This window comes from Homo sapiens, chromosome 8, assembly GCF_000001405.40.
Source record: "Homo sapiens chromosome 8, GRCh38.p14 Primary Assembly".
In the NCBI taxonomy this organism is placed as follows: Eukaryota; Metazoa; Chordata; class Mammalia; order Primates; family Hominidae; genus Homo; species Homo sapiens.
Window position 1 is genome coordinate 9,102,156 of NC_000008.11, and position 103,655 is coordinate 9,205,810.

The 103,655-nt window shown below is 43.7% G+C and overlaps 1 protein-coding gene and 4 long non-coding RNA genes across 24 annotated transcripts, besides 12 other annotated features; 3 read left to right on the forward strand and 2 right to left on the reverse strand.

Annotated features, from left to right (window-relative positions):
• Nucleotides 1-13,517: 13,517 nt before the first annotated feature.
• LOC112268402 (uncharacterized) lies at nt 13,518-32,664 on the reverse strand. 4 transcript variants are annotated; one of them, XR_007060805.1, is made up of 4 exons: nt 23,810-24,621; nt 18,690-19,642; nt 16,188-16,332; nt 13,518-14,251 (listed from the first exon to the last, which is right to left on the reverse strand). It is a non-coding gene; the product is annotated as an uncharacterized LOC112268402 (long non-coding RNA). The 4 variants fall into 4 exon arrangements; XR_007060803.1 differs by lacking the exons at nt 16,188-16,332; nt 18,690-19,642 and adding an exon at nt 31,914-32,664 and having other exon boundaries at nt 23,810-23,944; XR_007060806.1 differs by lacking the exon at nt 18,690-19,642.
• Nucleotides 29,494-29,994: an enhancer, noted in NCBI's record as "H3K4me1 hESC enhancer chr8:8989159-8989659 (GRCh37/hg19 assembly coordinates)". NCBI's record gives its function as "activates a minimal SCP1, AML or CMV promoter by ChIP-STARR-seq in naive H9 embryonic stem cells {active_cell/tissue: H9 hESC(naive)}" and the evidence as "EXISTENCE:reporter gene assay evidence [ECO:0000049][PMID:30033119]".
• Nucleotides 31,624-31,918: a silencer, noted in NCBI's record as "tiled region #9732; HepG2 Repressive non-DNase unmatched - State 21:Repr". NCBI's record gives its function as "represses a minimal TATA promoter and a strong SV40 promoter by Sharpr-MPRA in HepG2 cells {active_cell/tissue: HepG2}" and the evidence as "EXISTENCE:reporter gene assay evidence [ECO:0000049][PMID:27701403]".
• Nucleotides 34,100-49,384, reverse strand: PPP1R3B (protein phosphatase 1 regulatory subunit 3B). 4 transcript variants are annotated; one of them, NM_001201329.2, is made up of 2 exons: nt 49,192-49,384; nt 34,100-39,513 (listed from the first exon to the last, which is right to left on the reverse strand). In NM_001201329.2, the coding sequence occupies exon 2, from the start codon at nt 39,494-39,496 to the stop codon at nt 38,639-38,641; it is 858 nt and encodes a 285-aa protein (NP_001188258.1). In that variant the 5' UTR covers nt 39,497-39,513; nt 49,192-49,384; the 3' UTR covers nt 34,100-38,638. The 4 variants fall into 4 exon arrangements, with proteins under 4 accessions (NP_001188258.1, XP_047278191.1, NP_078883.2 ...); XM_047422235.1 differs by having other exon boundaries at nt 34,100-39,520; nt 49,191-49,384; NM_024607.4 differs by lacking the exon at nt 49,192-49,384 and adding an exon at nt 48,408-48,503.
• Nucleotides 38,334-38,833: an enhancer, noted in NCBI's record as "H3K4me1 hESC enhancer chr8:8997999-8998498 (GRCh37/hg19 assembly coordinates)". NCBI's record gives its function as "activates a minimal SCP1, AML or CMV promoter by ChIP-STARR-seq in naive H9 embryonic stem cells {active_cell/tissue: H9 hESC(naive)}" and the evidence as "EXISTENCE:reporter gene assay evidence [ECO:0000049][PMID:30033119]".
• On the forward strand, nt 39,264-43,355 carry PPP1R3B-AS1 (PPP1R3B antisense RNA 1). Its single transcript, XR_007060810.1, has 2 exons — nt 39,264-39,643; nt 43,096-43,355. It is a non-coding gene; the product is annotated as a PPP1R3B antisense RNA 1 (long non-coding RNA).
• Nucleotides 47,903-48,851: an enhancer, noted in NCBI's record as "H3K27ac-H3K4me1 hESC enhancer chr8:9007568-9008516 (GRCh37/hg19 assembly coordinates)". NCBI's record gives its function as "activates a minimal SCP1, AML or CMV promoter by ChIP-STARR-seq in primed H9 embryonic stem cells {active_cell/tissue: H9 hESC(primed)}" and the evidence as "EXISTENCE:reporter gene assay evidence [ECO:0000049][PMID:30033119]".
• Nucleotides 48,488-48,757: a silencer, noted in NCBI's record as "silent region_18905". NCBI's record gives its function as "represses an Ori minimal core promoter by ATAC-STARR-seq in GM12878 lymphoblastoid cells {active_cell/tissue: GM12878}" and the evidence as "EXISTENCE:reporter gene assay evidence [ECO:0000049][PMID:35858748]".
• Nucleotides 48,898-49,137: an enhancer, noted in NCBI's record as "active region_26981". NCBI's record gives its function as "activates an Ori minimal core promoter by ATAC-STARR-seq in GM12878 lymphoblastoid cells {active_cell/tissue: GM12878}" and the evidence as "EXISTENCE:reporter gene assay evidence [ECO:0000049][PMID:35858748]".
• Nucleotides 49,258-49,507: a silencer, noted in NCBI's record as "silent region_18906". NCBI's record gives its function as "represses an Ori minimal core promoter by ATAC-STARR-seq in GM12878 lymphoblastoid cells {active_cell/tissue: GM12878}" and the evidence as "EXISTENCE:reporter gene assay evidence [ECO:0000049][PMID:35858748]".
• PPP1R3B-DT (PPP1R3B divergent transcript) lies at nt 49,570-67,442 on the forward strand. Of its 14 annotated transcripts, none has more exons than NR_183345.1 (6): nt 49,570-49,761; nt 52,811-52,994; nt 53,997-54,149; nt 54,616-54,692; nt 65,618-67,022; nt 67,125-67,442. It is a non-coding gene; the product is annotated as a PPP1R3B divergent transcript (long non-coding RNA). The 14 variants fall into 14 exon arrangements; NR_183344.1 differs by having other exon boundaries at nt 65,621-67,022; nt 67,122-67,442; NR_183351.1 differs by lacking the exons at nt 65,618-67,022; nt 67,125-67,442 and adding exons at nt 55,224-55,285; nt 55,866-56,471 and having other exon boundaries at nt 52,811-52,921.
• Nucleotides 80,852-81,837: an enhancer, noted in NCBI's record as "NANOG-H3K27ac hESC enhancer chr8:9040517-9041502 (GRCh37/hg19 assembly coordinates)". NCBI's record gives its function as "activates a minimal SCP1, AML or CMV promoter by ChIP-STARR-seq in naive H9 embryonic stem cells {active_cell/tissue: H9 hESC(naive)}" and the evidence as "EXISTENCE:reporter gene assay evidence [ECO:0000049][PMID:30033119]".
• Nucleotides 81,838-82,823: an enhancer, noted in NCBI's record as "NANOG-H3K27ac-H3K4me1 hESC enhancer chr8:9041503-9042488 (GRCh37/hg19 assembly coordinates)". NCBI's record gives its function as "activates a minimal SCP1, AML or CMV promoter by ChIP-STARR-seq in naive and primed H9 embryonic stem cells {active_cell/tissue: H9 hESC(naive and primed)}" and the evidence as "EXISTENCE:reporter gene assay evidence [ECO:0000049][PMID:30033119]".
• Nucleotides 85,782-86,767: an enhancer, noted in NCBI's record as "H3K27ac hESC enhancer chr8:9045447-9046432 (GRCh37/hg19 assembly coordinates)". NCBI's record gives its function as "activates a minimal SCP1, AML or CMV promoter by ChIP-STARR-seq in naive H9 embryonic stem cells {active_cell/tissue: H9 hESC(naive)}" and the evidence as "EXISTENCE:reporter gene assay evidence [ECO:0000049][PMID:30033119]".
• Nucleotides 85,782-87,613: a biological region, named in NCBI's record as "P300/CBP strongly-dependent group 1 enhancer GRCh37_chr8:9046079-9047278".
• Nucleotides 86,414-87,613: an enhancer, noted in NCBI's record as "P300/CBP strongly-dependent group 1 enhancer chr8:9046079-9047278 (GRCh37/hg19 assembly coordinates)". NCBI's record gives its function as "activates an origin of replication core promoter dependent on BRD2, BRD4, P300/CBP, MED14 and CDK7 cofactors, with strong dependence on P300/CBP, by STARR-seq in HCT116 cells {active_cell/tissue: HCT116}" and the evidence as "EXISTENCE:reporter gene assay evidence [ECO:0000049][PMID:35650434]".
• Nucleotides 86,844-100,703, forward strand: LOC101929128 (uncharacterized). Its single transcript, NR_125431.1, has 4 exons — nt 86,844-86,891; nt 87,193-87,431; nt 96,769-96,836; nt 100,344-100,703. It is a non-coding gene; the product is annotated as an uncharacterized LOC101929128 (long non-coding RNA).
• Nucleotides 100,704-103,655: the final 2,952 nt, after the last annotated feature.

Below are 103,655 nucleotides of genomic sequence, written 5' to 3' on the forward strand. Positions count from 1 at the left end.
CTGGATAGAGTAACTTTTTCTAATATGCTTCAAGGTGCTATAAGAGGCTGCCAGCCCAGTGTATTGCTGCTACACAGAGAGTCAGATTTTCCTTTAGGAGCTGAGCTGTTAAACTTGAAAGTAGATCAACTCTAGTTCTGAAAAAGAAAAAAAAAAAAGTGGGTTCTTTGGCTCTTTGCTCAGTTGATCCCTTAGAGGACATGATCAAGATAACTAACAGTTGGGTCACTATGTCAACAGTGTTTGGAGAACAAAGGAGGTGTCATTCAGCCTCACACCTTTCCAGGCAGCTAGTAAGGTGAGTTGGAAAAATCCTAATGCAGGAGAGGAATTTGTTTTTTTTGCATCTCGGTCCTCTCATTTTATAGATGAAGAAACTGGGACCCAGGATGATTATTTCCCAGCCTTTTCTTAAGCATGCAGCTGGAGAGTGGATGGTAAAGGCAGGAGGCCTTGGAGGATTTGTTGTACTCACTATGAGCACTTGACAATGGGAAGGGGCCCCTCTGCAGTGGCACTGGCTCTCCTGGCCCTGTTCACAGTGTCTAGCTCCACCCACCTGGCATATCTTGGGGCCAGAGCCTGTGCATATTTACTCTTTCGAGTCTTGCACTTTGCTCTTTTATTTTTACTGGCCCTGCACTTGTGTTTGCTCTTGGTGCTCTCTTCATACATATTGCAGGAGGCCCCCTGTTTAACTTGAGCTTGGGACTAAATATAACCACTGCTATCACCAGAGGCATCCATACATGTCAGCCCTTTTTCAGTGTTTGTCTGCTCCACCCCAGGTCGCAGGCACGGGGCAGGCCCCCGCGCTCCTTTCATAGGAATTCGGTTTTAAATGGAAACTATCACCAAAAGCAGGGGTGACTGGGGCCGGGAAGAAATCAATTCTTATCACAAGCTGCACTCATGCTTTGTCCCTGGTGTGCAAAAGCCCAGTCCCCAAATCTCCAAACCTCTCTTCTCCGTTTAACAGCATGGTAGATGCCCCTCTCGCTGACTCCATTTCCATCCTGTGAGCCCTTTGAAAGGAACTGCAAAGTGTCTGTAGCTTTGACATGTGCTTTTGTCTTCTGGGGCCTTCCAAAGCCTTTAGGTCATGCCACAGACCTGCAAACCATGGTTCTTGGACATTGTTCCCACACTGCACATTGCACCAGGAGAAGCTTCCACCTCACCTCCTCCAGGAAGCTCTCTCCCACACTCCTATCAACACTGCCCTTGCCTGTCTATAGTAATCGTGGTGATTAAAAGTTGCCTGCGTGGTTCATAAATTATTGTGTGGTTTTTCATCTTGTCAAAATGAGAGCAAAAGCCCTTCATTACTTGAATTAGTGTCTTCCACTCACCAATCCCTGATCCCTTTTCTCAGTGCTGAGAAAACAGGTGCTTGCCAATATCTCACTCTCTTGAGAACACTGAAGAAGATTCAAGCTCGCGTTTCCTACTTCTCTGAATACGGTAGGATCTGCTCTGACCTTCACTGCAGGCTGGGGAATGCCAGGCCAGAAGAGGGGCTTGGAGGGGCAGCTGGAGCTCCTAGAGAGAAAAGAGGGCACCCGCCCAGCCAGCTGAATCAACCCGGGATAATGAAACAGCAGAACTCGAAACCACATTGTTCTTGCAGCTTCCACTGGGTCTGAAATCAGATCCTTTACAATTTCTTCAAGGTCTACAAGTTCAGAAACTCACTCCTTTGAAAGAATACTGCCTGCAGTGACATCATTTTCTGAATCAATCCCTTTTTCTCTCCATCCCTTCTAGCAATTGTGAGCACCTGCTGCGTACAAAGCTCGGGGTTAACAAGAAGTCTAAGATGTACTCCTTGTACTTCTAGAGCGTGCTATCTAGGACAAAAGACTTATTTAAAGTTATGTTCAAAGGAAGAAGAAAGGACCCTTGGATAAGTCGACTGGGCTGCTCTTGGGGGCTGTCAGCAGCAGGGGTTATTTCGGGCACAAATTCAGGGAGAGTGGGTGATGATAGAGTAAGGAGATGTACAGGGGAAAGAGGAAGGGTTTATTTATGTGTTCATTTGTGAACTTGTTTCAACCCCGGGGAAAGAAGCAAGTGGTGAAGGTGGAGATTGCAAATACCAGAAAAGGCAGAAAGGAAGAGTACCCGAGACTCCATTGGAGAAAGAGTCAATGCAGTGTGGCAGGAACATGGGGCCACACCTCGGACGCTTCTCCATGAGGACAGGTCGTGATTGTTCCATCAGCCTGTAGATGCACAGCTAGCAGTTTTCTATATGGCTGCCCAGCTGCTCAGGCTGTTCTCCAAAAGGTCTTCTTAGGTCACGTGTTGGCTGTAGGTGAGGACTGGGAATACGTCTTGTTCTTTGCCCTGGATCCTGTGTGTACAAGGTCACCCTCATGCCATCGGGACTTTGAGTGAGGACACAGTGTCCGACGCCATTCATGGAAAGAACTATTCCGGTCAGGGTACATCTGAAACTGGCTACAGTTTGCTGGTAGGGGTGGCGTGGGGTAGAGGCATCAGAATTTGAGAGTCTCTCTGGCTTCAACATCTCTACTGCAGACAATTAACCTCAAGAGGCCCCAGGAGGGGATCTTCCTGGTGCCATTAAGAACACAGAGCATGAGGGGCCTCCCGTCTTCAAGGAGGTGGAGCTGGCTGTGAGCTCAAGGTGGGGCCTTCTGATTTTCAGTGATTTGTTGTTAGAACCGGAATTTCAGGGTTTTTGCAGCCTGGGGTCTATCCAGGCAGGTGTTAGAAAACTGGAATGACTAGATCATTAAGTGGTGTTGAGTGTGGCCATGCCAGAGTATGAAAGCTTTAGCAGGAACACAGAGCAGGAGCTTATCTCCGCTGCCTCAGTCGGACACATGATATTGCATTAGACATAAGCTCAAAGCTCACATCTCCCTTGGAAATACACAGTAACATCTAAAAACAATGAATTGAGATTAATAAAATATTCTTGGCTTGTGTTTTAAATCAAATTGGAAGTCCAGTTCATTTTGATCACTAATAGATGCTTTTTGCTGTTCCACAATCCATGCAAAATAAGATAATATGTTGTGTGTATAGCCCAGGACCTGGTGGACACTCAGAAATGCTGGTTATTTTCCTTAGTCTCGTCCCACCTGTTCCCCATAGAAGAAAGTCTGCACCCCATACATTTGAAACCCTGCACAATTTTTTCCCTTTCTTGTGTTCAATCATATGTAAGCACTAATTATGCGCCAGGCCAGGGAACACAATAGACAAAGTCCTTGCCCTCATAGAAGTTATTTATTTACTTATTTCTTAGAGACAGGGTATTGCTCTGTTGCCCAGGCTGGAGTGCAGCAGTACAATCATTGTTTACTCCAGCCTCCAACTCCTGGGCTCAGGCAATCCTCCCACCTCTGCCTCCCAAGTAACTGGGGTTACAGGCATTCACCAACATGTCCAACTCCTCATGGACATTATAATAGGAGAGAAAGTCAAGAAACAAATAAAGCACAGTACTGGCATGAACCAGTACCATGCCAGGTAATGAGAAGTTCTAAGAAAAAAGTGCAGCAGGGTCAGAGGATTAAGCATCCGCCTTAACATCTTTACTTTACACTTAGTCACCAAAGGAGCCCTCTGCTAGAGCCAGGCTCACATCCAGCCTCACATAGTACAGAGTCTCTTGAAGGTCAAAGTGTATGCATTTCAACTATTTCTTTCCATAAAAGCCCTCCAAGTCCCCTAACTCAGGGATCCCCCAGCCCCAGGCCATGGATTGGTACTGGTTCATGGCCTATTAGGAACTGGGCCACAGGGCAGGAGGTGAGCAGCAGTCAGAAGCTTCATCTGTATTGACACCCGCTTCTCATCACTCGCATTACTGCCCGAGCTCTGCCTCCTGTCAGATCAGCAGCAGCATTCCATTCTCATAGGAGCTTGAGCCTTATTGTGAACTGTACATGTGAGGGATGTAGGCTACACGCTTCTTATAAGAATCTAATCTCTGATGATCTGAGGTGGAGCAGTTTCATCCCCAAACCATCCCCTGCCCCTAAGTGTGTGGAAAAGTGAAACAAATCCCTGAGACCACTGCCCCAACCCTTGTTTTGCACATTTATTGTCATGTTGTTTTTGATTAAGATTCCAATGCTTCTTGTATCTGATTCTTTCCACTTGGGTTCAGTTTTCTTCTTTAGAAAATATACTCTTTTTCATTGAGGGCCTGTGAATAATATATTATCTTAGTCTTAATTTGTATATATATATAAAGAGAGAGATGGAGTCTTGCTCTGTTGCCCAGGCTGGAGTGCAGTGGCACAATCTCAGCTCACTGCAACCTCCGCCTCCTGGGTTCAAGTGATTCTCCTGCCTCAGCCTCCTGAGTAGCTGGGATTACAGGCACCCACCACCATGCCCAGCTAATTTTTGTATTTTTAGTAGAGATGGGGTTTCACCATCTTGGCCAGGCTGGTCTCGAACTCCTGGCCTCAAGTGATCAACCCGCCTTGCCTCCCAAAATGCTGGGATTACAGGTGTGAGCCACCACACCCGGCCTTAATCTGAATATTTTTTTGTTTCATCTCTATATTTATTCAATAGTTTAGCCCTCTATAGTTTCTAGATTAAAATTACTTTCCACGAGCAGCTGGAAATATTATTCCACCATCTTCTGGTGTCCATCGCTGTCGCTGAGAAGCCTTTTGTCAGGCGAATTGTTATGCTCTGTGTAATCTGTCTTTTTCTCTCATTGCTTCCTCCTCTCCTCCCTTCTGTTTTTTTTTTTTTCTCCTCTCTCTCTCTCCCTTTTCCCTTGTATATTTTTAAGGTTTTGTAAATCGTGTGTGTGTGTGTGTGTGTGTGTGTGTGTGTGTGTTCAGTAGCTTCAGTACAAGGCTTCTTGCTATAGATTTGGTTTCCTCTGTCCTGCCTGGGACTAACATCTTCAAGTATGAATTCTTATTCATTCTCTCAAAACTCAAATCCGGTGAAATGTCGACTCTTCATCTCCATTACTCTTAACATGCTGTAATATTTTCTATCTCTTTATCTCTCTGGTTGCAGAGGGTAATCTGTGCATATATTTTACAATCGCAGATGACAATGATCTATTTTACAATTCCCATATTCGCTATTCAGTTTTGCTGATCTGCAGTTACGCTGTGCCCTGCATTTTAATCTCAATGATGAGACTTATTCATTAAAATTCTTTTTTTAAATCTTTTTTTCTACTTTCATAGTGCCTTGTTCTCTTCTAGGGGTTTTGTCTTCTGTAGATATGTATTTAATCATTTCAAACATTTTTCTTTCATATTGTCTTTCTGATTGCCATTCTGTTCTATCAAGTCTAATTCTCCTGTTTATTTTGTCTGCTCATTCTTGGTGAATGAATGGTGAATTGTTGTCTTATGTATTTTGTAATTTTCAATTTGTGCTCTTATATACATTGTGTGTGTGTAAACATTTCTCATGGCATGGGTTGTGAGAATATCCTTCTAATGTTATTATCTCTATTTCTGCCAGGGACTCTATGGGTATCACTTAACTAAGACTTGCTTTTTTTTTTTTTTTTTTTTGTTTTTTTGAGACAGGGTTTTGCTCTGTCACCCAGAATGGAGTGCAGTGGCGCAATCTCGGCTCACTGCAACCTCCGCCTACCGGGTTCAAGCAATTCTCCTGCCTCAGCTTCCCAAGTAGCTGGGATTACAGGAGCCCGCCGCCATGCCTGGCCAATTTTTATATTTTTAGTAGAATCAGGGTTTCACGATGTTGGCCAGGCTGGTCTCGAACTCCTGATCTCAAGTGATCAGCCCGCCTTGGCCTCTCAAAAAGTGCTGGGATTACAGGTGTGAGCCACCATGCCCAGTCCTAAGACCTGTTTTTTTTTTTTTCTTATGTTTGTTCCTGAACTTACGGGTTCCTAGGCCGAATAAATAAATTTGAATCCTTCATCCATGCAAGGTATAGGCTTAGAGTTCCAATTTTTCAAGAGAGACTTTATCTCTCCACCCAGAAACAGAAAAACTTTCTTGTAATACCTTGGTACTGACGGGTAGATTTTTCTAGTTGATCTTATAACCAAGGAGGCAGCTCTAGCAGGGTTCCAGCTTAATGCAGGAATTTCAGTTACCAGCTCCATGGTTTTATCAGGCTCAAAGCCTTGCTGAGGTTAACATGTAGTCTCAATGTTGGCTTTAAGACGCAATGCTACATAGATCCCTAGTGGGGGCCCTGAACCAGCAGCCACAGAAGCAGCATGTTGTGGGCTGTCAGAAATAGACCCTTAGTCCCCACTGCAGAATCAGAATTTTTATCTTAGCAAGACTTATAGATGACTCCTGTGTACATTACAGTTTGAGAAGCACCACCCGGGTCACATGTTTTTTAATGCTCATTCTTCCAACCTCTCCCCTAGAGAAGTTATAATGTCTCTCATGTTTTTTCTGGGCTCTTTGTTTTAAACTTCTGTCTGCATTTTTGGAAACAAGAGATGTAATTTTCTTTCTTGAGAGCTCATCTGTGCATTGAAAAACATTTTTGTTGAAACCTTCTTAGTTGGCCATATTGCCAGGCCTAGAAATCCAATCCTACTCATTCTTCAAAGTTAAACTTTAAGCTTTTAGCAGTTTCCTATGCTAGCCCCTACCTTTGTGCTTTGTAATATAGACACTCAACAAACTATTTGTAGCTTTTGCATTCAAATGATGGATTAGAAAAATGTTCTTTATAGTGAGGTGGTATCATTTTTGCTTAGTTCTGCCCCTTCTATGGTATTCTCTTTTTTAACATAATACCCTCTGTGTCCCACTATATACTTTTTACAAAGCTGGCTCTGGCTCAAGCCAAGGCCTCCTCTCTGGCACCATGGAATTTCTGTAGTGAGATAGGAAAAATCTATTGTGCTCTCAGAGTCACAGACACTGAACAGCACAGCAGGGGCCAGGTTATCAGTGGCCTCTTCTTCCAGAGTTCCTGTAGGACAGTTGGTTATCTCAGCCTGTGCCCAGTCAGCCTACACGTGGGGGTCTGGGTAGTAAAAGCTGCAGAGAAAGCAGCTCTGTCCAGATTCATTTGATTAACTAGACAGGCACATCAACTATACACCCGTTCATTGCATTGCAGTATCCTGAAACTCAGGGGCACTTGAAGGGGAAGAGGAAGTAGCTCCTGCCTCTGGGGTGCTTGTAATCATATGGTAGTGAGACACCCATATCCAAAAGAATGAGAAGAAAAATCCCAAGATGTTAGAGATGCAAGTGCCTCATAGGGAGGTAGAAACTGTGTACACAATGCTGAGAGAACATCAAGTAAAGAGAAGCAACTCCATTGGTTGGGACAGAGCAACATCATCCCTTGTTTCCTTAAATTGCCAGTAAATATTTATCCTCTGCTTGCTTCTGCTTGGGGCCAAATCATTCTCCTTTGTTTTAGAGAGAAGGAAGGAGCCCCTCTGTTCTCCCCTTCCTGGGAAATTCATCGCACCAACAGCGGAGATCTTGGCTTTTTACACTATTTTGGGGGCTCTGCTTGGCATAAAATAATACATTCCCTGCCTGGGGCTAGGACAGATTGCTGCTTTTCTCCCACCTCCTGTAGGGTACATCTGGCCAACCATCCCGATCATTGTTTGCAAAGCTTCTATTCAAACATGTATATTGTTTTATGAATGGCAAAAGAGGAAGCCAACAATAACCTTAGGTCTTCATCTGCTTCTTTCATCTGAAGGGCGGGATGATTCTGTGAAGTTCCCCTCCAGCCAGTGTCCCATGCTCTCTGTTTCCTGGGAAGCCAAGATCATCAAGATCATAGTCTTCTTTTGCTCACAGCACACCCACTCCTGGAGTCCCAAACCCCATTCCTTTCTAAATCCTACTATTCTTAAATACTCTCTTTCCCTGGTGACTTTGTATCTGAATGGATTATTTGAAACTTCAATGGTGCCTTATAGTGTTAGGAATTGTTTTTATGTCTTTCTGACTTACCTCCCCAAATATATTTTAAGCTATTTGAAGGCAGAGGATTCATAGCATGTGGCACAACGGCAGGCAAGGGCAAGTTCTCAAAGATCTCAAGAAAGTCTGTTGAGCCCAAATTCATAACACTGTTAGTTATCATACATAAGGTCACTCACCTTCCATATGATGCCCAGGTTGTTGTAGAAGTCATAGTAAAGAACGTCTAAGGACATAGGAATGTCTTGTTCATAAAGGTCAGAGGAATAAGCCAGACTTTCTACTGTTGGGGGAGGTGAAATGCCACACAAGTGCTTACCTGAACCCAGTACCTCCATTCTCCTGCCACCAACAGTTTACTTCCTATCACCTTCTCTCCCATGTAGAATCATCAAATGTCCCATGCAACTTTCTGATGTTACGTACAGACATACCTTGGAGATATTGTAGGTTCAGTTCCAGACCACTACAATAAAGCAAGTATAGGCTGGGCACGGTGGCTCACACCTGTAATGCCAGCACTCTGGGAGGCTGAGGTGGGTAGATCATTTGAGGTCAGGAGTTCGACACCAGCGTGGTCTGAATGGTGAAACCCTGTCTCTACTAAAAATACAAAAATCAGCCAGGCATGGTGTTGGGCGCCTGTAATCCCAGCTACTTGGGAGGCTAAGGCAGGAGAATCGCTTGAACCTGGGAAGCAGAGGTTGCAATGAGCCAAGATGACACCACCGCATTCCAGTCTGAGTGACACTCCATCTAATAATAAAAAATAAAAATAAATAAATAAATAAAGCAAGTATTGCAATAAAGCAAATCACCTGAATATTTTGGTTTCCCAGTGCACTTAAAAGTTATCTTTATACTATACTAAAGTGTATTAAGTGTCCAATAGCACTATGTCTAAAAAAAGATGTACCTATCATCTTAATTTAAAAATACTTCAGGCCAGGTGCGATGGCTCATGCCTGTAATCCCAGAACTTTGGGAGGCCAAGGCAGAGGGGTCACTTGAGGTCAGGAGTTCGAGACCAGCCTGGCCAACATGGTGAAACCCCATCTGTACTAAAAATATAAAAATTAGTCGGGTGTGGTGGTGTGTGCCTGTAATCCCAGCTACTCAGGAGCCTGAGGTGAGAGAATCACTTGAACCTGGGAGGCAGAGGTTGCAGTGAGCTGAGATTACGCCACTGCACTCTAGCCTGGGTGACAGAGTGAGACTCCATCTCAAAAAATAAATAAATAAAAATAAAAATACTTTATTGCTAAAAAATTGCTAACAATTATCCAAGCCTTTAGCAAGTCATAATGTTTTTGCTGGTGAAGAGTCTTGCCTCAATATTGATGGCTGCTAACTTAGCAGGATGGTGGTTGCTGAAGGTTAGGGTGGCTGTGGCAATTTATGAAAATAAGACAATAGTGAAATTTGCTGCGTTCATTGACACTTGCTTTCACAAAAGATTTCTCTGTAGCTTGTGATGCTGTTTAATAGCATTTTACCCATGGTAGAACCTCTTTCAAAATTAGAGTCAGTCCTCTCAAATCCTGCCGCTGCTGTGTCAACTAGGCTTAGGTAATATTCTAAATCCTTTGTTGTTGTTTCAGGAATGTTCACAGCATCTTCAACAGGAGTAGATTCCATCTCAAGAAACCACTTTCGTTGCTCATCCGTAAGAAGCAACGCCTCATTTGTTGAAGTTTTATGATGAGATTGCAGCAATTCAGTCATATCTTCAGGTTCCACTTCTAATTCGAATTCTCTTGCTATTCCCACCACCTCTGCATTGACTTCCTCCACTAAAGTCCTGACCCTCTCAAAGTCATCCATGATGGCTGGAATCAACTTCTTCCAAATCCCGGTTAATGTGGATATTTTAGATGCATGCCTGTAGGCCCAGCTACTTGGGGAACAGAGATGGGATTATTTGAGGCCAGGATTTCGAGGCTACAGCGAGCTATGATTGTGCCACTTCACTGCAGCCTGGTGACAGAGTGATACCCTGTCTCCAAAAATATTTATAAAAAAGAAAAAACTTTAAAATGTTGATATTTTGACCTCCTCCCGTGACATGCAAGACCACATAATGGCATCTAGTATGGCAAATCTCTTCCAGAAGGTTCTTAATTTACTTAGCCCAGCTCCATCACAGGAATCGGTATGTATGGCAGCTACAGCCTCACAAAATGTATCTCTTAAATAAGACTTGAAATTTGAAATTACTCCTTGATTCATGGGCTGCAGCATGGACACTGTGTTGGCAGGCATGAAACGGCATTAATCTCCTGTACATCTCCATCACTGTTCCTGGGTCACTAGGTGCACTGTCAATGAGAAGTCCGATTTTGAAAGAAAACTTTTTTTCTGGAGCAATAGTTCTCAATAATGGACTTGAAATATTCAGTAAACCATGCTGTAAACAGATGTGCTATCATCTGGGCTTCTTTGTTCTCTTTATAGAGCACAGGCAGAGTAGCTTTAGCATCGTTCTTAAGGACCCTAGGATTTTAAGAATTGTCAATGAGCATTGGCTTCAACTAAAATTTACCAGCTGGATTAGCCCCTAATGAGAGAATCAGCCTCTCCTATGAAGCCAGGCACTGATGTCTCTTCTCTAGCTATGGAAGTTCTAGATGGCATCTTCTTCCAATGAAAAGCTATTTCTTCTACATCAAAAACCTGTTGTTTACTGTAGCAACCTTCATCAATTATGTTAGCTAGATCTTCTGGATAACTCTCTGTAACTTCTATATCAATACTTGCTGCTTCATCTTACCCTTCTGTATAATGGAGATGGCTTATTTTCTTAAACCTCATGAACTACCCCCTGGTAGCTTCCAACTTTTCTTCTGTAGCTCCCTCACCTTTCTCAGCCTTCACAGAATTGAGGAGAGTTAGGGCCTTGCTGTGAGTTAGGTTTTGGCTTAAGAGAATGTTGTAGTTGGTCTCATCTTCTAAGTAGACCACTAAAAATTTCTCTATATCAGCAATAAGGCTCTTTCACTTTCTTATCATTCATGTGTTCACTGGCGTAGCACTTTTAATTTCTTCAGGAACTTTGCCTTCACATTCACAACTTGGCTAACTGGAGCAAGAGGCCTAGCTTTAGGCCTATGTCAGCTTTCAACATGGCTTCCTCACTAAGCTTAATCATTCCTATCTTTTGATTTAAAGTGAGAGATGTGTGACGCTTCCTTTCACATGAACACTTAGAAACCATTGTAACATTATTAATTGGCCTAATTTCAATATTGTTATTGAAATTGTTAACAATAGCAATTTTGTTAATTGGCCTAATTTCAATATTGTTATGTCTCAGGGAATAGGGAGGACTGAGGAGAGGGAGGGAGATTGGGGGATGGCTGGTCAGTGGAACAATCAGAACATACACAACATTTATCAATTAAGTAATCATCAGATTACTAATAACCAAAGGCAAAAAGAAAATCTTGAAAGTAGCTAAAGAAAACATAGTTTACAATGGAGAGCAACAATGTCAATTATCACTGATTTCTCTGCAGAAACAATGGAGGACAGAAGACAGTGGAGTAACGTCTTTAAAGTATAAAAGAAAAATACTCTCAATCCAGAATATCTATATCCAGTAAAAATATTCTTCAAGAATGAAAGTGAAATGAAGACATTTTTCAGATACACAGAATCTAAGATAATTAATTACTGGCAGATCTGAACTCTAAGAAATACTACAATATAAGTTCTTTAGAATAATGGAAAAGTTATCACATCTTAACCCATTGAGGCTGGTACAGCAAAATACCGTACACTGGGTAGCTTGTAAACAGAAATTTATTTCTTACAATTCTGGGGCCTGGGAAGCTAAAAGTGTCAGCAGATTTGGTGTCTGGTGAGGGCCCACTTTCTGCTTGACAGATGATGTCTTCTTGTTATATCCTCCACCATATATATATGGTGAAAGAGGCAACTGAGCTTCCTTGGGCTCTTTTATAAAGGCACTAAACCCATTTATGAGGGTCCCATCCTCATGGCCTAATCACCTCCCAAAGGTCCCGCTTCTTAATACTATCACCTTAGGGTTTTTTCAACATATGAATCTTAGGGAGACACAAACATTCAGACCACAGTACATAGCAACTTGGAATTTCAAGGCGGAATGAAGAGCATAAGAAATGTTAAGCATTTGGGTGAACATGAAAGACTTTTCCCCTTTAATTTCTTTAAAATACATATAACTATTTAAAGCAAAAATTAAGACATTGTTTACAATGTGTACAGATGTATATGGATATTGGTAAAATGTATCTAGATACATGAAAACTATATCAAAAAGAATGGGAGAGTAAAAGGACCTGTACAAGTGCAAGATTTGTATATTTCATGTAAAGTGGTGCAAAAGTAGCCGTAAGTAATTAAGAAAGTTAAGAGTGTATATATTAATCCCTAGAATAATCACTAAAAACTAATGCAAATAGTCATAAATAAGAAGCCAATAGATATATTAAAATAAAATTCTAAAATGTACAATTAACTCAAAAAAAATATAGGAAAGGAGGAACAGAGGAACAAAACACAGATGGGACCAACAGAAAACAAATAGAAAATAGTAGACCTAAATCCAACCACAACAATAATTATAGGCCGGGCACGGTGGCTCACGCCTGTAATCCCAGCACTTTGGGAGGCCAAGGTGGGCAGATCATGAGGTCAGGAGATCGAGACCATCCTGGCTAACATGGTGAAACCCTGTCTCTACTAAAAAATACAAAAAATTAGCCGGATATGGTGGCGGCCACCTGTAGTCCCATCTACTCGGGAGGCTGAGGCAGGAGAATGGCATGAACCCGGAAGGCGGAGCTTGCAGTGAGCTGAGATTGTGCCACTGCACTCCAGCCTGGGTGACACAGCGAGACTCCTTCTCAAAAAATAATAATTATTATTATTATATTAAATATTAATAGACTACGCATTCCAATTAAAAGGCAGAGATGGTCATAATGGATACAAAAGTTAGACCTAATGAACACTGCCTATGAAAGTTACACTGTAAATATAAAAACACTAGATTGAAAGTAAAGATAAAAGAATAGAATAGAAAGAGAAAGATATACCACATAGACAATAAACATAAGAAGACTGGGTGGCAATAATATCAGATGAAGTTGACTTTGAAACTAAAATTATTACCAGAGATAAGGAGGGACATTTCATAATGATAAAAGTATCAACTTATCAGGAAGACATAACAATTGTGTATGTGTATGGACCAAATAACAGAGCTTCCCAGTATAAGCATACCTTGTTTTATTGTGCTTTGCGGATACTGAATTTTTTACAAAATGAAAGTTTGTGGCAACCCTGCATCAAACAAGACTATCATCACCATTTCTCCAAATGCATGTGCTCACTTTGTGTCTCTGTGTCACATTTTGGTAATGCTTGCAATGTTTCAAACTTTTTCATTCTTTTTAGTGTAATACCATAAACCTTGAATAATATCATGAGATCCATATAGAGTGCCCCTAGTGACACTGAAATTGCTCCCAAGAAACAGAGAAAAGTCATGACATTACAAGAAAAAGTTGACTTGCTTGATCTGTACCATAGATTGAGCTCTGCAGCTGTGGTTGCCACCATTTCAGACAGATTATTCATCTTGTGAACAGGCAATGGAAACTTACGGTATCAATACATACAGTACAGTGCTGTAAATGTATTTTCTTCTCCTTATGATTTTCTTAATAACATTTTCTTTAGCTTACTTTATTATAAGAATATAGAATATAATACATATGCAAAATATATGCTAATTGACTGTTTATAGTATTGGCAAGGTTTCCAGTCAAAAGTCAACTATTAGTAGTTAAGTTTTTGAGAAGTCAAAAGTTATATGCAGATTTTTGACTGCATGGCGGGGGTCAGCCTCCGTAACTTTCACATTATTCAAGGGTCAACTGTAATAATAATTGCTTATGTATTCTTTGCAAGGCCCTGTGCTAAATGTTCCATAAACATTATCTCATTTGGCCTTCCCCCAAACCTTTACATTAGGGGCAAGTATTGTTCTCATTTTGCAAATCAGTGAGTTGAAACCTAAAGGGATCAAGTAAGTTGTCTCTCTGTCACACAGCTGAGTGTGTTTGGAAGCAAGACTAAAATCTAGATCTGCCTGACTTGAAGGCCCCTTTTCTTATCAGAATGTGGTAGATACAGGTTTTATCCATCCTTCCTCACAGACAAAAAGTAGCATGGTTCATGGTCATGTAAATACACACCCTGAATATTTACCCTTCTGATCACCTTGTGTAGAGGGAACATCCGCATCCAAGAGACGCCTGCAGTCCAGGGGGCTCCAGAGGGAGGGAGTCCTGTGGATGTGGAAGATACGCTTTTGTCTGAGAGTCATGAGATTGGACTGTGGGTCCCTGTTGTTGTTAACCCCTGTGTGATCTTGGGCAATTCACTGTTCCTGTCTTTACCTCTACTTGCTCCTCAGTAAGTCAGAGTGAACTGAGATCTCTTCCTGAAATTACTTAGCCTAATTCTATGGTTGGTTTCTGGTGGCCAGGAACCAGAAATAAATCTCTCAGCAAAATTTTGCTTATGGACCATGAATCTTAGAGTATCCATGGTATCACTGATATCTTTAATTCCCAGATATTTTCCAGTAATGAAATTCATATAATAAAGCCAGGATCTCTGGTTCTTAATGTGGTGTTCTCGAGATCTCTGACTCTGTCTAACCCCGCTTCCCCCAGATCTATCAAGTTTTAGTCCGTGCTGCTGGCCCGCCATTCCTTAGGAGTGCCTTGATCCTGGCCTGGTCACTTTTTTTTTTTTTTTCAATCATAAGGCACTAATTCCTACAAAGGGAGAAAACTCAAGGGTATGATAGTCATCCATCTTGGGAGGCTGTGCTCTGGAGTTGGGCAGCTTATGTTTCCCACCTACCAAAATTGTCTCCCTGCCTAATCTGTCCAAGGTGGGCAGAAAAGGTTGTTTCCATTTATGACTTCCTTGCGGAACTCAGTTTCCATGATGCCACTTCAGTACCACGCCTAGCCCTATATTAACAGCACGGTAGATTGGACACAGGGCCTCTTCTCCCAAGAATTCATCAATCCATAAGTTTTCATTAAGTAAATTAAACTAAGGCTCTTGCTAGTGCCTTCTTGGCACAAGAAACTTGTCAGTTTCTGGAATCTCTAAGGGTTCACATCTCCCCTCCCTCATCTCCATCTAGTCTTATTATTATTATTATTGAGATGGAGTCTCGCTGTGTCACCCAGGCTAGAGTGCAGTGGTGCGATCTCGCCTCACTGCAACCTCTGCCTCCTGGGTTTGAGCGATTCTCCTGCCTCAGCCTCCCAAGTAGCTAGGATTACAGGCGCCCGCTACCACAACTGGCTAATTTTTGTATTTTTAGTAAAGACAGGGTTTCATCATCTTGGCCAGGCTGGTCTCGTACTCCTGACCTCATGATCCACCCACCTTGGCCTCCCAAAGTGCTGGGATTACAGGCGTGAGCCACTGCACCCAGCCTGTATTATTTTTGTTTAAATAATTGTGCTGGAAAAATCATCCTGCTTGGGAAAAAAAAGAAGTAATGCAGGAAGAGGCATGGGGCCGACTCAGTGTGCTACGGCAGTCTTTTTGAGAATGACAGCTTGGGACACAGCCAATGGAAGAATTCACCTTCCTGATCTTCTCAGAAATGGCTTTAGAATGAGGTTATGGGCATAAAATATGCCTTCCTTTGGGCTCACTGCATAACTTTGGGGAGTGAATTTAACCTTGCAGTGGTCCAAGTGCAAATGTCCAAGGTGTTACTTCCCATAATTTTGTGACAATGAGAATTCTTGAAATACCAGGAGAGCCTTGCAAAAATAAAGTGACCTTGCAAAAGTGACATTTCTGGCCACTGCTGAAACTATAACAGGACTTAAAATGGAGCTTTCTTGTTTGTCATAAATTTATGGCCTCAATTTACTGTGAGACCGACCTCTCCAGTTGGTTCTGGGGGTGTCTAAATCACATGTCAGCATCTTACACACTGTGGGCCAGTGATGACGAGGGCTGGATTTTCACACATGGGAAGGCCAGGTGGCACCACTTTTGCTTATGACTTCCATTTACCATCTCCCTCTTTCCACTTCTCCTGCTGCTTGCGAGAACAGATCCACATTTGCTAACCTAGACCTCATGGGAGTTAGAGTTACCAAACAAGGAGAAGAAGGCCCTTAGCTTGGCAAAACTTCAAAAGTTTCTAGTTTCTAATCTAAAGGGGCAAAACTGTAGCCATACCTTGGAATGAAGACTGAAGTTTCCCCAGGACTGCTGAAGTCTCACCAATGGCTAATCAAATGTCAAATTTTCACAGCAAGAATTTTCCAGAAGGGGAACAGGTAACTGGATGTCAATTAAATTCCCTGGGCCTTAATTCTTTCATCTGTAAAATGAGGCAGTAGGAGTCACTGGTGTTCCACAGTTCTTTCTTGTGTCAGCTAGTCAGCTATGTAAGAGTCTTTTTATTCTTTTTTGTTGTTTTTTTTTTTTTTTTTTTTTTTTTTTAAATTTTTGAGACAGGGTCTCGCTCTGTCACCCAGGCTGGAGTGCAGTGATGTGATCTCGGCTCACTGCAGCCTTGACCTCCCAGGCTCAAGCGATCGTCCCACCTCAGCCTCCCGAGTAGTTGGGAGGGACCACAGGCATGCACCAACATGCCCGGGTAATTTTTAAATTTTTTTGTGGAGACAGAGTTTCACCATGTTGACCAGGCTGGTCTCGAACTCCTGGGCTCAAACAATCTGCCTGCCTTGGCCTCCTAAAGTGCTGGGATTACAGGCATGTGCCACTGCACCCAGCTGTCTTTTTATTCTATTGCATTCAAGTATTATTGCCAAAGGCTGATGTTACCTAAAATTAGCCATTTTATTACTATTTTTTTTGGCTAAAAAAAAAATCTCCAGTTCTCTTCCCCCTTCACACTATAAAATACAATGATTAGTAAAAGCTCATGACTTCTATCTTGCTCTAGCTCAGCAAACAACAGGAGGCTTTCATCCTCCTATGGATATATTTCAGATCTCTTCACTGATTTTTCTTAGGTGTCTATAGTATCTTGGGAGGGTTTCTATTCCAAGCTAACCCTATATTCTCTAAAGACCTACCCAAATATTCTAGCTTTAACTTCTCAGCAAAGTTCTATTCTTGTACTTCCAGTTGCCCATAGGGAATTTTCACTTGGAAAGAACATCTCATCATAAGACAGTTAACAGATATTTTTGAGTGGCTATGGTATATCCATCATTATGAGTAATCTAGAAGAAACATTAGACATTGCCTCTGTTCTTTTTTTTTTTTTTTTTGAGACAGAGTTTCGCTCTTGTTGCCCAGGCTAGAGTGCAATGGCTCAATCTCAGCTCACTGCAACCTCTGTCTCCCGGGTTCAAGGGCTTCGCTTCTCCTGCCTCAGCCTCCTGAGTAGCTGGGATTACAGGCGCCCGCCACCACGTGCAGCTAATTTTTTGTATTTTTAGTAGAGACGGGGTTTCACCGTGTTAGCCAGGATGGTCTTGATCTCCTGACCTCAGGTAATCGACCAGCTTTGGCCTCTCAAAGTGCTGGGATTACAGGCGTGAGCCACCGCACCCAGCCACCTCTGTTCTTAAGAAACTTAAATTACAACGGAGGAAAAAACAAATATATTCATCCAGGAAACACTTGTTGAGGATCTATTTATGTGAGATACTTTAAAGTCTGATAGGAAATGTCACCATGTATCTCAATTTGCCAGGAACTGTCTTATTTATACCTGTTGCATTGGTGTATTATAAATAGCAATCCTTCTGACCTTCAAAAATGCCCTAGTTTGTGTGGCAGATTAGAAGATTGCTTTGATGCTGGGAAGTGATAGGGCCCTGATAACCTCATCCACTAGAGTCAGGTCAACGGAGAAGATTACCATAGCAACTAAGGACCATTATGTTAACAGAAACAGATATTATCACAACCTGGATATGTTTGTAATTTGGATGAGGCAGTCTCATTCATTACCTGAGATATTTCTAGAAGCTGTATTCATGTTGTTGGTTAATCTAATGGAAAGTGTTATCTTCTCCAGCTTACAATTCTGATCAGCATCTATGCCTCTGGGATAGGCTTAGCCTATGCTGAGACAGGTCAGATCTCATGTCTATGGGGAATGGACCAAGGAGAAGCCTTAAAGAGTGCGCAGGCCAGGTGTGGTGGCTCACGCCTGTAATCCCAGCAGTTTGGGAGGCCGAGGCGGGCAGATCATTTGAGGCCAGGAGTTCGAGACCAGCCTGACCAACATGGTGAACCCCATCTCTACTAAAAAATATAAAAAGTTAGCTGGGCGTGGTGGCACATGCCGGTAATCCCAGCTACTCGGGAGGCTGAGGCAGGAGAATTGCTTGAACTTGGGAGACAAGTGAGCCGAGATCACGCCACTGCACTCCAGCCTGGGAGACACAGCGAGACTCCACATGAAGAGAAGGGACCTGAAGTCTCATGAGCTCAGTTCCATAATCATGCCTGGGTGGCTACTCCATGCTGGGCACTCCTCTAGTCAACAGGGCAGAAGGAATTTTATGAGCAGAGCCTGGAGGTGGGAAATAGCATGGGGTGTGTGGGGCCCACCAAGCAACTTGGCATTGGTGGACGTCTACAGTGTGTGGCAGTGGCCAGCAGGGGATGTGCTATGGGAATAGGCAGAGGCCAGACGATGGAGAACCTACATCAAGAAACATCGTGCTTTTTTAAAGCTTGGAAATGAAAAGATACCTCAGATGTGGCTCTATCCAAAGGGCTCTGCCTGCCTTGGCAGCCACCACACCTGCAGCAAGACGATCCGTTTTTCAGCGCGTCTGCTGATCCCTGAACACCTCTCTGCCCCCTCCAGGGCTCTGTCCAGGTGTATGTTACTCATATTTGCAGATTCAGTGCTGATGAGACAGTTTCTGGAGACCCAGGACAAACAATGCTGGCTGGAAGAGCCAACCCTGGCCAGTCAGCCCCTTGTTTGGCAGCACTTCCAGGTGCTACAGAAGAACTGGTGCAGCAAGGACGATTGATTCGTGTGGGTCAAAGTAGGGGTGTTGATGTTCTTCCGGAATGTGCAGCAGTTGCTGATAATATTGGCTGACACTGAAGATCCTGCCAATTTCTTTAATCTTCCTTACTGCTGGTAGACTTGAATGGTCCAAAAGGCCATGTATACCAGCCTGGAGTGCTACCCCGAAACCACTGGATCTTGAACTCCCTGCCACTCTGAACGGCAATGCACAAAGCAGGTGATCTTATTTATACTGGCAACATAAGTTCTTGGTAACAGGGGCAGAGCAGTATGGTTTGGTGCCTAACACAGGAAGTTAAAAAATAAAAATAATAAAAGGAAAGAAAGGGGGGAAAAAATGCTCCTATCAGTGTGGAATGGGCAAGTAGAACCCACCAAAAAGGTAAAATGTGAAACTAGCAGGAAGAACTGTCTCCAATTGCATGAGAAGAACATGCCAACAAAAGACAATTTTTCAAAGATAATTGTTAAGAAACACATTGCCAAGAACTTTAAAAATCAAGTACAAGCCAGGCATGGTGGCATGTGCCTGTGGTCCCAGCTACTTGAGAGACTGAGGCAGGAGGATGGCTTAAGCCCAGAGTTTAACACTGTAGTGTGCGATGATCATGCCTGTGAATAGTCACTGCACTCCAGCCTGGGTGACATAGCAAGACCCCACCTGTGAAAAAAAAAAAAAAAAAAATCATGTGCAGACATTTGTTTTCCAGTTTGCTAGACACCAGCACTTGAAGAAATATCTCTTTTAGGATGAAGAGATGTTTTTCCTAAAGTTGTATGAAACAGCTTTTCCTCTGTACTAACTCACTTAAACATGAATGAGTCTTAAATTATTACTTTTTCTTCTCTATTGCAAGAGTCTCACTGGTGTTCATTTCCTGAAGAGTCAACGATGAACTAAGGGCGTGTGGGAGGCATTCTCCTCCTTTGAGGACTGTAGAGATGCCGATAGATAGAAATAATCTTGAACAAAAAGGTCCATGAGGTTATTGGACTGATTTATGGTCCATTCTAGGTCATGTGCATGCCAAGTCTATCTTTTTCATCCAAAATGCCTCCATGAGTATGTTCTGAACTGGGATCCTGGGGCTCATATGATTATGACTATTTTTTAACTGTGACTCTCACCGTAGAGAACACTCCAATTTAACATGCCCGTTTATGAAGTTCAACTCATGATTAATTGTCATTTACACCAGCGCTACTCAAAGTGTGGGTCTCTGATGCTTGAGGAGCGTGGTGCAAACTGTAAATCAACATACTGCTTTCTTCATGGAGAAAGTCAGGCACTAAAAACCTGTCCGCTAAACTACAGTGTGCTTGGTGAGGCGGTTGACACACATTATGGTGCAAACTTCACCTCTTGATGTGGCAAGGTAACCGTCTGCAGACCAACGTCTGTCTACAGACTGCACTTTGAGGCACTCTGACATATACTTGACATATATTTACATCATCTTTATAATCTATAAGATGCAATCTATAATTATTAATCTGTCTCAATTTTAAAAAGATTATTTTGAAACAATTTCGAATGTATAGAGAAGTTGCAAGACTACTACAAAAGACTCCTGCATGCCTTTCTTTCTTTTCTTTTTTTTTTTAATTTATAATTTTTTTTTCTTTTATAGAGATGGGGTCTTGCTATGTTTACCAGGCTGGCCTCGAACTCCTGGTCTCAAGCATTCCTCCCATCTCAGCCTCCCAAAGTGCTGGGATTACAGGCATGAGCCACCATACCCGGCCCCCGTATGCCTTTCATTCAGACTCCTTTCAAGTTTTACTCATGATGTGCTTGCTACCAATGGGTCCAAATTATGATCCTATGATCTAGCCTCTTTCTATCTGGATCCTTCTCTGAGTTCCATGCTCTTGACCTTTATGAAGGTTACATTTTGTAGAATGATTCTCAAGTTGGGTTGTCCTCTGCTTTTTCATGGTTAGACCAGGTCACGCCTTTTGGACAAGAATGTCACAGAAGTGATGCAGTGGTCTCACTGCCCACTATCAAATAGCCCATGATGCTATTTTGCCCCATTGGTGATGGTAACTTTGATTGCTTGATTAAGATGGTGTCTGCCCCATCTTTTTTCTTTTGTAGTTAATAAGTATTATGTAAATATTCCATTATTCATTCCATTTTTACCTCCTTGTTTTAGAACTCATTGATGTTTCTTGCTGGAATTAATTATTACTGTGATGTTTGCCAAATGGTAATTTTCTAATTGTATTATTCCCCTTACATTAATAAATCGGCATACTATTGTAAGGAAGAACTTTTGTACCTCCCGTTTTTACAAACAAATGTGTTATCATCCATTCTATTCTTCTATTATTCAATGGGTTACAAACCTTACTCTCATTAATTACTTTGATGTTCATGTAGACCCAGATTTTGACAGTTGGTTTCCTATGAAGCTGGATTCTGCACCTTTTGCCATGTGCCTCTCATTCTTTGAGAACTTCCTCACAAAAAGCCCTTCAAGGATATCTGGTGCTTTTTCTGTTCCAGGTCTGGATCAGCCAGTTCTTTGAGGAGCCTTAGTTCCTTTTCATGGAGAGTGATATTTAGAAGCCAAGATCTAGATGCAAAGTAGGCCCTTTGCTACTAGAGTTGTTGCTTCCCTGGGCCCTCTCAGTGGACAGAATTAGGAAATAGATGTATTTTTATCCGTCCATATATGCAAACACACAAAGGTGTGTATATACACATACACCTTTACATCTATACTTCTGTCTTGACGTCTTGGGGTTGCATCATCCTTAGTATGTTTGTTTACTGGCCCCTGTAGGTAGCCATTCTCTCGACTACATGAGGGGCCTCTCACCCTGCTCTGAATCTGTCCTCATAATTGTTGCCATTGCCAGGTGCCACCAGCTGCTTCTGCCACCTTGCTCCAATACCACTCTTGCCAGGCCACTGTCACCTCCCTTTCTTGTGCCTGCTCAGTGACTCTTGGGCTGAATTAGGAAAGAGAGGAAGGAAGCCAGATTTTTGTTTCTTAATTAGAAGAAGAAGTAAGCAAAGGCTACACTGAGATTACCTGCCAAGATTACTCCTTTGTTTCACCTTAGGAGACAGATAAGACAGCCTGTCTGTCGGGACGATATCAACATTGAAATGAAAGGGTCTTCCATATCTCTAAGTCTACTTCAGGATGGTAATCATGGCCAGAAGGGTGGGAGGGATGGTGCTTGTGCATCCTGCAGTGCACGTCAGCCTTGGTTTTTGCAGCGGGAATAAGGCTATCAGTGCTGGGTTTAATGTCGCTAAATCAGCAGAATGCTTGTCAACTCGTCTAGACATGCATCATGCCTGATGAAAGAAGATGAAAAAATAGAACATTGGTTTTTCTGGCAAGGGGCATTTGGAAACGTGGGGGTGTTATGCATTGTCACAATGCCTGGGGCCCACTGACATTTGGTGAGCAAGAGCCAGGGATATAAATGCTCTGTAGTGCACAAGGCAGTCCTGCATGACAACGTCTTGTCCCACTCAAATGCCACTGGAGCCCCCTCTAAGAGATACAAACAGGTGCTCACCCACAGGGGTACAGTTTGTAATGCTTTAATGCCATTACTGCTGTCATGTTTGTGAGGGAACATGGTCTCCAGCCTCCACCAGATGGGAGCAAAATAACCATAACTACCAGAAATAGAAGTGATTGTAGTAACTGCTTCCACATATTCTAGATACCCACCCACTGTGTGCAGTTATGAGTGAAACTGTGGCAGCTTTGTGAATCCCATAGGCCTGATCTTGGTCCTAATGGGCAGCATGACATTGGAATAAAACTCAAGACATTAAGTGATCCTGTGTTTTGCCCGCTGTTGAAATTAGCAACTGGAAAATAAACGTGTTTCTATGATCAAGGATGACTGGTTACCTTTTATGAGCTCACACATCCAGTCACTTGGTCAAGGAGTACTTGCTTGCACTTCCAAATTGATTGTAAGCTCCTTGAGGGCAAGAGGCAGTATGGCAGGCTTATGTAATTACCCACAGTGTCTTGCAATTAGTAGGTGACTACTAGCCGGTGACAAGGTTTGATTTTTCCCAGCTGGACCATTAACCATAACACTGGGTAAGGGCTCACATCTATTTTTCTACAGTGTTCCAACACCTCACTAATTCATATTTTAGATAGGGCTGAAATCCGTAAATTTCTGAACTGGTTAAGCAAGGCAGAAGCAGCAAAGCCCTTTTTTCTTTCACCTACTCTCTCTCCCTCCCTGCCTCTGATTTATAGGCTGACAGAAGTGGATGCAAGAATGACTTCCGTGTATGTGGGCAAATGACCCTACTGCTGAATCGTGCTACTTTAAGCTCAGAGCTGAAGAGCAGGACATCCAGGCTTGGGAGGACAGCAAGGGTCATAGGTGTAGGCTGGCTTCTGCCATGAACTCTCTGTTCAATGTTCAGCAAGTCTTCTAACCTCTCTGGGCCTCATTGTCTGGATCTATAAAATCGGGAGGTTGGACCTCACGATCTCTTCACATCTGTGGTTCTACAGTTTTTTGTCTTGGACCTCATGAAAACTATGAAGCATGGCCACATCCTGAACAATAGGCAAAGTGATAAGGAAATGTCACAAGGATGGCAAAGTGACAGGGAAAACAGAGTGAAAAGTGTGTCCTATGATAACACTGGAAAGACCATTCTCTGGCCACAGTTCAAACCTCTCTTTCTCAATGAGTTTTGTCTTTTGTCTTTTTCTTTTTCTTGTAATTACAGGAAGAATAGCGAACAGCACTTATAGCTGCTGCTTTCCTAGCTAAGAGGATAAGCCAGGCTCAGGCTCTGGTGGTGGAGAGATGGTCTATTTACCTCAGATTTACTTCCAGACCACAGGAATCCCACATTTGTCCAAGACCTCTTTCTTTTCTCCCGTGGAAGGAGGGCTGCAATGGCTGGACAATTCCACTCTCAGCAACCTCTTCTGGTCTTTGAAATTCTGATCTCCTTTTAACAAAGTACAGTGAGAAGTAATTTAGACTAAATGACTTGATACCTGTATTTCCTGATACTTTATTTTTCTTTCCATGACTATTTTAATTCCTGAAAAGTGGAAAAGTACTTTCTCCATCATTTCTCATTTTTCCCTTTTCCCTTAAAAACATAACTCTGCATTTATTGTAAACTATCTTAAATCGACTTTGGAAGTGATTTGAAAATAAATTGTAAAATAACAGTGCTGTAGGTGTCTAATATGCTTTGTGTTGTAGTCAAGAGAATAAAGCAGTAGACACATTTAGTAGCAAATATCTGAAGTAGAAGGGACATGAGAGAATATTTAAATCACTGTTTTTCAAATTGCAGGTTGTAGCCCATTAGTGGGTCCTGAAATCAATTTAATGAGTTGCAACCAGTATTTTTTAAAAATAATATAGAATAGAGTAGAAAATACCAGAGTAATCACACATAAAAAAGGTTTGTTAATGAAGCGTTTGTTTAGGCAAGTTCTGACTTGCCTAAAATATCAAAGCTGTTAGAAACTACAAAAAACAGAACAAGAACTTTGCACAGGAGACGAGAGCATTTTATTTTACTAAGAATTAGTTTATATGATTGGTTATTGTGATGTCCCTTTTAATTTAGAAAGGGTCTTTGCAAAATCCACTGAGAAAAACAGTTGATTAAATATTTATTGAGTGTTCAAATGTATGAGAAAGTGTGCAAAAATATTTAATGAAAATACTACTTATTACGTCCTGTAACTAATAAAGATATTCAACTATAATTTAAAAGCTCCCAAAAAGGAAATTTCTAGGCCCAGAAGGTTTCCATGGTGAATTCCATTGAGCATTTAAATAAAATTTTTTTCTTTTTTTTTTTGAGGCGGAGTCTTGCTCTGTCGCCCAGACTGTAGTGCAGTGACACCATCTCGGCTCACTGCAAGCTCCGCCTCCCGGGTTCACGCCATTCTCCTGCCTCAGCCTCCCGAGTAGCTGGGACTACAGGCACCCACCACTACGCCCAGCTAATTTTTTTGTATTTTTAGTAGAGACGGGGTTTAACCGTGTTAGCCAGGATGGTCTCAATCTCCTGACCTCGTGATCCGCCTGCCTCGGCCTCCCAAAGTGCTGGGATTACAGGCATGAGCCACCGCGCCCGGCGAAAATTTAACAATTTTACACAATTTCTTCCTGAAAACAAAAGGGGAGGGAATGCTTATCACTTCATCTTATGAGGCTAGTATTACACTGATACAAAAAAAAAAAAAAAAAAAAAGACTAATATGGCTTACAAACTTAGATACAAAAATCCCCAACAAAATATTAGCAAATCAAATCTAGAAGTATATTAAAAGACTTAAACACCATGACAAAATTTATTTCAAGTATGCAAATTTAGGTCAATATTTAAAAAATCAATCCATATAATCCGCTGCAAAGAAAGAAAAAATCACACAGTTATATCAATTGACACAGAAAAAGCATTCGACAAAAGCCAACACGTACTCATGATAAAAACTCTCAGCAAACTAGGAATAAAGGAAATCTTCTGTAGCTTGATAAAGAGTAGCTATTAAAAGCCTACAGGTAACATCATGCTTAATGGTGAAAGACTGCTTCCTGTCTAAGGTTAGAAACAAGGCAAGGATGTCTACTCTCACCACCCTTATTCAACATGGTGCTAGAAACTCTAGCTATTGCAAGAGTGCAAGATAAATAAATGAATACTGTAAAGATTGGAAAGGAAGAAATTAAACTGCCCCTGTTTTCAGACGACATGATTATCTACATAGACAATCTCAAGTAATCTGTGAAAACTCCTAGAATTAATAAGTGAATCCAGCAACCTTGCAGGATATAAGATTGACACATAAAAATTAATTGCATTTCTATTTATAAAAATGAACATCCAGAAACCAAAATTAGAACACAACATAAGTCACTCCAAATAAAATGAAATACTTATGTGAAGGATTTCTGTACTGAAAATAACAAAATGCTTATTAAAGAAATTAAAGAATATCTAGATAAATGGAGAGACATACTATGTTTATGGATTAAAAGACTAAATGTAGAAAAAGGTCAATTCTTCCCAAATTGATCGACAGATGTAATCCAATTTTTTTTTTTTTTTTTTGAGACGGAGTCTCGCTGTCGCCCAGGCTCGAGTGCAGTGGCGCCATCTCGGCTCACTGCAGGCTCCGCCCCCCGGGTTCACGCCATTCTCCTGCCTCAGCCTCGTGATCCGCCCGCCTCAGCCTCTCAAAGTGCTGGGATTACAGGCGTGAGCCACCGCGCCCGGCCAGATGTAATGCAATTTTGATCAAAACCCCAGCAACAGTTTTTGTAGACAGAGACAAGGTTACTCTAGAGTTTATATGAAAAGACACAAATTCTAGAATTTAAAAAAAATCTTGGGGCTCCCAGCACTTTGGGAGGCCGAGGAGGGCGGATCACGAGGTCAGGAGATCGAGACCATCCTGGCTAACACGGTGAAACCCCGTGTCTACTAAAAGTACAAAAAATTAGCCGGGCATGGTGGCGGGCGCCTGTAGTCCCAGCTACTCGGGAGGCTGAGGCAGGAGAATAGCGTGAACCCTGGAGGCGGAGCTTGCAGTGAGCTGAGATCGCGCCATTGCACTCCAGCCTGGGTGACAAGGCAAGACTCCATCTCAAAAAAAAAAAAAAAAAAAAGAATAAAGTGTGAGGAATTACTCTATCTCATATTAGGTTTTACTATATAGCCACAGTACTCAAGATATTATGGTATTGTTCAGGGATAGGTATATACATAATTGAAACAGAATAGAGAACCCATAAATTAACCTATATAAATATGAAAGAACCCATAAATAAACCTATGTAAATATCTCCAGCTGCTTTCTGACAAAGACGCAAAAGAAAGCCTTTTCAACAAATGGTACTGAAGTAAGTGGACATGTATAGGCAAAAAAATAAACCTCAACCCAAACCTCTCACCTTATCAAATTTAACTCAGAATGCATCATATTTGTAAATTTAAAATGTAAAACTATAAAACTTTTGGAGGACAGCAAAGGAAAAAATCTTTGAGATGTAGGCCTAGGCAAAGAGTTCTTATACTTGACATCAGAAGCGTGATCCCACAAAGGAAAAAATAGATAAAAAGTAAACTTTACTATGAGAAAGTCCATGTGAGGAGAATGAAAAGGCAGGCTACAGACTGAGAGAAATATTTTCAAATAACACATATGACAAAAGACTAGCACCTGGAATATACAAAGATCTCTCAAAACTCAATAGTGAAAGAAAAAAACCCCAGTCTACTTAGAAAATGGGCCAAAGACATACATACATTTCACTAAATAAGATATACATTCGGCAAAGAAGCACACAAAAAGCTTTGGCATAATTAACCACTGAGGTAATGTAAATTAAAACCACGATGAGATGTTACTACATGCCGTTCAGAATTGCTAAAATAAAAAGTAGTCACAACAGTGGTCAGGTGTGGTGCATACCTATAAGACTGTGTGAGCCCAGGAGTTCAAGTTCAGCCTGGGCAACATAGTGAGACTCTGCCTCTAAATAAATAAATAAAAACAGTGACAACACAAAAAGCTGACGAGGATGCAGAGAAACCGGATACGTTACTGGTGGCATTGTAAAATAGTATAGCCACTCCAGAAAATAGTTTGGCAGTTTCTTATAAAACTAAACATGAGACTGCCATAAACCCAGAAATTTCACTCTTGAGCATCCATCCCAGAGAAATGAAAAATGTGTATTTGCACAAAAAGCTGTACATGAATGTCCATAATAGCTTTATTCATAATAAACCCAAACTAGACACAACTCAAACGCTCATCAGTATATTATTAATCTGTACTGTGGAATAGTCCTCAGCAATGAAAAGGAACAAACTGTTGATACATGGACCAACTTGGATGAATCTCCAGGGAAATAAACTGTGGGGAAAGCCAATCCTCAAAGTTTACATGTAGGATTCCACTTATATAACATTCTTGAACTGACAAAATGAAAGAAATGGAGAACAGATTCGTGGTTGCCAGGGTCAAGGACCATGGTGGGAGTGGGGTGGGGGAGGAGAAAAGCCAGGGAGAGGAGAGGAGCTGTGGTTACAAAGGACATGAAAGATCCTTGTGGTTCTATATCCTGACTGGGGCCGGGAGCAGTGGCTCATGCCTGTAATCCTAGCACTTTGGGAGGCTGGGGCAGGAGGGTCACTTGAGTCCAGGAGTTTGAGACCAGCCTGGGTAATGTGGCAAAATCCCATTTACATTAAAATATATATATATATATACAAAACATTAGCAGGCATGGTGGCACACACTTGTGGTCCCAGCTACTTGGTAGGCTGAGGTGCGAGGATTGCCTGGGCCTGGGAGGTTGAGGCTGCAGTGAGCCATGATCGCATCACTACACTCCAGCCTGGGTGACACTGAGACCCTCTCTCTCAAAAACAAAGTAAAAAGTATATCCTGACTGGATTAACGTCAATATCCTGGTTGTGATACTGTATTCTAGTTTTGCCTGATGTTACCACTGGGGAAAACTGAGTCAATGTTACATGGAACCTGTCTGTATTATTTCTTAAAACTGCATGTGAATCTGCCATTATTTCAAAACAACAGTTTAAATTGTAAAAAGGAAACATGAGGACTCTCTGGTCTTAGATGCAAGCAAATGGAGTAAAAAATGTATAATTTGGGCAAAGACTAAAGTAACTATTGGAGGATTCTAAATAGCTTGGTGACAATGACATGCTATCTCTTTCTACATGCCCATAGAGTACTTATTCCCAGTCATACCCTTGCCCATAGAGGCACTCAATAATTTTGTCTTATGTGTTATATTAGTGTGGAATAGACGTTGCCCTGTCAAGCAGTTTAATGTATGAATGTAAATATAAATCACATATATATAATAGGCAGCTCAAGTGTGGTTCTGTGTGAACAAGCCAATTTTTTTTTTTGTGAAAGGACATGATACGTATCCTTGAGAACAGAAGGAAAACATAACCAGAGTCCACATTTATTTTGGGGTCCACAGCTGTGTTTCCTTCCCATGCAGGTTTTGCTTGTTCACTTGCTTTTGCCTTTTTCTATAGGATATCCTTCAACCACATTCATTAGCCTAGGAGGCGGGAGAGTGGAATTCCTGTGTGGGAAGGAAAGGGTTTACACCCGTATTTCTGGGGCCCTAGGGCTCTCAGGAGATGCTTCAGGGAGGGGGGAAATGGGTGCGATTTCTATCTTGGGCGGCCTATTTTCTTTTTTTTCTTTTTCTTTCTTTTTTTTGAGACGGAGTCTTGCTCTGTGGCCCCAAGGCTGGAGTGCAGCGGTGCAATCTCGGCTCACTGCAAGCTCCGCCTCCCGGGTTCACGCCATTCTCCTGCCTCAGCCTCCTCAGTAGCTGGGATTACAGGAGCCCGCCACACGCCTGGCTAATTTTTTTGCATTTTTTAGTAGAGACGGGGTTTCACCATGTTAGCCAGGATGGTCTCGATCTCCTGACCTCGTAATCCGCCCGCCTCAGCCTCCCAAATTGCTGGGATGACAGGCATGAGCCACCGCGCCCGGCCCTGTTTTCTACCTACTTGTCCATGGCTTCACATTGGATTTGATTTAAGAACACATTCCATGTCTTCATAAAATGTTAGAAAACCACCAGCGGCTCATGTCTGAGTTCAGCTGCACAGGACTGAGGTTGCAGCTGGAGACCTGGGCCTCTGCATTCCCTGTCTGGTGGAGGGAGTGCAGAGGCTGAGATGAGGCGTGAGTGGTGTCCTGGAGGGCTGGAATGAGTGCCCCCTGTCATTGTCTGTCTGGCTTCTGCCACTGACAGCAGAATGTCACTTATTCAGTGTTGCTTGCCCAGGGAGGACAGAGTGTGTCCTGCCTTACAGAAGGCCTGGGGCAAAGCCATGACATTTCAAAGTGGGAAAATCAACCAGGATGAGAGGGACTTTTTTCTGGAGAAAATACTGTTTAAAAAATGTTTGTTTTCAAAGTCTGTGTGTGTAATATAGTGTGTGACCAATAGAAGCGACGAGAGCCCAAGGTGGTGAGGTGATTGATCAATTGATGAGAAAAGCCCCTGGAAAATTTGTGTGAACAAACACTTAGTTGCATGAGCAAACGTGCAAAGCAGTGTTCAAAAAGATCTTATGAAAATATTTGGGAGATGGGAGGTGGCAGTTTCAGTGAGCCAAGATTGTGCCACTGCACTCCAGCCTGGGTGACAGAGTGAGACTCTATGTGAAAACAAAAACAAAAAACAAAAATTAGGAGAATTCTTTCAGTAATAGGTTCAATAAATAATTGACTAATGATGAAGAATTAATATAATAATTTATAATAAAATGGTGTAATGATAATAAAATCAGTGAAATTTCAACTGGCTAATTCCACACTCAGATGAGACCAAGATGTTGACCAGAAGGCAATCCACACAGTGACTCTGGAAGGGAGCCCGTCTGAAGCAGTGACCGGTTTTTCTTCCTGATCAGCTCTAGCAGTGCAGGTGGTGATGTGTGATATTCGGATGGATGCTGGAAAACTAACCCTCCTCTGGTGGTGAAGAGTTCCACTTTGATATGTCTGGGGATTCCTGAAGCCTTTCCAGGACCCTTCAGCACTAATGTTAGGGTCCTCGGCATTACAGACCCACCTTCAGCATGGGAGTAACGGTAAATACCAGCGGGAGGAGGCAACAGAGGTGAAATGGAAGAGCATGTGTGCCTGCCCCTCGTGGTGCCACCAGGAAAGCAGGGGGTCTTCAGGGCCAGGGCCCAGAGAGAGCACTTCAGAGATGAATTTCTACCTCCTTGGTCTCCTGCGGTGCTTAATTAAGGCCTCTTGAACTTGCTGGGCTAGAGAAAGATGAGCTGAGACCCTGGAGTTAGTTAAATTCCTAGGAGCGCTTTGATGTTACTTTCTGGGGACTTGGGTTTTGGAATACTGCAAGATCCGACCTCAATGTCTCTGTCCACAATGAGCAGCTTCCTCGGGAGCCTGGCCAGCCTCGATTTGTTGGGCACGGGGGAGAGGTGGAGGAAAAGCACTGGTAGGAAATAAGCCCAAACCATGAATCACCCCTTTCCTCCTAAAGAAGCTACTGTTAAGAGTGAATTGGCTGAAATTTCCAGAGGGCTTTTGGCCACCAGCACTACAATTAGGAAAGAAAACCAAGCGATAAAAACAAATCTAAACCACAGACTAAATCACCACTCCATGATAACCCATCCAAAAAGAGCACAATCCAGCCAGAACTGATTCCCGGCACAAGACCAGCCTGGTCTTTCCGAGCTCTGGAGAGGTCTAAGAAGATCCCAGAGGAGAGGTGAGCTCGGACAGGGATCGTGCTGTCAGGTTTGCCCAAGGTGTTCCTAGTGTACACCGGGTGCTCCTGGCTAACTCACAGGAGCCTCATTCATTCTCGAAAGCGTCCCAGTTTAGATCATAAATTATATGATCATCTTAAAAAGAAAAGAAAGCAAGCCACTGAAAATAACCTGCGGCCTCAAGACTTCAGCAAGTCGGCTCTCAATTCTCTTCCTATGTGACTCTTGCTTGGGGCTGGCGAACCATGGCCTGAGGGACAAAGTCTGCCCTGGTCCTGCTTTAGTATGGCCCACGAGCTAAGAACGGTTTTTACATTTTTAAAGGGCATTTAAATAAAAACAAATATGTGACAGAGACCACAAGTGGCCCGCAAAACCTAAAACATTCACTACCTAGTTCTTTACAGGAAAAGGTTGCCGACCCCCAACCCGGCCACTTGATCTTGTAGCTTTGGGTAGAGGGCTGAGATCTTGGATCATTATTGATGCCTTTGGCCCCAGAGAATTTTGACGATTCTGTATCCTCATCCTACCTTTGCCAAATCCAAGGCCCAGCCCCGGGTCCCCCAGTGCTAGAGAGGCAAAGTAGTGTTTGTGGAATGAACAACATCAATGCAAGCATGTCACTTACCAGAGAATCCCATGCAGAAAGCAAAAGGCATCTGTTGAGTTTCCCTCTCTCTCTTCTCCTCCAAGGGGAGGTGACAAGAAGGAATGAGGTTTACTTAAAGCCTTTCCGTGCCACACAGGGTTTCTATTCTGGTGGAAGGGAATGCTGCGGCCAAGAATTCGGCCTCTCTCCTGGAATGCCCCTGCAGCCACGGTTCCTTGGTGGTTTCCTTCCACCAATTTAGCCTGAGGTTTAATCAGGCCCTCGTAGACCCACATCATTTCATTCTAACTTTCATACTTCTACACGGTCTGTGGTCCTAGTACGTGCTGAGGAAGCCCTTGGGAGGAATGCAGCTTTTCCTGTAGAAAAATGATTATGTTCACTCCTTTCCTGGAAACTGTATCTCTCCAGCATGGGGGACAACTTTTGAGAATCATCATCTTGGTCTCTCAGTTCTATGAGATTGATTCTGGTTCACAGGGACAGTTCTTGGAACAAAGACTTATGTCGTCCTCCTGGCTCAGTCACTGATGGGCTCTGGGACTTGAAGAAACTCACTCAGGGCCTTTGTCTCTCACTCTCTCGCTCTTTCTTTGTTTTTTTTTTTTTTTTTTTTTGGTGACAGAGTCTCACACTGTTGCCCAGCCTAGAGAGCAGTGGTACAATCACAGCTCACTGAAGCCTCGAACTCCTGATTCAAGTCATCTTCCTGCCTCAGCCCCCTGAACAGCTGGTATACAGACACGGTACCACACCCAGCTATTAAATTTTTTTTTTTTTAAGAGATGGGGTCTCACTATGTTGCCCAGGCTGGTCTCGAACTCCTAGCCTCAAGCTATCCTCCCAAGGTGCTGGGATTGCAGATGTGAGCCACTGTGCCCAGCCACCTTCCTCTCTTTACCCATAAAAAGAGAGCTCTGTGATATTTCTTCCAGCCCAGTCACTGAGGATGTGATGAAGTCCAAGCAAGTGTCTGGAATGTGATTCACTCCCGTGATTCCTGGAGAGGACACAAATAGTGTACAAGGTACTTCTTATGAGAGTCTATATTTAGAAACCTCTTAAAAATGAACATGTTGGCTGACTCTCAAAAGCATTCAGGGCACTGCTAGAGCCCCTGGTTACCTTATTCCTACTAAACATGCTCAGGGCCCCTTCAGTAGAGCCACTGACAGGAGATGGGAAGCCAAAGAGGTCGGTGGCAGAGCTTGGATTGGAAGCCAGACTTCCTGAATTCCAATACCTTCCAGTGGCTCTCCATGCTCACCAGAGGCGTCACCCGGAATATGTGAATGTCCTCTGTGGGGGTTGTGGGAAAAGCACCTGGCACTGCTTTGTATATGGAAGCTGAGTGGTAAATGTTCAATTGAATTACTCAGAGCTGGACATTTGCCATTCTGGAGACATTGCTCTAGAAAAGTGTTTTTTTCTTATTTTTATTCCAGACATTCCTGAGGTGTTGGTCTCACAACTTATGATTAGGTAATGATTATTAAAACCTCACTGAACCTCAAATAGACATTCACGAAAGCCAGAGTTAACGTCTCCACCCTTCCTATGTCTGTGAAGGCAAGTTGTGGGCAGAGTGTAAAAATCTGGAGAAAGTTACGTACGGAGCTCACTTTTTGCATCTACACACTAGCTGCTAAACTTTAATACACTCTGCCTTTCCACTGGAGCCACCGCCCACTTCCCCAGGGTGGCAGAGGACTTGTTGACATGGAACTTCTAGATGCAGCTTCCCACCCCCACTCTGCCTGCATCTTGTCCTGAACTTTGGAAAAAAGCAGCTCTGGAAATCTCACTTAGGGTGACTATCCGCTACCTATCCGGGGCTGTTTTGTTTTGCTGCTTAGTTTGTTTGCTCAAGCAGTTAAAAGCTATGGTAGCCATTTATAGTTTTCCTGCTTTTGTTTGAATACGTCTGTCTGCACTGTACTTCAAGTGCAAATGACAGGGTAAGAATGCCTATGACCTAGGATCATTAAAAATGGGTGCAGAATAACACTAGCTCCTGTATCTCTTCCCTAGCACTTACCTTCTCAGCTATGCTAAAGCAATTAACTCCTCTCTGCCTTGCACATTTAACTCAGCCATTGACTGCAAGCTTTTTCTTTGGAAACCTAAGATCTACATGTGGAAACATATCGATTTGAAATGTTTCTCCACTTACTCTGGCTCTAAGAATAGAAGGACACTTTCAGTTTTGTTTTGTCTTCCTTTATTACATTTTTGCTTTTGAGATACAAACCAACCTCTCATACCACACAAAGAACATCCATTCTTGGGATTTTTAAAGTGCATTTCCCCTTGAACTCTGTGTACAAAAATATTTATCTTTTAAAACATGCAAAAATTTCTTGACAAGGCACTTTTAGGTATAAAATGAAGATGAGTCCTTGGTTCTACATTCACACTGAAGTAATAGTGAAACATCATCACAGCTGCACTCTCAAAGCCCTCAGAGGTCCAGCAGTCTCTAAAAACTCGTCAACAAGACTAAAAACATTCACGGCTTTACAATGTGGGTTACAGAGCTTTACAACCATGACCAGGAAAAACTGCTCGTAACAACAGCTGTCCTTCCCAGTTCCACATGTGTTGTCTCACTGCAGGAAATTAAGATAAGCTGCCAAATTGTCTTTGTGTGACCCTATAAGATCCCATCATCCATGTAACTTCTTGTCTCCGATTTCAGTGAACATGTCAGGAGAGACGTGATCGGGACTCTCCCAGGACTACATTCAGGTGAGAAATTTTAGAAGAGGAAACAAATAAAAGGCAACCAAGGTTTTCATCCCCTATCCATTGAGAGGGAAGATCCAGAAAATGGGCAGTTCCAAAAAAGGAACACTTTTTTGATTGATAAGCATATATGGCCCATTTAATGTCCATGACTACAACTAATGCCTTTTTTCAAAAAGAAAATGGTTTGAAAAGATCAAAACCACAGAGCAATCTCCTAACAGTTCCAAATTTACATCTTCTAAGAATGTATAATTTTGCCACCATTAAAATGAAATCTTAAAGGTAAATTAAATTCTCCCATTGACTCTGACATTGTTTTAATTTCTGGAGAACTGTACAGCTTCATTATTTCTCACCAGCTCCAGTAGAATAATTTTTTAAATAAAGAAACCCACTCAAATGCTTCATGTCTTCCAATAGATACTGAAAGCTTATTTATTAAATATCTTTGTATAATCCAGCTTATTTATTGTACCCAGTTTGCAAATGCTCCTCAGGGCACTTGAGGGAATAAATATAAAACAAAAATGAAGTTGCTTCCCTATTGCCGGACAACTGCACCTGTGACAGGTGGCTGGTCTTTCTGGGGCAACCTGGGAAAGATTCTGGGACTCGGGGGCCACTTGTAACCATAACCAAGAGCTGTCTGAAGGCAAATCTACAAGTCAAGGTGCAGTGAAGTCTCCAAGTAAGAAACCTGTCACCCTCTGAAGTGTGTAGGCTTATCTACTGATGATGAGCTATCAAACAAGGAGAGAATACATCAGCGCAGCTCCCGAGGCCTTCTGAGAATTTCACGGGACAGAACTGGGCCAAAAGGAAGAAGACTGTTTGCGGCAGGAGGGTAGCAGAGGAGCAAGTGGTAAACAGAAGACAGATAGAAGGCAGTATTCTTCAGACCCCCATACATCACTGAATGACAGCCCTGATGAGGAAACTCAGGCAAGTAGAGTCTTTTATTGGAGAAGAAGGGTCTTTGCGAGCAGGTGAGGACTTGCCTTCTGAACTGTGCGGCAGGGTGAGCATCCCAGGTGTGCTGGCTGGGGGCTTGCATCCAGCACCCCCAGCAAAAAAAGCCAGGGTGAGCTGGGAGAAAGACGGGTAGTGGGGAGGGTTTACGGCTGCTTTAGAAGAGATAGTTATCACTGAATTACCATATTTCAAATTTTGACATGGGAATGTCTTAAGATCATTATTAGATAAAATTAAACTGACTTTATTAAACAGAGTCACTTCAGGCCTTTTTCTTATGAACAGAGTGATCCTTAGTCGGGTAACATGTCAATGACAGTGCACTCTGTGCCTCTCCTGCATTGTGGGGAGGGCACTTCTTAAGGCAAAGTAAAATTCAGGACCTGCATGAAATCAGTTTTGCTTCCATTTGAGTTCGATTTATGCTATTAATAGTTCTGATCACCAAATTTATAACATTTAAAGTACTGTCTGTTACCCGATGTCTGGTATGTTTACATAAAACGTGGTTCTGCCCAGTAACAGCATAAGGTAAAAATGTGATTTCCCCTAAAATTATAACATCATGTCATCCTAGAGTGTTACCCACCTGGGAGAGGTACAAAAAACAAAGCATTAGATTTCAGGCTAAGAACAGCCAGTTTTAGGAGTAAGAATTACATCGAATAGCCTTAAGAGCATTTAAAAAGTCAAGGCATCTTAAACTTCAGAAATGAAAACAAAACCAAAACAAAACAACAACAAAAACAACCTAACCCAACCACAAAACTCTAGGAGCCAAGGCACTCAGTATCTGCCTGTTGGTTATGTACAAAGCCACAAATGGGAGGTCTTTTCAAATTAATCTGGAAAATCCAAGCACAAGACTCTTAGCTTGAAAAGCCTGACAACTCTGCCTCCAAATCCAGGCAACTGTGCTTCCACTCCTCTTCTTGCTTGCCTTAGGAAAACTTCACTTTAGTAAGATAAGGCAAAACAGAAAATAAAAGAGTCGTTTAACCAAACTCCAAAAACAAACAAAAATAGAAAATAAAAAACCAACTTCCTACAAGTATACTTGTAAAAATATATTTTTAAAGCACCCCTAAGTAAACACCAATCTTGCCCAAGAAAAATCACAGGTTTGGGGCCTATCTGATAATGACTGTCCCGGAAGTCTCTCTTTTTTGAGACAGTTTCACTCTGTCGCTCAGGCTGAAATGCAGTGACGTGATCTCGGCTCACTGCAACCTCCACCTCCTGGGTTCAAGTGATTCTCCTGCCTCAGCCTCCCGAGTAGCTGGATTACAGGCGCCTGCCACCACACTCAGCTAAATTTTGTATTTTTAGTACAGACGAGGTTTCACCATGTTGGCCAGGCTGGTCTTGAACGCCTGACCTCAGGTGAGCTGCCCGCCTTGGCTTCCCAAAGTGCAGGGATTACAGGCATAAGCCACCACACTCGGCCCCAGAGGTCTCTTTTACAACAGCACTAACCAACAGACTTTAGTCCAATATGGTTAAGAACAATGAATCTCTGAAATTTCAGAGTTGGCAAACGTTTAAAATAACGTATAAGAACTTGGGTGAGGTTTTTCTCCCCTATCTCTTTACATACACACCATAAATAAGAACACCCAAGTCCATGTCCCTGGGTGCTGGTAAAGTGTTCTAGATAGTGTGAATCACAGTCACGATAAAACCATTTTCTGAAGGTTTCGAGGAGATATTGGATATGCAAATCAAATGTCCTAAACACAGCAGAAAAGATGACTCTTTGGGAAAGGAGATTCAAAATTCTCTTTTTTTTTCTGTTTGAGACGGAGTCTCGCTCTGCTGCCCAGGCGGGAATGCAGTGGTGTGATCTCGGTTCACTGTAAGCTCCGCCTCCCAGGTTCCCGCCATTCTCCTGCCTCAGCCTCCCAAGTAGCTGGGACTACAGGCGCCCGCCACCACGCCTGGCTAATTTTTTTGTATTTTTAGTAGAGACAGGGTTTCACCGTGTTAGCCAGGATGGTCTCGATCTCCTGACCTCGTGATCCACCTGCCTCGGCCTCCCAAAGTGCTGGGATTACAGGCATAAGCCACCGCGCCCGGCCCCAAAATTCTTTCATAAAGAATGAGACAAACCAGCCAAGCACGTTAAAGTCATTGAGCTTTCGGGGGAAAAATCAGATTTTTCCGGTGACTCGGGGTAAATGTGGGGACTTAGAAAGCTCCCCCTAGAAGGCAAAAGTAGAAGCTGAAAGTGTCCCCACTCTTGACTGTCCTGCCTTGTCAGAACCCTGCAATCTGTGACACCGCACAGGAGCCAGTGGGTTTTGATGACTGGTGTGTTGCTCTCTGCTGGAATACATCTGTGGGGTCAAGAAGCGGGAGGAGGAAATGCCTGTCTCAACCACTAACTAATTTGCCTTTATTATCTTTTCCTGAACATCAGATCAATTGTGGAAGAACATAAAATGCAAAACATGAACTTGCAGAAAACAAGAGCCAATCCCATTTCTCTTCTGCAGCTGCACTGGAAATGTGCGTCAGCTCAGTGTGTCACAGCAGAGATACACGTGGACGGGGAAGCACAGCAGCTTGCAGGAAAGGCCTGGCTGGCAGAGAGCACCCAAAGATGAACACAATGAACAGTGAGGGTCTCACGCGAGGTGGCTGGGGCTGAGTGGCTTTTGGCGACTGATGTCCCACATCTGAGTGGAGAGCAGAGGAGAGACTCCTCCAGCTTCATCAGCACTGGCATAGGCTTGATTCCCATCCATACCCTTTCCAGCACAGACGTGCACAGACTCTCGTGGCTGCCACAGTGCGAAAGCGCGCCAGCCACCACTGCTCCTTTGAGTGAGACACTGGTTGTGTAATCTGAACCTGGCTGGATTTGCTGTTTAAGAAAGAAGTGAAGAGGATCCTTTTATTTTCCCAAACGGGGCCTCATGGAAGTTCCACGTTGCTCCTCCCTGGCCTTCCATCTCCACTGCACAGTGAGCAGAGCTAGGCTTGTCTGTGGCAGCTCCGCCACGCCCTGTCACCTGCAGTCACTAGTAGTAGGGCCCTAGCTTTTCATATCCTAAGTAACTTGGCCACTCTGGAAACAGACCATAGGAACACCGAGGGCTTCCGAACTGGTCAAAGGATATTCCCAAATCCGGTCCACTGTGGGGCTTGGTCATTCCCTGGGTAGATTTTAACTCAGCCCGGATGATCCTATAGTTCTTGCCTCTGTTGCTGTCCCAGTACGTCTGTCCATTGCACTCGTAGTACACAGCAAACTCCATTCTTTCATAAGACTGAATCTTCTCGGGCAAGCTGATGTCGAAGGAGAACGTGTCCCTGTCTGAACCGGCATAAGTGTCCTTCACGTACTGACAAGGAAAGTCTGTGTAGCTCTTCCAGGTGTCGAACGTCATCCTTATTTTCACGGTCTTCTCAAATGCGAGGTTCTGAACCTTCACAGTGCCTGCAATGGCCTTGTCCTTGAGCACACAGTTCTCAAGGCAGACGTGGTCGGCCTGAAGTCGATTTCTAAAGTCTAAGTAATCTGCAGAGGGCTGGGAAAAATCCAGAACAAAGCTCTCGCTCTCTGCTGTCGTCAAGCTCACAATGTTGTCTAGGAGCTCGGTGATGTTGAATGGCATATCTAGCGGGTCATCGAATTCCGAGAACACTTTGACCATTGTCAGGGCCAGCCCCTGGTTGTCTGCGAAGGACACCCGCTTTTTCACCTTCTTCTCCTGGACAGCCGGGGCCACCATTCCACTGGCTTCATTCTTGCTGCTCAGCTGAATACAAGGCCTCAGTGGTTTGCTGGGCTTTGGTGAGATCTTAAAGGCAAACCTCTCTTGGCGCAAGGAAGGAGCCATGCAGTTGTATCTGTACTCGATGTCCACAGCCATCATGGGGCTAGATGAACAGGCTAGAACCGTGGAAAGGGAAGAGAAGAAAGAAAACAGTGGAGCAATCAGATCAGACAGATGTGTAAAGGCATCATTCCAGCAGGGACTGGCAAACAATATTTCCTTTTATCTATGCCCACCTGGCTACAGGTCAGGATTAACTCTGGTGTGGTCCAGCACAACATGCGTTTGAGAGAAGATTATGTTGTGGGGGGACGAGATGCGGTGGGGGGTGGGGGGTGCTTCAAGGTTAAAACAAACAAAAGAGTATGAAACCCACTAGTTTTAAAACTAAATGCACAGGTTTTTTGGTCAGCATTTCTTGGGGCCTTCCGTTGGCAAATGTGCCACAGAGGATAATCAAAAGGGCATATATACTGTTTTAAAATTTCCCAAATCTATTTGACTAAAAGGGTGTCTTCCACAGATAGCTGTCCTGAGGGACACTATTTATTTACGTATTTTTAGAGATAGGGTGTTGCTCTGTGCCCAGGCTGGAGCGCAGTGGCGTGAGCACAGCTCACTGCAGCCTCGACCTCCCAGGCTCAAATGATCCTCCCACCTCAGCCTCCCAAGAAAGTGGGACCACAGGCGCAAGTCACCATGCTTGGCTAATTTTAAAAAATTTTTGTAGAGACAGGACTCGCTATGTTGCCCAGGCTGGTCTCACACTCCTGGCTCAATCCATCCTCCTGCCTTGACCTCCCAAGGTGCTAGGATTACAGGTGTGAGCCTCTCTGCCTCTCTTTATTAATTGAGAAGTAAAAATTGTATATTCTTATGGTGTACAACAGGTTTCCATATATGTATACATTGTGGAATGGCTAAATCGAGCTATTTAACATGCATTATATCACACTTTTTTTGCAGTGAGAACACTTAAAATCCACTCTCAGCAATTTTCAAATATATAACATATCATTACCAAGTATAGGCACCATATTGTACATCAGATCTCTTGAATTTATTCCTCCCGTCTACCTGAAATTTTGTATCCTTTGGCCAAAGGATACCTCTCCAGTCCCTCTACCCTCACTTTCTGGTAGCCACCCCTGTACTCTCTGTTTCTATGAGTTTGACTTTTTCAGATTCCACATATAAGTGAGATCATGCTATATTTGTCACTCTGTGCCTGACTTATTCACTTAACATCCTCCAGGTTCATCCCCGTTGGCACAAATGACAGGATTTCCTTCTTTCTTCAGGTAGAATGGTATTCCACTGTGTTTATATACCATGTTTTCTTTATTCACTCATCCAATGATGGGCACTTAGGTTGATTCCGTATCTTGGCTTAGTGAATAACGCTGCAATGAACATAAGAGTACAGATAACTCTCCGATACACTGACTTCAATTCCTTTGGATATATGTCCTGCAGTGGGATTGCCGGGTCATATAGTAGTTCTAGTTGTGGTTTTTTGAGGAGCCTCCCTACTATTTTCCATAATGGCTGTACTAATTTACATTCCCACCAGCAGGAGACAAGGGTTCCCTTTTCTCCACGTCTTTGCCAATACTTATTTTCTTTGGTCTTCTTGAAAATAGCCATCCTAACGGGTGTGACGTGACATCTCATTGTGGCTTTATATTTGCTATAATCTGATAAAAAGAAATGGATTCATCCCACAAATAGGGATTGGGTGTTTCCTATATGGCAGGCATCAAGCAAGATACTGGGATTCAATAGTGAAGATAGACACAAACCTGCTTTCATTAAGTTTATGGTAGGTTTTTAAATGTCAGGATACCATTCTTTTAAAAAGAACCAGCAGGCCTGGGCGGTGGCTCACGCCTGTAATCCCAACACTTTGGGAGGCTGGGCAGGTGGTTCATCTGAGGTCAGGAGTTTGAGACCAGCCTGACCAATATGGTGAAACCCCATCTCTACTAAAATTACAAAAATTAGCTGGGCATGGTGGCATGCACCTGTAGTCCCAGCTGCTCTGTAGGCTGAGACAGCAGAATTGCTTGAACCTGGGAGGCGGAGGTTGCAGTGTGCAGAGATCACACACTCCAGCCTGGGCCACAGAGCAAGACTCTGTCTCAAAAAAAATAAAAATAAATAAAATAAAAACAACCAGCAATTTCGTATTCTTAAGCCTTTAACATAGGTGAATATTTGTTTTTTCCACAAGTAAAAAATTGGCTCTATAAGAATAAAAAGCAAAGAGAATCATGCTGAAAGAGGATAAATCTGAGTTAACAAAAACTATATTTTCTTTAAGTAAAAACGATAAGTAAAACAAAAAAAGACTACAGACAAACTGTGAAAATATTTTACAATAAGCATAGCAGCAGAGCTAATACCTTAATATGTAAAGTGTTCTTACAAAGCAATAATAAAGTCAAATATTCCACATAGAAAAATAAGCAAAGAACATGAATAGAAAATTCATGAAAAAAAATTTTAAAGTGGCCTATAAATATGCAAAATGTTCAACCTTATTATTAATTTAAGAAATTTAGATGAAAAACAATGTCTGTTTTTTATTTATTGAATTAGGAAAAAAATTGAAAAGATAATACAAGTTTTTCTTTTTTTTTTTTTTTTGTTTGAGACTGGGTCTTACTCTGTCACCTAGGCTGGAGTGAAGTGGTATGAACATGGCTTATGGCAGCCTCCACCTCCTGGGCTCAAGCGGTCCTCCCACCTCAGCCTCCCGAGTAGCTAGGACCACAGGCATGAGCCACCATGTCCGGCTAATTTTTAAAAAATATTTTTTTGTAGAGACGAGGTCTCACTATGTTGCTCAGACCAGTCTTGAATTCCTGGACTCAAGCAATCCTCCCACCTCAGCCTCCCAAAATGCTGGGATTTATAGGTATGAGCCACTGTGCCCAGCCAATGCAAACATTTTCATTAGTTAAAATTGGTACAAACTTTCTAATTTTTTAATCATTTTTTATCCTAATATCACATAGAGACATTTATCCTAGGTAAAGAATTAAAAACACACAGAGATTAAGGTACTAAAATGTTCAATGCCACATTATAGGGGGAAAAAGATGACAAAATAACCTAGGTGACCATTAACAGGTACCTGGTTAAATTAAATGTACCACATCCATGTGATGTACTTTTATTTTTACTGTTGTTATTTTTTCCTTTTTTGAGACAGAGTTTCACTCGTGTCACCCAGGCTGGAGTGCAATGGCACAATCTCGGTTCACTGCAACCTCCACCTCCCAGGTTCAAGTGATTCTCCTGCCTTAGCCTTTCGAGTAGCTGGGATTACAGGAGTCTGCCACCACGCCCAGCTAATTTTTGTATTTTTAGTAGAGACAGGGTTTCACCATGTTGGCCAAGCTGGTCTCAAACTCCTGACCTCAGGTGATCCACCCGCCTCGGCCTCCCAAAGTGCTGGGATTGCAGGCGGGGAGCCATCATGGCCAGCCCATGTGATGTAATTTTATATCATCATTAAAGCCATTATTTTAAAAAAGATTCAAATGAAATGAAAAAAAAATATTATATATTTATATTTATGTCTACATATGTATATATATATAGAGAGAGAGAAGATAAAATTGTACATAGAAACTAGACTTGTGGGGAAAAATGCTGTTGTCACTTCAACGACATGAGTTTGAACTTTGTAGGTCCACGTATGCTCAGATTCTCTTCTGCCTCTGCCGCCCTGAGACAGCAAGACCAACCCCTTCTCCTCCTCTTCCTCCTCCTCAGCCTACTCAACGTGAAGAGGATGAGAATGAAGACCTTTATGATGACCCGCATCCACTTAATGAATAGTAAATATATTTTCTCTTTCCTATGATTTTCTTAACATTTTCTTTCCTTTAGTTTACTTTACTATAAGAATACGGTATATGTTACAAATAAAATACAAAATATGTGTTAATCGACTGTTGATGTTATTGGTAAGACTCTGGTCAACAGTAAGCTGTTAGAAGTGAAGGTTTTGGGGAGTCAAAAGTTATATGTGGATTTTTGACTGTGTGGGGGCTAGGCTCCCCTAGACTCCATGTTGTCCAAGGATCAACTGTATTATGTAAATGCAGAGAAAAAAGACTAGAGATATATATTTAAAATCAGAATACCTAGGTGACAAGATTTCAGGAATTTCTGGTATCCTGGTTTGTATTATATCTTCTAAAATAATATTGCTTCTATCATCAGAACAAAATGAACCTAAAAAAAATCCTCAAATATTTTATGATATGCCAAAAACCCATCCCATCACTACTGCCTCACTAAAGCTGAGCACTTTTTTTTTATAAGACAGGATCTTGCTGTGTTGCCCAGGCTGGAGTGCAGTGGTGCAATCATAGCTCACTGGAACCTCAAACTCCTGGGCCCAAGCAATCCTCCCGCCTCAGCCTCCAAAGTAGCTGGAACTACAGGTGTGCACCTCCATGCCCAGCTAATTTTTCAATTTTTATAGAGGCAGGGTTTCACCATGTTGCCCAGGTTGGTCTCAAACTCCTGAGCTCAAGCAATCCTCCCGCTTCAGCCTCCCAAAATCTGAGCACTTTTTATCATTCTAATTACCATGGCAAATTTATATTTTGATTTGACAGTTTCAATGGACTAAATTAAGGAAATGAGTGCCGAAACTAGGATTAAAATCTCAAGTCTGAGAATCACAGAACACAGGATCTGGATGAGTCCCCAAACCTATCTCCCCTCAACCTATCTTACCCCTCCTTATGGCACAGGTGTAGGTGTGTGATGACGTGTTGGGGAGCTCACTCTCAAGCAGCCATGGCCACCCCTGAGAAGTGACAGGCAACATGCCAAGTGTCTTCTGTAAAGAGCTGGGACCACTGGTTCAGTTCTATAAATAACCTCTCATTTTCACCTTCTGATTGTGATTAACCAAACATGTAAAGAAAAAAGGTGAACGGACGAACACATATCAGATTTGACCCCATTTTTCCAAAAGTACAGAACTTCCCTGGGATGCAAGAAACCCTTACAGATGGCCAGTCAGAGAAATACACATATTCGGAAACAAATAAAACAATAACTTATGGCCAGAATGCAGGTGCTTAAACATTCATTTTAAAGGATATCTGTCTCACTGTTTCCCCTTTAAGAAAATCAATCTAGTGAAAATTTTAAGGGCAAATTTGCTTTCAATGATCTGTTCTTATAGCCACGTAACTGTTCTGGAAAGGAAAGTTCTGACTGAATTAGGCAAGGTAGGTTTGCAGAGGTTCCACGGATTGACTAACAGGTTCAATGTAAAAAAAAAATCCTATACTTACAAAATATCTAAATTTTAGTTACTCTTGTCCTTTGCAAAACTGTGCTGGAATTATACCCTCAGCTCTAACTGTAACACAGGTAGTGTTTTTGTTTTGTCTTATTTTTAATTTTTTTTTTTTCGAGATGGAGTCTTGCTCTGTTGCCCAGGCTGGAGTGCCGTGGCGCAATCTCAGCTCACTGCAACCTCTGCCATCCGGGTTCAAGCGATTCTCCTGCCTCAGCCTCCCAAGTAGCTGGGACTACTCGTGCCACCACCCCTGGGATTACAGGCGTGCACCACCACCCCCAGCTAATTTTTGTATTTTTAGTAGAGACGGGGTTTCACCATGTCAGGCTGGTCTCGAACTCCTGACCTCATGATCTGCTCCCCTCAGCCTCCCACAGTGCTGGGATTATAGGCATGAGCCACCGTGCCCAGCCTTGTTTTTAAACAAGTACGAAAACCAAACAAGAGGCTATATCTGGCATCCCAGTGCCCCCCACTCTACCCATCCTGAAAAATCTGGGTGTGAACTGAGGGAGGAAGGGTTCCTCTTCACAGCTTCCTCCTCAACTGAGTCAGCACAGGTTATCTGCAAGTTCTCTTTGCACTTCCAAGAAGCCTGCAAACCAGCCTCCTACGTGCTTTTTCTGCATGTTAGGAAAAGCCTTGGAAACTCTCAAGATATTGTGGAAACAGCCAAAGCAAAAGGATCAATCAAAGAATCTACACACAGCCCACTAGAGCCAATGTCCCAAGTTCTAATCCCGCAGGCTGAAGAGACTTAGCTGAAGACCTTGGTAGAGTTTCACTGTTTCACCCCAGTGGCATAAATTTGTCCCTGAGATCCCTTTTTATCACCAAGCTGTAAGAACAAGCAGAAGTCCGGCTTGGAGAGGCCAGGCTCTAGTCAGAGCCAGAGCTAATTAAACAATGCTGCTGGCACTTGAAGGAGCCAAACTGCTATTACAAGATTCTTCCATGAAAGGCAAAAGTAAGGTTATGATGGCTCAAGAGTTACCCGCAGGACTACTACCCCAGGGACATTGCACAAGCAACCCCAGTCTAGAATCCCTTCACTTTGTGTGTCACCATAACTGCAGGTGAGGACATTAACCTGTGTGGCCTCAATCTGGGGTATGACTCGACTGTCAGTCACCTTGCCTGTCCCACAGATAGCTTCCAGATTTTATTTACCAGGTCATTCTCCAAGAATCAGCACACCAAAGTGCTGGTTTGGTGTAGGCTTTCCTGAACTGCTCAGGAACTCCCCAGCGGACTGTGACAGGGATGGCTGCCGCCATGCAGAAGTACTCCTAGCAACTGAGATGTGCAAGGTAATATTAAGTTCCTGAAAAGAAGGCACCTGGACAGGTGCTTCTTTTACAAATGACATGAAAATGATCGGTTCCAACACAGGAAGCACCAGGCTGCAGCCCAGCCTCCTCTCCTGACAGACTCTCTGGCTGCTCCAGCTCTGTCCTTTTCCCAGGCCAGGGAATATGAGTCACCAAAGTTGGCCAAGGGGGAAAAAAAAAGAACCAGAAGTTATGGACATACATTTGAACCATGAGAGCAGGACTCAGGATCTGATACCAGTTGCAGGATAGGAATGAGTGTATGAGTGCTGCTCCCAGGTAGGTATGAATTCTCAAACACTTGCTTCCATAGAGATGCCTCAGAGCTCAGGGATCAGTTTCTCTGGTGAGAGACTGGGCCATGCTTGAGGGTAGATTACAGTGTTCATGGCTAAGACAGGGCAAACCCTAACAGATCATGGAGATAGTTTTGCATAAATGCTTTATCTGTTCCACTCATAACACACCTTCTCAAGACAGCTGGCCAAGGTTAGACGGCCATGGTGATAACTATAGACCTGCACAGAAAATAACCCTATGACCTTCACGGTTTCAGGCAGCTGAACTACTGACTTTCTGGCTGTACCTTTCATAGGGAGGAAATCTTTTTTGTATCAGGGCCACGACATTATCCCCTCCATTCTCTTATTCTCTCTCTCTCTTTCTTCTGGTAAGAAAAGACAAAAAGGCCGGGCGTGGTGGCTCACGCCTGTAATCCCAGCACTTTGGGAGGCCGAGGCGGGCGGATCACGAGATCAGGAGATCGAGACCATCCTGGCGAACACGGTGAAACCCCGTCTCTACTAAAAATACAAAAAAAAAAAATTAGCCGGGCGTGGCGGCGGGCGCCTGTAGTCCCAGCTACTCAGGAGGCCGAGGCAGGAGAATGGCGCGAACCCGGGAGGCGGAGCTTGCAGTGAGCCGAGATGGCGCCACTGCAGTCCAGCCTGGGCGACAGAGCGAAACTACGTCTCAAAAAAAAAAAAAAAAGGCAAAAAAAGGCCGGGCGTGGTGGCTCACGCCTGTAATCCCAGCACTTTGGGAGGCCGAGGCGGGCAGATCACGAGGTCAGGAGATCGACACCATCCTGGCTAACACGGTGAAACCCCGTCTCTACTAAAAATACAAATAAAAATTAGCTGGGCGTGGTGGCGGGCGCCTGTAGTCCCAGCTACTCAGGAGGCCGAGGCAGGAGAATGGCGTGAACCCGGGAGGCGGAGCTTACAATGAGCCAGAGATGGCGCCACTGCACTCCAGCCTGGGCGACAGAGCGACACTCCGTCTCAAAACAAACAAACAAAACCAAACAAACAAAAAAATCAGATGCACAAGCAACCCACCAGGAACACTGAAAGCTGCCGAACTGCATTCAGTAAACATTCACAACCAGGTTATAATTTTCATTTTTAAAGACATGGCCATCTACCTCCCTCCAACAATTCTGTGTTCCCTTCCAAAAGGTTTCACTGATCCAGCATGAAGAGAGTGCATGTCTTTCCCCTTTGTACTCAGACCATGGGGGCCTATTCACAGCCTTAAAGGCTCCTTGTACCCCTTGATCCTGTCCCCATCATCCAAAGCATCTTGGAGACTGACATTTGTGAATACAGTTGCATATTCTAGGAAAGAGGCAAGTTCAAATGACACAGCCCCTGCCGTCTAAAAACGTACGAGGGAAAACAGAGTACTAGGCTAAGAATGCCCGCACCTTGCTTTGCTACTTGAGCGAGTCACTCAGCTGCTCTGGGCTTGAGGTCCCCTCCAAGGTCCCTGCTGGCCCTGACATTGTATGTTGCGACCCACCCCTGGTGCCGCTTCTCTTCCCACTAACTTTTTTTCCTAAATACCTCAACTGTACTTTTGTGTAAGTCCTCCAGCTGTCTTCACTTTAGTTTTGGCTCCTGGACAACTCTGCCCAAGGAAACATTTCCTCCTCTCCTCCTCTTCCTCCCAGACCAAAGCTCTAATTGTCTCTTCTGCTGCACCCTGGGTCTCCCAGGCAGGCCCCCGCCACTCAGACCACAGGTTCCAACACCTTCCAAGTCTCCAAGTTCCCAAGTCCAGTCTTTCCTCTGTTTTCTCCTCTTTTTCAGAAAACAGTGCTCTGACAGGCCCCAAATCTTCCAGTAAGTCATTACCGGCCCCCACTCCCTCTTTTGCAGCTACTGTGCCTTCCACACCCCTTTTTCTGGATTCCAAAGAGACGCAGGAGCAGGCCAGTGCTCTCCAGGCTGGAGGATCCCACAAGTTACTCTCCGACTCTGTCCCCTCCGTCCAGTTTGACCAGGGCTGCACTCCGCCCCCAACCTCCCTACAAGCCTCCTTGGCCTCGCGCCGCACCCACCTTTTGGGCCGCGGAGAAGCCCCCTCCCCAGCTCGCTCGCCGCATCGGAGAGCCCGCAGGGTTGTGGCAAGCGCGACTACGTGAGCGTCGGTGTGTCCGGGAGGCAGGGCCTGGGCTGGGTTCCCGGAGATGTCGGCGGTGGGAGGAAGACGACGAGGAGGAGGAGCCCGTTATCGCACCCGGGCGGGGCCGGCAAAGGGGCAACCCCGGCCGGAGCAAGCAGCGCGACACCAGCACCCCCGCGCGGCCGCCTGGCCTCCGCCAGCCCGGGACGGGGATCGTGCTAGGTCCCGTCGCCCTCGGTGGCCTGAGAGCCTACCAAGTGTATTTCCTCGCGTTTTATAGGGAAAATAAGGCCCGGAGAGAGACGAAGCGGCTTGTCCTTAAGCTCCAAACCCCACTACCCAACTTTGGAGAAGTCTCCAGACCTCTCGGGACCCGGGGCTGGGAACTTGTGCTAGTTTCGAAGCCAGAACAACAGGTGGTAAAGGGATCAGCCGCCGCAGCCGCAGCTCCCGGGTCACGGTCGCAGCCGGGCCCAGCAGCGCGGTGGAGCACGTGGGCCCGGGAGGCGCTTCCCAGCTGCGGTCCCTGGATCGCCCTCTCCACGCTGAAGCAACAGCTCCCTGGGGCCAGCTACCTAGAGTGTTCCAGCCCCGGTGTGCCAGTGCAAGTCGCACGGTGAAAATGTAGGTGACAGGAACCCAAAGAGGTCCCCGCTGCACGCCCTCGCCTTGTTGTCCCCAGCCCTTCCCTCGGACTCGAGACTTGGGGAGCTACGTACCGGGTTCAGCTCATAAGTCCCGAGGGCAGACGCGCCAGCCCGCGGCAGCATACGCCCTGGGGGAACAGGGACAGCTGCCGTGACGGCAGGAGCTGGGCCCGGGCTCGGGTTCGCGCCCCCCGCGGGCGGCGAAGTCCGTCCGTGCACGAGAGCTGCGCGGTCACCTCCTCCCTCCAGCAGTCACCCGGGACTCGAGCTCCCCGCGGCCGCGCTGCCCCCTTTAACTTTCCTGCCAGCTCTCGGGACCCCGGGGTCCATCCCAGGCCCCCTGCCACGTGAACGCCCCCCGCAGCCAATGGGCGCGCCCGGGACTCCAGCCGCCGACCAATGGGCGCGCAGCCACGGCGCTGGGGAGCACCGCTTCGCCACGTGATCGGCAGCGCGCCCGGAGTGATCCGGCTGCGGGCCAGGGTCTGGGAAGGGGGTGGTGGGTCGCCGTTTCATCAGAAGCCGGAGGACGGGCGCCAGGGGGCAACTTCCTACAGGAGGGCGTCCCGTTAGAATGACAGGGCTTTTGCAAAAGTCTGACACCCGTGGCACAGAGCGCCCCAGATATGGAGGGTTTCACAGGTAGGTATACTTCAGAAGAAATTTCCTGACTTGAATCGGTTATAATCGCTATCTAAATCTACAGGGCCTCCGCGATGCATATTATGCACCTTGAGATCTATAGAAAATGGTCTTAGAAAAAGAAAAAAATGATGACCTTAAAGAGTTTGAATCAGAGGCTCTTCCTTTCTTCAGTTTACATGTAACTTGATCTGAACTAGCCACTTTAGGCATGAGGCTACCAGTTTTCTAATTTTAATGACCAGTAGAGTTTTAGAAAAAAATTAGAAATTGATATAGGATTGCCAACTTTTTAAACTGCCAAGAAAGACATGAAAATAAACCCTGCTGTCTTCTATTACTATCCTTTTATTTTTATTTTTTAAAGTACACTTTAATAGCAATAACAACGAAATGCAGGAAGGATGTAATGGCCAGTCTTTCCCATTGGATATATTTAGCTTTCTGAAAACTCATTATGTTGAATATGGCATTTGGGAGTTTCTACTGTAAGGGATACAGGCTCAGCTTCAATTTTACTAGGAATGCAAGCCTAAAACAGTGATCGGTGACAATAATCCAATACAAGCCTTTAGCTCTATAGAGAGCTTCCCCGGAGGGAGTCCTGGTGTCTGAAGAATGATCATTAATCTTCTTCCTTCTTTTCTGATGGGCAGATCTGATAAGGGACCACTTGTGAAGTCAGCTATTGGTAGGTGGTTGGCAAATAGCGTTTCTGTGCAATATTCCCTCTGCCAACTTTAAACCCTCTCTTGTTAGGTGATGAGTAGGTTGAAGATTTTTAAGCCAAGTACTGGCTAAGTTTCTCAGGTGTAGTGAGCATGCTGGAGGAGTGGGCAAAGATGAAGAGCCAAGAGGTATTGCAAAACATATGCAGGCAAAGGGTAATCCGAACCACACCGGGAAAGAGTTGGGACAAGTAAATACAGCTTTGTAGCATTAGGGTTTGGGAGCATTTTTCTTGCATAGATCTAGGAAACCATGGTCAATAATTTCCCCTGTGGTTTAGATGACTTTTTCAGACCAGGAGAGAGGGGTTAAACTTAGTTGTGGTACACCACAGCCTTAGTAGGTAGGAGGGTGTCATCTATGAGTTTGAAAAGAGCACAGTCTTTGCCATCAGGATAGAGCTGAGATGCAAGCTCAGAGGAGGGCTTTACCAGGAGACCCAGCAGTGCAGAGCTCCAGAGCCTGAGAGCTGGACCCACCCTCAGACACGATCTTGCCTCACCCTCTCATTTTATGGCAACAAAGAGAGAAAGTGAAAATGGAAAATTTCAATGCTTACTGCATCAGTCAATGCACACCAAGTTCTTTCTATTATATCTGGCATTGGGTTACAGCTTTAATTTTATTTAACAACCCTCCTCCCCCAACCAAAAAAAAAAAAAAAAATGAAACCAGAAAACAGCAGTGGCTAAGCATAGTAAATTATTATTCTTCCATAAACTGTTCTTTTTCTTTTTTTTTAATTTATTTATTTATTTTTTTAATTTATTTATTTTTTATTGATAATTCTTGGGTGTTTCTCACAGAGGGGGATTTGGCAGGGTCATAGGACAATAGTGGAGGGAAGGTCAGCAGATAAACAAGTGAACAAAGGTCTCTGGTTTTCCTAGGCAGAGGACCCTGCGGCCTTCCGCAGTGTTTGTGTCCCTGGGTACTTGAGATTAGGGAGTGGCGATGACTCTTAACGAGCATGCTGCCTTCAAGCATCTGTTTAACAAAGCACATCTTGCACCGCCCTTAATCCATTTAACCCTGAGTGGACACAGCACATGTTTCAGAGAGCACAGGGTTGGGGGTAAGGTCACAGATCAACAGGATCCCACGGCAGAAGAAGTTTTCTTAGTACAGAACAAAATGAGAAGTCTCCCATGTCTACTTCTTTCCACACAGACACGGCAGCCATCCGATTTCTCAATCTTTTCCCCACCTTTCCCGCCTTTCTATTCCACAAAGCCGCCATTGTCATCCTGGCCCGTTCTCAATGAGCTGTTGGGCACACCTCCCAGACGGGGTGGTGGCCGGGCAGAGGGGCTCCTCACTTCCCAGTAGGGGCGGCCGGGCAGAGGTGCCCCTCACCTCCCGGACGGGGCGGCTGCCGGGAGGAGACGCTCCTCACTTCCCAGACTGGGTGGCTGTCGGGCGGAGAGGCTCCTCACTTCTCAGACGGGGCGGCTGCCGGGCGGAGGGGCTCCTCACTTCTCAGACGGGGCGGTTGCCAGGCAGAGGGGCTCCTCACTTCTCAGACGGGGCAGCCGGGCAGAGATGCTCCTCACCTCCCAGACAGGGTCGCAGCCGGGCAGAGGTGCTCCTCACATCCCAGACGGGGCGGCGGGGCAGAGGCGCTCCCCACATCTCAGACGATGGGCGGCAGGGCAGAGACTCTCCTCACTTCCTAGATGTGATGGCGGCCGGGAAGAGGTGCTCCTCACTTCCTAGGTGGGATGGCGGCCGGGCGGAGACGCTCCTCACTTTCCAGACTGGGCAGCCAGGCAGAGGGGCTCCTCACATCCCAGACGATGGGCGGCCAGGCAGAGACGCTCCTCACTTCCCAGACGGGGTGGCGGCCGGGCAGAGGCTGCAATCTCGGCACTTTGGGAGGCCAAGGCAGGCGGCTGGGAGGTGGAGGTTGTAGCGAGCCGAGATCACGCCACTGCACTCCAGCCTGGGCACCATTGAGCACTGAGTGAACGAGACTCCGTCTGCAATCCCGGCACCTCGGGAGGCCAAGGCTGGCGGATCACTTGCGGTCAGGGGCTGGAGACCGGCCCGGCCAACACAGCGAAACCCCGTCTCCACCAAAACCAGTCAGGCGTGGAGGCGCGAGCTTGCAATTGCAGGCACTCGGCAGGCTGAGCCAGGAGAATCAGGCAGGGAGGTTGCAGTGAGCCGAGATGGCAGCAGTACAGTCCAGCTTCGGCTCAGCATGAGAGGGAGACCGTGGAAAGAGAGGGAGACGGGAGAGGGGGAGGGGGAGGGGGAGAAACTGTTCTTTTTCATGGCTGTTAGTGGTAGCACTGTCCATCTTTTTCCTTGCATTTAGGCTCATGTGTGGCTTCTTCAGTCCTCTCTTCATTCACTCATGTATTCATTTATTCAACGACATATTACTAAGGAACCTCCTTAAGCCGGGATGCTGAACGTGGAAAAATAGGTGAAATATAATTTTACCCCTGAGAAGCTCATAGGCTAAAAAAAATATTGATTTGGGATAAATGTATGTTAAGGTAAGTCTCTGTGTTAGGGGAGTTAAGAGGAAGACCTTGTGTGTTTAGCAGCAGAGTTGGGGGGGGAATGGGGATGACCAGAGGCTGATCCTATAGATGTGATCATTGGGATCCTGGAGGAGGAGTTAGAGTTAAAGGGTCATGTCAGGGAACATGGCAGGAATTGGCAAAGACGCAGAGTTCGGTAAGTACCCAGAGAATTTCCACTGTGCTGATTAAAAGTTAGGTCCTCTTTCTGGCTTAAATATTAAACAGTGTTCCTTTATACATGTGTTCACATCAGCTTTCTGCTCATCCAGAAACTTTTAAAAAGGATTGCAAATGTTTTACCTCCTTCTCAACTTAATGCATTTCAAAAACAGCTCAAACCTAGTCCTATTCTCATCGGAGATTTTGGAAGAGAAATTTTTTTTTTTACTTCTAATTTGCTTCTCGTTGAATGAAAATGATTGCAAAATTAATCTAAATAAAAATAACCAGCCTTGGGAGTCAGAACTAAAGAAGAGAACATTCTTTTGCTTGATCAGAATAGCAAGTGGGAAAGACTGCTTCCAAACTGCCCGAGTCAATTTATATTTAGCCGAGTGGAGTTGTTTGCACCTGTCAGAGCCGCAGACGTGTTCTGGCGCATTATGTTACCTGGGGCCCCCTGCCCCTCTTTCATATTTGACTGACATTGACTTGCAAGGTCATGTTTCATGGGGACAGGCAGAGGAATACTTACAAAGGAACTCTATAAGCCTCTGTCTGCAGATAATGTGTCCTCAGCTTGTGAGAAGATCTTGAGTATTTTACACACCAAGCTCCTAGAGCCCATTAGGGCATTTTTTCTTACCGTTGAGGGCTTTTGAGTTCCTGAGTGAGGTTGACAAATGGATCACGTGTTTGAAAGCTATGTGACTACAGAACTGATTTTATTCTACAGCTTCATACTTTGTGCAGTGCTTTGTGTGAGCGTGATATGTTTTAATTTGTGTTGTTTATTCTTTTTTATGATTACAGTTGACTCTTGAACAATGTGGGGGCTTGGGGCACCAACCCCCTGTGCAGTTGAAAATCGACATATAACTTTGACTCGCCAAAAACTTCACTACAATAGCCTGCTGCCAACCTGAAGTCTTACCAATAACATCAACAGTCAATTAAACATATTACGTATGTTATATGTATTCTATGCTGTAGTTTTACAATAAAGTAAGCTGGAGAAAAGAAAATCTTAAGGAAATCATAAGGAAGAGAAAATATGTTGGCTAGGTATGGTGGCTTATGCCTATAATCCCAGCACTTTGGGATGCCCAAAGTGGGCAGATTCATTGAGCCCAGGAGTTCAAGACCAGCCTGGACAACATGGTGAAACCCTGTATCTACAAAAAATACAAAAATTAGCCAGGCATGGTGGTGCACACCTGTAATCCCAGCTACTCAGGAGGCTGAGGTGGGAGGATCATGTGAGCCTGGAGAGGTCAAGGCTGCAGTGAGCTGTGATGGCACCACTGCACTCCAGCTTTGGTGACAGAACAAGACTCTGTCTCAAAAAAGAAAGAAAGAAAATATATTTAGTATTCATTAAGTGGAAGTGGATCATCATAAAGGTGTTCATCTTGGTTGTCTTCACTTTCAGTAGGCTGAAAAGGAGAAGGAAGTGAAGGGGTTGGTCTTGCCGTCTCACGAGTGGCAGAGGCAGGAGAAAATCCAAATGTAAGTGGACCTATGCAGTTCAAACCCAAGTTGTTCAAAGTCATTGTATTAGTATTAGACATTGTGGAAAATACAGAAAAATATAAAGATGAAAATAGAATTAGTGCTACCCAATGATAACTATCAATATAATTCACTGTATTTTCTTCAGTTTAGTCTGTGCATAAACATTATATTATCTGAATCATAGTGTGTATATATAGTTTAATATCTTGATTTTTATTCATGACTGTTTCTCACTTTGAGTATATTAGTATTATAGTTTTCCTGACATATGCTTTTTAATGGCTGCATAATATTCTTTCACATAGAGAGATCATAATTTATTTAACTATTTTCTTATTGTGGGACACTTAGATTTTTCTTCCCAAATTTTCTTTATTGTAAATATGTTAGGTTGGTGCAAAAGCAATTGCTGTTTTTGCCATTAAAGGCAACAGCAAAAACCAAAATTACTTTTGCACCAAACTAGTGCTTCAATAAGCATCTTCATATTTAAATTTTGTCCACATTCCTGCCTATTTCCTACAGAGTATAGATGTTCTTCAGGCTGGATGCATATTGCCAGATTTGAATACTAACCTTTTAGGAAGGTTAGTATTGACCTTTCATTCTTGCTACTGGGGAAAATTAAGTTAAATAATCTCAATAAGGTCTTGGTTTGTGGACTTGGGGAAAATTATAGCTCATCTTGCAAAATAGCCATATGAGAATTTTTACGAATGAATCATTTACTGTATGCCTGGGTAAAAATAGCGGCACACCTTATCTAGTGCTTTAGCTTTGAATCTCAAAGTACACAGCCAATTTGTATTATGAATAAGGACTTCATAACCCATATTGTCGACTTAAATGGTATTAAGTGGTGGCTGGTCAGGGAGAAGGTGGAGAGGCTAGAAACCAGGGAATACCACCTTGCCAAAGGCTTAAATACCATTAGGCAGAACCAGTATATATTTATATTCTTTGCTTATTCATCCTCTGTTCATGACTAGTGTGGTCATAAATTATATTTAAACCTGTAACTTTATATACATATAATGCAAGGCATAGCAACATTGCATGCAGAATTTCATGACAAGTGGCCTGCATTTTTGTGAGGAAAAAAAAATATGTCAAGCTGCTTTTAGGACTGTAACTAACCACTTGGCTATTGCATGCCTTGTGCCTTAGGTCTGGGATGTTTCTCTTGCATGCCTCTGGAATCAAATGACTCTGATACTGCAAGCACTTCAGAGTATGTATAAGCAATTTCAGCTGGTTCCGTCCTGATATTTACAAAACTGCCTGGATCATACTTACAACCATGCAATGATATATATTTCTATTAAGAAAGCAACGATTTGCTTGAAAGATGAAGGAAAACAAACTAAGTATTTATGTACAATGAGTCCTAAGTGTACACCACTATGTTTTCCATCAGCTTTTGATTTTCTGTCACTCCTCTTTTTCTTTGAAATTTAGAGTCAGAAGTGAACTGACTTCATGGTTTTCCTCATGATTATTTGATATCCTCTAGGGAATCATGACTTAAAGACTGCATTCTTCCTTCTCAAAACTCATGTTAAAGATTTCTCCATGCAGAGCCACAGGCTATTTTGGAGTTTGAAATGGAGCAGTTAAAACTAGGAGGTCACACACGTTGAGATTATTCCTTCACTGCATCTCGCCCGGCTTGTGTGCCTGAGGAGACACGCATCTCAGAGGGCAGAGGGGCAGCCGTTGTCTAGTGAGGTTATTTCACCTACTATATAATAAAATGTACAGGACAATAGCGCATTTGTTATAAAGGCTACTCGAGTTTGTTATACAATTATTCTTCACCAAAAACAACAACCTGATAACTCACTATTAGTATGAGTCTTACTTGGTAGATAGCCAGGACTATAAAATATACAAAGCCAAACTTTGCCATTATTTCCATCTAAACCTTAGAGATTGCTATAACCATATATTCAGACTTAACAAAGATATTTGGCACCATTCCCATTTTCTTTCTGTTAATTCTTTCGTCATTTTCAAATGCAAAATCCTCCCAAGTTGGGGGTCGTTTGTCTCTTATTTTAGTTGTGGCCCTTTGTTCCAAAAAGAGAATTAACTTATCCTTTCTTCCCTGAGTTTAACCCTTATTCTTTTTTCTTCCTTCCTCCTTTTTAAAAGTATTCCTCCTGAGTTTATAAAATCTAGAAATTTCTCTCTTCTAATTTTGTAAGATTAGTAAATAAGCAATTCTGTCATTCTCCCCTCTTATAAATCAGCACTGTTTATCAATTTTTAAGAACAGTCCCAAGACATGGTTTATGAAAAGAAGGAACCGATTGCAAAATAAGCGAGGAAGTTTCTGATTTAACTTCCTGCTGAAATTCCTAGGAAGAAAGACAAAAAGCTGAAGACTCACATAACCCTCATGCCCTAGAGATAATGAAGTGTAGGGTAAGATCTCAGTCACCTGGTGGTCTTGGATGAGTATGCTGACTCTGCCACAATGAGCTGTGGGCGTGGGGGAAATCACCTGCCCACTTTGTGCCTCTGTTTCCAGATCTGCAAAATGGGAATAGTAATGCCTGCTTGGTAGGGTTATTCTGAGGATTTCCTGGAACAATATTTATGTATAATCAGGATGACTTGCTCCACAAAACCCAAGTGCAAAAAAGTCACATTTCTTGATGATTCTAAATACAGTGAAATCTGGATCTTAACCCTCCACCTACTAAGGCCAGCAAGAAGCTTAATGTCAATTGGCTTATGTGGCTCATGCAACTGGGAACAGGTCCTTTGTTCCTCGACTCTGTGGTTACAGCCCTTAGCACTGCTCCTTCTGCAGCCCAGCCTCTGTGCAGGTCAGGTCCTCACTACCCACTGGAGCTACTGCTCAAGGCAGGCTTTGGTGATGCCCACTTGGCAGGCCTGACAGGAAGCTCATGCACCCCCAGAGAGAAGCCTCTTCCAGAATGTTGGACTCAGATGGGGTGTCCTACCGCCTGCAGAAACTTCAGTCCCGCAGCTCGCAGACTTTGGGGATTCACCCCCTTTCTGGGGTGGATCTTTCTGTAAATCCACAGAAGTACCAGGCTGGAGCTCCTCCCACTCTTGGACAGTTCTGGCCCCTTCTTGGGAGGGCCCAGAATTCCCAAACACTTTATGGAAGCAGTTTCTCCAGAGGCTCCTGGAACATGAAGGAGCTGTTAGCACCACTTTGCGGCTAAAAGAGCCAAGACCTTGGAAAACAAAGACTTGCCTTTCCCTCCATTATAAGATGTTGGGGTATATGAAAATGAAACACAAATTTACATGCTGACACATTTGTAAACTATCAAGTGTATGGTGACTATTCCAAGGGCATCACCAGTTTGCCAAATTTCCCCGTGAAATAGTTTTACTACAGGAAACAAAAGAAAATTTTAAAAACATCTTGGATTGCAGGAAGACATGGTCTATGAATTACAGAAAACCACACACAGAGATAAGATGAAAAGTTAGGAAGACAAGATACAAAGAGAGATGCGATAAGAATGGATGTCAAAAAAAAATGCAATCCAAGAATTAAAATCCCTCATGGAGGTGGAAAGAAGCAAAATTGACAGTGTAGAAAATGGAAACGTTGATTTGGAGGTGAACCTTAAGAGGTCTTTTACAGGAAAAGAGCATAGAGTTAGACATGATAAGTGAAAATAAATAGTTAACTAAGAAAAGTGATAGATTCTGATAAATATAAACAATGGGAATTCAGTTTAAGACTTAACAGTATTACTAATCAAGAAACCAGAACAACAGAAATAAGTGATAATGACTTTATTGAAGAAAACATTTTCAGGCTGGAAAAAGACTGGAGTATATAGATTGACTGGGCTCACAAATTCCAGGTAAAATCAATTTTAAAACACCCACACCTAGACACATATTGACCACATTTTTTAGTTACAAAGACCAAAAAAAAAAAAGAAGAAGAGGAAGTGCTGCAAGTTATCCACACAGGAAATACCACCCCCAATCCCAAACAAGTTGTTGATGGAAGAACAAATACCAGACTGACTTCTGACCTCTTTGTACTACTACAGTCAGAAAACAATGGAGAAGCATCTAAAAGCATTTTATATTCAGCCAAGTCAACTTTCATGTGTAAATGACCTTGCTTCCTAATACCCCCTAGTTTTATTACCATAATACAGCAAGGAGACTGATTAGTACTCAAAAGAGTAGTTATTGTATCTTATCCACTATGGTAATTTAGTTTCTTGATGAGATTCTAAAGTTGTATGAAAATGCCAATTTTATGCCTCCCCATCTCTCTGTGTGTTTTAACTTTGGTTTTAACGTTCCTCTAATCTGGCAGTGGTAGTGTTATTTGCTGCTGAGAAAAGAGGTCTCTCTCCCAATGACTTCTTTAACCTCATCTCTCCCACTCCAAGGGTGGTCCTTTTGTTTGCCTTGCCACTGGGAATTTCTACTTTGTGGGCGTAGTGTTTGCTCAGGTGGAAGAGCTCCACATAGCAAGCCTTTGTCCCTTAATTTTACTCCAAATGCCAAGACTTTGATTTATGAATTATATTGAAAAACTGGCGATTATTAGAGTTAAAAGGCCTCTTACATCTTCTAGGCTAGCATCCTTGGTTTACAGGTGAAAAAAACAGACCGAGAAAAGAGCCATCACTTGTCTAGAGTCAAGGATTCAGATACCGTTCGTGTTAGGACCAGCTAGGCTCCTGGTTTTTCTGCATCCCGCACCAGACTGACACTGATGGACAAGATCTATTGGCAGGCCCAAGTGATCCCATCTTCACCATGATGAAGAAGTTCGTGAGTGGCAGGGCCCAAAGCCTGTGGAATGGCCAAAGGCAAGCTAATGCCCGGTAATCAAAAAGTCAGTGAATTTCCAACAATAAGCAGAGGCACACCTTCAACATAGCACCTCAGAGCCATTGAAAACTCAAGGTATTCATTCTAGAAAAGTCCAAGGATACAGAAGACATGCTTTAGCCAGTTTTTCAAAGTTCTTAGAAATTTTGACTTTGGGCAGGGGCACAGTAACTCACCCCTGTAATCCCACCTACTCAGGAGGTTGAGGAGTTCAAGACCAGCCTGGGATGTATAGTGAGACCCTGTCTCAAAACAAACAAACAAACAAAAAGAAAGAAAGAAAGAAAGAAAGAAAGAAAGAAAGAAAGAAAAGTTTGACTTTTAAGGGTTCTAGTAACAAAAACTTCCTTTCTAAGCAAGCAGACTTGGCTCATGACACCTGACATCCTTTCATCAAACACTGGTCCAAATTCAAGGGGCAAAATCATCTCCTGCATTTGTAGATTTCTTAGCTTCTCTCCTTAGGTGAGTCACAACTCTTTAGGTTTCAAAAGAGAGGCTGCTCCAACTAGCCTAATCAAACCAGAAGAAGAAATGAATTGGGTCATAACCAAATACCAGGAAGGCAGGGGCAGAACTGGGCCTAGGATTAACTTCTCCACATCACAGGGAACATGGCTGCTCACATCTCTGGGCTAACATCAACCCCACTTAAAGAGCAGAGAGGAAAGAGGGCATCTTCCACCTGTCGTCAATGTACAGAATTCCCAGAGGGGACACTGATGGCTGCGTAACTGTGGACAAAGGGATGACCCAGCCTGGTTCCATGCTCACCACTCTGTTGAGGAACATTTTCTGTCAGTAAATTAAGGAGAATGAGCAGGAAATGGGCACAGAGCAGATCTACACAATAGCCACTACATTATCCATAGCCAGTGTGGGTTAGTACGGAGTTTATTATCCACTTGTTATTGTCAAATACGTTTTTCCAAGAACGGAGAAAAGAAATTAATAATTCCCCTACATTGTCTTTACCTTGGCCATGACCAGGCCCACTTCTGGAAGGTACGGGACACTCTCCAGCCTGCCTCCTGCTCAGGAAAGACTGCCAGAGAGCATGAGGGCTTCGGAACCTGCATGCGTAAGCAGGTGTCCGCTGTGCTTTGTGGAGACTTTCTCCTCTCTCGGAGCTCTTTTGTATTAGTCCGTTTTCATTCTGCTGATAAAAATCTACCCAAGACTGGGTAATGTATAAAGAAAAAGAGGTTTAATGGACTCACAGCAAAGTTTTACGTGGCTTGGGAGGCCTCACAATCATGGCGGGAGGCAAAAGGCATGTCTTACATGGCAGCAGACAAGAGAGAATGAGAGCCAAGCAAAAGGGGAAACCTCTTATAGAAACATTAGATCTCCTTAGACTTCTTCGCTACCACCAGAACGGTATGGGGGAAACCGTCCCTGTGATTCAATTGTCTCCCACCGGGTCCCTCCCACAACACGTGAGAATTATGGGAGCTACAATTCAAGATGAGATTTAGGTGGGGACACAGCCAAACCAAGTCACCTTTCCAGGGGTCTTGATGGTCTGTCTCCCTTCCCCTAGATAAGATAGCAGTAAGGAGGGCAGGATGGTGTGTTGAGGGCTTAGAAAACAAGTTCACTTCATACCAGGTGAGAAACAAACTCATTGTCGGGTCATTACTGGTGAGGAGACACTCACGTTCAAGTCTCCAAGATGATGCCTCATGCTGTATTGGGCAGGCCGTGGGAATGTGCGTCAGCCTTGGAAGGTGTGGCCGTGAGCAGTGTCAGCAACCCAGGTGAGACGTTGTCTCTGCCATCGACAAACTGGCTGGTGCATTTTGAGCAAAGCAGGAGCCATGACCTCCACGGGTGAAAACCCTCTGGTCAGCTCATTACTATGAGCTGACTACTACCTCCCAGGTTTATGTGCCACAGCCTCAATCTAAACAGTAAGGACTATTACTTTTTGAGCATTCTTGCTGCACAGACACTTTACATACTTGATACCAATATCCTGAAAAGGAGGTATTTTTGTTTAACCCCCTTTCATAGGTAAGAAAAGTGAAACTCAGAGAAGTTAAGTAACTCACCTAAGATCACACAGCAGTGAGTAGCAGAATCTTGATTCAAAGTAAGATCTGACCCCAAAGTTTAGGCTGTTTACACCACACGAGGCTGCAGCTCTCAGTGAGCAGATGAAAGAGGGTGATGGTCTCACTTTGGGGACACCTTGGCTTTCTTCCCCGATCTGCTCGATTGAATTATAGGGCCTTCACTGGGCCTCAGAAGAATAAATTTGGGATTTTGAAAACATAGCCCTTAATTCAATTTGACTGCTAGGACAACCACCTCATTCACAGGCAGGAGGTAAAGAGAGGATGATTAGGTTACTCGTGGTGGCTACAGCTCTGGCTGGAGAAGGGGAGGTTTACAGCCTCCCCGAATGGCTGCTGCAGGGCAGGCAGGAAGGAAGTCTGGGGAGGTAGAGAAGAAAACCATGAGAGGGGACACTTGGGGAGACAGGTTTCTGAGGTTTGTCTGGGGTGCAAGGGAAAGGCCACACAATGGATGAACAGATGCCAAATATCTCTGTTTCCAGGAGGAAGCCACACATGGAAAAAAATGCTACCCTAAACAGTTCTCAAGTACACCCACGTCCTCAAACAGCATGGAAAATAAATTAACAAATAGCCTGCTATAAACACAGTGGAGGTGGGAAATTCTATAGTAAACCAGAAAGGAATTCATTTTATTTAAAACTGATTTGAGAAGTTTGTCTAGGGTGGGTGAATACTTTGAGGCCAGGGCAGCTAGACATCACTGACATCTCTGGCTTTGTCACACCTGGAGGCCCAGAGCTCAATGTGCAGATAGTGTGTCACACTTGGGTGCATGGTTTGTGGGAGTTAAGAGAGGAGTGGAGGCTCTTGAGTGGCTGAGCCCTATCCTTATCTGCAGCCTCTCTTCATGGCCCCCAGCCAGGACTGGCACTTGTCACATGGCATGTGAAGCAAGTGACTCTTGCAAGGAGAGAGTGTGATCAGGACGGGGGGACAGTTTGCCAGTTGGTCATCTTGGATGTGAATCCTATGTCCCACTGACCTTTGTACCTTGAGAACTCCCTAGATCTCAAAATAGAGTATTTCCTGCCCGGGGGGATCATACCAGCCTCAAAACATCTTGCCAAAACAAAAATTAACTTTCATTTGAATTTACAATAATTTAAAACATGAATATGTGTCATCTGGCATTTTTATAAATAAGATGATATGTTGCAGAAACAAGTAATGAAAATTTCAAGGCTTTCCAGATCACTGGAAGGTCATGAGTTTAGGGTTTTTTTGTTTGTTTGTTTGTTTTGGTGGATTCTCACTCTGTCACCCAGGCTGGAGTGCAGTGGCATGATCTCAGCTGACTGCACCCTCTGCCTCCCAGGTTCAAGTGATTCTCCTGCCTCAGCCTCCAGAGTTGCTGGGATTACAGGTGCCCACCACCACATCCAGCTAAATTTTGTTTTTTTTTTTTTGAGACAGAGTCTCGCTTTGTTGCCCAGGCTGGAGTGCAGTGGTGCAATCTCGGCTCACTGCAAGCTCCACCTCCCAGGTTCACGCCATTCTCCTGCCTCAGCCTCCCGACTAGCTGGGACTACAGGCGCCCGCCACCACGCCTGGCTAATTTTTTGTATTTTTAGTAGAGATGGGGTTTCACCGTGTTAGGCAGGATGGTCATCCAGCTAATTTTTGTATTTTTAGTAGAGACGGGGTTTCACCATGTTGGCCAGACTGGTCTCGAACTCCTGACCTCAGGTGATCCACCCACTTCGGCCTCCCAAAGTGCTGGGATTACAGGCATGAGCCAATGCATCCGGCCGAGTTTAGGGTTCTGTAGGGATTGTGGAAAAACCTCTATTGGGACAAATGTGCCTACTGCCTTTGTGGCCACTTCCAGCTACAGAACAGTGAGTCAGAAGACTCTACACTTGTGCCACTCACTGGCAGGGATGCCCACCTCTCCTCCTCCCAGGGGAAGCAGGACATGGGTCGTGGCCACCTTCCTTACAGTGCACAGGGGCCTCAAGATTTCCTAACTCTCTCTGTTTGGCAAATATTTAAAGACCTTTTTATTTTTTTGAGACGGAGTCTTGCTCTGTCACCCAGGTTGGAGTGCAGTGGTGCGATCTTGGCTCACTGCAAACTCCGCCTCCTGGGTTCACGCCATTCTCCTGCCTCAGCCTCCCAGGTAGCTGGTACTACAGGCGCCCGCTACCAAGCCCAGCTAATTTCTTGTATTTTTAGTAGAGACCGGGTTTCACCGTGTTAGCCAGGAGGGTCTCCATCTCCTGACCTCGTGATCCGCCCACCTCGGCCTCCCAAAGTGCTGGGATTACAGGCGTGAGCCACCGTGCCCGGCCCTAAAGACTTTTATCAATGTATTCAGTACCTATTTGTTTAAACAACACTTTTGATTAAGAGATGACCAAAATTGGATACAGGAAAATTATTTTGTTTCTAGAGAGGCATTGGAGAAAAGGTGTGGTTGTGTAAAGAAACAGGGAAAAACAACAAGCCAAGTAAGCAACTGTTCCCCAAAGTGCTTGGGTAGAACACTATTCTTGAGAGAAGGTCATCACAAAAAGTATTCTGGGATCAAAACCAGGCTCAGTCTGTCGTTGATGGGCATTTGGGTTGATTCCATGTCCTTGCTATTATGAATAGTGCTTCAATGAACATTGGCGTGCCTGTATCTTTGTAAGAGAATTTATGTTCCTTTGGGTATATACTCGGTAATGAGATTGCTGAGTCAAATGGTATTTCTGGTTCTAGATCTTTGGTATGTATACACCATGGAATACTATGCAGCCATAAAAAGGAATGAGATCATGTCCTTTGCAGGGACATGGATGAAGCTGGAAGCCATTATCCTCAGCAGACTAATGCGGGAACAGAAAACCAAAAACCACTTATAAGTGGGAGCTGACATCCTGGATAACACGGTGAAACCCCGTCTCTACTAAAAATACAAAAAATTAGCCAGGCACGGTGGTGGGCACCTGTAGTCCCAGCTACTCAGGAGGCTGAGGCAGGAGAATGGTGCGAACCCGGGAGGCAGAGCTTGCAGTGAGCCGAGATGGTGCCACTGCACTCCAGCCTGGGCGACAGAGCGAGACTCTGTCTCAAAAAAAAAAAAAAAAAAAAAAAAAAAAAAAGTAGGGGCTGAACAACGAGAACTCATGGACACGGGTTGGGGAACAGCACACTGGAGCCTGTCGGAGGATGTGGTGGCGGGAGGGAGAGTATTAGGGAAAATAGCTAATGCATGCTGGGCTTAATACCTAGGTGATGGGTGGACAGGTGCAGCAAACCACCATGGCACATGTTTACTCATGTAACAAACCTGCACAGGGACCGCAGAACTAAAAATTAAACTTAAAATTTTTTTTTAACAGCCTCAGAGGAATCCTGTATTGTGGGACTCTGGCTAGCTTTATTTAACCTGGCACTTCACAAGCTGACCCAAGATCTCACGGTTCTTGCAACGCTGCATTTTAGTGTATGGAAAGGTGGGAAAGAGATCAGAATGAATATAGATGAGTATCTTATTCCCATTTAGGCTGCTATAACAAAATACTGTCCACAGAGTGGCTTGTAAATAACACACACATCTATTGCTCACAGTTCTGGAGGCTGGAAAGTCCAAGATCAAGCTGCAGGCAGCTTTGGCGTCTCGGGAAGTTTTGCTTCCTTGTAGACAGTGCCATCTTGCTGTATCCTCATGTGGTTGAAGGGGCAAAGGAGCTCTCTCTGGCCTCTTTTGTATGGACCCTAATCTCACTCATGAGTGTTCTGCCCTCCCATAACCTAATTACCACCTCTTGGGTCTAACTCCTAATACCATCACCTTGGGGGCTAGGACTTCCACATATGAATTTTGGGGGCATGCAAACATTCAGACCATAGCAGTGAGCATGAGTGAAATTTTAGGAAGTAAATCCTAACAGAATTGGGAAATACATCATGCATGATTCAATTCTGCGCACTCTTAGGCCTCAAGAGAACAAGGAGGGAAACTAACAGATTATGTGCTGAGCAATTTTTTTTCTATAGCAGGACAGGCAGAAGGATGCCTTCTTCCACGCAAGCACTGAACCAAACCACAGTAGAAGAAACAGAATCAAATGAGAGAGATTCAACTGACCAGTTTAAGGCTTATCAGAAAGGAACAAAGACATACCAAAATAGACCATCCTTGCACAAACACAGACACACAGGGACAAGGCACAAGTGCATCACTTACACCAGCACAGGTGCTAGCAAGAAACCCATTCATATGAACACTTTATGCGGATTTTAAAGGGAAAACTCTTCTTTTAAACATAAAGGACTTTTATCTTTGTAGTATCCACATTTATTCACTCATTCATTTGATGCAATTTATGTGCCAGATGCTTGGTCAGGACTGAGGATGTGTAGTGGACAAGCCAGGATTGCTGCAGTGATGTGCTCACCATTGGAGAGAGGAATGACTGTCAACAAATCACTACAGGCCCATATGTTAAGTTCTTTAATAGTACGGTGACTGGAACTACGGGACGGAACCCAAAATGCAGTCACCCAAACGCATCATGTCCATTTTGATCCCTACAGCAATTAAGCCTTGCTTTCACAGCCGCTGAAGCAGACCAACAGATGGTTGTTTAATTGTTTATAAAACCAAACATTAACTACTGGGCTTGGCAACGTATCTCTTCTCCTGAAGCCTCTCAAAGCAGATATCAGACAACACTCTGGAAGATGCTGAGAAACATCAAAAGATCAAAGGTCGAATCTTGGAATTCAGATCTGTCATTGACCTGCCTTATAACTTCTGTCAAACTGCAATGTGGTGAGATTGTTCACATGTTTCACAGCAGTGTTGCATGGAATGACTAATGGCCTTCAGTTGGTTCCTGTGTAGATGGTAAAATGGAAAGCTGTTCACAAAACCCCTTTCTAGCAAAGATGCGTCTCTGCCAAGTCACATATGTTGGCCAGAGGTGTGTTTAGGGAACTTGGCCCTCTTCAGAAAAATACAGTCTCCTTGTTCCTGGCCAGATTTTAATGTTGCTCTACCTTTTAGCTTATGAAGCTTCAGGCTGTCTGTACAAATGCTGTCTGTTTTAATAGAGTGCTAATTGCAGTAACGGGCAGGGCACTTATGTCTGTAATCATCACATCAACGCCACTTGGCTTAATCCTTGAAAATGGACAACAAGCTATTACTAAACCATAAAAATCACAAATTGTGCGTGCTGACCTAGAGACACCTCCAATCAATGAGAAGCAGCCTGAGAGCCACCAAAGGCTCTTCAATGTCCAGCTGTCACCGACATTCCCCAAGAACTTCAAAGATTTTAAAGGCCACCATTTCCATGCACGTGTCTCTTGGCGTTGCTGCTGTTTACACTATGTGGAAGCTGGACACTCAGCCTGTTTCGGGGGGACCCAGGCTAAAGGTTCTGCCCTAGGTGTGGTAAGTATCTATTGATGCGTAGTGTGAACACAGCCTTTGTAGCTTCCCCACCCTCTGCGTGGGGAATGGATAGCTCTGATTGCAATCTTCCTTCCCTAGCAGCCTCTTCCTTATCCTCCTGGGTTCAGCTTCAACGTCACATGCCCAGACTTTCAGCCTCCAGGACTTATACCAGCACCCACTCTCCCTCCTGATTCCCAGGCCTTCAGCCTTAGACTGGGAGTTATAGGATTGGCTCTCCTAGTAAAGGGTAAGATAGATGTATTCTTTTATATATAATATATAACACAATGGCTCTCTGTCTGCATGGGTTCTGAATCTTCTAATTCAGCCAACCATGGATCAAAAATGTTCAAAAAATAGAAAAATAACAATACAACAATACAAATAATACAAATTAAAAAGACAGTATAACAACCATTTACATAGCATTTACATTGTATTAGGTGTTATAAGTAATCTAGAGATGATTTAAAATATAGAAGAGAATGTGTATAGGTTGTATACAAATACTACATCATTTTATTTGATGGACTTGAGCATCTGAGGATCTTGGTATCTGTGGGGATCCTGGAACCAATCCCCCGTGAGTACCTAGGGATGGCATGACTATGTATAATATATCCTTGTAAAGGGGTTAGCCAGATAGTGGGAGCCCTCGTTTCCTTACAAAGGAATTTGAAGTTGATCTGGTCAGTGGAAAGTTTCTGGAAGGTATTGCATGATTAGAATTTTGTTTTACACACACCACACATGCACACACACACACACAAGACAGACCAATCTGTGTGGAAGAAGTAGATTAGAAGAACACAGGATTAGAAAGCTTGCTTGATAACAGGTCACAAATGCTGCCAAGTGTGTAGTCAAAAAAATCTGGACTTATTTTCTAGACCAAGTGTCCAGATCTGAAAAGTTTTCAGAGGTTGCATAAGTAGCAAATGTGTGAAGTCTCTGAATGTGATTTCCCTGTTTAAATTTAGAATGTCAAAATGCTGCATTTTTCCAACCGACCAGTCACATCAGTGGCTGACAACTGCTCTGTGAGCTTGATCCTTGCTGTAGGAAATGCGGAGCCATAGGCGATTCTTGGGGAGGGGGAATTGTAGCAGATGCTGTTGGTGTTCTCTGCCCAGATCCCATTGGTCCACTCTTAGAGTTGCCTGCAGACAAGTCCCCTTGAGCTGGTATCTTCCAGCATCTCTGCCTGACAGCATTCTCTGGGCTGGCCACCTAGAGACAGGCTAGAAGTGCCAGAACATTACAGCGTTGGGAGCATCCCTCAACCAATGAAGGACAGAAGCTGCTGGATAAACACCCCAGCCTTCCGGCTCCATGATAGGTCATTGCTGAGGTTTATGCAGTTTTTTGAGGGGTCCTGGAAGAATTGAGCCTCAGTTGCTCACAGCAGCATTTTTGTCATAAATGCAACTTTATTAGTTGTCTTAGGTGGGGTCACCTGAAAAACAGACCCTGCCATATGCAGTTGCGTGCAAGAAGTTTATTAGGGAATTCCTTTGAGACCAACGCCTATGAAGAAGAAAGTAGGACTGGATAGAAGGTAGTCGTTGAACTGTGGTGCTATTGAAGCTTGAGAGGATCCCACAGGAAGCTCTGGCCCTGGGATAGTCCTTCAGAGTTGACCTATTGAGACCAAGGTGGGGTCAGGGCTTTATATCCTCTATTGATTAGTCAGTGGATGTGGCTGCCCCAGGTTGGGACCTGGGTTAAGGCTGTTCTCTGCTGCTGAGAGCAGTTCCTGGCTCGAGACTCAGCTAAAAGTCATCAACCAGCAACACTCCCAACAGCTGGGAGAGTGAGGACCTCAGTCCTGAGGGGGAATCTCGGCAGTGCACCATACGATTGGCCTCCCTCTCTTCCCTGACTTCCTTCTTTAACCCCTCTCTATCCTAGCCTAGGGGTCATCTTCCAAATGAACTACCTACACCCAAATTCTTTTTTTTTTTTTTTTGAGACGGAGTCTTTTTCTGTCACCCAGGCCGGAGTGCCGAAGGGAGTACTGAACCAGTTTTTTTTGTTTTTTTTTTTTAAGATGAGGTCTCGCTCTTGTTGCCCAGGCTGGAGTGCAGTGGCACAATCTCAGTTCGCTGCAACCTCTGCCTCCCAGGTTCAAGCAATTCTCCTGCCTCAGCCACCCAGGTAGCTGGGATTACAGGCATGCACCACCACGCCTGGCTAATTTTTGTATTTTTAGTAGAGACAGGGTTTTGCCATGTTGGCCAGGCTGGTCTCGAACTCCTGACCTCAGGTGATCCACCTGCCTCGGCTTCCCAAAGTGCTAGGATTACAGGCATGAGCCACCACACCTGGCCAAGCCTGGAAGTTTTAAGCTGTAATTGGTGAGTTCCTTGTAGCACACCGTGGTGCTATAACCCATATCCTGAGAAATAAAACAATTAGATTTTGGGAGGCAGTTCACAATTACATTCTCTCTGTGGATAAAATTTTATTTAATTTTCCAAACCCGTTTTAAGGATACAATGATCACTGAGTTTCTAAGATATATTAGATCGGCCCAGATGCAGCAGGAATTTTGTTTGCATATTCCACAGGTGCATTTGATAGATGTTGGAAAAGCTTGAGCAAAAAAAAAAAAAAAAATCCCTAACTGCAAGCATTTGTCAACCCAGAACAAGGTCTTCTGCTTTCCATATTCATGACGTTTGACATCAGACACATCAGATAAAACCAGAGATGGCTGGGCAGGCGGAAGGAAACGAGCCCAGCAAGGGGTCAGCCGCAGGAATCGTCCCAGCTCTGGCTGTAACTTGGGTTTGACCTTGGCAAGTTGCTTGACTTCTGTGGTCCTTTGTTTCCTCATCTGGAAAGTGAGAGTCCCAGCCCCGGGAGCTCTGGTTGAGAGAAAGTCTGTGATTCATCTATAGCCAATCCATGTTTACCCCCAAATTCATCAGGCTGAGTCCTCATCAATAATTTATATCCACCTGGAGGTCAGCTCTGCATAGAATCAAGTTTCTCTTCTTGTTCTGCTTCCAGTGGAATTAAAGTCCCTTGGCCCCTGACTTCTAATGACACCATCCAAAGTCTGTAAGTTTTAGAGGTTGCAGTTGATGACATCTAAGGTGCTTTCAAAGCCCAGCATTTCTAGGAAAGGGAGCATCAATATTAATTAAGTGCTGGCAGCTCTCAGGATTCCTTAGTATTCTAAAAAACGTGCAAGCTCTCAGGTCCTGTGTGCCCCTGAGGAATTTGCATATACCTGCAGATCTGGTTACTGTATCAATTGGGCCACATCCAAAGGCCACAACACTCTCCTTCCTGCATTTTAAGTGTGTTCTTACTGAAAATTCTGATGACTACCTAAAGAATTAAGCAAACTCCTGGCCAAAACCATTTAAAGACAATGGGTTAACTTGAAAAACTTATGACTTATGGTTAACTTGAAAACAGTTATGACTGTCCCTAAATGATAAACCAGAGATCAGTGCTGGGTCATACATTTCTTCAAATGTTGTGCCTTAAATAGCTGCAGAAGGACACAGTAAGGCAAGGGAGAAATATCTAGACTCCATCCAGAGACGAGCTTCCTTTGGAGCTGATTCCTTAGCCCAGGGATGGGTATGCCCTTGGCTCTTGGGATCCTAGACTTGTCATAGGCTCCTCTGCTCTTCCTCCTCTCGTTTCCAGGGTCTGCTTTCTCTGTTGCTTTCTCAAAGGTTGGTAGCCTTCCAAATTCGCTCATCACCCTCTTCTTTCATCATTTTATTTACTATTCCAAGGCTCTTCTCTTTTCTTGAGTTAAAAATGCCTCTGTTGCTGATGAGAAGCATACGTTCTCCCCAGAAGCTCATACACCGGTGGAAAAAGCAGGAGTCCACGTGCACCCCACCCAGCACATGCTCCTGCAGTCTGAAGCCACGTGAATAGCACCACTGACCACTCTGTTGCCTGAGCTACAAACCGGGATCCACCGCAGATTTCTTCCCTCTCACCCCTAGCAGGTGACCACTTCCTTTTCAAGCCACCTCCCTTCTCTCCGCTGCCACTTTCTTTCCATCTCAACTGCTGCTGCCTTAATTTTGTACTTTTTTTTTTTTTTTCGAGACGGAGTCTCGCTCTGTCGCCCAGGCTGGAGTGCAGTGGCACGATCTCGGCTCACTGCAAGCTCCGCCTCCCGGGTTCACGCCATTCTCCTGCCTCAGCCTCCCGAGTAGCTGGGACTACAGGCGCCCGCCACTACGCCCGGCTAATTTTTGTATTTTTAGTAGAGACGGGGTTTCATCGTGTTAGCCAGGATGGTCTCGATCTCCTGACCTCGTGATCCACCCTCCTCGGCCTCCCAAAGTGCTGGGATTACAGGCCTGAGCCACCGCACCCGGCCTTAATTTGGTACTTTTATCCTCTCTCACCTGGACTATTTCCACAGCATTGCCTATATTTCTGCCACCCCCCACTCCGACCTCGCCCTTTCCTCTGCAGTCAGGATGAGCTTTCTCAAATGAAAATCAGATTTTGGCAGGGCGTGGTGGCTCACGTCTGTAATCCCGGCATCTTGGGAGGCTAAGATGAGAGGATTGCTTGAGCCCAGGAGTTCGAGACCAGCCTGGGAAACAAAGTGAGACCCCCCGTCTCGACTAAAATATTAAAAAAAAAAAATTATCCAGGTATGCTGGTGGATACTTGTGGTCCTAACTATTCTGGAGGCTGAGGTGAGAGGATCATTTGAGCCCAGGAATTTGAGGCTGCAGTGGGCTATGATCATGTCATTGCACTCCAGCCTGGGTGACAGAGCAAGACTCTATCTCTCAAAAAAAAAAAAAAGAATATCACGTGGTGCTTCCTTTTGCTGATGTCTCTTCCTAACTCTGCAGATGAAGTCCTTTATTTCCAACCCCAGGAAACCTTGCATCTTCTGGTGGCTGTTGCACCCCTCATATGTAGCCTCATAGGCTGCTATGTCTACCCAGAGAGCCTCTTCCTTTGTTTTTCTGGTGGGCTCTTATTCATCTCTCAAGACCCAATTCAAGTTGTAACTCCTCTGTGAAGACAACTTTCACCCCAGCCCATCATCCCCTTCTCCACAAGCCACAATGTGTGTGCCTTGTTCTCACCTCCAGCCCTTACTGGGGTTTCTCATGCAGCTGCAGTCAGACAGCAACTGGGACTGGAATCACATTAAGACTCACTCTCTCACATGTCTAACATCTCTCTCTGTCTCTCTGTCGCTGCATGTGAGAGTAGTATGGCTTCTTCTGTGGCAGCTTAGAGCTCCAGAGGCACATGGAGAAAGAAAGAGGGAGAGAGGACGTGAGAGAGAACCCTCAGCCTTTTCTGACCCACCCTCAGAGGTCGCAAAGGCCTGCCCAGATAAAGGCGAGAGGATGTAGACTCCAACTCTTTTTTCTTTTTCTTTTCTTTTCTTTTTTTTTTTTAAAGACAGGATTTCACTCTGTTTCCTAGGCTGGAGTGCAGTGGTCTGATCATGGCTCACTGCAACCTTGACCTCCCAGGCCCAAGCAATCCTGCCTCCTCAGCCTCCTGAGTAGTTGGGAGTATAGGTGTGCACCACCATGCTCGACTAATTTTTAAATTTTTTGTAGAGATGGGGTTTCCCTAAGTTGCCTAGGCTGGTCTCAAACTCCTGGCCTGAAGCAATCCTCCCATCTTGGCCTCCCAAAGTGCTGAGATTACAGGCGTGAGCCTCAACCCGGCCAAGACTCCATCTGTTGATCGGAGAACTGCAGGATTTTGCAACAGCATGAGGTTCTGGATATTTTATGAGTGTTTTAGAAAATACAGTCAGCTTTGTCCTACTATGAGTTCTTGATTATCAGCACTTCATTTAACAAGCATCCTAATAAATAGTGCCTTTCCGTATCTATGGCAGACGGCCCCTGTTGCTGAAAAAAGCTATTAAACATCACCTTGAGGGACCTGAGCAGTTGCTAAACCACCAGAGAGAGCCTGAGATTTTCCAGAGTCACCCATGGATGATGTCAGTTGCTCATTACTTGGTACAGAAGGAACCAGCTCCCTAGGGCTCCCACTGGGCTCCCAGTCAATGCTGCCATAAACTGGCTGGCTTTGCTTAGGCAACCTGTTGGCTGCAAGTGCCTCCGATCAAAACCAGGAGCTGCTTTAGGCATTCTGTGGTTTGATCAGAATAAACAAGATCCAGCCAAGTCCCCGAATTTACCATAGAGATGTTTTCAACTGCATGGCTCTTCACCTGGACTGTAGATTTTTGGTGTGTGGCTTGCAGGGAACTACAGGGGCCACACACCAACCATAAGCACCAGGCCTAAGGCAGAAGCAGAGAGAAACCAACTCAAGGCAGAGGAGCCGCTGGGAGGGAGAAAGGTGTGAGGAGAGGACTAACAGAACAAGAGGAGGCAAACAGATTAAAAAGAGCTTGAGAGGGTCGGGCACAGTGGCTCACACCTGTAATCCCAGCGTTTTGGGAGGCCGAGGCCAGCAGATTGCCTGAGCTCAGGAGTTCGAGTCCACCCTGGGCAACATGGCAAAACCCCATCTCTACCAAAAATACAAAAATTAGCCGGCCTCAGCGGCAGATGCCTGTAATCCCAGCTACTCGGGAGGCTGAGGCAGGAGAATCGCTTGAACCCAGGTGGTGGAGGTTGCAATGAACCAAGATCGTGCCACTGCACACCAGCCTGGGCGACGGAGGGACACTCCACCTCAAAAAAAAAAAAAAAAAAAAGCAGTGGAGGTTGGCATGGGCTCCACATCACCAGGGTGGTGACCTCCATTGATCTTAGCAAGATAAGGAAAACTGAATAAGCCTCGTGCCAGCTTGTCTCCACCCTCCCACCCCAAGACAGGTGTTTCCCTCTCTTCGCAGGATCCAGTATTTAACATAACTACACAAGTTTGACCAGGCCAAAGCATCTCATGGAGAGGACCCTCAGGTGGTCGGAATTAAAACAGAATTTTAATGTCACTGACTTGGCTTAAGTTGATTACTGACTGACCTATCTGGTTGAAACAAGAGGCATATTTTTCTGTTGTGCAAATGATTAATAATAATGTTTTTAAAGCTGAAGAATTAAACATCAACTTAGCATAAGAACCAGGGTCATTCAAAATACCCTAGCAGTTTTAGAAAACCGTGAATTTTGTTATTGTCACTTAAAGCGGCATCATGGTATAGTCTGCAGGTTTTTACCTTTTTACTGGACCCCCTGGTCACAAAAATAATTAGATGGAGGAAAGGTTAATTAAAATAGTGTGAGGAGAGCTGCAGCTGTCTTTTATCCAGGCTGGTCTTGCAACTTCAGTGGATTCCACTAAGTGCTGTTAAGAAGGCCAATAACTCATTTACATATGGATTATTCATTTCAAACAGTATGTATTGGTTGCTTTCCAGTAGGCTAAGTGCTGGGGACAAAATCACTAATAAAATGCACCCCTTCCAAGTATATGATGTCCCTTTTATGTTATAAAGTCATACATGCATACTGAAGAACATTTAGAAAATTAAAAACCCACCTTCTAATACCACTATTGTTAGTGTTTTAATGTATTTTCTTCTTGGGTACAAAAAATATTTAGTTGTAATACTATTGAATATGAAAACTTTTAGCCCAGCCTGGGCAACATAGCAAGATCCTGTCTCCACAAAAAAAAAAAAAAAAAAAAAATTAGCCAGGCATGGTGGCATATACTTGTAGCAACAAAGCAAGACCCCATCTCTAAAAAACAAAAACCAACTTTACCCTTTAGTCTGCTTTTTTTTTCTTCGATAAGACCCTCTTCTTAATGCTACAGCTAGAATGGTAAAAGGCAGAGCTAAGAGTTTCTCAGAATATTCCAAAGCCAAGAGCATGTTAATAAATCAGTGCCCCTGAGCCCAGGAGTTGAAGGCTGCAGTGAACTGAGATTACACCACTGCACTCCATCCTGGGTGACAGAGCAAGACTCTCTCTCTAGAGAAAAAAAAAAAAATCAATCAATCAATCAATGAATCAATGAAAACAAAGGCTTAGTGTTTTGAGAAATCCCGTACAGGGTTTTGTTTGTTTGTTATTCTAAGATATTTACCAGCCCTTCCCTCATTCCCCACCATACAGACCCACCACAGTATTGCCCATGTGGGGAAGAGCAAATGATACGCCAGCAACGGAGTGTCCCGTGCCACCCACGAGGCCCAGTTTCTAAAGAGTCAGCTGTCCACCTGAGCACCCGCTCCTCTTAAGGACGCAGGTGGCTTCAGTGGGTTATAATCAAAGAGCGCTGGGCTCCTGGAGGCACTGCCTTCCTTTTCTTGTTTTCCTTTTTTAGGCTTCTTCAGTGCTGCTTAGGGAGAGGTTGTTATTTGAGACTCCAGTCCTGCTTCATGTTATCTTGAGGATGGCCTGAATCAGTGTTGCACCCGACACCAAAGAAACGTTTTTTGCTTTGTTCAGATATCAATCATCAATAGATAAAATCATACAAATCCAGTAATAACCTCTCGCTGTGTTGGGGTTTGTACAGGAACAGCTCGAAACCCTTAAAGCAATGCCAAAACTTTCCAGCAGAAACCAGACCCCCTCGAGGGGACAGACCCCAAAGCCTCCGCCAGTCTGTCCTTTGTCGCTGTCATTTGATTTGCTGGGTCACCAGTGGTAGATCCAGAGCTGTGGGGCTTGGAGTTTATGAAGTTTGGGATCCTTATGTGCAGGAAAGCAAATACATTCATCATACAGAATTTTGTAAAGGGAGGGTTGCAGGTAAGTGAGAGGCCCTTTCACTTTATTTTTTAATTTATTTTTTTGAGACAGAGTCTCCCTCTGTCGCCCAGGCTGGAGTGCAGTGGTGCGATCTTGGTTCACTGCAATCTCTGCCTCCCAGGTTCAAGCGATTCTCCTGCCTCAGCCTCCCAAGTAGCTGGGATTACAGATGCCTGTCTCCATGCCCAGCTAATTTTTGTATTTTTAGTAGAGTCGGGGTTCAGCCATGTTGGCCAGGCTGGTCTCGAACCCTTGACCTCAGGTGACCCTCCCACCTTGGCCTCCCAAACTGTTGGGATTACAGGCGTGAGCCACCGTGCCTGGCCTCACTTGACTTCATTAGGTTTACAGTGAACCTAACCCTGCCTGTCCTGACACATCCCTTTCCTGGGGGAAGTGGCCTCCTTATCTATAATTTACTCCATGAGAAAGGATGTCAGGATGGTCTGGGGGAATAGCTCTGCTCATGGCCGGTAATGCTAATCACTCTTTTTCAGATAAGCTGATATTTTAAAAAACAAAGATAAGCAAAAATGAACATAAGCAAAAATGACTGGAAAAGAGAGAACACAGGAATGATATAAAAATTGCTAGGATTCTACGGTAAAATGTCTGAGTCTACCTATCTAAGTAGAAGCACAGAAATAATTTAAGGCCAGGCACGGTGGCTCACGCCTGTAATCCCAGCACTTTGGGAGGCTAAGGCAGGCAGATCACAAGGTCAGATCAAGACCATCCTTTGAATGGTGAAACCCCGTCTCTACTAAAAATACAAGAAATTAGCCGGGCGTGGTGACGGGCGCCTGTAGTCCCAGCTACTCGGGAGGCTGAGGCAGGAGAATGGCGCGAACCGGGAGGCAGAGCTTGCAGTGAGCCGAGATTGCCCCACTGCACTCCAGCCTGGGTGACAGAGCCAGACTCCATCTTAAAAAAAAAAAAAAAAAAAGAAATAATTTAAATACTAGCCCTGGAATTTCTTGAGCTACAAAAGCCATTTTATGGCCCTGAACAGCTTACCTAGCTTTTCCTAAGTCTTGCTGTCTGCGCTTCCTGACCACATGATACACATCCTCTAATTCTGCGTTCTGAGGGAGAGGCAGGCCCAATATTTTATACCCTCCTGGCACCACTACAAAGGTCCTTCCCCTGTTAAATCTGCCTATTCAGTTGAGTTTCCAGTGGAGGTCCCTCTCGTATTAATTCGGTTAGTATAAGTGCTGGCCTTGGAGATTGCTATAAGGCTTCAAGTCCAGGTTCGTTCATAAGCTCTGAGTTTCCTTTCCCACATAGAGAGAACCGTGCTTTAAAGGTTCACCCATGAAAGGCGAAGAGCCCCAGGAGGTTGAAACCATATATCAGCACACGTAACAAGTGCCCAAACACACAGGTAGTAGAGAAATGATCTGTGAGAGAGGCTCTGTGCTCACTAACACAACCTAGGGTCTGTTCTAATAAGGCCACTTCTGTAGGGCTTACCCAGCTATATAACATTTTAGATTTCCTGAAACTGCCAGACTTCCTCAAAGTGTAACGCAAGCCATTGATCATATCATTTATTCTGCCCCTAATATGTGCAAGGCAGTGGGCTAGGGGATGTGTGACGTATACAAGATCATTGTAATAAGACTGCAATTATTATGTACCTATTAAGTGCCAGTTCCTATGCTATGGTTCCATGAGTTCATTTTATGCTCAGTGCAGTCTTTAAGATAGGCAGATTAACCCCATTGTATAAAAGGTGAAACAGAATCAAAGACATTAAGTAGTTTTCCAAGGTCATATCCTAATGGCTACTGGAAGTAGAATTCAAACCCTTACCTCCTACTTTAAGCTGCAATTTTTTTCTTTTTAAACCACCATATGTTACTTGCACATCCTTAAGGAGATCACGGCCTTGGAGAAATAATCAATTGCTTTCTTATGGCTTTAACATCCCCACGTGTCCTTAAGTGGAAAGAATATGGCTTAACATAAGTAACAAGGTGGTATTACTTCCTTGACTGAAAAGCAGATAGAATCATAGATTTTAAAAATTATATATAATTTATTTTATTATAGGAATAATTCCTGCCCATTGAAGAAAATTTTTCAAATGCAGACGTGTATCAATAGCAAAATCATTAGTTAAATGATTTAAATATTTAAATATTCTTTTTTTTTTTTTTTTTTTTGAGATGGAGTCTTGCTCTGTCACCCAGGCTGGAGCGCAGTGGCGCGATCTCGGCTCACTGCAACCTCCACCTCCTGGGTTCAAGCAATTCTCTGCCTCAGCCTCCTGAGTAGCTGGGATTACAGGTGCCCGCCACCACGCCTGGCTATTAAATATTCTTTAAAACATAATTTTGATGACTTCCTAGTATTTCATCATGTGAATAGACCATCATTTATTGATCTGTTTCTTAACTTCTTTACTTCTACAGACAGGGCCAGCAGAGGGGTGCATATTTTGCATTCTGCACAAAGTTCTGGCCTAAGTTGAAGGCTCCTTCATCTGTGGGCTGACACTCAGCTGGCACTCTGCCACCTAGGGCAAACATTTCCGCAGGCTGTGGCAGGCCAGAGGAACATCTTTTTCTGTGGACACAAAAGCTCCTAGAGAGGCCAGTAGCAGCCTTGATGATAGACAATTCTCTGCAGAGTAGAACACAAAAAGCTCTTGAGTATCATCTACTATTGGTAATTTCTACCAGCAGAAGCCACTATCACCTGTATTAACTTCTGTGCCTCTTTTTTTAAATTAAAAAACTTGAATGTTTATATTACTGTAATTAATTTTTTTTTATAGAGACAGGGTCTTGCTATGTTGCCCAGGCTGCAGTAGTTGCTATTCACTGGTATGATCATAGCACACTACAGCTTGAACTCCTAGACTCAAGGAATCCTCCTGCTTCAGCCTACCAAGTAGCTGGGATGGCAGACTCACACACCACCATGCCCAATTTTTTTTCTTTTGGTAATTATGTTTTTTTACTATGAATTTTATTGCACCATTTTTAATAACACTGCAGTTACTTGGAATCATGTTTCTGCAGGTAATAAAATATTTTTCCATTTCCTTTTTATTTTAAATGCAGTTAAAAATATACAAGCATTGAAGATTCTTTTTAACCGTGGCAATTATTATAGATCGAACATATACTGAAGGAGTCTAAATGATGATGCCAGATCCCTAGGCTTATATAATTCCAAGGAATTAATGCAACTTTTGTACATTTGAGAGGTGTGATTGCAGTGTTGAGCAGGTGCTGAACTCTTGATGTCAACAGGGACAGAAGGTCATCACAGATTTCTAGTGTCCTGCTCCATTATAGATGATAATGCAGAATTAATTTTAGTGGGGAAAACCAGCTGTGGTTATAATTCTTTTTAGATTAAGAATTAAAATGACATTCATTTTGGGAATGTTTCTCTACTGCCTTCGCCACAGGAAACTTGTTGGACTATAAATTGCCTAATACATTTTGCATGTCCTTGAGTTTTGGCTAATGTACCAATCTCTTTATTAGAACAATCATTTACATGATATAAATCTGCTCTGAGCACAACTTTGAGACCAGGCGCCCTGGTTCATAATTACTGCTGCTGTCCTGGCCAGCGTCCGGGAACTGGCCTCACAGGGGCTGCATCTGACAGTTTTAATTCTCCGCTTGGAGCAAAGAGGCTGCAAATGTGCTACACACCAGTGCTTCTAGCTTGCCTAGAGTCAGACTTTCATTTCCAACAGGAAAAGCCAGGGAAGTTGAGATGAGCCATAACTTGAAAAGAAAGGTTAAAGTATGGACACTTGCCAGTGGAATGCAGGAATGATAGCAGCTTAATCTTTTCTTCTACCAAAGAATGTGAGTTTAAGACATTCCTGGCCGTGCGCAGTGGCTCATGCCTCTAATCCCAGCACTTTGGGAGGTTGAGGTGGGTTGATCACCTGAGGTCGGGAATTCGAGACCAGCCTGACCAACGTGGAGAAACCCCATCTCTACTAAAAATACAAAATTAGCCGGGCATGGTGGCACATGCCTGTAATCCCAGCTACTAGGGAGGCTGAGGCAAGAGCATCGCTTGAACCTGGGAGGCAGAGGTTGCGGTGAGCCGAGATTGCACCATTGCACTCCAGCCTGGGCAACAAGAGCAAAACTCGGTCTCAAACAAAACAAAACAAAACAAAAAAATAAGACATTCTTAAAGGTTAAAGAAACATGTGGCAGTAGCAATAGTCTTTGAATCAGAATGGAATCATGTCGTTCCTTGAAGAATTTCACTTCAATTTATACTATAGTAAGTATTGACCTTCATTTAGGAAATTGTTGTACGACAAGCATTCTAAATATTGTTAAATTGTTTTAACAGTTAAGTGAATGTGTGTGTGTGTGTGTGTGATGGGCCAGCCTCACTATGGCTGGTCAAGAATAGATATAAAGTGCTTTCTGTTGGTTTTCTTTCTTTTTTTTTTTTTTTTTTGTCTCTGTCAGGTTTGCATGTCTAGGTAGGAAATGGACCTGCACCTTGGGTCTATTTCTTGAAATAAGGGACACACAAGAAAAGGGAAGCAGCAGCATAAAATTTAGGGTCACTTACGGGCTAGGTGACTTCGGTGTCACTTCTGCTCTTGGAGCCTCAGTTTCTGCATCTGCAAAATGGGAAAGCACGGTTTTCAGGAAGATTCAAATGTGAATGTGCTGGAGCAGTGTTTGTTCATCTCTATTAATATAAGAAAAGGTGCATCCCCAATTACTGCCACATGATGAGACTGGGGCTCATTTCTCTCCCCTGACACCTCTGCTCTCCCTGTTGCTATGCACGGCACATGCTGAAACCCAGGACCCCTGGGCTCTGTCACTTAGTCGTTGCCTGTTAAGACTATGAGAAATTCATAGAAATCCCAAATTCTACTTGGAGCTCAGCTTCCTCCTTAACAAAATGATACAGAGGGACTAGAGACTGTTCAGCATCCTTTTGGTGACAAACATCTATGAGTCCAGAAATAAGTGCCAGGAGGTGACAAATGGGATTCTGTTTCCTCACTGTAGGGAATCCAGAGAGATAATGACTTCGCGCTTAGCACCTGGGTCAGTTCTGCTTGGCTTTTCCCCAGCCAGCTTCCTTCTCTCTTTGGTTCTGACCTTTTGATTTGGAGCTGTCAGGAAATTGATCAATGATACACTTAGTATGGCTCATTTCATCAATATAAGTCGCTAAAGAGCCACTTTTTCTTTTCCTGTAAACAAGCACTTGCTTATGAGCCCAGAGGGAATTGGTAGACAGCGCTGCGTTGTTTCTCAGCCACGCACACACAGTGATGATGCACTTTGAAATCTAAGAAAGAAAATGAATATTATTTATTACAAACCTGCCACTCAGATCTTTCCTGTGGCCCAGAGTGACTCTGTGGGGGCACTGCACCTGTGAACTCCAAATATCTGAGATAGGTATCAGTCAATTTAGAAAGATTTTTTGGCCAATGTTAAGGACGTACCTGTGACACAGCCTCGGAGGTTCTGATGACATGTGCCCAAGGTGGTTGGGGCACAGTTTTTTTTATACATTGTAGGGAGACGTGAAACATCAATCAATATGTGTAAGATGTACATTGGTTCAATCCAGTGAGGTGGGACAACTTGAAGCAGGGAGTTTGCAGGTCATAGGTAGATAAGAGACAAGAGATTGCATTCTTTTGAGTTCTTGATCAACCCTCTACTGAATACACAACGTAGTCTGGTTCAGTGAATCTGCATTTTTACAAAAACAATAGGGCAGAGGAAGCTATCAGATATGCATTTGCCTCAGGCAGGCCTCAGAGAAATCACTTTGAGTTCTGTCTGTCCTTTGTCCTTTGTGGGCAAACTGTGAGGGAGGCATGCAGCTTTTTATCTTTCTAGCAGTCTTATTTAGGAGTAAAATAGGAGGCAGGTTTGCCTGCCATAGTTCCCAACATGACTTTTCCCTTCGCCTAGTGATTCTGGGGTCCCAAGATTTATTTTCATTTTACACACCTTACTCTTCATTTCCTAAATAGCATTAAAATCCAATTTTAAACTTTCTGCCTGGCCAGGTACGGTGGCTCACGCCTGTAATCCCAGCACTTTGGGAGGCCAAGGTGGGCGGATCACCTGAGGTCAGGAGTTTGAGATCAGCCTGACCAAGATGATGAAACCCTGTCTCTACTAAAAATACAAAAAATTAGCTGGGCATGGTGGCTTTCACTCACGTCCGTGGGAAGAGACCACCAAACAGGCTTTGTGTGAGCAACGAGGCTGTTTATTTCACCTGGGTGCAGGCGGGCTGAGTCTGAAAAGAGAGGCAGCGAAGGGAGATAGGGGTGGGGCCGTTTTATAGGATTTGGGTAGGTAAAGGAAAATTACAGTCAAAGGGTGTTGTTCTCTGGTTGGCAGGGGTGGGGGTCACAAGGTGCTCAGTGGGGGAGCCTTTGAGCCAGGATGAGCCGGGAGAAGGAATTTCACAAGGTAGTGTCATCAGTTAAGGCAGGGACCAGCCATTTTCACTTCTTTTGTGGTGGAATGTCATCAATTAAGGCAGGAACAGGCCATTTTCACTTCTTTTGTAATTCTTCAGTTACTTCAGGCCATCTGGATGTATACGTGCAGGTCACAGGGGACATGATGGCTTAGCTTGGGCTCAGAGGCCTGACAGTGGCAGGCGCCTGTAATCCCAGCTACTGGGGAGGCTGAAGCAGGAGAAGTGCTTGAACCCGGGAGGCACAGGTTGCAGTGAGCCGAGATCGTGCCAATGCACTCCAGCCTGGGCAACAAGAGTAAAACTCTGTCTCAAAACAAACAAACAAAAACACAAAACAAAACAAACAAACAAAACTTGCTGCCTTTAGTGCTATCCAATGGGTCTATGAAGGCTTTTGATGGTGTGACTTCCTTTCAAAGGCTTTTTCCTGTGTGCCTACACTGGCTCGGTTGTTCTTGCCTAGACTTTCTAGGGATAGAAGGTGGCATTCTAAGCATGGTTCTATTGTTTTAAGAGTTAAGGGGATGCGTATGTGTGTATGGGTATGTTTCTAATCACAGAAAGTGGGGATTAAATATCTCATCCAGATCTTATACTAATGTGCAGATCATTGACTTACGATTTCAGGAGTGGCAGAAAATCCTTTGTTTATTTTGTCTCTCCCTCTATTCGTGGACAATGTTGTCATTGTCAGGCCTCTGAGCACAAGCCAAGCCATCGCATCCCCTGTGACTTGCACGTATACATCCAGATGGCCTGAAGTAACTGAAGATCCACAAAAGAAGTAAAAAATAGCCTTAACTGATGACATTCCACCATTGTGATTTGTTTCTGCCCCACCCTAACTGATCAATGTACTTTGTAATCTCCCCCACCCTTAAGAAGGTTCTTTGTAATTCTCTCCACCCTTGAGAATGTACTTTGTGAGATCCACCCCTGCCTGCAAAACATTGCTCTTAACTTCACCGCCTAGTCCAAAACCTATAAGAACTAATGATAATCCACCAGCCTTTGCTGACTCTCTTTTCAGACTCAGCCCGCCTGCACCCAAGTGATTAAAAGCTTTCATTGCTCACACAAAGCCTGTTTGGTGGTTTCTTCACACGGACGCGCATGAAAGTCATCTGATAGGACATTACAGTAGTGTTTGTCTGTAAATAGCTTTTGCTCTAATTCTGTCCCCTCCACTTGGGGATGCAGGACAGCAGAGTCAGGTCACTGGAGAGCCATCTGACCCAAGGTCCTGCTGTCAGGCAGCCTTTCAGCCACGTCAGACCAATGATAGTCTCTCATCTCCATTGCCTACATGAGCTAAGGTGCCACCATCTTGTCTCATCACCTGCTGCAATGTGGAATGGAAATTTGTGTTTTTCAAGGAAAGGCTTGGAAGAAAGTGTTATTTTCCCTAACACCAGAAGGTTCATCTGAATATCCCTAAGGACTTAGACAAGTGTGTGAATGAATATCAACGTAAATACTTTGTTTTTTTTTTTTCAAGTTTAAAAGGGGAGTAGGGAGCAGAGAAATAAAAGAAGAGAGGATCTTTCTATGCAATAACCATTTTTAAAAGCCAAAATTCCCTAAAAAGTATTATAAAGGGCTGGATGTGGAGGCTTACACCTATAATTCCAGCAGTTTGGGAGGTCTAGGTGGGAGGATCACTTGAGGCCAGGAGTTTGAGACTAGCCTTAGTAATATAGTAAAACCCCACCTGTACAAAAATTTTAAAAATCAGCTGGGCATGGTGGTGCATACCTATAGTCTCAGGTATTCAGGTGACTGAGGCAGGAGGATCACTTGAGCCCAGAAGCTGGAGGCTGCAGTGGGCTCTAATCGTACCACTGCACTTCAGCCTGGGTGACAGAGTGAGACGCTATCTCAAAAATAAAACAAAAAAAGAAAAGAAAAATGATGTAAAAAGGTAAGACTCGACTGCCTAACTTCAAATTCACGATTTGAGCAGGAAAATCAATGATCAATTTTCCTGGGCAACTACAGGTTACCTTCCTTAATAAAACTCCTTAACCTAAGATGTGCCCCCCAACCCCCCTCAAATTCCTGACCATAGCATTTACAATAAGACCTTTTATTGCAATTATGAACATAGGATACTGGAAAATATCTTCTATGTGGCAAGCCCAACTGTAATGCTGTACTCAGGAATTCTTTTATTAAAATATGCACACACTCATACTTGAGATTTATTGGTCTTTTGTCTTATTGCGTTAAGTTCTTAAGCTGATTTTTGATATTACTCTTGTGGCATTTTACAGCTTTTGTGCTTAAACTGCACATTCTTCTGCAAGCATAGATATTTTGAGATGAAGTAGGCAGCACTTCATAGAATTCGAAGAGATGGGGAGGATGAATGATGAATGAATGTATTTACTGTGTAAATGAGGAATAACACTGGGCCAAGGTTTTTCTCCTGAAACCAGATTTTAAAAATGGTTTAATAATATATTTTAATATGCTCTCCTTTGGGGAACCATGTAAATCTAGTAGACTGTACTTTCCCCTTATTTTTCTTGACTTCAAATCAGAGTGATGGTTTGGTGGGTTGTACGCCCCAGTGACTTTCCTCTCTGCCACATTTTCCTGTCTGTTGGCATCTGAGGACATTTCAATGGCTTCCTTGAAGCTCTTGCTGTCTCTCCTCTATGTTCAATTTTCTGCCTTTAGCACACTGTTCAAGAATGGCTTTGCAATCTTAGTGTTTGTTATTTGCTCTCATCCCTTGACCAGCCTGTAATGTTTCCGGAGGTAATCTGATGAATTGGTTTGAATAGCTCGATTTGGAGAATAGCTAACAGGCAGGGAAAGTGAGGAGCATGAATAATGGAGGTAGCTGGGGCCTTTCATTGAATCAATATATACAGTGGGGGAGGAGACAGGCATCAGGAAACATTGGCCCACTAGGAATAAGATTGCTGGGTATTAAGTTTTGGCATTGTTAGAATTGTGACATGAATGGGGAATGAGAATCTCTTTGGTCTTCTCTGGCTATCTTGGGGTGTGGACTATCGTTTATTGTTTCACTGTTAATACCCTATGAAAAAGCAAGGGTCACCTGTGCTCTGTGTGGCACTGCAAAATCAAATTAACATTGACCTGAGCCCCTGCTACAGGCTACCAAGCAAAGTGTGGGTGCTGCTGAGGATACTGGAGAGCATTAAACATGGTTGGGCAAGATGTAAAAGGCGATTGGAAACAACAGTGGAATTTTGAACACAAGGTGTTAGGTGGTAAATTGCGTAACGAATGCTTTTGACCTTCAGTGGGTCTGCTGAAGTCAGTGTGAGTGAGGAGGAAACAGGAGCTGGGGCTGTAAGGATGAGAGGATGGAGATGGTAGAGAACAGAACTGGAACATTCTAGCTGAGAGTGACGTTGGCAAAGTAGAAAGAGCTCTCTCTAGGAAGTAGGAGATCTGGCTGAAGTGCAATGGCGTGATCACGGCTCACTGTAGCCTCACTCTCCTGAGCTTAAGGGATCCTCCTGATTCAGCCTCTGGAGTGTCTGGGGCCACATGTGCACGCCACCACATCCAGCTATTTTAATTTTTTTGTAGACACGAGGTCTCACTATGTTACCCAGGGTGGTCTCAAACTCCTGGGCTCAAGCAAGCCTCCTCCCTTAGCTTCCCAAAGTGCTGAGACTGTAAGTGTGAACCACCACTCCCAGTCCGAGACCTGGCTTTTGACTTATTATACCTGTGCTCCTGCTTCCTGTGTGGCATTGGGCAATCAACACAGCCTTTCTGAATGTTCACTTCCTCAACAGTAAATGGAGGAGTTAGATGACTCATTCATTCCAGAAATAGTTTTGAGCATTTGCTCTGCATCAGACCCGGTGCCACGTACCATGGGTGCAAAGGGGAGCAGCATAGGTAAGATCTGTGCCTTCCGAAGAGGGTAGAGTCTTCTGGAGGGACATTACAAATAATCAGGCACTCCCAGTGCTGGGAGCTAAGTTCTGTTACAGGGAAGAGAAAGAAACAATGGGAATACCAAGGAGGATATTTACAGAGGGGGAAGGCTTTGAGCTGAAATTGAACGGTGAATAAAGGCTGAGCAGCCATGGTGAGATGGGGGGAGACTCTTCTGAATGGTGTGGTGGCGGAAGTGGGGGTGGGGGGGATGCAACAGTCTTGTTGGACTGGAACATAGAGTTCAAATGGCGGAATTTCAGAGCTTTGACGCTCTACTATTAAGAAGGTCCAGCAAGTTCTGCCGTGAACAGTTGTGCTCATAGCTAGCTGTGTGATCTTGAACAAGTTTCTTTGTCTCCAAAACCTAGTTTTGTTACAGGTAGATAGGCAAGAGTGGGCTCTCCCCCGACGCACTAGAAATGTCGGATGACAGTTCCACAGTTATCGCATTGCCTCTCTAAAAATCATAATTCAGCAGCCAGGGAGAGACAATCTCCTGATGGTCCATAACCTTGACATTAAAAGTGTTAACTGAATACAGATCCCAGGGAGAAGCAGATTCTTGGGCATGTGTGTTAAGAGATAAAATGGCAAAGTATGACTTTCCGGGGTACACGCCACAGGAAAAAGGAAAAAGTCTCAGGTGGGCATGCGTGTAACTCCCTAAACGCACTGCGCGTGCTCAATTCCAAAGGCTAAGGAAAGCATTGCGCATGCGGGAAACCCACGCTGAGGGAAGAATCATGGGAAAGAGGTGAGCCTGTAAAGTTTTAGGATCAAGGTTAAAGGCCCTTTTTTGCTCTCTTCTCTCTTGGACCTTCAGGCGACGGCTTGGGTATCTTCCAAGCGAATTTTCCTTTCTTTCCTGTTCTTTTTTTTTTTTGAGACGGAGTCTTGCTCTGTCGCCCAGGCTGGAGTGCAGTGGCGTGATGTCGGCTCACTGCAAGCTCCGCCTCCCGGGTTCACGCCATTCTCCTGCTTCAGCCTCCTGAGTAGCTGGGGCTACAGGCGCCCGCCACCACGCCCGGCTAATTTTTTTGTATTTTTTTTTTTAGTAGAGACGGGGTTCCACCGTGTTAGCCAGGATGGTCTCGATTTCCTGACCTCGTCATCCTCCCGCCTTGGCCTCCCAAAGTGCTGGGATTACAGGCTTGAGCCACCGCGCCCCGCTCTTTCGTGTTCCAAAGGCTTTTTAAATAAACTTCCACTCCTGTCCTGGATTCTGCTTTATGGCCCTCAGTCGAATTCTTTCTTCTGAGGAGGCAAGGACTGAAGTTGCTTCTGACCAGTACAGGTACGCCGCAGGTAACTTGGATCTCTTCCACCGCTAATAGTTTCTTAATCTGTAAAATGAGATAATGTGTGTATTGCATTAACCCATTCATTGTGTGGGTTTAATGAGATGATGTACGTAAAGCCCTGAGCATAGTGCCTGGAATATAGGAAGTCCTTAGTAAATGTTAATTGCTGCATTTTCATTATTACTACATCTTCCACACCCCAGGGATCCCTTGCGTCACAGAGTGCTCGCCACCACCCCCGGGGGACACCTTCCCCAATCACTGTGGCCCTCTCTGGGGAGCTGAAGGCCTCCATAACTGCCATGGGATTGATTTGTGAGCAATTGCTTGCACAGGCTCAGCTTCTGTCCTGATTACCACAAAATTTGGATTCATTTCTCCCCAGTACTTCTCCCGTAGTGTTATACCTAGACATTTCCTATGTGGGATTGAGATAAAATATTCCATTCCTATGGATAATATGGTTTTCTATCTCTATTATTCAGACACAATGACCAAAGAATAATTTGGATGGCTGGCAAGCCTTGGATCAATAACATGCTGCCTGCTGTTAAAAAGTTAGCTTGGTCATCACATTTCTTCTTTGCACTAAGGATAATATTGTACTCTGATCCTCCATCCTTTCCTTCCTCTTTCCTCCCTCCCATCCTCCATCCTTTCCTCAAGTGTAATCTTACTCTTAGGAGGTGTGAAAGGCTAACTTAGCCTTTAAATGTGTTCTTTGAATTCCTTAGTTCTAGAGAGGTAATTTCTAAGATCATCCTATCAGAGAAATGTAATACTCTAAAAATCTGCTTTTATTTGGTATAGATCACTTCCTACGTATTTGCTGAAAACTTGCCACAGTCTTTAATAGAGCATATATATTTTAAGGAACCACAGACGTGCTTTAAGTTTGGGCCTTTTGAGAATCTAATGGTGTTAAAAACATAAGGACCCTCAAAAATGTAATTATCTTTTCCAGCCTTCCCTCCCTGCCTTACTCATATTCTGACCTTGAGTAGTTCTCACTTTACTGTTGAACCACAATTCAGCAGCGGCAGCAGCAGCAGCAGCAGCAGCAGCTCTTGTAGAATGTTGCAATCTCAAAAGGGATTTACAATTGTTTGTGTTTTTCATCATTGACTTGAATAGCGTTAATTCAGAATGATGCACTCTGCTTCAGTACTGCAGATCTGAAGGAGGTGGGAATTGAGACAGACTGATTTGTCTGGAGCCCCGTGGTTCAGTCTAGGATTTATAGAGACAAAGGAGTTTTTTTTAACATAGTTTTAATACAGTCTGCACTTCCTCTTCCACCTACACCTCTGCCTTCTTAACGACTGTGGTTAAGCATAATCTATTAATCCTTCAATGAGAAAGGAAAGCCATGGGAAATCTAGCAACAGGAATTGTGTGTGAGTCAATGCTTGGACTATTAGAAGCGGAAGATATGTGCAGAAATAAAAAAAACTCACCTTGTAGCAAATTAAGAGCATTGATTGGACTTTGCCAGGAAGTGTTTCTTTTGTATTCTTTCTGATGGATGCCAGCGGTATTAAAATAAAGAGAATAAATAATACTGAGTAAGGAATTATTGGTGCCGATGTTGGCACTAAAACCCTCACTTGTAACTGTGCATAGAATAATTAGGTTAGAAGACTATGAGTGCCTGTTCTCTTAGACTGGTATTAGTGGGAGCCAGGCAGGGGACACAAGGCTGGAGGCTTCATCTGGCACAAAACATCTGGGTCTCCCAACTCAGACCCAAAGCTAACTTCCTCTTGTGACCTGGTTTCTCTCTCCATCTCCATGCTCTGTCCCCACTGCATCCCCTGGACCCTGGAGATCTTCCTTTTTTTTATCCGCCTAGTTGCTTGCGATAGGGGCTGCTCCCTGCACCAGAGGCCCCAGGTAACACAGGCAGGTCTCTAAGACATGCTACTTAGCTTTTGTTTTCAGTTTCCATCTTGACTTCTTAAATTGCTGATATTATCACTGTCAAAAAACAAATACAAAGATATTATAAACTGATTCCAAGTCATATCATGTTTTGAAAGGAACACATGGCCGTGTGTAAGCCTTTCCACCTCCCCCTGTGTTCTTAGTTCATTTCTTGTGCCCTTAGTTCATGACTTGTGCTCTTAGTTCCTGTCTACCACATCCCATAGTGCCCTATCCCTGATTTTGTTCCAAGTGTCCCTAGCAGTGTCCCCTAGCAGTGTGCCTCATTTGTGGCTAAATGTGCCTCTGTGCTTGGAACAAACCTTTAAGTTCACCTTTCAGAACCTGACAGATTGGAGCTACCATCCTCAAGTACTTGCTTTATATCGTCATCAGCATTATTGGGCAGCTCTTTTTCTTGGATACAGATTTCTTACCCTCTAGAAGACTGTTGTTTTAGAACATTACATCTGAAATCCAATCTGGAGATTTTGATTCAGTGGGTCTGGGATGGGGCCCAGGAATTTGTAGTTTTAACAAGTATCTCGGGTGATCATTATCAGGAAAGTCTGGAAAACCCTGCCTTACAACTTTCCTGTTCTCTTTCCTGCCTCATTCACATAGACCTGCTAAGTATTTGCTGGACGTGCAAACAACCTTTGTAATGACTCTGTAGGCTTCCATTTGACAGAGTTTGAATATAATATGGTAATTTTGAACCCTCATAATCTTTTAAAGATAGAGTTTTACCAAATCAATCATTCTGTATTGACAGTTTTAATTCATTGCTTGTTCCTGCATGAACTTCTCATTGTGGAACGGTTAAGATATCTACTTTAAAAAAAAAATCTGGAATTTAGTTTGAATTTCTCATTGTGAAGCAACTACAATATCTACTTTTTAAAAATATTATTTATTTATTTATTTTTTTGAGACGGAGTCTCACTCTGTCGCCCAGGCTGGAGTGCAGTGGCGCAGTCTCGGCTCACTGCAAGCTCCACCTCCTGGGTTCACGCCATTCTCCTGCCTCAGCCTCCAAAGTAGCTGGGACCAGAGGCTCCCGCCACCACGCCCGGCTAATTTTTCTGTATTTTTTAGTGGAGACGGGACGATATCTACTTTTTTAAAAAATCTGGAATTTAGTTTGTTAGAAAAATCTGATTCTGCCGGGCTTGGTGGCTCACACCTATATCCCAGCACTTTCGGAGGCCGAGGCGGGTGGATCATGAGGTCAGGAGATCGAGACCATCCTGGCTAACACAGTGAAACCCCGTCTCTACTAAAAATACAAAAAAATTAGCCGGGTGTGGTGGCAGGCGCCTGTAGTCCGAGGTGCTCCGGAGGCTGAGGCAGGAGAAGGCGTGAACCTGGGAGGTGGAGCTTGCAGTAAGCCGAGATCTCGCCACTGCCCTCCAGCCTGGGCGACAGAGAGAGACTCCGTCTCAAAAAAATAAATAAATAAAGAAGATTCTTAGCAGCTAGTTAGAGTAGCAATTAAAGTTCTTGATTTTTTTAATTTGTTCCTTTTAATTAAAAATTTTAGGGAAGGGAGAAATGAGGAGTTCTTTCATGGGTAAGTTGTTCATGGGTAAGAATTTCAATTTTGCAAGATGAGAAGAATTCTAGAGATTGGTTGTACAACATCGTGAATACATTTAACACTGCCAAATTGTACACTTAAAAATGCCTAACGTGGTACATTTTATGTTATGCAGATTTTATCGCAATATTTTAAAAATCGGGGGAAGTGTCCACAGGTTTATGGTCTAGATAGCTGTCAGAAAATGAATATGAGTACCTACCATGTAACCAGGCACTATGCTAACAGCTTTCTGCCTTTTTCAGTAGAGTAGGTTATTTAATTCTTTTAACAGTGCTGTCTTTATTTCACAGATTGGGAAGGAGAAAGTCACTTGACTCACAGGCCAACTGCTATGGACTGAATTGTGTCTTCCCCTCATTAATATGTTGAAACCCTATCCTCCCTCCAATGTGATGGTATTTGCAGATGGGGCTTTTGGGAAGTAATGAAGTTTAGATGAGGCATGAGGGCTGGATGGATATGATCAGATGAGTGCCCAAAGAAGAGACACCAGAGAGCTAGCTTCTTCTTTCTCTTTCCACCTTTACACACTGAGAAAAGGCCAAGTGAGCACACACCAAGAAGGCAGCCATCTGCAAACCCAAGGAGAGAGTCCTCACTAGACACCCTGCTGGTACCTTGATCTTGGACTTCTAGCCTCCAGAACTGTGAGAAATAAATTCCTGTTGTTCAAGCTAGTATTAATACCTGGTGTTTTGTTATGGCAGCCTAAGTGACTAAGACACCAACTTAATTTACTTAGCCAGGGTCAATCAGTGGTAGGGCCCAGGATTCTGACCCAGTTCTGCCTAACTCCACAATTCATGCTTTTTCTGGATATAAACATCTGCCTTCCCAGTTTCCCTGACTCTTAGAGCCGTGGAGCAGTGTGTGTCATGTGCTGCACACCCAGGCTGGAACAGCCTGTCTCCAGGTAGGTCTCTGCATAGTGTGTGACTCCATGGGGACCTCTATGCGGCCCCAGTCTTGTGAGCTGATAAAATTTATATTGGTAGCTTGGCAAATTTAACGCCTACCTCCAACAACTCTTCAGGAATGTGGGACTCTCTAAAGGGATTCATTTGCAGAGACAGAAGCCTTGGTGTGGGATGTGTTACTGTACAGTTTGTACAGTTTGCTAAACCCCTCAGCCAATACGGTTTCTATAACTGGTGCCCCCCCCACAGTTCGCTGGGGTTCACTGTTGTGCAGGTGATAGCTCCAGGTGTTGGGAATCCCTGATGAAGCCTTAGCTGGCAATGGCTGAAGGCGATATCTCTGAGATGTCCGGTCAGGACCTTCCTCTCTGTTGCCATGGCTGTGTCTCACTGCCGCGCCTCTCCTCTGTTCCCTGCAGGGTAGAGTCTGGATGCTTTTATCGACATATTGGAGTTTTTCTACTAAGTGCAGAAACGTCTCTAGATCTGAGCACAGTCACATCAAGCTTAGATTTTAATGTCCTGGTTTCATTAATTTCTATTTCAGTTATTCCAGGGGCTGCTCTCCCTCACTGGGTTCTTTTCAGATGTGTACAATGGCTAGAACTTCTTTCTGTTCTTGCTGCAATATGCCAGCCGCATTTCCTTTTACACGGGCGTCTCCTTTTGTCTCCTGTCTGTGGGTACTGCAGTAGCAAAAGGGGCAATCTGTGGTCTTTTCTCCATAACCCCTCCTGCAGAGAACAACTTTCAGGCTGGGGGTTTCCTGAAACATAGATTGCACTGGACAGAAGGACTTAACATGTCTTTGTTGCACCCTAAAACATGACCTTTAGTTTCTCTCTGCTTAGAATCTATATGCTGTGCCACGATTTTTCTACCATGATTTTATCTTGTAGAATTCACTTTACCTCTCTGGGTTCCAAGTCCTCATTTATTAAATGAAGATCCCATTCTAAGATTGTGCCAATTTTCCTATTTCCAAATTCATCAGCACCGAGAGTGCCTGTCCTTACTGTGGAGGTCTGGCGATAGAGAGCAGGTTCTCCCTGCAATATTGACACAGGCCCGCCTCTGCTGTGGGGGCCTGAACACTGGCATCCCTAGCTTCTCCTCGGGGCCAAAGATGACTTGAGCCTTCCCAGTGGAGGTAGAAGCTGGAGCTTCCTTTCAGGAAGTGGCTCATAGTGACAGACTCAAAGATCAGGAGGGTCTTGTAGTTCCATCATGTTGACAAGGATTATAGGAGCTGTAATTATACAAGCTGCCCCAAAGTCCTGATTTCAGTCCTCATTAAGTCCCGACTTCTAAAATGAGGTTAAAATTATATCATAAGGGCTGGGCGCGGTGGCTCACGCCTGTAATCCCAGCACTTTGGGAAGCTGAGGTGGGTGGATCACTTGAGGTCAGGAGTTCGAGACCAGCCGGGCCAACAGAGTGAAACCTCATCTCTACCAAAGACACAAAACTTAGCCAGGCATGGTGGTACATGACTGTAATCACAGCTACTGGGGAGGCTGAGGCAGGAGAAGTGCTTGAACCCAAGAGGCAGAGGTTGCAGTGGGCTGAGATCGTGCCTTTGCCCTCCAGCCTAGGCGAAGAAGTGAGATTTTGTTAAAAAAAAAAAATAAAAATAAATATATATATATTAGGCTTGGCATCTTGGCATGGTGGCTCACACCTATAATCCCAGCACTTTGGGAGGCCAAGGTAGGAGGATCCCTTCAGGCCAAGAGTTTGAGACTGGCCTGGGCAACGTAGTGAGACCCCATCTCTAAAACCAAAAATTAGCTAGGCATGGTGGTGCATGCCTGAAGTCCCAGCTACTTGGGAGGCTGAGGTGGGAAGATTGCTTGAGCTCAGGAGTTTGAGGTTATAGTGAGCTATGATCATACTACTGCACTCCAGCCTAGGTGACAGAGTGAGACCCTGTCTCTAAATAAAAATAAAATAATAAATCAATTGTATCATAAAAAACTAAACTTGCCCTCACATAACTCTCTCTTCTGCTGACAATCAATACTTTCTTAGACAACGTTTTCTTCAGTTCCAGCTGGCTTTTGAGGAGCAAATTTTTCTCCCCATAGAGTTTTAAGAAATGCTTCCTCAGCAAATTGAGAAGAAGAAAGTAAAGCAAATGTTTTCTCTAAGTGACTCCTTCCCAAATTCTAGTTTAAGAGCCTTTGTAAATCAGATGGAAGCTTTAGAAAAATGGCAGCAGATAAAAGCCTGCAGGATGACTCCAAAGTAGTCAAAGCCACCTAAACACGTGCATTGATGATGGGTGTGCCTATGTTATAGGTCCCATGGATCCCTGGGAGACTCAGGAAGGAGTCAGTTCTCAGTTATAGAATGTTAGAGACCACTTAGGCTTTATTTTATTATTATTATTGAGATGGGGTCTCACTCTGTCACCCAGGTTGGAGTGCAGTGGTGCAATCTCAGCTCACTGCAACCTTCACCTTCCATGATCAAGTTATCCTCCCTCCTCTGCCTCCCAAGTAGCTAGGACCACAGGTGCACACCACCACACCTGGCTAATTTTTTGTATTTTTGGTAGAGACAGGGTTTCCCCATGTTGTCTAGGCTGGTCTTGAACTCCTGAGCTCAAGTGATCCACCTGCCTTGGCCTCCCAAAGTGCCGGGATTACAGGCTTGAGTTACTGCGCCGGGCCCCAGCCTTTATATAATGGGACTGCCTGTAATGGAAGAGCATGAAATTTTAAAAAATCTAATTTCATTTTCCATTAATGTATGTATTAATTTTTTCCTTACTGATTCTGTATTGAATTATTGATTATGAATTTCATTCATTCATTCATGTACTTGTTATTTATTTAAAAAAATTATCTTTGCCTGTCTACCGAGTGTTAGGCCCTGGGCCAAATTTTATCTTTAGAACTTTGAAGGTGGCAGGCTGGCTCTCTGATCACACAGAACTTGCATCTGAAAGGGAATAAACTGACTGATAAATGAACTGAATAATGATAGTTTGTGGTGAATGCCATGAAGCAAAAGAATAACATGATATTCGGAGGCTGACACGGGTATATCACCTGAGGTCAGGAGTTCGAGACCAGCCTGCCCAACATGGTGAAACCCCATCTCTACTAAAAGTACAAAAATTAGCTGGGCATGGTGGCGCGCCCCTGTAGTTCCAGCTACTCAGGAGGCTGAGGCCCGAGAATTGTTTGAACCGAGGAGGCAGAGGTTGCAGTGAGCTGATTGCACCATTGCCCTCCAGCCCACATAAGAGCAAAACAACATCTCAAAATAAATAAATAAATAAAATAAAAATGTCATATTACATTAATGGTCAAGCTAGGAATTGCTGAAATAATAATATGCCTAACCCTTTATTTTTCCTGTTCTCTGCTTTCTTTCTCCTTGTGCGTCTAGATCAATCCTTTCCTAACTCAACTTCAAATACCTAATTACCAGAAAACCACCACACAAATGTCTGAGAGCTGCTTTTGTCATTGAAAATACACAGGCTTCCTTACTAACCTGGTTTAGTTAGTGTATTCCTTGCATTTTGGGATTCTTCAAAGTAGGTCATCATTTTTTTGAAAAATCACACAATCCTTATTTTTATTTAAACTTTTGAGATATCTATAAATTATGGTTTGAGACAATTAAAAAGGAGTTTGCATTTGACATAGCTCCATTCAAATTTAAAATGTTCATTCTCTGAAATAATATGTATTGCCAGAGGAGATGAAAAATAAAATGGACCAACATCTAAGCTGTGGTCTATCTGAGAACTTCCTGATCTCACCGTGGCAAAAGAATATCTTGTTCTACTGCCCCCAGCCCTTCTGTTCTTTGTTCTGGCCTGGCTTTCCAGAACTCCTATTTCTGATTAGGGCTTTTCTACTGATTGGTGGACACTGAACAGTTTCCCTTCTGTGTCTTCTTATCTCTAATTTGCTTTATTTTTATGACTGTTGCCTGGTTTAGATGAGTCAAACCTTTAAAAATGCTATTTATATGCATTTCTGATATTTTTCTGTGTCTTAGAATATAAGTGAAAATTGCTTGTACACGTTAGCACTGTCTTTCATTTTTGTTTTTGCTGCAAAATAATTTAAACATAACGAGATTTGTACGAATTAAATTCAACAATAAAGCTCCCCACCAAAAGGCCAGGCCAAAACAATAAATTCTAACTAGTGTTTAAAACAACCAGTCTGGTGTTGAGGAAACTGAGTGGCTCTTTTCAAGCAGAAGAAAGACAGGAGATGTTCTCTATATTAATGAGCTGTTCTACTTTAGTGCTGTCGGGAGTGATGCTGACGGCATACGAGGCTGTGCTGTACTGGTTTGCAACATCTGTCACTGGCTTACATAGCTGTTAATCTTTCATTTCATGTTCAGACTTATCAGTATTCATTAAAGACCCTCCATTTGTGCAAGACCTTCTGGGAAAGAGTGCCCTATCTCGGTGTCTTAGATTTAACAACAACGACAAAAAGGTTCCATTTTAGACACTTTTTTTGATCAGGCAGCAGGCAGTCTCTGGCTGTGGGAGGTGGGAACCAGTCATATATGCATATGACCAAACAGCTTTTCTACTGGAGAAGTTTAGCGTTGGTAAGAGAAGGGGTTCCAAGTTGATGTTTAAATCCACCCATTTCCATTTTGCTTCCTTACCTACAAGAAAATTTAGAAGTTGGTGCAAATGGCATTTCCATGAGTACTTCTCATGCATCTTTGCATATTTCACCTGGGGGGAAGCACAGAGGCTGAGCCTGGGAGGCTGGATCCGCGAGGGCGCGTCACCTCGCCTAGTTGGGAGTCCAGGCACATGCACAGCGTCTAAAGGTCTAAACAGAAAGATGGGATGTCCTGCCCCAGCAAAAATCTAATGATTTTCTCTCTCTGTAGGAGAAAACGAATACAGCAGGGATGACTTCCACCAGCTCCACTTTGCAGCTCTGAGGTGTATTAAAAATGTAAGAAATGCACAGTGTCACCCGTCACTGCTTATTTCACATTTAAAAAACATGAATATTCTTAAGATGACCTGTAGAGGAACTGCTATATTTTGTCATACCCCTAGTCTCTCAATGATTCGGAAAGGAATGAGTGTATGCTGAATTTTTTCCAGGTAGGCAAGGATATTAGAATAGGTCTATCAGATTCAATGCAAATTGAGCCCACAGCCAACACAACCCATGGGAAGAAAAAAAAATCAAATATCAGGTTTAATTTAAAGGTATTTTCATTTAGATTGAGTGGCGTGACCAGGTCTTCTGTTCCAAGGAAAGGGACTATGAAGAATAAACTTCTGAAGCCTCTAACTCCTAGCAGAAACGCAGGCTTGCAGGAAAATGCCAACAGTGTAGCAAGACGCCTGGGGAGGGTGCCCATCCGCTCTTGGCTCCTGGGCTCCTTTGTTTCACATGCGCTCATCTTGGCTTTGAAGGCCACGTGAGGATGAGCAGCTGCCCAGGAACCTGAATCAGTTTTATCCTTTACCAACAGCCAGATTTTTAGTCTCCTCTCAAACACCTCTGAATCTGCCTGTCAGACTATAGACTTTAGGTCACCAAAATTTTTCCAACTGGGGGTGACTGTCTGGGAGCCACATCCTCTGCCCCACCCCCTGCCACTCTCAGAAGTTACTACTAGTGGGCTGAATCTAAGACCACAGGTGTGTCTTTGATCAACCTGTATTTTGGGCTGAGCGCAGTGGCTCACACTTGTAATCCCAGCACTTTGGGAGGCTGAGGTGGGTGGATCACCTGAGATCAGGAGTTCGAGGCCAGCCTGGGCAACATGGCAAAACCCCGTCTTTACTAAAAATACAAAAATTATCCAGGCATGGTGGTGGGTACCTGTAGCCCTGGCTACACAGGAGGCTGAGGCAGGAGAGTCGCTTGAACCCGGGGGGCTGAGGTTGCAGTGAGCCAAGATCACGCCACTGCACTCCAGCCTGGGTGACAGAGTGAGACTCCATCTCAAAACACAAAGCAAAACAAAATCAAAATAAAACCTGTATTTTGAAGAGACTGGATCTTTTCTGGGTTGGCTTGCATTCTAAAGCTGATTGTGGCCAGCAAGGCAGAAGAAAAGACAGCAAGGAAAAAAGACGAGAATTTTGTTTGTCTCTTTTTCATACGCTTCTAGCTTTCCTTCCCAGGCTCCACCAACACCAACACTTTTTTTTTTTGAGACAAAGTCTCGCTCTTGTTGCCCAGGCTGGAGCGCAGTGGCACAATCTCGGCTCACTGCAACCTCGCCTCCGAGGTTCAACCCATTCGCCTGCCTCAGCCTCCCGAGTAGCTGGGATTACAGGCGCTTGCCACCACACCCAGCTAATTTTTGTATATTTAGTATAGACAGGGTTTCACCATGTTGACCAGGCTGGTCTTGAACTTCTGACCTCAAGTGATCCACCTGCCTTGGCTTCCCAAAGTGCTGGGATTACAGGCTTGAGCCACTGCACCCGGCCCACCAGTGCTTCTGAGTGCCTTTAATTGCCCTATGACTATGACTGCATCCGTGGAGTGTATCATGGAATTTAATCACCTAGTCTGAACTCTCAGCTTCTGGGTGGGTAAAAACATGGTTAGAAGTGTGCTGTAAAATACAGGACTATCACATTCAAATGAAATTACCAAGTTCAAAACCAGATGGACATATTGTCTATCCACAAAAGAGTAGTGCTTGGATTTTTTTTTTTAACTTTTCATTTTGAAATCATTTCCAGCTTTAAAAAATACGAAAACATTACTGTATATCTTTTATTCAGACTTCCCAAATTTAAACCTCTTACACAATCACAATGATGTGAGTAAAATGAGTTCAGAGATCCACATTAGGAAATCAACGTTGATATGACGCTATCATCTAATCTTTAGATATTCCAATTTTGTCAGTTGTCCCATTCATGTTTTTGTTCTGGTCCGGTCCAGTCAAGGATCTCACGTTGCATTTAGTTGTCCTGTTCTCTTCCTTTCCTTTCATCTGCAGTGGTTCTTTGGTCTTTCTTTGTCTTTCATGACCATGACACTGTTGAAGAGTACAGGCCTGCTATTGTGTAGAATATGCCTCACTTTGGATTTGTCTGATGGGTCTTCCTGATTAGATGTAGGTTGTGCATTTTTGATGCATATATCAGGACACTGATCCATTCTGGTGAGATTCACTTTGATTACTTGATTACTGTAGTTATTTTTTCCCCCTCTGCAAATAGTGCAGTATCTGATGAGGAGACACTTTGAAAATAAATATCCTGGTCCTCATCAGACATTCACCCAACACTTTTAGCATCCTTTGAGGATTCTTACCTGAAACAATTATGACTGTGGTGCTTTCTACGTGGTGATTTTCTAATTCTCTCACTTCACTGAAATTGTACAGAAAGGATGAGTCTCCCTTTCTCCCCTATTTATTTACTTTAAAATTATTGGCCGGTTGCGGTGGCTCACGCCTGTAATCCCAGCACTTTGGGAGGCTGAGACTGGTGGATCACGAGGTCAGGAGATCAAGACCATTCTGGCTAACACAGTGAAACCCTGTCTCTACTAAAAATACAAAAAAAATAATTAGCCGGGCGTGGTGACAGGCGCCTGTATGGGAGGCTGAGGCAGGAGAATGGTGTGAACCCAGGAGGCGGAGCTTGCAGTGAGCTGAGACTGTGCCACTGCACTTCAGCCTGGGCGACAGAGTGAGACTCTGTCCCCCCCCCCCCCCAAAAAAAGTATTTATTTATGTCAATATGGGCTCATGGATTCTTATTTTATTCTATGAGATATAATGCATTGCTGTCATTATTTAGTTTCTGGCTCAAATTATCCCAGATTTGGCCATTGGGAGCCCCTTCATAGGGGTTTGTGTGTCGTGTGACATGGCACATTCCTTGGACACTTTCCTACTTTACAGTATTATCAACATATTCCAGGCTCGTCTTGTTCTTTCCTTGCTCCAGCTCTTCATTCAGCCTTTTCTTCAAGGAGCCCTGTGTCTTTTTTTTGGAGAATGGTCTTTAGAATCTAAGATTGGGGGCTGATTGTTCTCATCGCTGGTGCAGAGACATTTCTTCTAGATCCTCTTAGTGGGCAGAGCGAAGAAATACATGTATAATACACACACATTGAGACGGAGCAGGGGCACCCTCTTACAGGCCTGCTGCCCTCCCCAGCCGCAAACATGGAAACAAAATCTTGAGTTTTTCAAGGAAAGTAAATAACAGACACCTAGCTAGCCCTGAGAACCAAATGAGCAACCTGGTAAGGAGGTAATTGTAGCTTAAAAAGAATAGTCAAGGAAGTTAGAGCCACAAGGTGTTTGGTTCCCTGTAGAAACTAAAGATAACATCTTAACACGTGTCCTTGAGTTGTTTTTCAGAAACCTAGAGCCCCACCAAATGAATCCGCTGGCACGTGGACCTCAGATGGGGGAAACTGAGGACTGAATTCTGACCACCCTCCTTTGTTCTAAATTTCTTCCTGAAGGACCTGGAAGAAGTCATGCCACGGGCCAGACCTTAACATTCCTTTCGGCTTACCCCAGGATTTCAGACAAAGCTTCACTTTCCTAACCAGTCACAAATCAGAGAATTTTTGATTCCACCTATGACCTGTGAGCTCCTGCTTCAAGATATTCCACCTTTTTTAGGCCAAACCAATGTATAACCTCCAAGTGTCGATTTACACTTTCGACTGTAACTTCTGCTTTCCTGAGATTTACCCCTGCCTTTAAAAACCCTTGCTTGTAATCCCTCAGGGAGGCCGTGTATTTATTAATCATGAGCTGCCCAATTCTCCTTGCTTGGTGCCCTGCAAATAAACACCCTCTTTTCTCCCACTGCAAAACCTCAGTGTGGATGTTTGGCTTTACTTCACCCCCAGGAAAGCAGACCCAGGTTTGACTCAGCAACAACATCTGTTTCTATTTTTCTCTGTATAAATATTAAAAACCATAAGTACATGCTATCTCCAATTCCAATATAAACCCATAGGGCTCATTCTGGCCTTCCCATTTTCTTATGTGTAATTCATTTCTCTGAAAATGAGAATTCGAGTACTCAGATATTTACTTACCTACTCAATCCTAGAATAGAAATAAAATAATTCAACATAATACCTTCTTAAGTTCCTGGACTTAGTTACACAAAAGTGAGGAATTACACATGAATTCTAAAATGTGATTTTAAAAATCTTTCCTTTTCCTTCTTATCACCCTTAGTAGCTCTCTACAGTAATATAAATTTTTACCCACCTATTCTTACAAAGTCATTTCAAGGCTGTCTTATTTCTACCCAGGATTCCACACTTATTAGAGGCTCTTTATAGGGGAAGACCTAGGATTAGAATCAAAACAGAACATCTTTTCTTTCTCTGCTTTTACTTAGAATATCCAAAACAGACCCAAAGAGACTGTTACTTAATCCAACTATTTTCTTTCAATATAGTCATCTTATCTGTTTTTTAATCTAGTTTGACTTTGATATTAACAGAATAAGACACCAACAGAGCTCCCGACATGCAAAGCATAGACGTCTGTCCAATTTTTGAAGAAGTTAAGACATGAAAATGGCAAAGGTTTTCTGGAGATTTGTTGAGATGACTGAGGTTGAGAACACTATCCCCATGTTAAAGAAAAGACAGAATTGGATGGATGCAGCTTTCTTAGTATTTCTGTGTACCTTAATACCCTAACATTGGTGGTTTGGGCCCTTCAAGACACATTATTGGACAACATCACTGCGATATTGAGTACCATCAGAGCAGCTGAGATGCACTGAAATGTTGCCGATGTAATTTTTGCTATGCAGAAAGAAACTTACAGATCTCTACTTTGTGCCTCTGCCTCCTTTAAGTATAGGCTCCCGATAATAGGTCTAAGTTGAGACAGTTAACATCCAGCGGGTTGCCGCAAGAATTTCACCAAGACCCTATGTTTATTCAGTGCAGAATTGCTCATCTTCTTCAGGACTGGTTCTAGATAAAATATGTATGAGTGAGAAAAATGGTTTATAGAATATATGAGCCTGACACCTCATAAGCCCAAGATATTTGTACTATATTTCCAACAGTAAGTATAAGTAAAAGCCATCATCAATGTGAGTGGGTTGAAATTGCTGCCAAAACAAGACTCTTATGTTGTTTTCAAAGATTCTCATGTAGTTTTAAAAGACAATTTAGTTGAATATCTAAGGTTGCATTTTAAAAGTAAAAAGTCAAAGTAAGGTTTAAAAAAAGGGATGGGGAAAGATATGCCGAGAAAGTATTATTAACACAGGAGGATGGCAAGATTATTACACAAAACAAAATAAAAAAACAAAAGGGTCTAAATGAGACAAAATGATATTAAAAATAATAAAAGGTAGAATCATATAAAACCTACAATAGTCATAAACTTTATGTACTGAGTAACATAGCAAAAATGTGTATAAGGCAATAAAACTCTTAGAAAACTTATGAGAATTTAACAGATCTTAATATTAGTAGTCAATTTTAATATTTTTATTTCAGTATTGAACAGATTAAGTAGTTTGAAAATAAGACCAAAACTTTTGAATATTCAAAAATATTTTAATATTGCATGTTTGAATATTTTGATATATAATATATTTGAATAAACAATACATTCAAATATGTATTGAATATGTAAGTATATACACTTAATTATAGACAAATACAATTTTGTTCTTTATAGAGTTTTTCAAATCACCAATGAGCATTTGCAAATGCTGACCATGTACTAAACTACAAAGAAAATCTCAATACAGTGTAAAAATTTAAATGATTATTGGGCATGTTATTTGATTGCAATACACTAAACTGGAAATTAACTATTAAAAGATGACAAAAGTGGTCTAACTTCTTAAAAATTACAATAAAAGCTTTTTATCATGCCTTTTGAATAAATGAAGAAAACAAATCTAAAATTCGGACTACTGAAAGACATGATAAATGGAAGCAGTGCACATCGGAATCTAAAGGATACAGCAAAAAGCATCCTGACAGAAAAATCCATATTTTTCAGTTATTTTGTGATAAAACAAGAAAAATGGAAGATTAGTTAAAATTTAATTCAAGAAGTTTTAACAATAAAAGACCAAAATAAAGTTGGAAATATAAACTAATGAAGACGGCCTGCCGCAGTGGCTCACGCCTGTAATCCCAGCACTTTGGGAGGCTGAGGTTGGGAGTTTGAGACCAACCTGAACAACATGGAGAAACCCTGTCTCTACTAAAAATTCAAAATTAGCTGGGCGTGGTGGTGCATGCCTGTAATCCCAGCTACTTGGGAGGCTGAGGCAGGAGAATCGCTTGAACCCGGGAGGTGGAGGTTGCGGTGAGCTGAGATCATGCCATTGCATTCCAGCCTGGGCGACAGAGCGGGACTCCGTCTCAAAAAAATAAATAAAATTAATTAATTAATGAAGAATTAGAAAATAACAAAATTTAAAATTTGATAAAATCATAAGAGTGGTTTTAGAAAATATCAACAAGAGAAACAAACCGCTGATAAACCTGGCCAAGAAAACACTTTAAAAGATAGCTGGGCTGGACGCAGTGGCTAACGCCTGTAATCCCATCACTTTGGGAGGCCTAGGTGGGTGGATCACATGTGGTCAGGAGTTTGAGACCAGCCTGATCAGCACAGTGAAACCCTGTCTCTACTAAAAATACAAAATTAGCTGGACATGGTGGTGCATGCCTGTAATCCTAGCTACTTGGGAGGCTGAGGCAGGATAATCACTTGAACCCAGGAGGCAGAGGTTGCAGTTAGCCCAGATCATGCCATTGCACTTCAGC

What these genes read in the sequence shown, in the direction of transcription:
- PPP1R3B (NM_001201329.2), bottom strand. Translation starts at nt 39,496, where the DNA reads ATGATGGCTGTGGACATCGAGTACAGATACAACTGCATGGCTCCTTCC.